Genomic DNA, 144179 nt, shown 5'->3' with positions numbered 1-144179 from the left:
CTCTTCTAGATCTCATCAACTTCAACAGAATTCCTAAGTTTGATATTGTCCATTACAGTTAATAAAAAAAATATAATGCATAATTTTATTTCAGTCTTAGGTTCTGAGAATGACTGTAATTTCAACTGGACTTTAAATTGGTTTGTTTACATGAGAAAAAGTATGCATATACTGTACAAAATGTTGCATAGTTGCATGTCTTTGGATGTATTGCTGATAGTCAGATTAAATGATTTTGATTCTATTACTTCTTTTGACCATTCTCTAAATACTTTTTAACATGCCATTGATGTAGGAATTTTATATCTCATGTTTTGTGTCTATGAAACACAATCAGTAAAACCATAGGGGAAAAGCTTTGTTGCCCAGAAAACACAATTAATAATAGTCTGTACTGTTCTTTTTTATGTATGTATGCCTCTTTCTAATTATAGACCAAACCTGAAAACCTGGTCTTTGCTTCCCAGACTCCTGACAGTTCTGCTTAGACTTGGAAATGTAAAGTCTAATTTTGGTGCACATTGACACATTGTCTCCTGTAATTTGAAGCTATGAAGTTTCATGGTTTCAGGCTTTTAAAATATGTATTTAAAATATAAATTTTAAATTTTAAAAATAAATTTTAAAATATGTATTTATGGCAGTGCATTGTCCTGGTTCAAATATATATTTATAAGGTAATATAAATTTTCATCACTCAAGTTGTGAAGAGCTTATGCTTAAGTCTTTTCACACTGCTGATCACAAATACAAAATTATGACAAGCAATAGTGTTAATTGAAATCCTAGTAAAAGGCAGCCTGCTTAATGTTAGCATTAATTGCTGATGATCCTCAGAGAAAGCCAACAAGATACTATTTTCTACACCACAGGACTGTTAGCTGAATAAAATAAAGATTTGTAACATTTGCCTGAATATGGGATTGGCTTCCTTCTCAGACTTAAGGGGTTTCCCCCTGCCAGAAATGTCACAATGGGAATTTAAATTTATTTTTGGGAGGAAAACTAAGAATCTATGCCTTTTAATGCTTGAAGATAATTAGTCATCCTGTTATTTAATTTTCAGGATTTTCCAAAACACTTTAGCCATTCTCGTTGAAAGACAATTTAATCTCTATTCAAGTCATTTTGGAGAGCTCTGATTTTAAATCTTATTTGTTTCTGATCACTCAATACGACTATCCTGAATCAGACATAAGAGGTGTTAGATCTTCTGCAACTATAACTTCAAATAATGCTTCCTTGGAAAAATGTATTCCACTCAATAGTGTGTTTTATGAAATATAAAACAAGAAATGTCTGATTAAATAAAGTCTGTGGTAGGCCTTGAGTTCTGTGTGATTGTTATAATGAGCTGGAACATAGTATTTAGTGTTTTACAAGATTTTTTGTTGTTGATGTTCAAGAGCCAATTCTGTTGATTTAGAGAACAGGGCATTTTCTTTATTTCAATATTCTTGCTGAAGCAGAAATAACTTCTGAAGAAAGTTTCATAAAAGTATGAGGAAGTAGCAATTCAGCAAGACATGGAGGAGGAATGGAGTTTCTTGAATTGTTTTACTTTTTCATTTCACAGATGCTACTTTTGCATGTGAACTCCTTATTTTGGCTAAAAAACAAAAATGAATAGAAGTATCATTTTGCTCATAGTAGATGCTCTACATTCAGTGAAACCTCCCAGCGCTTTTACTGGGAATGTGACAGTTTCTTACTGGAAACCATTCATCCAAAAACATATTAATCCCAAAGTGAAGAAAAATGTGATTCATTCTGGTTATGAATATTAAACTTTTATTATTTGCTTATTCTAGATGAGCAACAGAGAAGAATTGCAGACAGAATCAAATATCAGGTGTTGTCAGTCTTGGCTTTGGGTGGCCGGATTATCTCTGAGCTTACCTTTTGATGTAATATTGTGTCAGATAGCAAAATTACACACAACACAGATTCTTTCTTCTTCTTCTTCTCCCCCCCCCCATCCCTCTTTCGCAAAAGAGTAACAGACTTTGAAAGCTAAAATCAGAAGCAGATCAGAGGGAAGGTTCCTTAACCTAAAACAATCCTTTGTTTGCTCCACTGAAATTGTGAAACTCACATTCCCAGTTTCTTTTCTCTCTGGCCTGGTATGTTAAAAGAGGGGATCCATGCCTATTTCCCCAGGAAGAACTGGACAGAGGTTGTGGGATAGGGTGGGAAAGGATTTAAACAGTCCCATTCTCATCACTATTCTACCTACAAATACCCTATACCAATGTAATGAATCACCAATATTGGGTGCTTGTCAAGGCCCACGCATTGATCTGTTGTTAATCCTGGAAACCTTCTGTTTTTGGGTGTGCATCCTTCAGCTTATTGTCATTCCACTTGATTTCCTGTTCCTTCCCAACCTGCATAGACAGATATTGACCTAACTGTGAGACTTTCCCCAAATCTGGATTCAGGCTTCTAAAACAAAGGGCTGAAAAAGGAGACAGAGACAGAAACAGACAGAATTCTATAGTACAGTTCTTATTTTCAGCTTTGTTAGAGGACATTTTGGTGTCTGCTTCTCTATAAAAAGTCACCAAGTTAAAAGCCATTTGGGGCACAATTAGAAAATTATAATCTGATATTACAACAAGAACACTTTTTTTAGAAAAGTTTCCACTATATTTTTTAAGGCACGTTTGGAAGATGTTGGGAAAAAGTATAATTCTCTTAGTCACATAATAAACTTACAATTTTTATCTCAGTTGGAAAATTGCAGATAATTTCTTTGGGGGGGGGAGAGAATGGAATGTTGTGGGCTAAAGAGTATTCAGACTTCAGAACAATTAATTGCCAATCACATCTTTAAATTATTTGACTTATGGCAAAAAGGAATTTAGATTGTCAAAACCTATGAAATACTGAATATAGGTATATATGTATATATATATTTGTATACAGAGAGAGAGAGAGAGAGAGAGACGGAGACACACAGAGACACTGATATATATATATATATATATATATATATATATATATATATATATATATATATATGTAGATCTAGAGTCTCGGGTTTCTTCCCGCGTTCCCGAGACTCTAGATCTACACATACAGACACCCGCGAGAATCTACGAAAACATATATATATATATATATATATATATATATATATATATATATATATATAATGTCTGATTTCTTAATTTGTTCCAGAAGCATAATGAGTATCTGGAATTCTCTAGTTATTAGGAAACTGTTTCAGATTACTCTAAATCTACATCTTTTTATTGACAATTAAAGTGTATAGTTAATTTTGTTTAATTATTTGCAAGAACTTTGGAATGATGAGTTGGAATAGCCTACATACGAATCAAAACCTATCAATGGCTAATAGTCTTTAAAATGTTCAATATGTTTCTGATGATATTAAAATAAGGTTACTTCATAAAAAGATTTGTTTCATGTCTTTTGGCAACCTCAGAAAATATTTTTAAAGGGCTGGCTTCATCTTTGTTATGCCAGAAATATAAAATAATTGTGAGAATACTACCATATGATATGGGTTTGCCCCACTATTATCCCATTTAGGTTTAATTTTCATTTAGATAGTCAATGTGATTTGGGGAAATGAAATATGATTTCAAGATATGACATATGAATTATATACCAAAGATTTGGAATTTGTCAGTGTAGGAAGAGCTGTGGTTCCTGAACCAAAAAGTATATATTAATTTTTATGATGGACAAATACTGCTGCCCCAATATACAATCTGATTCACATTGTGCTCAGGGTCTGCCTATTAACATAATGAAAAGGCAGAAGGGTATTAAAACTCCATGTGGTTGAGGTTTAATACAGTACTTAAAAATAGAGCTGATTTCTACATATTTATAATATTTTCCCTTACTCTTTTTTCTGTTTGTTTTTAATCTTTTTCTATGCAATAATGCAAAAAAAAGGATTCATATATCAAAAGGAGCTCTGAATATATGCTTCAGATCTTGAAGACTAAAGGCTTTCTAGGACTGATTAGATTTTTTTTTAACTATTATTAAGCACATCCTAAAATATTTATTTCTGTTACAGAATGAAATAATTAATCAATATCTAGTTCATAGCCATTCTGGATATGGTAAATACATATTCCTTCCATCTTGTTTTCTAGTTTTTAAATCATACAAACATTTGCGTTTAAATTCTATAAACATTTTCTATTGCACATATTTTCCCCTAAAATGCTTTCTATATATTAGAAAAAATGCATTTTGATCTTGATATCTTGATCTTGAAAATATGATGGACTGTTTTGCATAAAAATTAGAACTTGAATGAATGAATCTTCCTACATAACCATTTTTTAAATTTATATAATTATATAATGAAACAAAAGATTTGTCTCATTTCAGACTATCAAAGTCACAATATAAATTAGGATACAATAATTCCTTTTGAAAGATAGCATCTACTTTGTATTTCGTATCACAGCTCCTTCTGAGCTCATAAAATTGCTCTATAGGTTTTCTATTTCCAGGAAACAAAGTTAAATCTTTCTGCAAGCTTATAATTTGCTTAAAGAAGTATCAAAATCAAAAGACAGAGGGAGAAGAATTGCAATTGAATTGAATATTGAATATTTCAGCTAGCATTTTTGACATCACAAAATATGTTGTACAATTTAAGAGGCTCTTATCAAGTGAACTTATATCTGAGGAGCAATAAATTCCTAAAATAGGATGGTCATCTCAGTAGAATTCTGATGAAATTAATGATAAGTATCTACAGAAAATAATAACTTGAAACAGCTTCTCTGCCTGAAAAATTGCAAATGTAATACCAAAGAGTAGAATCAATTAAATTGAAATGGAAAACAATGGAAAGAAACTGAATAGACTTGTTATTGGGCATTTTTATGCAGAATTTAGGCTATATATGTTTCTTGTCAGTAACTACATTAATGGGGTAAGCATGTTTTTTTCATCATACTTGCATTTTGCAATTATTTTATATTAGTAAGCATTACTAAGCATTAATTTTGTATCCAACAGTAATTTATTAAAAACAAGAATAAATTTGACAAATATTCAGTGATACACAAAAAAATATGCTCAATACATTCTAAAAATAGCAGTTGTTCTCTCTCTTTCCATATAAAAGAACAATAAAACCAATATAGTATATAGACCAGATTTAAGATAAATTATAAAATATATCTTCATAATTGGCGTTACCTTAATCTAAGTCAGTATGAACTATAAAACAGACTGAAAATGGATAGATTTATGATGGCAAAGTAACATATTTTTAGGTAGTTATAATAAAGGTATCGAGAATAAAATAGGATTTTGCATTTTTTATAGTTAGATAAAATATAGAAATAAAATAAAAATGTGTCAATAATAGAGATATAAAATATAACATTTTACGTAGTTATAAAAGAATATCAAGATAAATAATGTGGAATGATGTTAAATAGTACAAAGGCAAAAGTTTTCAAAAAGTTTTTATTTTATCTCCTTTTTAGCTAGTCATATGTTTTGATAATGTTGCTAACTTTTGTTAGATTAAAGGTAAAGGTTCCCCTGCACATGCGTGCTAGTCGTTTCCAACTCTAGAGGCCGGTGCTCATCTCTGTTTCAAAGCCTAAGAGCCAGCGCTTGTCCGAGGACGTCTAGTCATGGCCAGCATGACTAGACACCAAAGGTGCACGGAAAGCTGTTACCTTCCCACCGTAGTGGTCCCTATTTTTCTACTTGCATTTTTACGTGCTTTCGAACTGCTAGGTTGGCAGAAGCTGGGACAAGTAACAGGTGCTCACTCTGTTACGTGGCACTAGGGATTTGACCTGCCAAACACCAATCCATAATTAGAGTATATTGTAGTCACTTTGTATATTACACTCTGGCAATTTTGGGTTTAGCATATTTCTTTACTTACCGTCAAAATGTAAATTGATATGCAGTAATCACCTTTTACTGTTACATACCAACAACATTTGTGAGTTTAAGGATATTGTTGTCATGCATATAATCTAGCCCCAAATAAACTGTTTCTTTGCTTCTTTGATTTTACAGAATGAGCTAAACTCATGCTTGAATCTCAACTATTGAAATAAATGGAAGTTAAAAGCCATTAATTTTTGTTGGAACTTGTTGATAAGGAGCAATATCTCTCGTCCTTTTTTATGTGTAGTCTATGTATAAATTGTAATGCAATATTTATACATGCATTATAAAGTGTAAAACAGATCAAAATTAGATACAAATTGACATATAAAATCAGCATTTTTCTAGGGACTGTCTTAGCATGATTTTAGTGCTGGACGGATATATATTTTTTCTTCTTTATTATTTTCTTTCATTTTTCATTTGATTTCTATTGAAAGAATTTTGACATTCTTCAAAAGAAAAGAATTCTGGGAAAATTCTCAAGAATGGATTGTAGTACCTTTGCATGTATGTAAGTTACAAGATGGCTAAGGTGCATGTGAATGTTCTGCCTTTATTTGTTCAATCATCCCTCTAGCAATGTATGGCGTTCCTGACTTCCCACGCCTCAATTAAATCCTAGGGAGGAGATGATGAAGGAACTCCTCCCTTTGAGTGTTTTTAGTAGTAGTGCTTGGATATTTGGGAGGAGTCTTGTCCTTAAGAAATCATTGGAGCCTGCCCAAAATTTAATGGAATATTTAAAAATAATACTCATGACTACCTCTATTATAGATGCTAATTAATAATATTACTGGTAATATAAAAATATTAATGATATAATAATGTTGATGATACAGTAATATTGTTCTATAGCCCACCTAAGGCTATTATTTTGTTTTGACTAATAGTACCATCAGCAGCCTTCTTAAATAGCTATGGAAAGTAAACTATAATAGAGGATAGCAGACAAGAAGCATCGGTTTTTAAAACAAAGCCCAAATTCCTAGCTCAAGAAGAATAGGAAATGTTGCATCATTTTAAATTATTTAAACTATGAGATAAGATAGACTTTATGGTCATTTTAGTATGACAATTAAAAATGAAATTCTATTACCTGTTCTCAAAAGAAATTATATTACCCATCCATACACTTTGGCTGCCAAGATGCATCTCTGAATGCAATGTATAAGCTGAAATCCTTTGTGTACCTTGTGTACTTAACATCTGGTTAAGTAATATAAGGCCAGGAAAAGTTGAAGTTAAAATAAGTGAATAATAATAAAATAATAATAATAATAATAATAATAATAATAATAATAATAATAATAAATGAAGAAGAAGAAGAAGAAGAAGAAGAAGAAGAAGAAGAAGAAGAAGAAGAAGAAGAAGAAGAAGAAGAAGAAGAAGAAGAAGAAGAAGAAGAAGAAGAAGAAGAAGATGGAAGGGATCTTGGAGGTCATTTAGTCCAACCCCCTGCTCAGGCAGGAAACCCTATACCATTTCAGGCAAATGGCTGTCCAGTCTCTTCTTAAAAACTTCCAGTGTTGGAGCATTCACCACTTCTGGAGGCAGGTTGTTCCACTGATTAATTGTTCTGACTGTCAGGAAATTTCTCCTTAGTTCTAGTTTGCTTCTTTCTCTGGTTAATTTCCATCCATTGCTTCTTGTCTTGCCTTCAGGTGCTTTAGAGAATAGCTCGACTCCCTCTTCTTTGTGGCTGCCCCTGAGATATTGGAACACTGCTATCATGTCACCCTTTCTCTTCATCAAAACTAGACATACCCAATTCCAGAAACCATTCCTTATATATTTTAGCCTCCAGTTCCCTGATAGCCTTACCATGTATGAGGGTCCATTCTGGGTCAGTCAGCAGGACCAGACAAAACCTCTGGTCCCAGTGACTGACCCAGATTGGATTCTGCATCCTTATCCTGGGACACATATATTTGCCTTCATTCATAAATGTATGAGACTCAACATGTTTGAGTCTAGATGTACAAGGCTAGAATAAGATGAAAATTAGGTAGAATATTTATAACACACACTTTCAGCTAAAATTAGATATAAAAGAATTTATTTGATTTCTTTTATACATTAAAAATTATGATCAATGATCCAGTCCTAAGCTGTTTAGATGTTGAGTACTCCAAAAATCAGCCAATGTCATATGCTGATTTAGGGCTTTTAAAAGTAAATAAAAACTGATGACACTATCCTGATAGCCAAAAATGCAAAGGTTCTGCTTGCAAATGATCTGGTAGTAATAAAAGTCAAAGGATGCAATGAAAAAAATGGAACTAAAATTAAACATAAAGAATTCCAAATGAATGACATCAGTACAATAACCAGCCTTAGAAATGACAATGAATTTATCAAAGTGGATAGCTACTGCTTTTGAGGTTCAACCATCAACAGTAAAGGAACCAGCAATCAAGAATACACTGCAGACTAACACTTGTTAGAGCAACCATGAAGATCTGGGAAAAGATATTCAAATGGTGAGATTTATCTATATCTACAAATACTAGAGGGATGCAGTGACTCAGTGGGTTAGGACACTGAGCTTGTCGATCAGAAGGTCGGCAGTTTGGCGGGTCAAATCCCAAGTGCCATGTAACAGAGTGAGCGCCTGTTACTCATCCCAACTTCTGCCAACCTAGCAGTTCGAAAGCATGTAAAAATGCAAGTAGAAAAATAGGGACCACTACGGTGGGAAGGTAACAGTGTTCCGTGCGCCTTTGGCGTCTAGTCATGCCGGCCACATGACCACAGAGACTCCTCAGACAAGCGCTGGCTCTTCGGCTTTGAAACGGAGATGAGCACCGGCCCCTAGAGTTGGAAATGACTAGCACGCATGTGTGGTGGAACCTTTACCTTTACCTTTACAAATACTAGAATCATGCAAGCTATGGTGTTCCTTGCAACACTCTATGGAAGTTGGACCTGAAGTAACAAGAGAGGGGATCATTAATACTTTTGAACTTCTGATGTTGGAAAAAACTATTGAGAATCCTATACCACGGACTGCCAAATATATAATGAAAAAATCAACTCAGGGTTATCATTCAAGACACAATTGCACAGGTTTAAGTTATCGTATTTTGGATACATTATGCAAAGATTTAGTGCTCTGCTGATGAAGAGGAATGGAAGAGAAGACAACCAGCAGAAAATGGATAGACTCAGTTACAGTGATGATGAGACACTGTTGAAGACTTGAAAAATCAGATTAGGAACAGATCTTCTTGGATAAAATCTATGTGGTCATTAGAAGTTAATAATGATTTGACAATATGTAATCAATCAAAAGTAAATAGTATTTTGTTGTTTTCTGGAAAAAAGTCATTTCCCCCTTATTTGAGATAATTTCATTCTTGTGGCATTATAAGTACCTGGACTAGGCATTGAGCAAATAAAGAAAAGCTAAGCAATGAGTGAAAGGGGAGGACTCGGGGAAACAGCATGGAGAAACATAACTTTTCAGGAAAGAGGACTCTGTTTCTACAGATGCTAATCCATTTCTATATCATATTAGGTTTTCTGAATGAAGTAAGTAACTGTATACTGACTTTTTTTTAACCTACCCTCCAAATGTCCATACTCTGAGATGTCAGAATATGAGATAGTGAGGGCTCATAGGCAGCTTTTTTGTTTAGAGCTACTAAACAGTATTTATTGTGCATCTGGAACATACTACAATATATTAGTATTTACATGTCCAATTGAAGTTCAAGAGCAATTGATCCCTTCAAACATTTTGGAGACCTGTGCCAAAGTTTGCAAAACTGTACTGGCCCCTGTGTGTTTGGAGACATAACTTTCTTATTTGTAGTAAAGAGGTTTAATATAACTATGGTCTAGAAACATATTTCTTCAAGGGCAAGTCTGAAGGATAGTTAGCTGTGTACCTATAGATGTAGATTGTACAAATGCAGAAAAAAAAACAGGTACAATACTGCTTAGGGCACAGGTAAAGTTGTTAGCCAGTAATAACCTCTAGCTTAAGTCATTCAGTTCTTGTTTAGGAAACTGCTCTCACATAGGGAATGACTTACCTATTTGGTGGATGTTTTTATTGTTTTAATGTTTTTAAATTGTTTCAATTATTTCATAATTTTAGAATTGTAAGTCATCTAGAGTCACTTGGTTCAGTTGGAGAAAGGGAGAGAGGGAAAGGGAGAGAATTAGAATAAATCTTATAGTTGAAAAGTAACTACAGATTAAATTAATTCCCCCCCCTCCTCCTCCTTCTGTATATCAAGCAACATCAACCCCTGAAAGAGCAGATCCACAATATGGGACATGTCCTGGACTCAAGTTACTATCAGATACATAGATGGAGAGGTTATGTCTGTACCAGTTACCCAGATCAAGTCCCAGGTGCAGTGGCCTGCTTATTGATAAATCCAAGGTGCCATTAACCACATAAGACCTGTCTTGTGGTCATTGTTTTTGTTACCAACAGGTTTTCAAGTGCAATTTGAAATATTCATTTTAACCTGTAATACCCTGTATGGTTTGGCACAAAGGGATCTACTGTACTGGCTTTTCAGTACATATTTATCCAGTATGTACACACCATCAAAATTTCTTTAGTTATCCAAAACTTGATGGAGAGACGTAGCTAAGTTTTGCCATTTCAGGCCCCATATTTTGAAATGTTTCCCTCAGAAGGTTAAATTAGCACTTACACAGCTGGCCTTCTGAAAACTGTTGAAGACCAAATGTGAGCGCAGACTTTTGATGGATGAAAATTATTGCCATTGAGCCTGTTTTTACTTGTCACATTTGTATTTGCTTATTTTTATTCTGCTTTTACTGATTGATCCCTGGTGGTATAGTGATTAAAGTGCAGTGTTGAAGGAAAACAGTGCCCACAGCCTGAAGTTTTATCCTGACAGGGCTCAAGTTGACTCAGTGTAGGAGATGACCAGGCATAGCCTGAGGAAGGGATCAAACACATCATCAACCTCGAGTCTCTTCACACCCACAAGAGATCTAAATCCAGCCCAGCTTGAATTCCATTGACTTTTATCCACTGCCAATTTGCTTTGACCATTGCTTAAACTTATAATAAACCCTTATATATATTTGAACTGCCTGAGTTTCCTGATTTCCACACTTAACACTCAGCCTTCCATCCTTGTGAGATTGGTAAAATGAAAACCCAGATTGTTGGGGGCAATATGCAAATAATGCTTACATTATAAACTGCTCAGAGAATGTTGTATATAAGCCTAAATGCTATTGCTATTGCTATACAGTATGTAGGCACAGTTTTTCTGATAATGAATTTTCAAGAGTTGTTAATATTGTGGTGGTATAGGAACACAAGTACAGTATAAACATGATAAAACAGCCAGATATTGTAAATTACTTCAGTTGCAATTCTTATACCTTTGATGGAAGTTCACTGCTTAGGAAGGTCTTTAAACTTTAACCTTTCAACTTAAATGCTATTCATTTCCTTTAATCAGGTTTTCAGTGTCTCCCACTCAGGCATACTGTCACTTTAATTTTTGGAAGTCAAAAGACTTTTATAATTTTAGACATTGTCTTTGTAATTAGCTATTAAGGATTTATTCAGTTCTACTCTTTATTGCTGAAGTGATTAAGACTTTCATTCAATATTTCTATATTATAATATCCCATGGCAGCCAATGTGGTATAATCATTAAAGCGCTGGACTGAGACACTGAAGCTAGATAGGTGGTTTTAGGCCAATCTCTCTCACTCAGCCTAGGCTGGGAGAAAAGAAAAGAAAAAAAATCTATGTAGCTATCTGTACTATATTATTATCCTACCCATAGGATCAGAAAAATCTCTTGAGGACAAAGGTTGGCAATATATTATTTGTGAACACCATAACAGCATATCATAATGGTATTTGTGAAATATCTATGTGAAAAAAGCATGCTAACAATAAATTAAAATAGCTTGCTTATTGAATCTTGTGACATTTTAGCAATCTCACTATGACATTTGATGAGTAAGATTTAAAATCTGATATGATTTTGCTGCCTTTAAAATGCTGTTTTGAAATTGTTGAGACCTATGGCATTGCCCAACATCAATACTTATGGCTTTCTATTGATTTATGGCTATAAGATAATCAGTTTAATATAGTTAAATTGGCTATGTTGAATGGCAAGCTGAATTATTTGTCTAAAACAGAAATGATCATTTCATTACATAATTTGCTAAAATGTGGTAAAATTTCAGAATTCAGTTCATCTCTTTGAATTCTGCACATCTTTAAATTTATGCTTCATATAGCATGCATCCCATGAACTTTGCCAACAGTTTCTTATGTAGGTTTTTTTTATCATAGCCACATGTACAACATTTATTTATGTCATATGTTCACTTAGCACAAAGTGACAAATTGAATCAAATACTAAACCAAAATCAGAGATAAAAAAATATTTTTCCATTCATAATATTCTTGCTGTATTTGCAGGTTCCATATATGATGGTCTGTCCGATGGCTATAACTATGGAACAGCCCGTGGTAGCTACTATGCCAAAGCCCACACAGGAACAAATAACTGGGGCCATACGGTAATTTTTTATTTTTGTTTGTTTGTTTGTTTGTTTGTTTGCTTATTTATTTATTTATATTTTGGTCATATGGTCAGGAGTAGGAAACTCAAATTATTCTCAGGTTTATTGAAACCCATGTTGAGAAGGGCTGGAAGATGGTATGGTCAATTGGTTGAAAGACATAACCAACAGTTTTCTGATGATTTAAAAATATTAATCTGATTTTGTATAATGTATGATATTCCAGCAACCAGAGAATACTGGTCTCATTTGCTAAAATTCTCTATGTTTTATATGTTGCATTTTCTGGCTGTAAAGCTCTAATATAGAGTAAACTAAGGTATTATTTTATAGAAAAGAGAAGGTTCATATTTTCAAATACGTTTCTCCTGAAAACATTGCAGTTACATATATCTATTTCTTTAAATGTGTATAGATGTAAGCAAATGTAAGCAAGGTATTAACTATTGAAATCTATAATTAACTTGCTGACTGAGAATCTTGGTGATTATAGTCCAAATGCATTTGTAAGGTGGTAAATTGGGGAAATGTGAAGACCAAGAGTAGTCCCATTGTGTTTCGTGATACTCCATTTCTAACTGGTTTGTGGAAAAAGGTGCTATGGGGATTTCTAGACAAAACAGACATTGATTTCTATGTTTCTCTAAGCAGGAAAACATGAGTAGATTTAAAGGTCTTTTAGGAAAAGAGATAGAAATTGAATTAGTGCAGGTATATTGTTTCAGAGAAATTAGAAAGCATAAAATTTTATTTTCTGGTTAACCATAGTTAGTTAAAATATTAAATGACTAGAGGGTATGTTGAAATTGGTCAGCCTTTTAATATAAGCTACTATAGCTGACATTATTAAAAAAAAACATTGAGCTGGGCATAGCAGCTGTCTTAGATAGCAGATGCTCAGATGAGGCCTATGTAGCATCTGACGATGCTACCCACCCTGCCAACCAAGCCCTTTGCTACTATACTGCCCTTGGCACATTGGAAAATTATATTCCATCAGTAGGTTGAAGTAAGCAGCTTTATTTGGTGAAGTCCTCCTCCTCCTCCTCCTCCTCCTCCTCCTCCTCCTCCTCCTCCTCCACTACTTCTACTTCTTCTTCTTCTTCTTCTTCTTCTTCTTCTTCTTCTTCTTCTTCTTCTTCTTCTTCTTCTTCTTCTTCTTCTTCTTCTTCTTCTTCTTCTTCTTCTTCTTCCTTACTGTTTCTCCAATGGATATTCTAGTCAGGAATACAGGTAGGCTGCTTTGAAAAGTCAACAAGCCATCTGAAGCTTGTAAGACTTTGATGTACTGTCTTGGATTTTACACTAAAATAAAAAGACTATGAAAATCCTATGTACAGTTGATTAAAATATCACGCTAATCAGCTCAAGTAAATTTAGATTCAGAAAGAGTTTTCATGCTTATACCCATGGACACTACCCATCACCCCCCAAGGGGCTGGAAAACCTTGAGTCAAAGGCAACTGAACAGCTTCCAGGTATGAAAAAGGAAACCATTCTGTCTGTCTAAAATTAACCTGTCAGACAAAATTAACCTGTCAGGATAAGAGCCCATGAAAACTATGTGGTAGACTAAAGACAATAGAAGATGCCTTTAGTATGAAACATCATTTGTTAGTTTCCCAGTGAAATGTATATGGAACTTGATGTCCAGCATATACTTTGATTGCAAATCTGGAATAGTTGAACAAAAATAGTTTTGTTGGGTTTTGTGGGAAGTTGTGTAACTAGGAAGTATGGCAATCAAAGTTAGAAATATAGTGTGCTTAAATAAGTGTGGTATAAGTGCATGCATATGTGAAAGAGAGAGAAAGAGAGAAGAGGAGACAATACTCATTTAAAGTCCCTTCAAGTCTCCATCCTTTTAATCAGTTCAGGAAGACACATCTAACAATTAAATGAATATATGCTAGATTGTTCCTATGCATTCCAGAATGGAAATAAAATAACAATAGCAGTAGCACTTAGACTTATATATCACTTCACAGTACTTTACAGTCCTCTCTAAGTGGTTTACAGAGTCAGTCTATTGCCCCCAACAATCTGAATCCTCATTTTACCAACCTCGGAAGGATTGAAGGCTGAGTCAAACTTGAGCCAGTGAGGATCAAATTGCCAAACTGCTGGCAGCTGGCAGTCAGCAGAAGTAGCCTGCAGTACTACATTCTAACCACTGTGCCACCATGGCTCTTAATTAATTACCAGTTTAATTATCAATTCAGTGAAAAATGTAGAACATAGATATATGTAACAGAACCATGGTATTTAGTCTTATTTTTGTTGGCTTTTCAAATTTATGTGTTCCACTTGTGTGTAATAGACTGGGGTGAATTCTTTTGGCAAGCAGAATCAAGGGTGTGTGTTGTACTCTGGTGGTAAGCCATCATATTTTATTACCTCGGTTTTTCCCTCAGGCTTGATAGACACTCCTTCTCAACGTGTTTGCGCAAATGTTTTAACCTTCATACCATCTGCTGCTGGAGAAACAAACCAGTCAGTTTTTTTAAAAATCAAATGTTTCTGAGAAAAAGCTGCTGGCCTACCTAAGGGAATTAGAAACAATCAGCACAGCTTTCAGGTATTGAGTGGTGTGCCACTTCACTTTCTCAGTTATACAGGGTAGAGAACGAGAGCAATCTGCTTCAAAAAATACATAGTGACCACATTAAACAACATTAAAATGTTGCGTACAGCATATTATTATGTTTCATAATTGCTTTGGGAATCATATTAGGCTTGTGAAAAATCACTGTAGTCATTATTTACTTAGGTGTCAAGGGAAGCTTACTTTATGTTGTAAAAAAGTGCTGGACTATATTTGGTTGGGAAAGTGGCAAATTATAGACCTGGATTATTTAGATGATCTACATAAAGTACTTTCAGCCCTAGGTACTACGTCATCATTACTAATATCATCACTCAACTCAATGTTCCAGTGAAATCAGAGGATTGTCAAGAATGTACACTAATTTTAGACTAACTAAATCTCCTTGCCATTTGGAATATCCCACCTCAAGAAATGAGGTGGGCCTGAACTTGGCTAGACCTTTGGAAGTGTTTGAAGACCCAACTCACTTGAGGCTTGCAGAGAAGCACCCAACCTTGGGGGTCAGTTAGAGCCTTTAAGGTCCTCCCCATTCCTTTTTAACTATTTTGTTTCTGTTTTAATTGCCTCTTCTATACAATATTTATAGAGGGTTTTTTTGGTTTTACTTTTTAATTATACACTGCCCGGAGTCACTCTGGGAGTGAGAGAGGTGTTCTCCAAATATGATATATAAATAAATAAATAAAAAAATCTAAACTAATAATATCTCAACACTGCTGGATTTCCCTACTTATGACAAATGCTCCTTGTGATAAAAAGTAGAATTTATGTTTCAGAAATTATATTTTAGGTTTTAATTAAAAAATGGGCAGTAAAGAGTTCCTTCCTCTGATCTTTTTATAACAATGAAATTAATGGCATCCATTCAGCAATGCTAAAAAAATGCCTATTTTTCAGAATTATGTTTCCAGCATACCATTCAATTGACAAGCACAATCCAGTTAGCCTAGAAGTGATTATTCATTTCTATTATAAGAGGATACTTATATTCTAGGTTAAAAATAAAGTTGGTAGATTTATCATAGCATCCATATTAATTGATCATTTTACAAACTGGTACTGTAATTGAATTCAACTTCAGAAAAGGAAAGAGATTCTGATCCTTCTCTGGGCCTTTCCCCCACCTCCTCAAAATGTCCTTGAAGACTAAGTCATGCAGATTTCCTACAGTTGTTTCATGCAAGACACAAGGATTCGCCACTCCAGTTTGCTTCTGGATATAGTTTCTTGAGTATCAGAAAGGTTGGTTCAGTGCCTTTGAGAGATGTGTTCCTTCCATTAATTTCATTCTTGAGCCTTTTCTTCATAAACTGTGCTGCAACTGGGGAACTACTGGGAGTAGCCTTCTCTCTCTCTTTCTCTCCCCTCCCTCTCCCTCTTTCTCCTCTCTCCTCTATCTTCTATCATCTATCTAATTTTAAAATTGCCCATCTTCCACACAGAAGGGCTCATTGTTTGGTGAAATGGAACACTGCAATCTTCTTCTTGAACTTCCTATTACCTTGAAAAATGTGCACATGCTGTTCCAATTGTTTCTGGCCATATTTAATCAAGGGCCCACTTTCATGGCTCTGCAACCACTTCGTTGTTCCAGTTTATAATGCACATTTTTTCTATTTTCCCCCAATGTAAGTCTTGTCATGGACATGAATGGCAGCACTTCCTTCATGCTGATGTTTGGTATTGATGAGGACTGGATCTTGCCAAGGTCCTATAAGCCAGTTCGGGTTGCTGCAGGCACACCCTCTCCCTTCTGTTCATTGTGCACTGCACTCCGTGGTCATTTTGGTTTCAACTGGAGAGATGCTGTGTGCCAAGGTATTTGCTTATGGAATGCTTCTCTGATGCTGGTTAGACATCATGCAGGTGTAGAACTCTTCCAAATAATACTAAAAATATATTTTAAAAATAGATTTGCATATGATTAAAAAAAAGAGGACTAGTGCTGTGCTGTACAGGAGATTGGTTTAGACTACAAGAAAATTAGATTGTAACACTCTATATTGTGGATGTTGTTCTAAATACTTTCATTATCAATTTTCCTTTTATCACCACAGTTTTATGGAGGGCCATACTTATTGCTATCTTTATTATTTGGTGGATAATAATATTTTATCTTCTGCTAACATTTTCATATTCCACGGGTGACTTCTGAGTGATGCTGTCCACAGTCACTAACTGCCAGCATTGCCATTTCTATGATTGATTGCTTTCAATCAATCCTTTCTAATTCATCCTTTGTCCTTCTGTGGTTCAACTGTAAGTTTGGATGATAGCATGGAGGGGAAATGAGAGAGGGACTCTGACAATGTACCTAGAGAACTCTCTCTTACTTCAGTCCCTACACTTCCCCATACATGTGACTGTTTGGCTGGTCTTTTTTTAAACACGGGATTTATATTTATCCAGTGCTGATGTCAGAAACATCCAGGGTGATAGATTGGAATACTGTTATCCAGGAGACTTGAAAGGTGGCTAAACCTTCTCTCTTGAGGGCACTTGCCATCCTCATCCCATTCCTCTCTAGAACATATTAAGGCAACCATTATTAAGGTAATACTTAGTGGGAAGGGAAATAAATCCAGGGAATCCACCAATGACTTTCTTTAATTTAGTCTTCATGAAACCTGCGTCATTGTTACGGAGCTAGATTAGAGTTTGGTTGTCAGCACAGTCCAATTAACCTTGGCATCCTTTTCTGCTGACTCAAGAAAAAGAAGAACACAGATGAGAACAGCCATGAAGAAAAGCCCTACATTTTGGTTGAGAGAGATTAAAAAGCAGTGGCAGCTAGGTTTATTTTATAAGTTAACATGTGTTTTTATTTCAGTAACAAGGGATGTCAGAAACAGAAATTTGGCAGAGATGTCTAGTCCCTGGGGCATTAACTGCAAACAAAAGCTAGCTATTATGCTCACATTAAAGACTAAACATATTATTTGTGTGCGACTTCTGTTTTCTTTTGCAAGTATCCACATCATGCATCTGGAAGGAGAACAAACAAAAAAGGTGTGCACAAATATGTATGCATCTACATAGCTTATTTTGAGTTTGTGGGAAAAGATTGCATTTTGGAATTAGAAACTATTTTTCATTACAAATGAGATATTAACATATTCTTTTTCCCAGTAAGTCTTGGGAGTTGTGAATGCCATGTTTTGAGTTTTGGAAAGGTATTTTTTTTTTGTTCAACACAAAAAAGGCAAGTCAGTGCAAGTACAGACTGGGTGGGGCGCAAGACCGAAAATATAGTCTGTAGAGAGATGGAAAAACAGCTTGGTTTGTGTGAAAAGAAGCTCATTATCAAAACCCTTTTAGAGTTCTGGGTCTCATTCTTTTTCAGGAATCAGAAAGTGGCTTTTTTGGTATTCTGTATTGCAATATGTGATTATATTTACCTGCAAAGAAGATTGAGGTTTTTTTTCCCAAATATTTGATCTTTAAAATGGATTACTTTAGATTTATAAGCATATTAAGGCAGATTAGGTTTCCTTCTAAGATCTTCCAAAGTATAAGGAGTGTGGTATTTTTGTGTGCCTCAGATTCAGGGTCATTTTCCTTTTATGTACAAACATAAAGTGTTCCTGAAACCTCTGCTCTGAAAGTTAAGCATAAACTCTCAAGTTCACATAACTCTTCTTTCAATGGGTGTGTTAGGTTAGATTACAACAGAACATCTCATTGAAATAGCTTTTGCCCAGGTTCGCCTGGTGCGCCAGTTGCGTCCCTATCTGGACCGAGACGCCCAGTTACTCATGCGCTTGTGACCTCCCGTTTGGACTACTGTAACGCTCTCTACATGGGGCTGCCCTTGAAGACCACTCGGAGGCTTCAACTGGTGCAGAATGCGGCCGCGCGAGTTGTAATGGGGGTTTCCCGATACTCCCATGTAACACCTCTACTCCGTGAGCTGCATTGGCTTCCGGTTGCCCTCCGGGTGAAATTCAAGGTGCTGGTTATCACCTATAAAGCCCTACATGGCCTGGGTCCGGGATATCTGAGGGAACACCTGCTGCCGGCATCAAATGCCCTTCGCCCAGTGCGCTCCCACAGGGAGGGTCTGCTCAGGGTCCCGCCGGTAAGAGACTGCCGGCGGGTGACACCCAGGGATAGGGCCTTCTCGGTGGGAGCGCCTGCCCTCTGGAACCAGCTGCCGGTGGAGCTGAGAACTGCCCCCGACCTTCGATCATTCCGCCGGGGCCTGAAGACCTGGCTCTTCGAGCTCTCGGGCCCAGACTGAGGAGGAATTTTTAATTTGGGGTTCTTTTTAACTGACTACAGGGTTAATTTAATATTTTTTAATTTGGTTCTTAATTTTTGTATTTTGGATTTTTAATTCCCTGTAAACCGCCCTGAGTCCTCAGGGAATAGGGCGGTATATAAATATAACTAAATAAATAAATAAATAAATAGGGAGGGGAGATATTTTTTCAAAACTGACAGGTGTCAAAAAGTTCAGCAAGGTTATATTTTGCCTACAAAATGCCTCCTAGAATTTGGATGACCAGATTATGTATTCATTAACAAAAACATTCTCCAAGGGGTCAGTTTAAGTTAGACCTTCCCTACCTTGCATCTTCCAAATGTACTAGAAAACATGTGTCGGAACTGCTAGCCAGACAGCATGAAATGTGTAATCAGATACGGCTAAGATATAAGGAATCCCACAAAATCCCCACAGATGCTATTACATACTGGTAGAATATATGCATATGTATGTCAACAGGTATTGTAATAGCATTCACACTTCATTGTCAGAATATAAAATTAGTTGCAACTGTTTAGGCTAAAGTGGCAGTGTAAACTATATACAATGTGAATATATACCATTGAACAGAATGGAAATGCCTTCTTTGTAAATCAAGTATTTAGATTGGATTGTATAGAAGCATGATTTGTTTAAAGTCCAATATGTGAAAATGGGCATCACACTATAGCAAAGTAAATTAATACATTTGAGACTAGAATGGATTCATAAAAGATGATTTACAATTTCCTGCCCTCAGAACAGAGTTATTGATTATTATCATATGCAGAAGGCCATGTGCTGAACTATATCCCGCAACAATTGCTCCATTAGTTAGGGCTGATGAATCATTAATGGCGACAGAACATATGAAAAGCCACATATTAAATATTTCTTTGAGGATTTATAAAACCTATGATAAATATCTACATAAGTAAATGTAGAATTTTATTTGTAGTTTTTCTGAAGGTTGCATTAGATTTCAGTGATAGGGAAATAAGGTGAAAACTGCTTTGACAAGTGAATCTTGGAATCCTCATTCCTATTACATTGACATAAAAATAGTTGAGTGGGGTAGATCTAAGGAAAATATTATGCAATATCAACAATAATATTAGTAATCCTTAGAGGTGATAAGAAATAATATATGTTCTTATGCAGGGCAGTCTCTGCCAACATAGAAAGCCATGTTTTTTTGGGGGGTGAAGACAGCAAGAAGACTAGATTATGATAGTAATTGGTGTTTGAAAGATGTAACAAAACTTTGCCAGTTTATACTCTATTAAGTGCAATGACTATCCATGCATGGAATTGCATTTTGAAAATATTAACTCTCAGTTAGTTGCCATTTCTTGGACCAGCATGTGTTTGACTGGTGCCCCTTATTCAGCATGATTCATTCACTCTTCCTATCAAAGTAAATGTTACTTTCATTGCGTCCAGCACCCAATCTCTTCTGGGGTTTTTTCCTTTGTCTTTGTCAATCAGATGAAGAATAAAATTAATCAAAGACATTTGTTGTTTTTCATTCCCCTCTGCCTTCTTTCTGTGTCCATCAGATGTACAATGGAACTCTCAAAAGAAATGCAGCTGAGAACAAACGCTACAGTTCCTACAGCCAAATGGACAGTTGGGGTAACAGGCATTATAACAAGATCTGCAGTCCTACACATGCTGGCAGTGACTACTGCTTTGTGCAGAACATGAAGAGTAGTCGGAGTGAGCCAGACCTCTACAATGACCCTCCACGAGGCACACTAAGGAGGAATCAGAGTGGAAGCCGAGTGAGTCACAAGGCCGGTCTACATCGTAACAGTCTCTACAGCAATACATGGAACAACCAGGAAGGAATTACAACCCTCACAAGGCCAAATAAGAGAATTCCAATGCGTACCCCCTCTTGCGCTTCTGCTAACAAGCAAGATGCAGTCTATGCCCAGCCTGTTGCCAGCAAGCCTGATGCAGTCTACAGACAAGATCACTCCAAGTAAGTCTCTGTACATGTTTTCTCTGTGCAGCCCACAATGTGGGAAATTACATGCAAGTAAAGACAGATACGGTAATAGTTAAACAGCATAATGAAAACCCATTTGGAGCATTTTGGTTTCCATCACCTTGAAAATACTAATTAATAATAATAATAATCACTTATTCTGGCACACTTCATATTACTTAGATTTGTCTGAGGTAGGAAGCCATTTAGGCTACAAACCTAAGCATGCCGATTAGTAAGTAACCCTATTAGAATTGCATGGTGTGGCTGTCAGTTATGTATAAAGAACCTTTGAGTAAGAAAACAAGTGGTATCCATATTTAATAGGAGATAAATACTGTTGTTATTTATTAATATATTTCCCTGTTACACCACTGTTAGCTGAATGTTTAGCACCACAATTCAATATCTATTCAATGATTGAGTTCTTCCAAAGAAAAACTACATATAAAGATCTGAAAATTTCAATAGAAATTTTTTTATTTTACTTAACCTATATTCAGCCATTGGAATAAAAAGAAACCCAATAATAATCTGTATATTCTTAAGATGTTTAATCAATTAGAAATATTAACTACTCATGAACATTGGATAGTTTGCTATGTGGCTCAGCTTCTTTTGTGGAATGCTCACTTAAATAGAACATAGAATTTACTATAATTTTATGTACAAATGGAATCATTAAAGTAGCTATGTCTTTTTCTAGGTTTACAGTACATAACAGCTTCTAGGGGTCTGTATGATTGTTTTTGAACATATGTATAGAGACAACTGGAAAGAGTTTCTGAAGAAACAGTGCATACTTGAAAATGTATATGGTTGTTTTAACTATTTGGAAAGAGATGAGTTTCATGCACCCCTATATGTTCTGCAGCAGTTTTTTTTAAGTAACTGCATGCTAGATTCATTTAACTATTTAAAATTAGAAGATGCAGAGACATGTATATATGAGCCAACATTGGAAACCTTCCTGAAAATGAGGTGGATGATTGTACAAAAAATGTTCTGTTGTAATAAAATGTATTAGGACTATTCTACATGCAGCAGTGCAAGTGGCATGCTAGAGTTTAAAATCAAGCAGTCTTCCCAAACCTCTCCATAAGAAATGATGATTACAGATCCAGGTTCTTATTAGAACAGAGTTGCTTTCATCTCTACTACTGTGTGGGAAACACTTTCCTCTGCCAAACATCTTTCAGGAGTGGCCCTTTTGGAGCACCCTTTCCAATTGGGTGTGTTTCACCTTGTGAAACTGGTCCAGATTGGGGAGTTGTTTGCCTTGAAGCACAGGCCTGGCTGGTGACTCTTCTAGTTGAACCGGTTCCTCTTTGGGAGCTGTTTCATTTCTAGAACTAAGACTACTTGGTCCTGTACCACAGTGGGAATGGGACAGGGATTAATGTGATTGTTTTAAAAATGGCACCAGTGAGTGAGTCACTTATGAGATCAGCCAGAATGGAAAGTTCATTTCATATAGTTCTGTTGAAATAAATAAATGCTTAGTAATGTGCACCCACCTAAGGAGCTGACAGTTTAATTCTTGAGAGCTAAGAGAAGCTGGAGAGTTTTTTCCCCCCACGTACATTATTCTCCTGGTCAGTTGAAATGTGGAGCTTCTATTACAGAGATTGCTTAATATATGAAAAGGGGAAAACAAGCTTAAGTCTAGAGTAATGAAAAACTCGTCAAAATTGAAATTTATTCAACAGTCTTGCCCAACTCTGAGTACAGAACCCAGATAATGAGTTCATGCAGTTTCTGATAAAAAGTGATTCTACTACTGAACTGTGAACTCTTGCACCTTAGCCTTGCCTTTTTACTCTGTGGAGTCATCCCATTCAACATTCATGCCTTTGAATGTGCTAAGCATTCCAATTATGGTTATGAGTTGTGGTCAAATAGTGCTCAATAAGTCTTTCCTAACAAGCTGAAGCCCTTTGAATCTATTTAATCTAACTCCAAATTCAATTCCATAGTTTTAGAAATTTTCCTTACATGTCTCTTAAAAACACCAAAATCAGAATATTTATACCTAAAGACTAAGGATAAATGCAGTGGTGGGATTCAACTGGTTCACACCACTTTGGCAGAATCAGTAGCTAATTTTTTGTTGCCCAGGCCCAGAATGGACTTCCAGAAGTGGCATCCACACAGAGAACTGTTTGTTCACATATTTGAATCCCACCAGAATCTATTATTCCTGTCATTTTTAAAAAGGGCTTGCAAAAAAGCAGAAGTTGTGATCCAAATCTCCATCCTTACACAGTTGGGTCAGGACATGTTAATGTTGTTACTACCTCTATTCTTCAGTCCCTCATCTTCAACTGTCATAAACACTGAAAGATTTTATGAGATTTAGAGGAAAACATAGGACATGCTATGAATATGTATGAATTCTCAGAGATGAGTTCACAAAAATCTTACAAATGATGTTATCTCATTGGAAACCAAAGTTGCTAATACCTGCCTTAGTTATGTTGCCTACACTGAAACAGAATAGGTTTGCAATAGTGGTAGGTTTGCAATACAGTATTGTATTCAGAATAGGTATTACAGAATAGGTTCATATTCCACAATTTTTTAATAATCATTGGTTTTGGACTACATGTCTAATCATAAAAATGGTAGGGTTCACAAACACACTGTACTGAAACCAAATTACCCATCTGGGTTTGTCCAGTGTGTGATTCTAGCATTTGAGAATAATCACTACCGCCACCACTAGCAGTGCTAGTATTGCTAACCAATGCTTGTCAGGTTTATTTCCTGGGAAAACATACTTGCTCATTTGGCAAACCTTTCTCCAATGAATGATTACAGAACTCAGTCTCTTTGCTACTTATCATATCTTTACCACTCTATAGTTTTCACAGTTAAGAATTCAACTAAAACAGTCATGGAAATTGAGATTATGTTTTAGGAAAAATCCTGAGAGATCAGGATTGGAAAAGTCAAAAAGAAGGCAAGGGGAAAAAGACAATATCAGGAATTAAAGAAGAGAAAAAGGAAAAGGAGAAAATGTGAGCGGAGAATCTAAAATAATAAAAAAGAGAAGTTCAGAGCCACTTTCATACCAGTGCAGAACCTTCAGGCATTGTTTCAGTCATTCCCTATTGGCAATTGTTAATATGAAGAAACATTATTGGACTACCCCGAATATTGGAAATCCTATGAAACTCTACAATTGATATATATATTCCCAAATCTCTTTCCACAAACATAAAGAATCATAGAAACCAATACCAAAATCTGGGATTTTTAGGATTCCTCAACTATGTGCATTTTAGTTTAATATGACTGAATGCCACATTTATAGCAGCAGTACTTTTTTGTCTATAAAGAATTGAAGAAACAATCTTCATAGGAAGACTGAACAAATATTCATTCTGACTAGATTGCCAAAATAATACCAATATTTAACTGATAAATATGAGGAATTCAAATTATTCAATTCTTTAACTTTACAGTTCTCCATTGTACAAATGCAACAGTTAGCACAGCAATCTTCCTTTGTTGTTATTATAGAAAGATAATTAGAATGTTGCAGATGGTGCATTCTATGTAATTTTTCTAACCATTTTATAATGCTTTGGTAAGAACCGTACTTGAAATATTGCATCCAGTTTGGGTCACCATGATATATAAAAAAATGTTGAGACTCTAGAAAGAGTGCAGGGAAGAGTAACAAAAATGATTAGGGGACTGGAGGCTAAAACATATGAAGAACACTTGCAGTGATTGGGTATATCTAGTTTAATGAAAAAAATGACTAGGGCTGATATGATAGGTAAAGGTAAAGGTTCCCCCGCACATGCATGCAAGTCGTTTCCGACTCTAGGGGCCGGTGCTCATCTCCGTTTCAAAGCCGAAGAGCCAGCGCTTGTCTGAGGACGTCTCCGTGGTCATGTGGCCAGCATGACTAGACGCCAAAGGCACACGGAACGCTGTTACCTTCCCACTGTAGTGGTCCCTATTTTTCTACTTGCATTTTTACATGCTTTCGAACTGCTAGGTTGGCAGAAGCTGGGACGAGTAACAGGCGCTCACTCTGTTACGCAGCACTCGGGATTCGACCTGCCAAACTGCCGACCTTCTGATCGACAAGCTCAGCGTCCTAACCCACTGAGCCACCGCGTCCCTTTTAGGGCTGATATGATAGCAATGTTTTAATATCCAAGGGGCTACCTCAGAGAAGTGGTGTGTGTCAACCTACTGTCCAAAGCACTTAAAGGCAAAACAAGAAGTAATGGATGGAAACTAATTAAGGAGAGAAGCAACTTAGAAGCAAGGAAAAATTTCCTGACAGTTAGAACAATTAATTAGTGGAACGACTTGCCTCCAGAAGTTGTAGAAGCCTCAGCACTGGAGGTTTTTAAGAAGAGATTGGACAACCATTTTCTGAAATGATATAGGGTTTCCTGCTTGAGCAGGGGATTATACTAGAAGACCTCCAAGGTTCTTTCCAACTCTGTTATTCTGTTAATGTATTTTATATTTAGGATGATTTATATAATCTTGATACAATTATGAGTCACTCCTAGATAGCAAAACAGAAGTTAGAGCATAGATCAATAAAGAGCAGAAATCAAAAGAGGATCATGATCAGCATATACAAAGGCTGGCATATCAAACAAGATATCTGAGAAGTAAACCTTTAATTTAAGAATAACTCTGTTAAAAGAAATAAATTTTAATGTAATGATGATTTGGATACTTAATATAACATTACCAAGAAGGGGTGGGTCTATAACAGCAGTATGCCCAATTCAACAAGCATCTCTAAAAGTATCTTTTATTTATTACTTAAATCCTGACCATTTTCATAATTTCATGAAAACTATGCTCATAGTTGCCAAGAAGTCAAAAGAATCACACAACTCATATTTCTTTTTAAGATAGGCCTTCCTGCATAATGACCAAGCCAGTTTTGAATATTTCTTCTTTTTATATTCAGAATATGTCATGATGAAGTGGATTATGGAGCAATGACTATCCAGAAAGCCATTCAACTCCTGTGTTCTTCAGATGAGAAGAACCAGGCCATGGGTGCTTACTACCTCCAGCACACCTGTTTTCAAGATGAATCTGCCAAGCAAGAGGTAAATGCGTTATTTGAGCTTTATGGTGGAAGCTTAAAAATGCAGAATTAAGTCAGAACACTTTTTTCTATAGTTCCCATAGGAAGATCAGATTAGGAAATAAAAACATATCCATTCAACACTAAATAAGTTACAAAAACATATTGCATGGATAAATAAACTTGGTTTTACACCCATATTTACTTAATATTCATAACATGATATTTGTCCACAAATAATTTATATTTGAATACTTAAATTTACAGCTATTAGAAGTATTCCTGATTGGGATATTCTTAAATACTCTTATTTGAATGAGGACAAAAGATTTATATAAGATTTACTATATTCAGTTAACTATTCTAAAGTTAGATTATTTTTAATATATTCATTATGAATTCAAGAACTATATCCAAGGAAACAAACTTGAGTTTGGAATATTTAGCCATTGCTTCCTAAGTAGCAAACAAGGCACCACTAAAACTCCAACTGTACTCATTTTCCTTTAGAATAATTAGGTTAATAGCCTCCTGTATTAAAACATTGTCTAATAGTCAATAGGAATATAATTAAGCTCTCAGAAACAAAAATAAACACTGCTGGTTGAAATATGAGTCAGAAAATTCATCAAACTGTTTAGTAATCATATATACTATGTTATAAATATAAACATTATTTATAAATTAGTCTAAACCTGCTGATTTAGACTAACAGAGCTAGTAAATCCAGCATTATTTAGAAAATGGATTTTTTTGGAAAATATTAATATTTAGTAAAATCTATCTGTTATGGCACCTATCTCCTAGACAATAAAATGGGGTTGTTTATGGGTAAGCACAGTGAATGTTCTGAATTATGGAGCCACATTGAAAAAGAAAATGCTATTGTTACACTATTCTAATCCCATCTCACTCACACATTAAATAGTTCAGTGAAGTCTGATGTACTTTAACATTCTGGGCCTATTCCATGACACTGATTGTGTTTGACAGTGAACATAATACTTTTCAGGCTAGCTGTGATATATTTGAAATTCCAGTAAAACCAAAGATGCTGCTTATTTGTGAGCCCATTTTCAAGTTTGCAAAAACTCCTTTCTCACCATGATTCCTTAGCTTTAGGCTTTTGAAGAGAAGTTTTTTCTACTTCTTTTCAGATATTTAAATAAATTTATTCTGTATATGACCAGACAAATACAATGGGAAGTAAAAACAATATGGAGTTAAAATAATTTATTTGAGTTCCCTTTTGCATGGAGTGAGAATTAAGGAATATTGTTGCTCTAAGACCAGCAATTAGACAGAAAAAAAAAGTTACACTGTTTTGTCACTGAACCTCAGAAAGAGCTTGCCTTAAGTATGAATCAAACTAGACTTCCTTTTAGTTTTAAACACTTGATAACTTTTTAGTTGGTAGAAAAGAGATGGGTATTACAGTTTGGTCTGCAAAGCCCAGCACCATCATGTCTAATTTCTTTCCTGGGCAGAATCTTTTAAAGGACCTGGCTGCTTTGAGCTAAAAGAATAGGAAGCATGAAAAGACACAGATTAAAGCTCAATAATCAGAGCCCTTAGCAATAAACTATTCTGAGAAGATGAATTAATGCTGTCTCCCCTATCCCACCAAAGAAAGGCATAAAATCAGTGGTGGGATTCAGTTCGCACCAGTATGGCAGAACCGGTAGCTAATTTTTGTTGCCTAGGCCCAGAATGGACTTTCTGAAGTAGTACCCACACAGAGAACCAGTTGTTCACATATTTGAATCCCACCACTGCATAAAATGTATTTTTTATACTCTCCATGCATTACTCAGGATAACTGATAGCACACTGATGATTGCTTGGTGCTTGGAGGCCAGAGTTTAGGCCAGGAGATGGAAATTTTCTATATTCCCTCCCTACCTCAATACCATTTATTGATCAGCAAAAACATAGGCACTCAAAATATTTTACTTAAATGCAGGTAGTGGCTATTATTCATATATGAATACATTCCTTTCCTGAATACATTAATTCCACACGTGAGTCACTTCAAGATAAGCGCTGCTCAACATCAATCCTTATAATTGACAGAATGAAGACCATTTTTTTTCAAGTCAGCATCACAGGTCTGGGTCACATAATTCATAACACCACTCTCCTACTGAGAATGGACTGATATTACAGCCATTGCTTAAAATGTATAAATCCTGTATTTATTAATCTACTGAAATGATTTATATTTATCTTCAGTTTGAGAACTGAATCATGGGAGGACCAAGCCATGACTCATTTTTTTGGAGATATCATTTTTAATTCCTGGTTGTTTATCAGTCAGAAATATTCTTTTTCATTTAGTTCAGCATAACAAAAACATTGGGTCTCAAGAAACTCTCATGGAGTTCTGAAGACCTGAAAAGGAGATAGCAGCTATTACCTCCGCTTCCCTCATATATGTGCCAAGGGGGGATTACATATGTGTACCTTCTGCAGTAGAGCCTCCTTAGACAGCGCATAAATTTCATCTTACTCTCAACTTTTAATACTAATATTTTGTGTTGATTGAAAGAACAGCAGAGCTTTATGAGCAGTTTTGACCCATGTGCATTTCAATTATTCCTTTTTTAGGTTTACCGACTTGGAGGCGTTGCCAAGTTGATTGACCTTCTGCGCAGTTCAGATGAGAACGTGCAGCAGGCTTCAGCTGGGGCCCTTCGAAACTTAGTCTTCAGAAATCCAACTAACAAATTAGAAACCCGCAGGCAGAATGGAATTCGAGAGTGTGTGAGTCTCCTGAGGAGGACTGGGAACACCGAAATACAGAAGCAGTTGACAGGTACTCTTTTGTTTTACAGCAGTGTGAAAAAACAATGGCAATGAGTCACACTATGCAACTAAAAAGATACTTTGGACACCTAAAAATGCACCTCTTCAAGAAATGGAAGCTAGTGATTAGGATGGTTGACAGATTAAGTGATTTGGAAATGCCTGAACATAGCCCTTTTATTCAGTCAAGAAATTCACTGTGCTTCCATTGATTTGTATTTGAAAAAAATAACATGGCCTCTTTTTTTTCACGAATTGGGGAATTTTGCAAATCAATCTTACCACTTAATAGGAACAGAATTGTCTCATATTTTCTTTTTTGTTCCATATTTCAATGACATTCCTGCATTAAGATAAGTCAAAATGTGATCAGGAAATAGGCTTCTGGTATTATCCTTCTGTGATGATTTAATTGGAGACCTGCTTGCCTTTAGTGGATATTTAGAAATAGACTTTCACATCATTCTGTCTTGCCTGTCTATATGGAAATGAGTTACACTGCAAACTCCAGCAACAAACCTCTTTCACTTAATTTCCAGGATTGCTCTGGAACCTGTCCTCCACTGATGAACTGAAAGAAGATTTGATACACGATGCTCTTCCAGTTCTGACTGATTGTGTTATTGTACCTTTTTCTGGGTGGTGTAATGGTATTAGCAATAGTAGATCAAGAGAAATTGTTGACCCAGAAGTTTTCTTCAATGCCACTGGCTGTTTAAGGTACATCATTGGACATAATATTGATATTTTAATCATATCATTAAAAATCACACTGAGAATGATTTTAAAGTTATCCTGGAACTATCCTCCAAAAGAGCTATATGTTGTTTTGTTTTGTTTTTTTTTCGAATATTTACAAAGACAGTGATATCAATAATATAAAGATAAATAATCAAGCTTAAAGAAAATGGAAGAACTCTGCATCCTTTTGTATATAGCTGGGATTCTGTTGTTTAAATAGGTCCCTGCTGTTCAAGCCTTACCTTCAGTAGAGTTGGTGATATGAAGAATGGTTTCTGGGACCTTACAGAATTGGATCTTGTATGCCAGCAGACTGGTGTGAAGGAGGCATTTCTTTCAGTGTGGGTTTCCAAGCCATTTAGGTCTTTGAAGAAAAGCAGCAATACCTTGAAATGGCTGGAAAGGAAATAGTTAGTCAATAAGCTTTTTTAAAGAAAAACTGGTCAAGGAAAGAATGCCGATCTAAACTCTTCAATTGCTGTCGTCAAAGCGTCTGAATTAGATAATGCAATCATCCATGTAAATGCATATATTGTGATGTTGCTGTTGTTTAATTAAATGACAAGCAGGTGCCAGATCTATGTTGTGTCACAGACAAATGTCCAACTTTATTTTTAAAATACAATCCTTCCTGCTTACTTTTCTGATAATTTAAACAATAGCCGCTAGCTAATGAATTTTCAGAAAAAGTCCATTTGTATTGACTTTCCTATCTGAAATACCTTAAACCCTGGCAGTCACTCCAATTTACATTATACAAGGCAATTTGTGGGCAGGGAAGTCCACAAATTTCACAAGTCCACGCTTGCGAAAATCAGACAGACCTTGGCATGCAGATGTTAGTTCTGACTTGTAGCTTTTACTACCAGTCTCCGAGCTGCCAGCAACTAGGAACTATTGGATGGGCAGATTAAGCATATTTGCAATTAGAACATTTAATCAACTGAAGCACTGCCTTAGGACAGGGATAGGCAGTAGATAGATCAGAAGCTACTGGTACAATTTTGGGTGATCTGCAGAAGATTAAGAAGGATGTTTGACTCTTAATTGAATAACAATAGCAAGTATTGAATATCTTTCCTCCTTAAACTAAACTGCTGAAAAACAATGTTTGGGAAAAACCAGGGGACTTACAGAAAACCAGCTTTCTTCCATATTTTGTAGTTTGGTTTCAATGTAACATTCATACAATTTGTTTATATCAAGTAATTTATTATAAAGAACTCCAACATATCACATCCATACCCACTGAAGATACGGTGTGACATACTCTGTCTTCAGTTATTTTATTGTATCTTCTTTTTTGCTCCTCCCTGGACATTCCCTCTACAATAGTTAGGACCAGATGTGCAGCTGATTTCTACACCTGTGTGCTGCTGCTACTCCTTTCTAAAACTCAACCATCAGCAGATTTATTTAGATGTACCGTAATTCTGTCTAAAGAGTTGTTTATTTTATCCAAATGTCTAATCAAATAATTTATTACCATTTGCTCGCAGAGATTTTCATTGAGGGTATTTATTCTGTTATGAAACATAGATTTATGTTATAAAATATTAGGAATGATTAAAACTGCAAGAACGAAATGAAGCTTACCGATTCAAAGTGCATCTAGAATGAGAAAAAAGACCCACTCAAACAGGAAACTCAATTTTTATGGTGGTTCTATGGGAAAGATCTTCAGGCAATGCTGGACTGCTTTTCAGGCTAACTGCCCGTGTTCTCAGAGGCTAGCTGATATGAGATGGGATTGTTTTGCAATTATTCTCTGTGAATCTGTAGAATACAATTGACTTTTAATCAGCTTACATTCTCAAAGTACCTCTAAAATTCACTATCTAAATCTTCTTCCTCTTAAGAAAGGATTTTCTAAGATGTTTAATGGTTTTCTCTATGCTGTATATAAACTTAACTGAACAAATTTTTCTTTCTTTTTCTTTATAAAATGAATCTTGTAGGAACTTGAGTTCTGCAGATGCTGGACGTCAAACCATGAGAAACTATCCAGGATTGATTGACTCTGTGATGACTTATACCCAGAATTGTGTGGCAGCTAACCAACCAGATGATAAGGCAAAAAGATCTTTCTATATACTTTATGAACTGATACAATGCTTGGTTACATGAAAAATTAGCCTTGGACTGAATCCCAATGAATATATAAATATGGACTAGCTTTTTTTCCCACACTTCCTCACATATCTTTTAGTGTCCTTTACTGTAAAAACTACATGAGAATATTGTGAGCTGTAATGCTCATGATCACAGTATAAAGAGAAAATTACTTTGGATCTAGTCAAGATGTCTTGCAGCTTTGGCGTTACTCTCTAGCAAGATCCTTGCTCAATTTCAAATGCCGTTTGTTTCCAAATTTCTTGTAAGAGGTAGCTGCATCCTTGAAAGCATAAAATCATGTTATGTGACAATGCAGGTAGGAAGAAAGAAATGTTCATTATTAAAAGGTAAAGGTAAAGGTTCCCCCGCACATGAGTGCTAGTCGTTTCCAACTCTAGGGGCCGGTGCTCATCTCCGTTTCAAAGCCGAAGAGCCAGCATTTGTCCGAGGATGTTTCCATGGTCATGTGGCTGGCATGACTAGATGCCAAAGGCGCACAGAACGCTGTTACCTTCCCACCATAGTGGTCCCTATTTTTCTACTTGCATTTTTACGTGCTTTTGAACTGCTAGGTTGGCAGAAGCTGGGACGAGTAACAGGCGCTCACTCTGTTACACGGCACTCGGGATTCAACCCGCCAAACTGCCAACCTTCTGATCGACAAGCTCAGCATCCTAACCCACTGAGCCATTATTAGCAAATTCCAAATTCTATATATTGTACATTTAGAATACAAGCTGTTCTCATCCTATGATTAATCACTTATTGACTGTTCAAAGTTGGGATGGATCCTCCAAATGGTATTTATGAGCCATTCCATAGTTTTGATAGCTGCCCCCATGGTCACATGACTGCATTTTGGGTACTCAGCAACCATTTGCAGAGTTCTGTGGTCATGTGATAGCAATTTAAAATGTTTTCTCCAGAAATTGGCATTTACTTCCAGTTTCTGGGGAAAAACTGCCCATAGCAAACAATGGGTTGGTTTAATTATCACAGTGTTGCTTAATGATTGTGGTGCTTGCTTTGTGATCACGGTGTTCTGTTAACTACCACTCGGGAAAAAAAGGTTATAAATTTGGGTTGGTCATGAGATGACCTATTTTACCACATAATTGCCAGGCCTAATTACGGTTATAAGTCAAGGACTACCTGTACCATTAGGTTTTGCTCTAAAAACACATTCAGTACTATAGTCTTATCAATTTTTAAGCTCAATTGTTTTGTTTTGTTTTACTTATTTGTTGATTTATTATTTCCCAAATCTAATTTCTTCAAAATCTTAGAATCACTTTGCTTCCATTATCTCCCCATTTCTATCCTTATAATAATAATAATAAAGTTGGAAGTGACCTTGGAGGTAATCTAGTCCAACCCCCTGCTGAGGCAGGAAACCCTACCACCTATACTATGCATCTTTTTACATCGTGGTGACCAAAACTGGATGCAGTATTCCAAGTGTGGCCTTACCAAGGCATTGTAAAGTGGTATTAATACTTCATGTGATCTTGATTCTGTCCCTCTGTTAATGCAGCCTAGCACTGTGTTGGCTTTTTTGGCAGCTGCAACACACTGCTGGCTTATATTTAAGTGATTGTCTACTAGGACTCCAAGATCCCTCTCACAGTCACTACTATTGAGCAAGGTACCACCTATACTATACCTGTGCATTATGTGAACAATTCAGACAACTGTTACAAATTCCTTTTGTTTTAAGCATTTTGAGAAGCACGTGGTTTCTATAACATTTTTCTCATCTTCTTTCTGGAGGAATCTTTATGACAAGCAATTCATTGGGAGATCAGTTGTAAGAACAATTTAAATTTAAATTTAAAACTGAGGAAAATGTTCAATCTTTAAACCAAGATAACTCATTAATATGCCCCTCTGTTTATATTCAAAATAACAATGGCAAATGTATTGGCATAATAAATAATTAATTATTTTGATTCTTGTAGTCTGTGGAGAACTGCATCTGTATCCTTCATAATTTGTCCTACCGCCTGGATGCTGAAGTGCCAAATAAATACACCCATCTTAACCACTTGGCCAGAAACACTCACAAGGACAAAAGCTTGACAGGCTGCTTCAACAACAGAGGAAAGCTAGAGGTAAGATGTGAGGCATGGAACTGCTTCATTTACAGATTGCAGAAGATGTCATTCAAATGAAGGCACCTTCCTTTGAAATAAAGATAGGTATCCTACATCGCTTCTCTAGTATGGGAAAACTACCTTTCATTGCAGTTGCAGGTGTCAGAGCAATTATTCAAGTCTCAAATCTTTGTTTTTCCTTCAAAATATATATTTTTTAAAAAAAAATTGTTGGAGCTTAATTTCATGTAATTTTGGCATTCCTTTGTGAAATCTCACCACAAATGTCCTCAATTTCATGAAAATTCAAATAAAAATGTCAAAACATTAAACAGGTAATTGGAACTAATGAAATGTTGATTATCTCAACAAAATCCTATCAATTCATGGGGCAAGATTGTCATGAATTTTGGCAATCATCAGAATTATTGAATGTTTATTTTTAAATTTGAACCTGAACCCCTGAACAAATTCATTTCTGATGATTGTAAAAGAGTATAAATGCATCTTACAAAAATAGATATCTCAGTCAATATCTCTATATGTCTTTAGTATTTTAACCAAGTGTGCCAATTGTATAAACTTTTGTAATCTTGTGCCATAAGGACACAAATATATTGAGACACTCTTTGTACCCTATTTAACTAGCAAGGTAAAATGATAAGTTAGGGTGATAAAATGTGGGCCTTTTGCACAATCTGGATGTTTTCAATTTTCCTTTTGATTTATCCTTAGTATGATGAATATAATCTACCACTTCCTGAAGAGGAGTATAAACCTAAAGGTTCCAGCTGGCTGTATCATTCGGATGCCATCCGCACCTACCTGTCTTTAATGGAAAAAAGCAGAAAAGATGCTACCCTGGAGGCATGTGCTGGAGCTCTCCAAAATCTAACTGCAAGCAGAGGAATGGTAACTATTTTGCTTTTTGCTGACATGTTTGGCTGGATTTTAGGGGAAATCAAAGAAGAAAATAAAACTGTGGGGAAAATGAAATTGTGAGTCCTTAGTGCTCTCTGAGCTTGGGTGTTTGTTTGCAGACGTTTGGTTAACCTTTATTAATATTTATTAGCTCCTGCACTGATGATGTTACCTAGTCAGGTAATGAAATATCTGCAAGCAAACATCCAACCTAAGAGAGCATCAGGGACTCTTAGTTCTACCCTGAGTTACGAATATCCTCTTCTATTGAAAAATACAGTTATTTAGAGGATGATCAAAATCCATTGAAATCTGAAGGTTGTACCCATTTTTTTTCTGTTTAGTCAATCTGCCGATAAAAATTAACATTGCTAATACTGATCAAACTTCTTCCATCAGAGAAAACATTTTGTATTAGCAAAATATTAATTAGGAAGATAATTGTTTTAAAAATTTTCAGTGTAATAAAATATACCAAACAAACAAGAGCAAAGATAGAAAATAAAAAATACAAATGCCTTCTGGTTTTCTTTCCAATGAGTAATTATCATCTTACATTTTTCACCAACTTCTTAATCTTATTTTTAATCCCCAAATCCCAAAATTATGAAATCAGTGTTTTCTTCCTTCAACAAAAATTCCATTTAAGGGTTCCAGTCTTTTAAAAAAGATCAGATTTTTTTTCAGACCAAAGTGGTCAACTTCGCCTTTTCTTCAAGTTCAATTAATTTTGTGATATAGTCTTCCAACTTGTAATACGTTACTTGGACTTAATGGGTTTTTACTTGCTTCAATGTATGGGATGCATTACTGGCAAAAACTTAGAAAGAATAAGTACTCCAAGAAAGTAAAATAAGGAAATAATGACCAATATAGAAATTAGAAGCTTTAATGCTATATAGTAATTTCTAAATTCTAATCCTTAAATTTTAAATTAATTCTACACCAAAATATGCATGCAAGTAGTCCTCAGTTGGGACCAGAATTTCTGTCACTAAGCAATGCAATTGTACACTTAGCAATGACAATCTCTATAATCCTTGGTGCCATTGTTAAGTGAGGATCTTGAGTCATTAAGCAAGCACCTTGGGTGGCTGCTGTTGCTCTGTGGGGGAGGGTGCAAGAGCATTTATAAGTGGCTGATGAGGCATGGTTTGAGTATAGAGGGGATGGGGGGGTGGCGGATTGGGAAGAGTCTTACCTCAGTAACTTGTGACTTTCCCTGATAGTTTCCTCATTTGCTTGCGAGAAGCATCATAACTTTAAAGGTCATTGAGCAAGTGATCATTAACTGTGCAATACCTGTAGTCTTACCCACTTTAAACCCAACTGCGGGTTGAGGGAAGGAACTGAGAAAGATGTGACATCTTCTCTGTGTGGGCCTCTTCTATTCTCCCTGTTTGGTGGCATCATGTGTGAATTTGTGGCTCATATGTGTTTACTTGAAAAATCATTCCTCGTAAGATCTGTTTGTAGAGAAAACTGTGGGGAAGTATTTGAGGGCATTTGCCACACCACAAAAAAGAGGACCTGCCCAGGGTGTGTGTTTCAGGCTTTCACCCTTGGAACTCCAGGACTGAGCAAAGCCAATTTCTTAAGGACTTATGCCTTAACTGTTTCTTAAGGAGGATTCCCTTTTGTATGTCATATCTAAGTTTGGGCTTTGCCATTTACAGTTTGTTATCAAAGAATAACTATATTTGTTCTTTGATTACAAACTATAAATGGCAAAGCCCAAATTTAGATGGTTGTGAGTGATACGCAGAAACAGACCTTGGCCAGCTTTGCTTTTCCTGGAAAGTTAGCATGATGAAAAAGCAAAAATAAAAAGGTGAATGAGTTTGTGTTTTTAAATAGGATCTTCTAGCAATAAGGAATCCTGAATGCTCCATTGTTTTTGTTATAATTCGGCAGTTCAGAAATTGTTTCAGATGTGATTTTGTTTTGTCCTCTAGATGTCAAATGCAATGAGCCAACTAATCGCCTTAAAGGAGAAAGGGCTGCCCCACATAGCACGGCTCCTGCAATCCAGTAATGCTGAAGTTGTCCGATCTGGAACATCTTTACTGAGCAACATGTCCCGACATTCTATTCTCCACAAAACCATGGGTAGGTGTTATTTTGTACTCCACGGGGCTCTCTGATATATCATTCCCACCATCTCTTCCTTCCACACTGCAAAATGCAAAAATCCTGATGTCATAGGTAATTAAGACATTAAAATTTTATAAATATATCTTTTTCTGGGGCCTTTTATTTAAAAAATCATCAACTCCAATTAAATTGGTATCACATTTCCTGTTTTACAATAATGCTTTAATAGTTGAAATTTTCCTCAACCTGATAACTTTCCTCAATCTGTAGTCCTGTTCTTGGGCTACAACTCCCGGATTTCCTCAAGCACATTGGCTAGGAATTTTGGATGCTGCAACTTTAACACAAATGGAGTAACATGAAAGGACAGACTTTTCTTTCCTAGTTGTCCATATTAGCAGCACTCAGTTGCTCTATCATACATTCATTAGTATTATGGGGTTCAAGATTAAATGAGTTGTGAAACAAAAACACAAAGAAGGGAAGACTGACTGACTGGTACTTCTGGGCTTTTCACACGAAGTGATGTTGCTTCATTTTTATGGGCCAAATATATTTTATCAGGAGGTCTACACAACCTTCATCACCATCTCATGATGATCTGCTGCAGTCCTTTTTCATTATAACTTTACATTCAGAAAAACTAGATTACAACAACAACAACAATAACAACAACAACAATAATAATAATAAAGTTGGAAGGGAACTTGGAGGTAATCTAGTCCAACCCCTGCTCAGGCAGGAAACCTTATACCATTTCAGACAAAAGGCTGTCCAGTCTCTTCTTAAAAACTTCCAGTGTTGGAGCATTCACAGCTTCTGGAGGCAGGTTGTTCCACTGATTAATTGTTCTAACTGTCAGGAAATTTCTCCTTAGTTCTAGGTTGCTTTTCTCTTTGGTTAGTTTCCATCCATTGCTTCTTGTCCTGCCTTCAGGCACTTTGGAGAATAGCTTGACTCCCTCTTCTTTGTGGCAGCCCCTGAGATATTGGAACACTGCTATCATGTCCCCCCTCGCCCTTCTCTTCATTAAACTAGACATGCCCAATTTCAGCAACTGTTCCTTATATGTTTTAGCCTCCAGTCCCCTGATCATCTTTGTTGCTCTTCTCTGTACTCTTTCTAGAGTTTCAACATCTTTTTTACATCTTAGTGACCAAAACTGGATGCAGTATTCCAAGTGTGGACTTACCAAGGCATTGTAAAGTGGTATTAACACTTCACCTGATCTTGATTCTATCCCTCTGTTAAAGCAGCTTAGCACTGTGTAGGCTTTTTTGGCAGCTGCAGCATACTGCTGGCTCATATTTAAGTGATTGTCCACTAGGAGTCCAAGATCCCTCTCACCTTTATCTTTCTGCCTCTTTAGCTCACCAGGTGCTTCCAGATGTGACTCGCCTTCTAGCCCTCCAGGCTCCAGGATCTAGCAACTATGGAGACATCATGACATCTGCTTGCTATGCCCTGAGGAACTTAATCATGTACAACCCACAGATGGCCAAGCCCTACTTGTCTGGCAGTTTGATAAATAATGTAGTAGGCCTGTGCCGAAATGGGTGAGTAATAATATGCAACTGGGGGCATTTGACAGTGATCCTATGCAATGTTGACATGTACGTAGAGGTATTTTACACTTATTGTATGATTTTTTTCTACATAACATATCCATTTTAAGGCCATACCATATCAATAAATACTGGATATTCTACGTATTACAGGACTGCTTGAATAGCCTTATCTGTACTATCTTCCCACAATACCCCTTTAGGATTGAAAAATGAGGTTGACTATAGCTAGTGAGGCATCACATAACTGAACCCGTGACCTATTTTGCTGTGGTTGTCACAGTAAATCATCAGGATCATTAAATAAAATAACAAAATTTTACAATCTTCCCTGCCAGCTTTCCTTTGACTTTGCTTGTCAGAAGCCAGATAGGAAGGTTGCAAATGGCAACTCCGGGATGCTGCAACTCCGGGATGCTGCAACAGTTGCAAATGAATGAGAGTTGCCAAGCACCTGAATCACAATTACATGACGGCAAGGACACTGCAATAGTCATAAGTTTGAGATCTGGTCAAAAATCACTTTTTGCAATGCCATTGTAATTTCAAACAGTTGTTAAATGAATGTAAGTGGAGGACTACCTATATAATCAAGAGAATTGATATTCTCAAAAACTGCATGAATTGAAGTACCTGCCTCCCATAATCCAAGCTTCATTGACAGAACACAAATCTACCAACATTGTAGAAATATCCCCTTCTCACACCTACTCCATTCAGGGCTTTGTGCAGGGGCATTCATATCTGCCAGCTAATTACACATACCTCAATGCTCTTGAAAACATTAAATCCTTAAAATGCATCATATCTTGAGAGAGAGAGAGAGAGAGAGAGAAATGTAGGTATTTGTGGCTGTTTATTATAGCTCTGCTTTTTTTTATTACAGATCTTATCCCAAAGCAGCTGAAGCAGCTCGAATGCTGCTATCTGATATTTGGTCAAACAGGGAACTTCAATCTGTACTAAAACAGGTAAAATATCAAGGGTGGCATCTTTTTCCACTTCTTATAAAACAATCCGGCATATCACACACTTCAATTTGAGATTACATTTTTTATGTACAATATGTTGGATGGTAGTAAATGCAGCACATTTTCTAGAGAGCTCAGAGTTTTGTCTGGAGATGTAATAGGAGGGAGGGAGCAGAGAAAGAAAGAAAGATAAGTATGTAATAGGTTTCATGTACATTTCCATGAATAAACAACTGCCTCAGAAACATATGTAGCCTTTTTTTCATGAGAAAAGATAAAATAAGCAATTTTTTATAAAAAAAACTACAGTTATAAAAGTATAATAAAGTAAATTAAAGAAATTAAAGAAATAATTGCAGAAGTACAGTTCTTTGGTTTTGAAATTTCACAAACTGCTTGAATACTGTATATGATCGGTAAAATATACTGACTGTAAAGTTTTTGGTTCAATCTTATGGTTTCTTTGAATGTAACAAATGACTTGAAAAAGTATGTAACTTATTTAAATTATGTTAAAGAAAAATATTCTTCTTCTCTTGATCTTCTCTGTTCTTTGCCTTCCTTCCATGGCTCATTCTGCAGCAAGGATATGACAAGAACATGATGGGATCCTTAACAGGAAGCACTTTAAGGACTCTGTCTTCCAGATTCTAGAAAACTTTGCCTGTTCGGATTGCAGGTAAATGCAAAGTTAGAAAAAAAAGTCACATTTCCTACAGTTCAAACCATAATTAGAGCTATAAAAGAACAATTTCAAGTGCTGAATGTGGGGCTTCACTTTCTTTCAAAAGGAGCTGATTTTAAATTTGGTCACTACAATACTGGTGCAGAGTGCATGGACTATGTACCCCAGAGTTCTGGAAACCACACCCTTAACAAACCATTGGTTTGCTTAACAACTATGGTGTTTACTTAACAACACCAAGGTCACTTTATGACTGTCACAAAAAAGAAATAAAACCGGGTCGATCTTGTCTATGACTTGATGTACAACGGTCACAAGTAACAATCAAATATTCTGAGCAGTAGCCAGAATACAGTAATTTAATGAGCAGCTTGGTTCTTGTGGTAGCTGCCAGATAAAGCCTCCAACTGGATAAATTCCAGTCCCCCTTTTAACCAGTAGTACCCTCAAAATTATACAGAGTGAAATTTCTTGCAATGGAAAATGAAGCAGAATATGTGATTTAAGCCTCCAGTAATCATCCTCTCTATTAAAATGCTTAAATAATTTCTCATCCACCCCAACATCAAAAGAAGGAAAAAATAGTCCCAAATCCTACCCCATCAACCTGCCATCTATTGTCCACTATAGCCCATGATGGGCAAAAGAATGAGAAAAATAGCATTCTTAGTTGCAAAAATAAGCACTGTTTATTTACAGCCTCTAAGCTAACAGCTAAAGGATAGAATGGAAATTGTTCCATTGATCTTTACCTGTTGCTCACCACCCAGGTGTTCTAGGATGCATTAAAAGATAGGAGATAATAGATCTCAACCAATCAAGTGTGGGAGTGAGAGGAGCTATGAAATGATTACATTTGAAAAGGGTTTCCTTCTTTTTTTTCAGAGCATGTGACTGGTTTCTGCCTGGAGTCTTCAATCCTCGAGGAATTAGTTAGGATGTTAAAAGACTTACAGTATTTTGAAAGTTCAACTAAGTTGTAAAGTTAGGGATGAAAATGTATTGTCGGATATAAGTATCTTAAAATGTTTTAATGAATATTTTAAATATATTTTTCTCTTTTGTTAAACTGGGAGGCTGCTTGTTAATGTTATGTAAAAGCCAACTTACCAAAAATTGGGATTTATAGTTTTGAATGATATACATAACAGCTTAGGCATCTACTTCCCTAACCAATATCAAGTCAATATATTAGGAAATGCTAAGGAAATAATGCCTAACTGCAGCTTAATTCATTAAAAAAACATGATTTTTTTCTGTAAGCATGTACATTTTTAGCTATCATTTTGGTAGACAGGGTATTCCTAATTTTGGATCTCTAGATATTGTTGGATAACTATTCTCAACATCCAAGATCAATAAAGATGCTTTGAATGATGGGGGGCCCTTGGGGAAAAAATTGGCAAAGAGAAAAAACATAATTCTGATTATTGTCAAATAAAACATGCATGTTCTCTCCCTCTCCTTCCCTCCCCTCCCACCCTTCCACCTCCCTCCCACCCTCTCTCTTCTTCCCTCCTTCCTCTTTCCAAAATATGCTATTTGGGAATATTTTCCATAGAGTTCAGTGGGATTTACTGCAATAGAAATGCCTATGGAATGGCACCCTAAGGCCATTTTTCTACAGCCATAGGCCTTACTGGTGAATAGCAGATATCATTTTTTATTCACGCCCATATCAATTAATTTTGGTAAAATTAGTAATATCTAACATGTTTATTTCATTTTCAGTAGCCATTATACATATATTTGGTGACACATTATTCCTTTTTATTGATGAATTTCCATTCCCTCAATGCTCAGCAAGGGAACCCTCCACTAGTATTGTCATTGCAACGCCCAGAATTCTGAAAATACCAAATAGAGGGAGCCTGTCCAATTTTTTTTCATGGGTTCCCTTCTGCATTCATTCATTTCTCTGCTTTGCTTTCATATTTCTGATTATTGCTAGCCTTTTTCCCCTGTAGATCATTTAGATGTCAAGAAGCAAATTCACATAAGAGAGGTTTCTCCTGAAGAGGTTCTTAATCTTTGTTTTTCTACTATATATAAACAGAGTTCCTTCCTGGTGATTTTGAAAAAAAACAACAACCCTGGAACTCTCAAGATAATACCTTACTAAATTTATCCATAACTACAGACTTCTGTATGACTCTCAGATAGTATGTCTCACAAAAATGTATCTTTGCTTTTTTAAAAAATAAACTTATCAGCTGAATGTGCCTGCCAAGACTATAAACTCAGAAAGAAGATAAGAAAGGTAATTTTATCCTTTCAGTGTCTTAAATGGAAGCCTAATAAAATTATGTTATTAACAAATTATTAAAAAATAGACAGGATTTTATTACATTGCAATGTTTCCATTAGTTCATCTTGACTAATGGACATGGATATGGAAGGGAAATGGTAGCATTTTTTATTTTTTTAATAATCCAACCATTAGGAATGTTCTATGTTTTCCAAATAATATTTCAGTCTTTTGTCCTCATGAAGACATTCCATAAGAGATAAAGAGATAATGCATAATCCAGTGATATGATGTTATTGTCCTTTGCCTTGTTGTTGAAAATCTTTATTCAGAAATGAATGTCAGAACGTTAATAGAGCCATGCCTAGCTTAGTTTGCTATTTTTGCACTGGCTTATCAGATATTGATAGGAACCCCACAATTGGAACATGAACCCAAGATTACTATTTCATCAATGTTCTTCAGCAGTTAGTATATAAAAATACTGTGATACTTAAAATAACACATAACCTTTATGACTAGCTGTTGTTCATAGTGTTTTATATGTTATATCCATGAACTGATTTAATTTCTTTACAAAAGTATTGAACTCACAGACATAAATACTGGGTCTTAAGATAGCGGTTTTTGTAATTTGTCTGTATGCTGCTTCCTTTTATTACTTGGGGTTTTCCACAATTCAGCATAAAATAATTTTCTTTATCAAAGCAGCTTAAAAAAATTGAAAAAAAGATTTTGGAATTCAGTAAACTTGAACTCAGGAAAATAAGTTAAATATATTCAGAGCGTCTTTTGCTGTCACTTCTAGAAAAGTCTCTTTGGAGGAAAAGGGAGTTCTCCTGAACAATACAGGATGGAACTGAGGAGTTATTAGAAAACTGAACATTGTCTAAATTTAAATAATGTAAGGAAATGTGTTCTGAATAGAGAAGCTGGAGCAAGCATGGAATCAGGGATTGGAGAAAGCACACAGCGATGAGGTTTGGGAAAGGAAGATCAGGTGAGAAGAAGGCTGCTAAATTGAGAGGAAGGAGACTGAGATAGGTATAAAAATGGAGAAATAATGGTGCCTTGGACCTGAAAACATGAAGAATGGGAAAATTTACATATCAGTTTGAAATAACCAATTAAATCTTTTGACAGCAGATATCTGTGTTGACTGTATTCAGTTTTAATGAGCTCAATCAACAGTAATTAGTTACATCAATACAAACAACCAGTACCAAATGTAGAGACTCAGGATAAAATTGTTCTTTAGAAGTCATGGAATGAATATGATTACAACAGCTCTTGAAATAAGAACTACCCAACTGTCATATATAATGTTGTTTTAGCACATCCTGGGAAATTTAAATTGTGGTGCTGAAGGTTGTCTCAAAACACAGTGAGGAAGGCCTGGAACAGGTTTGTGGCAATGCTGGTTTTGGTAAGAAATGACAACAGTTCATGCCAATAAACTAATAATAGGCCTGGTGACACTTTCTTACATAGGAACATATAATTAGGTATTCACACACATCAGATTGGTCAGTAAGATTCTAAAAATATTATTTCAAAACCCTAACAACAATAAGAATAATATTGGGATCCAAAACTGATTTGCAACTCTGAATTTAAAGCAGAATTTGATTCTTTTAGTCAATGATGAAATTAGCAGGAACTACCATTGCTATACAAGTATCCATTGCTATTTCTAGAACAAATTTTATAATTGTTTAATTCATATGATAAGACTGTTATATCACCAACTGCAGCATTTAGGACAACCGTCCATGATGGCTTAATTAATCCTGTAACTTATAGTGAAAAGAATCTGAAGAGTATGGGGAGGGGGCTTAATACACTGGAACAATTATATCAAAATCTTTGTTTTGCTCATACCACTGAGTCTTTTTCCCACTTCTGCATGCAATTAAAAACATAAATCTGTTGTACATGTAATTTGTGATTGGGCAAAATTGTTTATAGAGACAGATCAAACATAATCTTTGGCCTGGCTACATAAAAGCCAAATGTAAGAGGCAGTAATGGCATAGGATTTGACTAATTGTAAATAAATGCTAGTTGCTATAATTTCAACATAGAAAAAGCACCTATTTTTTTCAACAGGGCTTGCTTTGTTTTAAGCCTTGCAAAAAGCCAAAAAATGATGTATTGAATGTCCAGTGCATCATTTCAGAAGACTTGTGTACACAATCAAAACCTTTGCTAACATTTTTTTTGTAATATTTACAGCCCTTTTTCTAACATCTTTGCAAAGCTGCATGAACTATTCTGTAAAATACATGTGAAAGAATCCCATATTATCATTGCTTTTCTGGTACAATATGTGTATTTGCTTCATTGGAACATCTAAAGTCAATAAAGTACTGAAAGGTCTCTTAATTTTTCACTTTGACTGTTTCTTACCTCTGCCATGAAATATATAAATAAATAAAACACTTTGGATATGTAATATTTCATTAAAATTTTCATTTTGATATGAACAACATCCAATCTTTATTAAAATCCAATGTAATCTCTGAAAATATATGTCAATGCAAAAAAGGATGTCTTTTCATGGAAACAAATATTGTGACTTTCATCAGGAAAACATTTTACAAGAAATCTCCATATAGTTTTCTTCTATCATTACTCATTACCCTAACATCTTAGATTAAATCAGTCTAGTTCTGGTTTATTGGAACCAATTTGCTCAGCAGGTTTGCCTTAACTAATATTCTGACAAATTTTTAACTAAATCTCTACAACAGGATAGTTCCATATTTTAAATATGGAGATAAATCCTAAGCTTTTTCATGAAATTCTGTGGTATTGTGGGAAGGTTTCTATAGTTACCAAATGGCTACATGGCCTTGGTGGATCAGTGGGCTAATGCCTCCTTAAGTAACACCAGCTGCCTGCAATTAGTGCAGGTTCGCATCCCACCAGGCTCAAGGTTGACTCAGCCTTCCATCCTTCCGAGGTAGGTAAAATGAGGACCCAGATTGTTGGGGGCAATTAAGCTGACTTTGTAATAATGCCGCTTGGGGTGTGTGTGTGAAAGCCCTAATAAGCAGGCATATACATAGAATGAAGGCTACTGCTAAGCTTGTAAGCCGCCCTGAGTCTTTGGAGAAGGGCGGGATATAAATGGAATTAAAATAAAATAAAAATAAATAAAATAAAGCACTAATTACTTTAACAGCAAAAGCTTTCTACCCCACCTTTTCTTCTGCCCCTGCCAGAAGACTATCTAATGCTCCTGAGTATCTAATCTTACATTACTTTTTAATTGGGAAAGTAAACACTCTCCCAAGCAAAATGCTAGGCTGCTGACATCTCCCAGTATTTTTTATGACTGTTTGTGACACTTAAATCTGTTTGTACCCAGATTATAGAGGCTGCCACTTTGCTACTTGTTAGAGTTTTATTTTTTATAGAACTTTAATAGAACTTTTTAAATAGAACTCTTAGCCGTGTCAACGTATTTGGAAAAATATGTAATCTATTTTCTAAAGATTTTCTTTAGAAAATCTATTTTTTAAAGGTCATGGACATCAGTGATGTTCATACTGTTGATTTTGTTAAGAAAAATTTAAATGATGGATGAAGAAGACAGATTATACATTGCATCCTGACTCATTATTTTAGTTTATGAAGGAATTTTATTGACAGTTGTCAAGTTCCTGCCCAGAAAATGAAAGTTCACCTTGAAATATATCTAGCTTCATCCAATTGCCTGATTTCATGCTTTAAAATATATTGTTTGTTTTTGACTTAGCATGTTAGGTGCACCCAGCCATATGGCTTGCAAACTATGGTTTATGGATGAGCATGTTCTGCAAACTGAGTCAGTTGTTGTTTATCCAGTAATGCTGGTTCACAGCACTTTTCAAGCCAGGGTTCACTTTTGGCTTTAGAATAGCATTCAAGAGTCTGCACTCTAGAAAAATTGATGGGACTATCATAAAGAAGAGGGTGAGTCTAGGAATAAGCTTTATTTGAATTAATGTTATTCAATAAAATTAAATAACATTATTATCTGTCATGTAATGTTTTCTTCTTTGATGAATTTCAATATTGTACAGTAACTTTTGCAGATACTTTGGCATCTGAATCCTAGGATTTGGCAATCAGTATGGATTTCTGGGCCTCAGATTGCCCATCTCTGTTTTAAAGTATGGCCAAACCAACCAGGCCACAATGTATTAGCCCAGCTATCCCAGCTAGGAAGAGGGAACTACTGGCCTACCAATTTCTGTAATTTTGTCTGCCTGTCTTCTATCATAGAATCATCGTATCATCATAAAATCATAGGACTGGAAGGAGGATGGTCTTCTAGTTCAACCCCCATCCCAAGTCAGGAATCATTATACCATCCCAACAAATGATTGTCTAATCTTTTCTTGAAACCGCCAGTGATGGAGCACCCACAACTCTGGAAGGCAAGCTGTTCCATTGATTAATTGTTCTCCGTGTCAGGAAATTTCTCCTTTCAAGGTTGAATCTCCCACCCACCCATCCAACAAGCTTCCACCTATTGTTTCTTATCTTACCATCAGGTGCTATGGAGAATAAATTAATCCCCTCTTCCCTGTGACAGTCCTCAAGTATTGGAAGATTGCTATCATGTCCCCCCTGAGCCTTCTTTTCATTAGGCTAAAGATACCTAGTTGCTTTAGCTGTTCATCGTATGATTTAGCCTTCAAATCTCTGATTAACTTTGTTGTTCTTCTCTGCATTCTTTCTAGGGCCTCAGCATCTTTTTTTTTAATATCATGCTAATCAGAAATGGATGCACTATTCCAAATGTGGATGTACTAGTGCAGTACAAGCATGGTACTAACACTTCACATGATCTTAATGTTATTCCTCTGTTAATGCAGCCTAGAACTGTCATTAATGTCCATTAGGACATTAAGATCCCTCTCACAGATAGTACTGTTAGCCAGGTACCTTCTACTCTATACCTATGCATTTGATTTTTCCTTCATAAGTGTAGGATCTTACTTTTCTCAACACTGAAGTGCATCTTATTTGTTCAAGACTGTCAAGATCCTTCTGAATCTTGAGTCTATCTTCTAAAATGTTGGGCATTCCCCCCATATGGTGTCATCTGCAAATTTAATGAGTTCTTATGTAAGCTCCTTACCACTGCTTCTTTTTTCAAGAATTCAATTCTCGTTATATGCTGGATCTTCTTCTCACCATGTCCCTGAAAACTAGGAAAAACTTTTGTCTCTAATGCCTCCTTAAGTAACACCAGCTGCCTGCAATTAGTGCAGGTTCGCATCCCACCAGGCTCAAGGTTGACTCAGCCTTCCATCCTTCCGAGGTAGGTAAAATGAGGACCCAGATTGTTGGGGGCAATAAGCTGACTTTGTAATAATGCCGCTTGGGGGGGTGTATGAAAGCCCTAATAAGCAGGCATATACATAGAATGAAGGCTACTGCTAAGCTTGTAAGCCGCCCTGAGTCTTCGGAGAAGGGCGGGATATAAATGGAATTAAAATAAATAAATAAATAAATAAATAAATAAATAAATAAATAAATAAATAAATAAATAAATAAATAAATAAATAAATAAAATATTCATTTGCCATAGACTAAAGGCTTAAATCCAGCATCGTCAGTTCTTTTGGATATAGTCAAACATTATCTGAACTTCTTCCTTGTATGACACAATACTGCTCAGAAAATGGGAATGCCCTCGATTGAGAAAATTGTAAATATTAATTGTGCGCACGCATTTGGATAGGGAGTGCTGTCAGGACTTTGGATATACAGTGATAAGAAAGTGCTGTGTTAGCATCTTTTGGAAATATTTCTTATTTTTCTTACCAAACAGGCTTATAGGCACCAGTTGCTTGTGGAGACATGACAAGGAACATAGCTGCATATGTAAACATAAATTAATGCACAACATGAAAAGTTTACCATCCCTATCAGCTGCCCTGCATTTGCTCTAGATTGCATCTGGTTTCACTCCAAGGACAGGAGGGGATAATTGGATTGATGCTACACCAAAGCTTGAAACCTGTAGCTGCATGCATTTTGTGACAATGCAAATCCCAGGAGATAGTCATAATTTCAGTGTGCTTGAATGTAAGAAAGGGTGTCAGCAATTTTTTTGTGTTAAGAATCCTGTTCCCTGGCTCTATAAACATTGATGGTTACAGTTGTATTTGGTTCCATATATATTTATTTCATATTGTTTTGTTTTTAATTTGTTTTTATGCTCTATGATGTACACTGCCCAGAGTCACTTGTTGAGATGGGCATCTATAGAAATAAAATAAATATATATATACATTTTTTCATATGAGAATTCTGTATTGAAAGAATACAACAGAAGTCTTACCACATTAGTTCATTGCCCTGCAGGAAATAAAATAAAAACAGGACTGATTTGCATCATCTTTGTTGTTATTTGCTATAACAGATTATATCATCCACCCACCCACCCCCACACACTTCATATACAACTACAGGTATTGTTTTTAAGAAGGCATTATAAGGTAAATTAGCCCTATAATTTAGCAGTGAGATTTGCTCAGTTCATTGTGTGGATGGGGTGGGGGAGGCGAAATGGAACAACTTGTCATGTCCAACTTGCCGTGGCTAATTCATTGTGGCTGTCAACGCTGCTAACATCAGACGTTCTTGCTTTGACAACAGATGGAAATGCAGCCATTTTTCATTATTGCTTTTAGAGTTAGTTGATGCTGGGAGGGGGAATGAAGATGAGAGTCCAGCTAGTCATAACAATAATAACTCAGCTGTGGGAACCCAAGGTCATTGGGCCCAGAGTTGATAGAGTTTTGGCAGGCTGGAGAGCTGGGGAGAAAGCCCAAGGTAATTGGGAAATGTGATTTATGACTGTTTATTGGAGGAGGGAATTGTGCTTTGTTACTTTGTATCCAGGAATTTAGTTTTCAGTTTCAACTATGTAGTGCTGATACTTTGTTTCTCGAATAAAAGATTCTTTAAGGTAAAGTTCTTTTGAAGAGTTTCATCTGTCAGAACCATGACATTAAACCAAAAACTATAATTTTTACTTAATTATCTTGGGGTCCTGAGCCCCAGTGGCTGTCCCTAGAATTGAGGAATAGACTGACAAAGATTCAGGGAAGATCTGAACATGGACAAGGAAGAAGCGCCTGAAACCAGCACTCTGGCAGTAGCTGCTACCTCAGAGGAGGGAGCACAGGCCAGTGCACTGGTGGAGAAGGGGGCAAGACCCAAGCCACGAGGACAGCTGATCTGGTCATCAGAATGGATCTTACTCAGTGGAGACTCTAGACACTTTGAGATGGCCTTGCCACAATCAAGTGCTTCGAAGGTGGATGAAGTTGAGCTGCAAAGAGGGGCTTCCCACAAGTTGCATTCCATGGACCAGTAGAGAACCATGAAATTGAATACAGCTGAGCACTCAGGTGAGTGAAAGTACTTGTCTGCAGTCCATAGTCAATCAGTGGAGAAGTTGGTGGAAAGATTTGAGGAGCTAGAGATGAAAAGTGGAGAACAACCCTCCCGTTCTCCATACACAGGCGATCATGATGGAGACCCAGAGAAGCTGATCTTTTTTCCTCAACCTGGTGCATTCTCATTTGAACCACTGTGCCTATTTCTATCCGAACCCAGCTGCTATGGTTGACGTGGTTGCATCCAGCTTGGAAGGGAAAGTTCACCCTGTTTTCCATTGCGGTCTATTGAAACCTTTTCAGGATTCCACCTTAAGACCTCCCTCTAAGAAGGCACCTGGACCTCTTGTAGTGGCAGGACAGACTCACTATGAAGTAAAGTATATTCTTGATTCAAGAATTTTTAAAGGGAAATTGCAGTACTTAGTGCAATGGAAGGGATACCTGGGTGAAATCTAGTGATGTAAAATCTGACAGACTCATTAATAGGTTCTATAAGAAACACCCTAACAAACCAATAGGCAACCCCTAACCTGTGATTTTGTTTGCATTACAGGATTTGTCCTTTTTGTAAGCGGGGCTGGATGTCAGCCTGCTAATGTCGGATGTTCTTGCTTTGACAACAGATGGAAATGCAGCCATTTTTCACTATTGCTTTTAGAGTTAGTTGATGCTGGGAGGGGGAATGAGAATCCAGCTAGTCATAACAATAATAACTCAGCTGTGGGAACCCAAGCTGTGGGGTCCAGAGTTGTTAGAGTTTTTACTGGCTGGAGAGCTGGGGAGAAAGCCCACACTTCAAGCTAATTGGGGAATGTGATTTATGACTGTTTTATTGGAGGAGAGAATTGTGCTTTGTTACTTTGTATCCAGGGGAGAGGAATTTAGTTTTTGGTTTCAACTATGTAGTGCCGATACTTTGTTTCTCAAATAAAAGATTCTTTAAGGTAAACAATGCCTCAAATTTCTTTTGAAGAGTTTCATCTGTTGGAACCATGACAGTGGCCATCTCACTGTGGCCATCTCCCTCCGGCCAATTTGCCACAGCCATCTCACCATGGCCAACTTGTCACAGGACAACTTGTCATGGCATAACCCAATATGATAAATGTTATCCCCATTATTTCTTTGACATTAATGGAACAAAAATGGAAATAATGTAGAAGAAACAGTAGTGATTAACATTTATACCATTGAGGTATCCCATCTGGATTGTCCCACAGTGAGTTGTCCCATGGCAAATTGGCCACAGTGAGTTTTCCTATTGCAAGTTGGCTGTGGCAAGTTGGCCATGGTGAGTTGGCCATGGCAAGATGGTTGCATTGAGTTGGTTGTGGCAAATTGCCTAGATCCATGGGGGAGGGAGTTGCTGCATCTGTAGCCCTTGGATTCTGTCTGAATGCTGTATTCACTGTACCATCCATGGAAGAAAGCCCACTTGCTAGTGTTGTTATAGTGTTCACTCATTGAGCCAAGGATCCTTGTCTCAAGTAACAAAATGCCTTACATTCACCCAGGATGAGAATATTTTTGCATCATATATAGGAAGACACAAAGTCAGAAAGTAGAATTTACCAAATTAGTCAATCTTAGAATCATGGTATCATTGAATTAGAAGCCCCTCCCATACATAGACATTTTGTTTTCTATTTACTTTTTATATTACCAAGCTAAATAAAAATGCCTGCTTTAAAAGAGGAATGGTCCCTTCTATGATAATTTAGCATTAATTTTCCTCTTGATAATGAGATATTGTTAACTGGTTTAAGCACTACACATGGAAGTTTTAATCCCTTCCCAGTGCACTAAGCATGGACAACATGTGAAATTCCAGATGTTATTGAATGGTGACTTCCATTATTGTTGCTGCACAGACTGATGAAAATCAGAATTTCTGACCTTGGGGGCTTGTGCTGACTTGCTCCCCACACACACATGCTTGTACAGCAAGAATTCCACAGGTATTTATTCAAACTCCCAAACAGGTTCCTAGGAAAGTACCCCCATTGTGCAGGTCCAGATTCCAAACTCAGCACAGCAAGAGTCACTGGATAACAGAGTCCAATGGGCACACATCCATTGGCATCCTTCAGTCTTGAGAGACTATGGTATCGTGCTCTGAAAAGAGGTCCTAAAGCAGCATCTGGTGTGGCTAAAAAGGCCAATTTGAGAGTGGCAGTCCCTTCCACACTGAGGGCAGATACAATCTGTCCCCTGTCCAGCCCCCAGATTTCGCTGGTTCCTGGACTGCCTCTTTGCCTCAGCCTGCTGCACAAGTGTCTCTTTGAATTGGAGAAAGCCATGCTGTGTCTTTAGCCTCCAAGCTGAGCGATCAGAGGTCAAGGTTTCCCAGCTGTTAATGTTCATTCCCAAGGCCTTTAGATCCCTCTTGCAGATATCCTACATAAAGTTCAGGAAAGCAGTCCATGATTTCAACGGGTCAGGATATATGGCCCTAACACACCAGGCATAGAACTGGGCATGTTGGTCCAGCAACATGCAAGTCCTCAGGGTGGGATTAAGTAGGCAATGCTAGTGCAGCCCTTCATGAGAGGAGAAGTTGCTTCCTCATGTGTAGTCTAGCTGACCAGCATTGTGCCTCTCTCCTCTCTGCTGTATGTATCCTAGGATCAGGAGGTGGTTTGAACTCCTCCACCTCCTCTTCCTTGCTCCCTTTCCTCATCTAGAGAATGGGTGTGAAACTCGATCACGTCACATGACATATCATGAGATATTGTGACTTTTTTGCCTTTGCAGAGCCAGGGTGGGTGTGGCCTGCCAGTTTGACACCCATGACCTAGAGCCTCTTGTCCAACTTGCCGCAGCTGAGGCTTGCCCTGCTCAGCCTGCCACTAGTCCAACTGACCCAGCTAAGGATGCTCCATGAGCCCTGATCCTGACCAATACTTGGCTCCATGCTTTCCTCTGCAGACTTGAACTCACCCTTCTCCTCTGAACCTGCATCTGGAGAGGGTTCGGGGTCAGATCCATGACAGGACCACATGTTATCCATTCCTGGGCTAAAAGAATATATTGATAATAATATAATAATAATCTCTGAAAGCTTGTTAAACTATAGTATAAACCAGATGTTATGTAAGTGATTATCCATAATTATGGATAATATGTTTGTTTTAAAATGTTAAAGATGTTTCTCAGCCATGATTTTTTTATCTAATGGAATTAAATTCATTTTAATTTCAGCTTCCCTCAACATCTATTCCACTGTATAGAGATATTGCTACATACAGTCTATAATGAGCCCTCTAAAGTTTGATCTGTTCATTCAGATAACCAGTTCTAGGAATTCAGTAAGATTTAAATAGTACGCTGATAAGATAGTACTAGGAATAAAGTCATACAGTTTAGTTGATGTATTGCAATATCTAACTGGACAACTACATCAGGAGTCCCCAACCCCTTGTTTGTGGCTCGGTACAGCATCACAGTGCATTGGAAACCGAGCTGGGCAAGCAGTGGGCAAGCACCCAAGACTCCACTTGTGCAAGCAGTGGGCACGCGCACAAAACCATCCCGTCTTTTCCCCCTGCTGCTGCTGGTCTGTGGAGCTGGAAAGGTTGGTGACCACTGAACTAGGTGGCATACTTTATTATATAAAGGGTCAGCTATAAAAGGAAAGATGTGGTGATTTGTGGGTGTGGCATACAAGCTACAACTGTCAATCACAAGTCAGGAAATATATAAAAATTATTGCCAGCTGTCCTGTCAAATGTTAAAGGCTCCTAATATATAATGTGTTGTATTCCACTGTGCTAGCTTTAGTGGCTATCTAACCATGATAGTTGTTAAATTTCAAATATATTGGGAATAAATTCCAATATATTCATAATACCATGTTTACACTGAAGTAATTATTTATTCAGGAAGAAAACACATATAAAATGCAACATTTTGGGTTGCATATACAAGCCTTAATAATAAAAAACAAATAAAGAGTTCTGGGTTAGATGTTGGTGGTTGTCTAAGACCTTGAGAGAATTAGTTGTAAAAATATAGGAATGGTGAAGTTTGCAATCAAAAAGTGACAAAACTGCACATCAGTGACATCATTTGGCTCAGTATTTTCAAAGCAGGGTTGACAATGCAATACAAAAATACATGCTTATCGCATGGGTTTTAACCTTAGTATATTTCTGGCAATATAAGAAAAGATAAGTCTTGAGTATTCTTTAGAGATGCTGACCAAAAAGCAATACAACTATAGTTATACAAGGGGCAAGAATCAGAAATTACTCTTGGGACTTTCCATTTTGGTCTGAATTATTAACAAGCTGTAACAAGATTTCACTACATATGTATAGTCAGCTTGACTAAGATAAGACATGCTCTAACAATGGATGAGAATTTTCTGGGGATCATAAACAGACATCAAAAGAGCTGTATAGAAATGTTTTATTTCTATATATTATGCCAACAACAGTACCTCTTCTGCATAATTTCTACAAAATGCCAAACTTTAGAAAAACTTTTGTGATTGCTGGCATATCTCATGTTGAGCCCCCCCCCCTTCAGTGAAATATAGGTCATTGTGACTTTCTTATGGGCAAAAATATATATTTTTTAACCACAAGTCCCAATGCACTACTTTGCTTTTATTCTGTATTAATGCTGCATTGTTTGCACAATTATGAATAGGTCTGGGTTTTCAATGCAGAAAATATGACCTAAATCTGTATGACAGAAACATGTTTCAAATAATTTCTAGCGCAGTGGGAATCAAAAGCAAAAAAGGGTTAAAGAATTATATGGGTGGGACAGATAATTGCTATTATACTCTCCAAAGTGATGACATCATGGGGCGGATTATTGTCAAACCAAAGGCACACCTGTGTGGTTTTTTTTTTAATGTCCCTGAAACCAGTCCTGTAGAACCCTATAGAAGGTTTAATGATATTATTGTGGTTAGCTGGCATGGGGAAAGGAGAGAGAGAAAAACGAGGGCTCTGCTTAGGTCTTAGCACAGATATAGATCAGGAGTGACTCACAAACTAGGCTTCAATCACACAGAATGTGGGAAAGCAAGGCAAGTTATAGACTGAGGGCTTTAACATTGGTTAAGTCACCATTTATTCATTTCAGTGGAACTGTGCTTGTTTATACAGGATTAAACGTTAAGTCTCATGATGAAAGGGTATCATAGGAAATACATCAGAAAGTGTGATCAAACTATGTTATTCAACTCTCCCAAACATACTGAGAGCTCTCCCAAATATTCTGAGAGACTTCAATATTCATCAGTATAAGAACTAATATAACTTTTATTTTTTCCTCCTCATTATGTAAAAATTTGCATGCATACAGTATTGCTCATCTGCACCAATATACCGCGAGTGTTTAAAATGCCAGATTGATCTTGTGGGGATGGGGAAACTTGAATTAATGTTCATTTTAATTAAGAGATAAGCAGTCCAGCTATTCCTGAGGACTCTTACATTGAAATATTAGGTTTGTGGCTTAAATACAGAAGGCAACAATTATGAGGAGTCCTTATCTGCTTTGGCTACTGCACCTTCCTGGGAAAAGTCATGACTTAGTAACCTCTTGTCCAAAGTACTAAAGCATATTTTATATGAGGTTGTCCAGGGGATTGGACTAGAAGACCACCATGGTCTGTTTCAGCTCTATTCTATTCTAACAACAACAACAACAATGGAATGAGCATCACAGAAAAAGAACAATTTACCCACCTTTTTCCTTTCAGCAAATGATAGTTTGGCTGGTTCTTTATCTTCTTTGTGGCAGCCCTTCAAATACTGGAATACTGCTATCATGTCTCCCCTGTTTCTTCTTTTCTTTAGACTAGCCAAACCCAAGTCCTGCAGCTGTTCTTTGTATGTTTTAGTCTCCGGGCCTTTGGTCATCTTAGTTGCTCTTCTCTGAACTTTTTCCAAAGTCTCAACATCTTTTTTGTAGTATGGTGACCAAAATTGGTTGCAGTATTCCAGATGTGGTCTTACTAGGGTTTTATGAAGCAATACTAATACTTCATGTGATCTTGATTCTATGCCTCTGTTTATACAACCCAGGATTGCATTAGCTTTTTTGGCTCTGCTGCACACTGCTGGCTCATAGTCATGTGATCATCCACTAGGACTCCAAGGTTCCTCTCACAGTTACTTTTTTTGAGCCAGGTCTCGCCTAATCTGTACTTATATCTTTGATTTTTCCTGCCTAAATGTAAAACTTTGCTTTTCTCCACATTAAAGTTCATTTTGTTGGATAGGGCTCATTGTTCAAGTTTGTCAAGATCTTTTTGGATCCTGAGCTTGTCTTCTGGGATGTTGTCTATTCTTGTCAGTTTAGTGTCATCTGCAAATTTGATGGGTTCCCCTTCTATTCCCTCATCTAAATCATTTATGAAGATATTGAAGAGTACTGGGCCTAAGTCTGAGCCCACTGCTTACTTCTCTCCATGTGGATGTAGTACCATTGAGGACTACTCGTTGAGTATGGTTTGTCAGCCAGCTACAAATCCATCTGCTGATGATGTTGTCTATTCCACCTATTTCTAGATTACCAAGAAGTAAGTTGTGGTCTACTTTGTCAAATGCCTTACTGAAATCTAAGTATACTATGTCATCAGCATTTTGCTGGTCTACTAATTTAGTCACTTTATCAAAGTATGAAATAAGATTGGTTTGGCATGATCTGTTTTTAACAAACCCATGCTGGCTACTCATTATAACTTTGCTTCTAGTTGTTCACAGATCTGTTTTTGATTATCTTTTCCAGGATCTTCCTACCTAGGTATTGATGTTCCCAGGTGTTGTTTTTGATTATCTTTTCCAGGATCTTCCTACCTAGGTATTGATGTTCCCAGGTGTTGTTGTTGTTGTTGTTGTTATTCAGAATGCCTCTTTTTAAAATATATATTGTCATTCCCTGAGCCTGCATATGTATAAAATGAAATAATACTGGAGGTATTTATCTGCTCCTGATTTGTGGGAACTTGCTTTGATGCCTATATTCACACACCGCAAATTTATGTTCCAACAATATAACAGCATTTGACTGTATGGTTTTTGCTGATTTGAGGTTAGATTTGGGGTCTTATTTGTGTTAAAAAGAATTATAATAAAGAATTACAGTAAAAACCTAGTGAGTTTTAGGAAAAGGGTGGCAGTAATTTGGCACAGCCACTTACTCTGAGGTTTCTTCTTAAATCTGTGTGTGAATTCACACCACACCTTCTCCTAGAAAATCTCTGGCCATTTTTGTCATCAGCAACTGCTTATTTTGGGAAGGCAGAGATGATTCAGAGGCAATCTAGAAGAAAAAAATCATCATATGAGAAAATTTTGTTTCATGCAGCTCAGGAAAAGGCAAAACTTGCCTTACATTCATCATAAAGAAACCACCAATTTTACTGATTTCACACAAGTTCTTACTTGTCTCTTATACTGTCTTGTTGGAGGTGTTTATATAACTGGTCCCCTGCAGAAGTCCCATTGTGTCAAGCAACCATATAGATCTATCACTCTATAGTATTTCCTTTAAGGATCAGTGATATTATGCAAAGCATGAGAGTAACAGAGATTAAGCCAAATAAAGCATGAGATGGAAAAGAAAATGAAATGAAGTTAAAACTGCTTTGCACAAACCTCATTCTCTGTACCTGGTGTAGTTTAAGGTCCTGGTTATAACCTTTAAAGTCCTATGCAGTTTGGGGGTTCTGGTTATTTTTTTAAGACCATATATTCATAGAACATAGAATTATAGAGTTGGAAAGGACCTCAGAGGTCTCCTATTCCAACCCCTTGCTTAAGCAGGAGACCCTATATTATTTCAGACAAATGGTTGTCCAGTCTCTTTTTGAAAGCCTCCAGTGATGGAGCACCCACAATGTCTGAAGGCAAGCTATTCCATTGGTTGGTTGTTCTCATCGTTAAGAATGTTCTCCTTAGTTCTAGGTTTCTTCTATCCTTGGTCTCCATCCACTGTTTTTTTGTTTCAAATTCCAAATATTTTTATTTTTATTTTAATTCCATTTATATCCCGCCCTTCTCCGAAGACTCAGGGCGGCTTACAAGTTTAGCAGTAGCCTTCATTCTATGTATATGCCTGCTTATTAGGGCTTTCATACACCCCCCCAAGCTTGTTGTCCAAGTCAATGCCTACCAGTATGTGTACCAAAAGTTCTTATTTCCCAGTAACCTGGATCCAACCTCAGTTTGTTTATCACATATCGTAGTCCCCCATTTTCATTACAGTGCATTTGTACTGTACATACATTCTAATTTCCATAGAAGCACACCATTATTTATGACTGCAGAACCACATAATACTACCAATACTTGCCCATGTTAAAAATCCTCTATTGCTTTTCCCATCTTTTATAAATGTTCTACCAAGTTATTCATTTAATTGTTCACCTTATTTGCTGTATTCAGTACAATTGCCTTTTAATCTGAAAATTACAGATTCATATTCCTCATACAGTTTATTTAACTTTCACTGCAATTCATTCAGATTCTCTGCCAATGACTCAGGCATGACTCTGTTTGTATACATTCAGATCCCCCAATATCACCTTGAGCATTCCTTATCTATTTATGCCCAGGATGTCACACATTCTTGACTTACTCCCTGCTCAGTGTTGAAGAATTTGCTAAGGATTCTATTCTCACAAATGCTTTACTTCCTTTTTATGGCACATTTATTTCATACAGAAACCAATCTTCATATTTGTGACAAATATATCAGAAGTTAGGTCTATTTACTTTATTATGTTTGCTCTAAAACAACTAAACATGCAGTATAATAAACTTTACTTCTCACAATCAGAGCAAAGTTCTTATCTGTGTATCTCCTGTCTGGTATAAAACTACATTGCACTTTCCACATTTTGCTTCTTGATAGTCTCATAGACTTACAGTCAAAATTCTGCCAAACACTGTAATAAACACACTTAATAAATTAATTCCACTGCAGCTTTACAGTCACTCTTGAAAGGAAGAACCATAATTTGTACTCTTCCATTCTGTCTGACATATTCTGTCTTTACACAGATGATAAACAAGTCACCCATCCATCCGTAAGATTATCCATCACTGAGGCCTTCAAATGGCAGCTTTTACTAAAATAAAAAGGGTATAGTAGGTTAGCAGCCTTAATCATACCTATGCACATATATAGCATTCCTTGTTAACAGTAAAGAGCGTACTGGTCTGTTTGAGCACAGTTTGGCTAAAGTGGCAAAGGCAGAACCAAAATCCAATTTTATCCCACCATTTTCCTGTTATTCTATTGAGCTAGTGTACAAGAAGAAAAGGCAGAGTCTGGGGGCAGAGTCAATCCAAGTGCAGAGTCAATCCAACCCCACCCTTGCATTCCATGAATTCTCATCAAGGTCCATTTTATAACTGACCGTTAGTTGACAGGATTCTTGTGTATAGGCATGAGCAATAAATCAGTTTAACTGGAACTTAATGTGTGGTCCTGATTCTTCACACCTGACAACTAGGATCTCTAATCTAGAGAATATTTTGCACTATTGCTTGCATCCCTGTAACTGAGAGATACATGCTCAGGATACAACAACCAGTTCTAAGCATAACCCTCAAACCATTTATATTAGCATTGATGGAGAATAGTCTTTCTCTTTTATATGTATTGTAATAGTAAATTGGATCTATTTATTTATTTATTTATTTATTTATTTATTTTATTTTATTTATTTATTTATTTATTTATTTATTTATTTATTTATTTATTTATTTATTTATTTATTTATTTATTTGATTAGTTTTCTATACTGCCCTATTCCCGAAGGACTCAGGGCGGTTTACAGGGCAATATTTAAAAGACAATATAAAATTAAGATAAAAAATAGAATTAAAAAGAATTAAATTAATTAATAGCCCAACAATAAGACAATGTTAAAAACTTGAAACTAAAAACCCCCTCAGTCCAGGCCAGATAGATCGAAAAGCCAGGTTTTCAGGTCCCAGCGAAACGAGCGCAGGTTGGGGGCAGTCCGGAGTTCCACAGGTAAATCATTCCAAAGGGCAGGCGCACCCACAGAGAATAGCAATAGCATATATTGTAAATAGTATTTTTATGTATGCTCATTTTTTTTCTTTTTGGAATATTTTTATTATTTGAGTATATTGTTTGGATTTTGGTTGGGTTAAACTTTTTACAAGTTGTTTAAGAGCAATGGGAAAGTTATCGGTTTCCAATGTGTGAATATACCATTAACAAATTATGCCATCCACTGGCATTAATTCTAGATCTGATAATAACTATTTGTCAGAGATGGATTCCACAACCAGTAATTCTATAATGTTTACTCTTCTGCTTGTAAAATTTCTACTTCTAACAGTAAATTTATCTTGATTATGCCAATGAAAGATTATTTTTCTCTGTGAGTGAATACATACACATACACATAGCAGTAAACATGCACATAGCAGTGGTGTTCACAACAAACCACAATAATGCCAAAAGAATGCCAAATGCAGGCATAGACCTTATGTAAAAGCCATAATTATGCACTTGTTTATTGACATCTAATGTCAATAAACAAGTACATAGGTCACAACACCAACATGATGATGTCATTTCTTGTACTTCATCTTTTGGCACCCCCATCCTTGGACATCTATGATCCTTGACTCTGATTTGGAGGAGTGAATCTTTTATGGTTTTGTCTTAGGCCTTTTTAATGTGTAAAAATCTTCGCTAGGTATTGAGATACTTGTGAGTTTTACTTATCTTTCTCTCTGATCATGAAAAAAGCCTTTTGATTTGTCATAGATCTTATGACATTTTGCCAGCTATAATTTCAACCCTGCTATTGTGTAGAAGTGGAATCAAGATATCATCTCCCTTTCATAGGAATCTTTCAAATCTTCATCTCTTTCCAGATTGTGCCAATCAAAACTCACACACCCAGCACTTCATGTTCAGGCCTGATCCTAAAGCAGGCAATGATCTAATAGCTTTCATGAATTCTAGGAGAAAGTGTGAGTTACAACCTGGATAAAGAATATGTTGATGCTTTAGATTTTGCTGAACTCCTCACTTGCAATTTTAGCTAGAACTTCAGGAAATTGTCGTTCAATACACAGATTTCCTCTTCTTAATTAGTTTTATCATTTTTCCTAAAAGCAGTTTTGTTCCTCCTTCTATAGCTGTAAGAAGAAGGAAAGGAATTTTAAATAGGTTTTAGATTTTTAAATCACATCTGAGTTTTATCAATAGCCCCAATTATTGTTGTTAAGCAAGGACTACCTACAGTCCAAATACATACCATCTGAAAATATGGAAGACTTTAACATCAGAAAGTACATGTAGCTTTCTAACCATAAATACATATTGCAGGATTTATATCAGTATATCAAATATATTCAGTAATCTCACCTTGTAAGGCCTGGGAAAATAGTATTTCACTCTCACTGTCTCACACGCAACCTTTTTTATACTGTTATGCAGAGAAATAAAATAATGAAAAATTACTGATACTACTGTTGCTGCATCTGAATAAATGTGGAGTTTTCATATAGGCAATAATCTTGAGCTGCCTTTTTCAGAGATGGCTGAGCTAGGCACAAAAATTGCACTTCTTGCATTTCATAAAGTTTCATGAAACAGAGGCAAGAGGCAACATGAAACTACATGACTCAAAAATGAATCTTTTGACTTTAAATGGCTTTCAATGCAGCCTTTCCTTTACATGGCATTTGGCATTAGTTAAGTAAGCCATTTTTTCTGATTTGTGATGGGGCAAGAGGTTCAGAGATGTTATTTAAATAAGGCAATAACTGATTCTGAGAATCATTCATTATATTAGTCCTTCAAAAGAAGAAATTTCAAAATAGTTAATAATCAGGATGAGCCAATGCTTCTTAACACAACAAAGCCATTAAGATAGATCTTCTTGATACATAGAATCATAGGGCTGGATGGATCAAGGAGGTCTTCTAGTCCAACCCCATGCCCAAGGCAAGAAAACTTAAACCATCCTGGACAAATGCATGTCCAGTCTTTTCTTGAAAACCTCCAGTGATGGAGCACCCACAACTCCAGGAGGCAAGCTGTTCCATTGATTAATTATTAATTACGCTCATTGTCAGGATTTTTTTTTCCTAGTTCCAAGTTGGATCTCTCCTTAATGAGCTTCCATCTATTGCTTCTTATCCTGCCCTCAGATGCTTTGGAGAATAGGTCTACCCAGTCTTCTATGTGATGCCCCACAAGTACTGGAAGTCAGCTATCATGTCACCCCTAACCTTTTTCTTTGTTAGACTAGACATGCCTAGTTTCTTAACAGTTCATCATATAATTTAACCTCCAGACCCCTAATCATCTTTCTTGCTCTTCCCTGCATTTTTTATAGAGTCTCAACAACTTTTTTGTATCATGGTGACCAGAACTGGATGGAGTATTCCAAGTGTGGCCTCACTAGTGCGGTGTAGAGCTGTAGAATTTTTTTTTATCTTGATGGTATCCCTCTGTTGATGCTTCCTAGGATTGCACTGACTTTTTTGGCAGCTGGCTCATACTTAAGCAGTGATCCACCAGGACACCTCAAGCTTTGTGTGCCCTGATCCCTTAATTTTAAAGTAGCATCCACTTTCTTAGTAGCATGATCCCACAAATTCAGAAATGTTCTCTAAATAATGCCATATAAATAAAATTATTATCCTAGGCAACCAGGAAATGGATCATAGAACAAATTAAGCTGGAATTCTCACTCAAGCTTCTAATGATCAAACTAATGATCAGTCATATCTTGGGCATTATGTGAAGACCCAGTTCCCTTGAGAAGTCTGCAGTGTTTGGAAAAAGAAAAAGATAACAGGCAGAAACAAGATGTAAGGAATGGATTACAACAATTGTAAACCCACCATTGGGAGACCTAGGCCAAAATGAAGAGAGAGCATTCTGGACATAATGTATGCCTGTGGTTACTGTGATGACCTAATTGAACAATAATAGCTCTTCAGAAATCTATATAAGACTGAAAGAAAAATATTTTCAATATAAAGAAATTGACTTTAAACTGCGTGATATTTCTTTTTTAATAAAAATTTAGAAAATTTGGTCCTGGTTGCTTTAATCAGAGAATTGAAGACATATGGAAAAATTACTTGATATTCCTTATGAGTGTGGTTCTAAAAATGTGAATATCTAGACTTGTGACTAACTCCCCCCACCCAACATTCATATTATTCATATGACAGCAAATAATTAAAGCAAGTCAAAAGGCTTCACTTTATAATAAATTCACTTTGATAGAATGATACTGACATAATACAATTTTGTGCCCTGTTGAATATTTTCTTTAAAAATGAAGAAATTTTCATCCATTTTCATCCATAAACCAGAATTACTCACATTAAACTCTATTTAAAAATAATTGAAATAAGTTAAATTCTTTATTACTACCTAAGTTCCAGTATTTATAATACATTTAATGATAAGGAATACATTTTCCTCCCTCTACCTGGCAGACTGTCTATCTGGAAACATGAAAAATAGTTCTATTAGGGCTCTGGTTTGCCTAGGCATGCAAAGCTTACTTTATGTGAGACACACATTCTGGGCTTTTCTTCCAACTCTGCCTGGATAAGCCAGCTTGTCAGGCATAGCAGGAAAAATGTGAGATTTTAACTTAGCTGTAATGTGTGCAATAATTTAACAACCAGTTCTTAGAAACCAAATGGAACTGGCTATGTAACACAAATGGAAAGATCACCATAACAAATGTCTGAAACTCATTTAAAATTAGTTTTAATGAAGAAACCTCACTCAGGTTCATGGTTGGTTTACTGTACTAAATGAATTCACTTTGATTTTTGTATCAAAGGCGAACATTGCCTCATTAATCAAGGACATAATAAGAGCATGCTGCAAGGACTAATATTGCCAACATTTCTGCAAAAGATTCAGAGTCTGAAGGACCAGCAACAAGTTCAAAAGGAAAATATAGTCACCATGACCAGTTTTGAGAATTGTTACTTCTCTTATAGTCTCCAAATCACTAAAAGCCATTTTCAATGTTTAGTTATCATAGGCTACCTCATTCCAGACAACACTGGAATTAAAAACAAAATTACTATAACAATAAATACAAAAAGATATGCAATAAAAGCAATAATTGTGCAAGGAGCATGTGGCCAGGAGAACAATGTCAAAGATTCTGCTCACTTTCTGGGAGATTACAGGATCAAACTCATCTCAGGTAACCAAGTATGATTGTGAGTCAGGCACCTTAACCAGTCAGACCAGTTAGTGTGCAACTATGAATGAATCTTAGTACTTTCTCCTCTAGATGCTAAAATATTCTTAACTATCATCAGTTAGTATGTAACACAAGAAGAGCAATTTTGCAGCAATCAGGGCTGCATTTCTTTTAATTAGTCCCAAGTAATATGATGATCAAAACAATTGTTGCACATAAGTTGCAGGGCTTGGTCACTTGTGTTTTGGGGGGGAATTGAAACATTTGATTCATTTTGTTACCCTTTTGTTAACTGAGAACAAGCACAATTTGGGAAGCTTTTATTTTGAAAAGCAGTAAGAGATGCCTTCTTATTTAGCAGTTTAATCTCTGTTTCTCTGGGGAGCACAACAAATCTACAATATCACACATAGCAGATTAACTGTTGGCTCCGTATTAGAAATTTATTTTGAAAGTGATTGTACTCAATAATTTATGGAATCACTGGTCTTCAGGAGGGTAGAGATGAAACAATCCCTGGAAAGCAGGAATAAGTTCCTTTAGGACAATATATCCTTCTATCTCTATTTTCTGACTCAGCTGTCTGGCTAAATTTCAGCCATAGGCCAGGAGTTAATGTAGACTGGTACTGCTGGCTGAAACAGTCCAAGAAATTGGCATCAAGAGGCACAATAGAGAGCAAGATGTGATTATGGTAGGGAGAGGTAGAAGCAGATGTCAAAGCGCCACTTTGTGGTAAATAGAGGGATGAGAAGCGAAACAGCTTCAAAGAAAAACAAGAAAATCCAGTTGCCTCATGAAAAAGCATCATTGGGACATGGATGAATCTCCATAGACATTTAGCAATGCACCCAGAGCTGAAGAAACCTCTTGGATGAGAAGCAAAACATCTTCAAAGTAAAATAAGAAAGTCCAGTTGCCAAAAAGCATCTTTGGATTTGATAGTAGCTTTATGCTGGGTTTTGGGTTTTTTAACATCCAAGTTTTAGTTTGGCTACCAAGGACTAGTTTGGCTGATCTCAAAGCTAAATAAGGTCAGATTTTGTTAGTACTTGGATATATATATTAGTCTGATAAAACAAAACAAAAATTATCCTACAATAAAATAGTGGCAACCTGCTCCATATTTTTTGTGAAGAGGAATGCATGGACATTAAAGAATCGTAGAACCTTACTTGAGGGACCTTGGTGGTCTTCTAGTCCAATCCCTTGCCCAAGGCAGAAGTCCTTATACAAACGTGGACTGATTGGTTGTCCAATCTTTTCTTGAAAACCCCCAGCAATAATTATCCATGACTCCAGAAGGCAAGCTGTCCCAACGATCATTCTCACCATCAAGAACATTCCTCATTATTTCCACAATTTCATTTTATTTCCAATTTTTTAAAATCCATTTAGTCGCTAAGAGTTGAATATAGGTTCTAAACTGAAGTGTGTGTGTGTGTGTATGTGTGTGTGTGTGTGTGTGTGTGTGTGTGTTTTGTGTGTGTGTATCTGGGAAGTGTGTACAGGAGTTCAAGATCCAGTGGGTGGCAGGCTCCAGAACTTCTCTGAAGTGTAGCTTGTAGATGCCACATGTAACTTGGGGAAGAACATGTCATATATGTTATAAAGTGCCATGTGTATTGAGAGTGATGCATAAGAACAATCAGTCCATACTACTGCTTTCAAATCTGGGTGACCACTCAAGTAAGGTTCTTAACAGGATAAATTGACTTCTTCCAATAACAAAATCATTAATAGCAATAAATTTCCAAGCTGGAATGACTTTTTTAAAAAAGACGTTCTCTTAGCAATATATGAAGAAGGCCAGTAATGAAAGAAGTCTGTTCCTTTCTATTTGAGATTGTAAAAATTACACGATAAAAAGCAAATGATAAAATTAGGCAAAGAAAATAATTATTGTTTTTTGATTTGCTTTATTTACAGACACAAATTTATTAATTTGAGTGACAAGTAATCTGTCCATTTCCATCATGCAGTGCTGGGGCTGTGCAGTTATAAAGTGAGGCCTTTAGAAAGAAGCTTGTTCTGGAAAATCTAAACAAGTTGGTGCATTCATTTGGACCACATAGACTGGGAGAGTGGATCAAATGTACTGATGGGCTGTCTTCAGAGTCTAGACAGGACACACATTTCACTTCCATCGGCCACCAACCACAGGCTTTCCACGAGCAGCCTTGGAGCTATTGTGAAAGGAAAAAACAAATGAGGAATTTCTGGTTTTTTGCAAATGTCTCAACAAAGCTAAGGGGAGTTGGGGAAAAAAGGTCTGGATCTACTGTTGCTTTGGACAAAGGGGCATGAAGAGAGGAAATTTGCACATGGTTTTTCTTGAGCTCTCAGTAGAATCCTTTAAGAGACACAGCCCAGCCCAGGCTAACCAATCTGGTTCTCAAAGGGCAGACAAATGCCCCTGAAGGAAGAACAAGCCAAGTGCACAGTAAAAGCACATCATATTTAATGCACAATAAGAGTTGTGTGCTGAAGAAGTGTAACCCTGGGCGGGGAAATCACCTTAAAAGCCATAACTATACCTAAGACTTCAAGATGATTCTCATCCTCTAATGAGCCCCAGGAACTATAATTTTATGAGAAAAGTGGGGCTAATTAATTCTCAGCATTTTCACCAAATACAATTCACATTACACTCATTACTATTTTTTACAAAAAGATGTTAAATACTTCAACATGGATTAACCTGTTCTTTTTGCTAAAAACTGTGAGGAATGTGTGCTAAAAAGTATTTTCTTTTAAAATGAGTACGAGATTAAAATAGCTTTGTGCCAATAGACATTGTACGTAATGTGGCCTTGCAATGAATGTTTATATTTATTTGCAAATCAATATTGCCCTGTAAATTTTTGCTTTTCAGTGTATTTTTCCACTCGTTTCTGAATGAGCTAGAAAATAGGTTGTTCCTTCCAAATAAAGCAATACTTTATTTGCATACTCCAAATAAAAAACAGAACTCCAAATAAAACAGTTGGCTGAAAGGCTAAATAGGGCTAAAATTATCAATGTTGAACTCTTTTCAGGTTTAAGGCAAAAGGAGACTAGAGGGAGGTAAAATAAAATGGTTAATTGTTCATGAAGTGATCAGCAGTGATCACTTAATTATTAATTTATTTTAATTATGGTTTTCATAAGGCATGCAACTTTACAATTTTTTATTTGTACATTTATTAAAATATTTATTTCTTACCATAAATAACATACAAACTCCTAAATAACAGATTGTCACGGAGATTATCTATGTGGTCACTACCAACCTTACAATATAATTTCATTTCGATAAAAGATACCAGATGAAACACTGTATCTTTTATTAGCTCTCCTCTTTAAAATATTTATCTTTTCTCAAATTAAATTGGGAAGAAATGGGATATTAGCAAAATTAGAGAATAACTGGAATTAATCTCCCATTATTCTAGTTTATTAAGAAGAATAAGTAAAGGTATAAAAGAGGTAGAGATATAAAATATTTTTCTCCCTAATTCTGTCTAGATTGATGCTGCAGCAAACAATTTCTAACTTTCTACACAGCCATGGGAAGTCTTACTAGGTGTTGTTGTGGAGAAACAGAGGAGGATGTTTAGTGCCTTGAGTTACTTATAAAGTAATAAAGTAATAAAAAGGAGATTAAAAAACCTAATAAATAAACTTTTATCACCAGTCAACTGATCACCAGTATCGCTATGGCCATATTGAAAAAAGATGGCTAACATTATTAGTTGGAAAATAGCAAACAGGTTTACTTTAGCCAACTAAAGAATATATTTAGCTGACTTGTAGGGATGGAATCATTTCCTTCCCTCTGCTTCCTGAAATAAAAAGACTACATTGCTTCTTCCTGTAACCAGGATTGCTGGTCATTAGAAAAAGAAGCCAGAAGGTTTTCCTTTCTCAAGTGATCCACTTAGATTTGGTTTCCCACCTGAAGTGTGTTATGAGTTGAAAATTATTTGTTCTCCACACTCGCAAATAGGATTTCTACAAGAAACTTTTGCTGAGAAAGGAAGCTTCATGATTTTTCACTCATCTTTCAATAACCAGAATATAAATCAGCATTTCTCAAACTTCGCTGGCTGGGGAATTCAGGAAGTTGAGGTCCACACATCTTAGAGTTGCCAAATTTGATGAGCACTGATATGATGTATGTAAATAATTGTTTGCCTATGTGTGTACTCCTCAGTGAACTTTGTAACCCTGAGATCTGAAAATGAGGCCCACCTATACCTTAGTCCTTGCTACTGGGGATTGTGGTAATTGGTCCTGAATATCTAGAGAATGCCAGGTTGAGAAAGAATACTAAATGGGATTTTGCCTGTCCAGTTTTAATACTGAGCATTCCCTTAAGTGGATTGTTCTGTAAACAAAATTGCATAGTGTTTTGGACATAGGCCATGCATGAGCCATTCGGAAAACATTTTAAAGAGCAAGAATACAATGTCACTGAAGCAAGCTAGAGATATCATCCAGCTTTAGACTGGCTTTGACAAACCAATTAGGAAATTTATAAACATTTGGCCTAATTCTTTACCCTCTGTGACTAGCCAATACATTTGTCTTATTTCTCTAAAAGGGCAACAGCTGTTTCTAAATTTGAGGGCAGATTAAGAATGATATTTATTACTCTCAAGAGATTTGCAGAGATTTCCCAGATTAGCATTAGCCTCTAGTATTTGATTTTGACTATCCCTATAACCTCATCTTCTATTGACCTGACAAAATTATCCTTTCCTCCACTTTCTATAGTAGCCCAGACTCCTTATTATCAGCCTCCAGAGCATCCTCAGATCATGCTACCAAATTTGGAAGGTGGAGAGGAAATATCAGTGTATACTTGTACAAAATCCCTGACTCTTCCCTGATTATCCAGGAATAAAAAGGAAATCAGAGCATAAAAGCATTGCACGCATCCTAAATTGGCCATCAATAGACATAGACAAGAAATCAGGATTTAATGTGAAACCAAAGATAACATAGGGTGATATTTAAAGCCATTCTTTTAAGTACTTGCACAATGCAAACTAGCTCAGCACACCAAAGGGCACAACATGCTACTTACCCTTTCCTGAAACAAATGAGGAGACAAAAGAAGAAATATAATTTAGTAATGCACAGTAGATTAGTCAAACTAATAAGTTTTATTTGATGAACCAAAAAAGGCCACCAGAAATCAAGACATTCCTAATCAAAATGCCATTTGTTTCTGGACTCCTGGGTTGAAATAGGAACCTGGAACTATTCCAGTCTACAAACAGCTATATTTGTTGCTCACATCAATAAGAGAAGCAGGCTCCATATAAAGATAAAAAATATCAAGAGTTTCCAATTGGTGTGGATTGACTCCTATAATCAATGCATAAAATTCCAAGGAGTTTTTAGCCTCTTTGTGTCTTTATTCCCCATCTCTGAAGTGATAGTCATAGCCAAGGAAAATGGAAAGATACCAATGTTAGCTGATAGTTCATAATTGAATAGAATGGTTCTGACACATCAAGTAAGACACAGAATGTTCTGGGTCTTAGAAAATGAATTATATAATTCATAGGTGAGGAACGGTTTCCACTTCAAAACTGAATTTTGAGACCATGTACTGTGGTAAAACTGAACTGAAACAAGCCATGCCATAGATAAGTAACTTTAATTAATGCACTTTTCTTGCACTAGTAAGGAGGTGCACTGAAAGAATGAGAAGATTGAGGTTCTATGAGAAAGTAATGATGTTCAGGGGTGAAAAGAAAAATAGGTTCAGGAGGTGCAAAGAAACAGTGTAAAACTACAGCTGGGGAGGGAAAATTAGGAATGAACATGAAGTAATAGAGAAAAATGTGGGGGTAGGCATAAGATCTACAAATTGGATTGGGGTGGAAAAGAATAAAACAACTTTAAGCAACTTGACTCTTCTCAGATATATTTGACTATAATGTCTGTGATGGAGAATACCAAATTGTTTGGGGGTGGATCTAGTCAGATAATTCGGAAAGATCCACTAATGGCAAAGGAAGGATATTGTTGCTGACCCACCAAAAATTGTCTCACACTTCATTCTAGTGGGAGCCTTCTTCTTGATCTCACTCTGTTTTATAAAAATTTTAATGACCCTCCTACACCCAATATGTAGAATAAAATTGTAATGGGAAAACAAAATATATAAAAATGATACACAGAACAGAGAGGGAGAAAGCTGAATTGAAATAAGTGACAAAGAAATTAAATCAGAAAAGCAATGGTACTTAAAAAAAGTAAAAGTGAATGATATAACTTCCCAATGGTAGAAGTGCTTCATTCAAGACAATTGAACATCAAGTTATAGTAGGTGTTGTCTTCATTTATTAGCCTTGGGCTGCTGCAGCAGGAAAGGCAAGAAGTGAAGAGCAAAGGATTAGTAGAAATGAATGAAGCAGAACAGGAAAAAAATAAAAGGAAGACAGAAAGGCAGAACACACATCAAAGCTAGAAAGATCTGTGAAGTGAAGTGCAAAGAAAAAAAAGGGATAAACGTGGGAAATCTACTGGGAGTGCTTGATGCCATGAAACATGGTGGACCTACATGTTCTGAGTACTTACACCTTTTGATGATCACTAATGCGGTTCCGTAGAACATTAATCTGGAAGAAAAATAAATAAGTGATGATGTTTCAAGAAGGAACCAAGAGAGCTACTGTGTCAGCACAGCACGAAGCCACAAAAGAACATAGACTAAAGACATTATCCCAAGAGTCAGGAAGGCTGCAGGCTGCACTAGCAGATGTGGTCAATGGTTGTGGTTAACATTTTTATTGGTAGAAGTGAGAACCAGAAACATATTTGGTTGGTTTATGTTTATGGTTTATCCCTATTTCCTTTTTTCTTATATCAGTGTAACCTTTTCTTGCAATATGTCTTCTTTCCATGAAGAGGAGACTTAAATTCAATTGTCTGCTCTGCCATATCTCTGAAGGCTTCGTTTTTCAGACTGCTTCTCCAATGTGTTCCCATTGCGATCCTTTCTAGCAACCAAATGGTATGTGAATACTCTCCTTTCAGATGCTCAAAAGCAAAGCTCTGCTATTTGTGGCAGGATCTGCATTTCTTGAAACTGTATTTCCCTTAGCACAGCCACAATATTCTTCATTTGAAACATTATGCATTTTCTCTGTACAAACTTGTCCTGTTCGTGGAGTTCACTCAAAGCTTTCATAAATGTGGGAGGAATGTTAATAATGCCATAAAACTAAGTTGCATTACTATGTGGATAATTGAAGTGTCAGTCAGTCATAACTGATGTCAATTAATTTTCAGAATTCCGAAAAGGAGAAATTTCAAAGCAACTAAAGTTACTTATCCAATATGACCTATGAACAAACAATTTTGCTGTTAGTTAACCTACAACATTTCTAATAATTTGTGATACATAATGACATTAACAGGAAAGGATTTTGAGACTTTCATTGCCAAAAGGAAAAGAATCATGATCCTTCAATTTAGGGGAAGGATCAATTGTTGGAGTAAAAGAAAGGGAGAACTGGAAAAACAATATTTGTTCAGTTAACTTAGGTTGCTTAGTTGTTGTTGCTTCTGGTAATTAGAAAAGAAATCTTCAAATACATTTTTCATGTCCATAGCCCTGTCAATGGCTGAACAGACAAAAGGCTGGTTGACCTCACGGAATGTGAACTTGATTATAGGAATCATTGCAAACCAAGCAGGCAAACATGCCAAAGAACAACAAACCGATCTGAAAAGATATTGACGGCATCCAGACTTCACAGGATCAATGAAGGACACTATTGAGAGCAGGGAGTTGCATACATAGCTCCACACCATATATGATGTTTTCAGGAAACAGGCTATACTTACTACTTGCTTAACTCATCACAGCGTGCAGTAAGTATGGAAATCTGGTTAGGGTTAGAGAAAGGAGAATATTATAGCCTTTCATGGATGAATCCACATTTTTTTTTAACTTTCACCTTCTGAACCTTTGGAGAATTCAGCCATTTCTAACCATTAATTAGTTCCTATCTTGGTTTCAGGATGTGGTGGCTCAGTGGGTTAGATCAGAAGGTTGGCAGTTTGGTGGGTCGAATCCTACTCGTCCCAGCTTCTGCCAACCTAGCAGTTCGAAAGCATGTAAAAATGCAAGTAGAAAAATAGGGACCACTACGGTGGGAAGGTAACAGCGTTCTGTGCGCCTTTGGTGTCTAGTCATGCCGGCCACATGACCACGGAGACGTCCTCGGACAAGCGCTGGCTCTTCAGCTTTGAAATGAAGATGAGCACTGGTCCCTAGAGTTGGAAACGACTAGCACACATGTGCGGGGGAATTTACCTTTACCTTTTATCTTGGTTTCTCTCCTGAACTACTGCTGTAATTTGCTCCCTAGTTTCCTAATCCTGCTTTCTGTATTCTTGGTTAAGTCCAGAATAGCATGGTCTCTATAGGCTTGGATCTGTCACAATTCACCCCTTTTTGCCAATTCTTAAAGTGGCTAAATACATGGGTGTGTTACTAGTTTAAACTGCTGTGCTGACTTTCCATGTCCACAAGACTGCCACTCAATCGTAATTCATATTCCTGCAGGCTTGGATCACTTATGCAATAAGGATGACTTAATTTTCTCTTATTAGAATAGGTACAACATCCTCCCCCGCCCCCTGCATTTATAAGCTTTCTTGCATCTAGCTCTTACTCTTTAGAATTTACTCCATCTTGAACAATACAGTTTTTAGAGGCCTTTAAATAGTTAATATATTTAAATATTTTTAAGGCTTTTATAAAGCTAGAAGAACTTTTCAGGACAGTACTTGTCAGTGATTTATATTGATTATATGAACACTGGTTTATGCCATGCTGTATTTTTATTGCTTTTTTGTTTCGATCACAGATAGTGTAGGTGAATATCAAATGAAAATACTATTAATAAAAAAATATGAAACTTGTATGCACCCAATTCTCAATGGCTCAAACAAGGAAATTACAATAAAACATTTTTAAAAATTGGCAAGCAATTTTTATTGGCAATGAAGTGAAGGGCTTCACTCTCCTTCACCAAAGGCTGAGTGAAGAGCTGATTACTTCTATAAACATTAAAACACTTGCAAAGGAAATATTAAAAGAAACACAGAGATGGTGATCCTGAGAAATAAATCTTAAATATTCAGTTAATGATACCTGAAGAACACCAATATCTATGAGGAGAAGGAGAAAGATAGTGTTATGACCCGAGGGGGCCATGACAGACAGCTGATCATAAATGTTAACAGCAAATATATTTTTGAATATAAATTCTTATATAGACAAAGTGGATCTATTTATGCAGGAGATAGAAGTATTATGAGGTTTGTTGGAAATCTCACGTTTGCAAAATAGGCCTTCAGACTTACAAGATTCTGTTAATGGAACTTTACAATAAAGTTGTTTCCTGTCGGGTCTGCCTGGGAAAGCTGGCATCCGTTTCGCAAGTCTGAAGGTAGAAATCTCCTACTGTCACCTTTACACCCTGCGAAGCTAGGGATGGTTTCTTCTCAGCCTCTTTCCCTGCCCATTACCCAGGGCAGGCTATGCCCAATCGTATCAGACCATCATCTAGGCAGCATTTCTTGATCCCATTTCTCAAGATCTTTCTCATATTCCTATGCTCAAAATATTCTTTGCCTAACCCAGTGTGCCCACATACATTGGGAATACAAATCTTAGAATTCCCCTTGCAAATGAGAAATTCTGGCAATTGTACTCCAAGCACAAATAAAACTCTTCAGGCTGGGGGAAGCAAGTTTAAACTATTTTTTTCACCTATTAAACTGCATCCACTTGAAGCACAGAAGTAACTTCACTCATGTAAAGAGTTCTTCACTGCTGATTTATGATGTTGTTTCCAAATGGAGCTAAATCTAGATTGTCGTTCAGATGAATCACATCAGATTACTCATACCTGTCTGTTCTTGTTTGGGGAAAAATAGGTCATTTTACAGTGAAAATAAAGGGGGGAAATGGAAATACCAAGGTTGTGTTGAAAGCTCATCCATTTTCATTTTCAGAGTGAAAGTAGTGAGTTCAGTGCAAAGAAAATATTATTAGAACACCCAAATAAAGAAAATATTCAACTTTTTCTAAGATCAATCATCAACATGATTCCTTCAGTCCATTCTGCTTCAGTACACCCACTTCCTGGTTGATATTTCTTGATCACACAAATGTGAGTAATACCAGCCAATGAAGGATTTTGTCCTTAACAGTATTTCATGAAGGTATGACACAATGATATTCCTCAAAGCAAAGGAAGCTAATTGAGCATAAAAGCAATTCTTATTCTTCCTGCATCAGTTGCACAGGTGATCCCAGCCAATGAGGGATCATGTATTTAAAAGAATAACTATTTTCCCATTTAGCTCCATTGTGATAATTACAGAAAGGAATGGAAACATTGCTCTACTTCTGGGTGGATTGCTTTGTGGTTTCAAAAACAGTTATCAAAACTTTTGCCCCTGTACAAATGACAGTACTGATTCACAGGCCTGGGCTCAGCAGTACGGCAAGTTTTATTGAGACATCCACAATCATTTACTAACAGCCCATTTCCAGCTCAAATGGAAGAATTCTGTTTGTAGCTTCTTTGGGCAGATAAATATCCCACGATAACTTTTGTGGATGCATAGCTTGTATTTGTGTCCTGTAGAATTTGTACATTGTTAACAGCATTGTAGGCTATGCATGACTACAGACCTTTTAATAATGCATGCTATGTTAACATAATTGACTTGTATTATGAAAATGTTCTCAAAAAATAAAACAAAATTCTACCAATCTTCTAACAGATTCAATATCTGTCCTTTAATTTCACTCAGTCTTAGTAAGAAGTAACATTTGATTACCCTATACAGAATCCAGAGCTGAGAAGAAATTTATGATGGTGTTTAGACTTACCTCATATTTCTGCCTTTTGAACTTTTCCTGTAAATCAAATTTCTCAGCCTCAAGATCATGAATGCTCTGCCACAGTTCCTTCGCCTTTTCCCTGATTTGTAAAAATATGATATTAATAAAAGTACTTGTCAGGTGTGTGCATATAGTTAAATATGTAATAGAAGCATGTTGGTCTAGAGCAGCCTTTCCCAATATGATGCCTGAACTATAGCCAACATGGCCATTCATCATAACAGAAGGGAAGATGGAGACTGAGTTGCATTCTAATTTAATGAGGTTCATATGCTGACTGATTTTCCAGAATTCAGCCTTCTGACAAGTAAGGATCAGCCTGAGCAAACCAGTATAGTTGTATTTAAGGTACCCAATTCTGTGGTCCTTTGGGATAACCTTATAAGAAGCATGTGACTCTTCACATTTCCTGGTGCAATACCAGATATAAAAGGCCAACTCTGTAGAGAAAAACCTGACATTAGGTCTCTCTTGCTTCTTTTTCATCAAATTACACATCTGGCTCCTTCAAAGCTCTGGAAATCACAACTCCAGAAAAGCTCATGTAAACCATAAAAAATGGTAGAAGCAGTTCATACAAAGTCCTCTTAAATCTTGAGCTCTGACACACTTTCCAAACAGTAGACTAATTTGTACTACCTCTTTGGGATGGTTATAATTATTCTCTCCCTTTAGTTATTATAGAAAGGAAACTAAAACAAACAAACAAAAACAGGGAAAAGAACAAAGAGAGAGAGAAAAAATAAGAATTTCTCCATCATCATTTCTGTACAGGACACAATGTTTTCTAAAACTCTCAACCAGTCTCTTGGAGTTGTGTATTTTTTCTCTGTAATCTTTGCACCCTCTAGTGGTCCTTTTTTTTTTAGCTCAGATGCCAGCAATATCGTACATTCTTCGGACCGATGCCCAAGCAATCATCATTACAATTATGTAGCACCTATTTAAGATATAATCCTGCTAGTATCATTTAAGGCATATGATAGGCAGTCAAACTGGCAGTTCTGTCTAAAGAACTGTAAACATGTCAAAACACTGATAAATTACACAATATGAAAACTTTAGTAAATGCTAACACTGACTTAGGAAAAATTAAAGAGTCTCTTGACTCGAGCTTGACTTCTGGTGGACTTTATGAACACATCCATATTGTTTTCCTGGCAACTGCACAGAATTAGTTTGCTACTGCCTTCTTCCAGATTTTTTTTAACTTCCCAGTCTAGAACTCTGCACTGGACTTCCAAGATGATCTCCATCTAAATACTAACAAGGTTTGATCTTATTCAGCAGTAGCCAAACAACTTTGGTTTTAATAAAGTTGTCTGGCTGCTGCCATTTGCTTAGGGAACTCTAATATATATCAACATTTCAACACCAGCTTGGCTTTGTACTTTGCCCACATTGGAGTTACATGTCATGGTATTGCCATTTTCCACACTGCAGTTAACCAGGTTCTGGAAGACCATGAGTTACTCACCCCCTTTCAGGGACTGAGTGTATGTTTACTTTATTGTGCCGTTAGAATATTTCTTATACCATTTGTTCCCCAATATTCTCCAGCCATGCAAAACTGCTTGGGCTGCGTGAATATAACCAATAGAATTTACAGTTACTATTATTTTGGGGCTAGAAAATGGTTCAGTAATCAACTCCTTTTGGGTTGTAACAGGATCATGCCATCCCCTGAGACAGTGACATTAGTGACAGAAATTAGGCTACATTTGCTTTGTCCCTGGCCATACATAATATAGAGGAGATAGCAAGTAAAATCCAGTTTTTGTCTGATTTCTTGCTTTCCATTCCTGAAGAAAAGAAAGCCCTCCCAGCAATGTCTTCTGACCAAGGAATGATCTCCCATCTCACCTCAATTTGTCTTCATTCAAATGATCAATATTAAGGGGTTTACGGCGTTCAGTAAGGATCTTTTTCTTCTTTTCCCGCTCTGTTTGTTTTTTCCCACCTTTCTTCTCGGTCTAAAGAAATCAATTCATTAGTGACATCAGTGGGTCTCAAGATCAATCAAATTGCTTTTCTCCAGTGGTGAATCTGAGAATTCACATGTGCATTAAATGGCCATTTCACAGGCAAAATGTATGTGGAACTAAAGAGTTTCAAAGGGCACTGCAAGCACGAAATTATTTTTATACCTTAGTGCAAATCTTTCCAAGAGCAGAGGGAAGATGCTGAATTCAAAATTTGTGAATTCAGCCTTCACTTGTTTGACAGTGAAGCAGTTCCTCCAAGCACTTCCTTTGTTTGAAGGACCAGGCAAATCAAATCCAGTTCAAAAGTTTAAAAAGAAGGAAATAATTGGGGAGCAGACGCTATGAATTTGTAGTTAGAAACTGGATAGTTTGGTCTGGTGGCCCCCAGGGGGAGGGCGTTCTCTGTGGGCATGCCAGACCTGTGGAACCGCTTGCCGGTTGAGCTCCGGATGGCCCCCGACCTTCGCTCCTTCCGGCGGGATCTAAAAACTTACTTATTTGAGCAATCCGGCCTGGTTTGATGGGGTTGGGGTTGGGGTTTTAACATGGTTTTTAATTATTGTATATATCGGGCATAATATTTAATTGTTTTTTAACTTTTGTACTTTGTCTTTTAATATTTATTGCCCTGTACACCGCCCTGAGTCCTTCGGGAGAAGGGCAGTATAAAAATTTAATAAATATAAATATAAATATAGTTAGAATGCAAAGAGCAAATGGAACAGGCTCAGACTTTATTGCATCACCTTATACTGAGATATAATGCATTTCTATTTAAATGATAGGTATTTGTGAAATGTGTAATCCATCCATTTAATATATACACAGTTTATACAACTTTTTTTTGCAATGCAGTCACCTGTTACAACAGTCACAGACCTACCTTCTGAAGGTAGCCTCCAAAATGAAGCATGTTGGAGAAAGCTTTTTTCTTCCTCTCATCCTCTTCAGCCCGCTTTCTGGCTTCCTCTTCCTCTTTTCGAGCTCTTTCTTCCTACCAAGAGAGGAGACATAAATTTCAGAAGGATAGAAAATTTACAGTAAAGTTAAATGTTTAGCCAGTAGATGCCACTAAGAAAATGATAGCAGATAAATGCAATCTAATTCTTGCCGGAAAGTTATTCTGAATTAGTTCTTGTTTAATTTGTTCAACTGCACCAAAAGGCAATTAGAAAAAGATTTAATAGTTGCAATGGCTTTTCTCTATGAATTGAATAGCATTGGGCCTAAGATTCCAGTTCCAAGACAAAAATTAAAGGATCAGACTGAATGTACAGAACTCTTACAGAACCAAATATAAATGTGTAAATGGGACAAGAATTGTCATGTATTTTCAATGATGCAAAAGCTATCAGATATAATATTTGCAACTATAGACAATAATTGGTCAATTATCAATTGATGAAATTTAGCACTTTATATTAATAAATATAGCAATTTATATTGTCAGACATCTAGCACAATCTTGTCCAACTGAAAAAAAAACAAATAGTGTATCATTTGGTATTTAATCATATCCTTATACAATAACTGAGACAATAATTTAATCAAAGCCAATGGTCACCTCCTATAACAGTTCAGCTTGATATTGGGTTAAACTTTAATGTGGAAAAAATTGAGTTATGTTTTTGACATGTCAATGTGAACGGAATATTAGGCATTAACCCAGAATGTTTGTTTTGACTGTTATTATTGATGACTATTGACCGATGACTATTATTAAAGAGTGAGAAAAGGAACTGAGGCATCTTCCACTAGTAACACTCAGGAAAGTACACCACAAATGTTGGATAGACTCACAGCCAGACGGGCCTGGCGTTCCTTCTCTCGCTCACTACGGATTCGTTGTTGTTCAGCTCGTTCGGCTCGCCGCTGCTCCTATATAAAGAAAGCTTAATTCTTAATATATATTCCTGAACAAAGACTAGTTGCCCAAATCATTTAGGATATATGTTAAAATTTGATGCTGCCAATGGAGAAGGGACAAGAATTGTTGACGCTTGAACTACAATTACATTAGTTCAACTGAAGTGGCATAGAAGTTATTGTTGTCCATAAATCAAGAAATTAATTGCAAATCATTTCTCCTAACAATAAAGATGGGATATCATAACTATTATCCTGAATGCACTTAAATCATACTACGAATATTATTTCTTACTAGAAATGCATAGAATTGCTTTAGCAATAAAGATCTGCAATTTTCTTTCCTCTTTAATACAGCAGTCCCCAACTTTCCTGGCTCTGTAGCGGCGGGGGGGGAGGGGGAGAGGGGATGATTTAACGTGCATGCCCACGCTTGCACAAATGAAGCTTTGCGTACTTGCATGTTTGCTTGCCACTTGTGTGGTCCAGCTTCCAAACCTTCCCCATTAAGAAGAATTGAGTAGCATTGCCTAGAATTACATATTGTTAGAATCATAGATTCACAAGCTGTCAATAAACCCAGTGTTGATGCTAAGCATTAACAATTGTAAAATCATTTACTTTGATAAAACAGTTAAATCATTTGTAAGAGGGTTAGGAGAATTGGATCTGACCATAAAGAGGGTCTAGATAAAAAGTATGAAATTCTGACATACGATTCTGTCCTTGAGGAATATCAGCTCTTCTTCTTCCTTCTTTCGGTTCTCAAAATGAGCCTCAATTAGAGCTTGCAGTTCATTCAGATCTTTTTCCATTCGCTTACGGTGAATATCCTGCAGGACAACAAAAGCATGAGCTAGATTCAGGACTATTCTCTCAAATGCAGGAAGACCTATAGTGGTAAGAGAGAACTATCCTGGACTAAGCCAATGGGATAAGAATACTCACATCAAAGTCTACTCTCTCTCCATCAGGGATCTTTGGAGGGACCAGATTAGGAGTGAACAACCTGAAATCAGAGAAAAACACAGCGTAGAATACAGATAATACAATACCTGATTTTGAATTCACTCCATCTCCTTCTACATACCCGAGAGTTCATTGATTTGGTTGTATTTCTCACATCACTGGGCCATATTTCATCCCTTTGGTTATGAGGAGTTTTTTCTCCAAATTGAGATACATTTCTCCAAGACAATATAGGTAAAACTCACACATTGTAATATTGTTTTTATATTGTGCAAACTGCACATAAAATGCATTAATTGTCACTTTTGCAGGTAAGAAAATATTTCATCTAGAAAATAGCACATTAGGTGAATACCTGTATAACCTACACATTGCTGTTATAGCTCATTTTTATTTTTATTTTGGGGAAGCCTTCAGTTCAGTGGTGGGATTCAAATATGTGAACAACTGGTTCTGTGTGTGGATGCCGCTTCTAAAAGTCCGTTCTGGGCCTGGGCAACAGATATTAGCTACCATTTCTGCCAAAGTGGTGCGAACTGGCTGAATCCCACCACTGCTTCAATTATATAATTCTCTTTACTATAAACTAAATGAAAAGTTCAGGTCATGATGTTTATCAACCGGATGACACTGACAGCTCTTTTTGTAAACAAAAATGATTAAAAGTTACCAAATTGATAGTAACTGCATTGCTTCTTAAAATCCCTGTTGTATTTATTGGTGATTTTTTTTAAAAAAAATTTTTAACATCCTTCTTTAGCTGTGAAAAAATAATTGCACAGTGCCATTTAAAGGACATTATCTTATGTTTTAACAAAATGTGTCTGTGAATAAAATATTTCTTAAAAACAGAAAAGTCCCAGTACCGCATTCAGAATGTTAAAGGAATAAAACTCATCTTTTCTATACTGCAAATCTAGAAGAAGACTAAAAGTATAGTGGCTGGTCTCAGAACTCCCCAAGGATATTTTATTTTTATTATTGTATTTAAATAATGTTTATGGTTACCATTTCATTACTGTGACTGTTTATTTAAACTGATTGCCAATGTCACTGTAATTCTAATTTAAGTTTTTCTGGGGAGAAGGGAGGAAGCATCAAGTGGAACGTCACAATGGCTCCACCTGTCATTGCAGTTCTATTTCTCTTTACCCAATTTAGATGAACTACTGAGCAGCTGTAATAACTTCATGTCTGGCATCAGAATGCTATCCTTGTGAGGGTATCATCTAAGGCTGCAAGCCACAACTGCTTTCCATCTGTCTTATCCCTTCTGTAGCTGACATTTTAAAAAAATTCTAGATAATTTCCAGATAACATTGAATTACCTAAAGTGATTGTGTATTTTCTATTATAAAATCTGTTTATTTAAAAAGTTTATTACCAATGTAATCCTATGTAATTTTATTGAAAATAAAATGTTGGCATTTCCCAAATTGTATAAAATAATCCAAACAAGAAAATACAACAGCAAAGGAATGCACCCAATTCTGTTTTTTAGTTGTCGGCCTTAGGGTAATAAAACATTGGTATACAAAAATATTTTCCTTTTTTTTAAGATCAGTGGTATTGAAAAGTACAGGAAACAACATTATCTGAAACGTTGATACAGAAGTGAGTCGTGAAGAATCATTTAATTGAAGGTAAATGTAATTCAAATTTAGTCTCAGTTTTTATTTTTATCAGAACAATTCCTAATAATTGCTCCTAATAGAATACCTCCGTCTATATATTTTTAAAGACAGAAACTTGCTGGCCTGAGCATTTATCAAACTTGCGAAATCCAACTGAAATCAGAACCCTGGATTTAGGAATAAGAGACTAATATGATGACTAGAGAGAATAAAAAACAAGCATGGAGGGATAGTTTATATCTTACCTTAGGGCAGGGGTAGACAACCTTGGTTCTTTTATGACTTGTGGACTTCAACTCCCAGAATTCCTGAGCCTGCTATGCTGGCACAGGAATTCTTGGAGTTGAAGTCCGCAACTCATAAAAGAGCCAAGGCTGCCTAACCCTGCCTTAGGGGATGGAACTCACATCATTCCATTAATTTGATCTAAAGTCTATCGACTCACAGATATATTGAGAATGCAAATGAAGGGCCTGCCGTTTGTAGCAAAAATTAGATGAGATGATAAAAGTATTGCAAGACTGCAAGCAAGTGTACAGAATATGAAGTGAAAAAGACTTTGTAGCTTAGCTGGTGCAGACAGCTGTTGATCCTGCAATGACATCTCGATAATAGAGGATCCCAAGATAGTTGCTGCGTGCAGAGCACTCTGGGATCTCCTTGTATCAGGTTGCTCCAAAGCTTAGTTAATCACCAGAGGATTTCAGGTCTAAAGGACTGTGAAATGGATTGGTTGCAGCTATACTGTAAATGGGGCAATCTATGCTAAATAGGACAAATTAAAGCATCAGAGTGACACGCAGCTAACAGAAAACAGGCTAAGAGACAGCAGGGACAGAACAGCTGATATTTATGGCTCCCTATTTCAGTTATTGTGTCTCTATCTCCATTCTGCTTTTGCCTGGGTCTTGTTCTTTACCTATGGTACAGTGTTAAGAGGAGAACTAATTAAACAATCAATCCTTAGAAACCATCTCTCCAACTGTTTTCCTTATGCAAGTTCAGCAATACCGTGAGGAGCAATGAGTCGCTGCTATGTTAGTTGTCCTACATGCATTGATCTGGGTGTGTCCTTGTCTGGATGTCCCACGTGCTTTGATCTTAGGGGTTCCCAGAGTGCTGTGATTTGCTGTGACATGTGGCTGCATAAATAGCCACATAAGTAGTCACTGCAACCTCTTTGTGAATCATTATTTCCTCAAAATGTTATCTATAGAGAATGGAAAACCTGCTGCCAGTAGACAAAAAGTGCGCAGAAGACAACAGCTCCAGTGTCAAAAGATCTTTCCACCTTTTGCTTTTTAAACATTTTTATGAAAGGGGAAAAATGATAAAAGAACCAATGGGAAAACATGGGCAAGTTATACATGAGAGGTAATGGCATCTCATCTAAGTCTATAAAAGTCATTGAATGTGGTTGGGCAATTGTATGACAAAAATGTCTAGAAGCATGCTACATTTTAATGTATTTATGGTAACTTAAGGTATATTTACTTACTTAGGTTTTGGCTTTGTTTCCCCTGCAATAAAAACAAACAAGTACAAAACTATAAAACATCATAAATACTATGCTATTTCTTTTGTGCATAAGCAGTATCATACAAAAATGCAGGGAAAGGCTAAGAAATGCTAAGCAAAATGAATTAAAGTCTGTTAGTAAAGTGATAAAACAAAACCCTAACTTTTTCCTTCCCCCCCCCCCACAACATTCATTCATTAATTCAAATTCTATTGTTTACTCCTCTTAATATTCCAGGTCAAAATTTTCTATATGCCTGGTCATTACTGGATACGTTCATGGATATTGACCTCCACTCCCATCATGACTTTGATGAATTGAGGTTTTCACCAACTGTTAAGGCTGGTCTCTATGTTAGTAAAGAGAAGGAGCAGACTAGTTACCAGATTTAACTAGCAGCATTCCCCACTAACACAAAAATGTATATTGGTCTGTTTTTCTACATTTTGACTAGTATGCCACAATCCAATTTTACCCCAAGCATGCTGATGCTATTGTATGCAAACTAGGATCTCTGATCTAGAGGCCAACTTAATGTTGCTTGAATCCCAACTAGAATCCCATTAAAAAAAATAAACAACAAAAATCATGTTTGCAACTTCCACTGATTTATAGTATTCATTGTACTACTGTATATCAATGGTTCTAACTACTGCCTTATTATCTGCCAATGTTCAGATCTCCCTTTTCTCATTTCTGAAGTTAATCATATAGTTTAGTTGTTTTACATTTATATTCCTCTCCTTTTCACACCAGATGCTTCTTTAAGCAATCTTTGGATATTTTTGTACACCAAACTAATTCTTGGTTCACAGAATAAAAGTTTGATTCCTGATTTCAATAAATGTAGATATTTGGTGAATGTATGAGGGTTAGGTGCAGAACAGAGGACCTTAGGAAGAGAAATACATTACTTTTCATCTGGATGTGAATGCATTTAATTTCACATTGTCAAATTTACAGACATTTTTTTAAGCAGAAAAGGGTAAACATTTAGTTTTTGCCTTATTCTCTCAGGTTGAGAATTTATGATTAAATTTATTTTATTTTTATTATTTTATTTATTAAATTTTTAAACCGCCCTTCTCCCGAAGGACTCAGGGCAGTGTACAGGGCAATAAATATCAAAATGTAAATACAAAAGTTAAAAAAGAGTTAAAAAGAATTAAATAATTATGCTCATGTTTTCCGAACATTAATGCCCACAACTGTGCATCTTTTAGTACCTTTAAAATCACGGAACCACAGACTTTATATCTTTTTAATAATAAATATGCAATAATTGTATTCTGGAGTGTACCGGAATGTCTTTTAAAAATGTCAAGCACAGCAATGCCACCTTTTCTTCATGACTAAAAACAAACAAACAAAAAGACCCACCATAACCTATGCTACCTCACCACTCATTCTATTCTACTCCCCAACGTATTTTAAGCTAAACTCACTCTCTTGGTTCTCTTGGTCCATGGATGCTAAACAAGCCTAATCTGAAATATGAACTAATATTTACTCAGCCTTAGCTAATATAAAAGCTCTGAGAATTTCAGCCACTCACTCAGAGTGTTATGACATACAGGTATTTCCTATTTACTTACCTTCTTCATGTTCTTTAGCTTGCTCTTCTGGTTCTATTTTAAGAGAGGAGTAGAGAACGTGATTAGCATCTTACACATTGCTACACCACCACTCCCTCTGGATGCATGTTATTGCTCCTAAGCTATGCCTGAAACCATTCCTAGGATGCTTCACAGTTCACCCATTCATTCCTGGGAAAGCTCACATTACTGGCATTCTGGTGTTTGATAATTAGAGTCAGTAGCATCTCCTTTCCTAATTTATTGTAACGTCGACACTGGACTAGACTATAATATGAGCACCCACAAATATAGATACACCATCAAAGTGACTTTCAGTTAATAAAATGCTACTTTTCAAAAACATTTCAAAGTACTTGTTACATCCGGTGAATGTGTAAGTCTACCCCTTTTCAAACCTACTTATAAATAAATGGAAAATAACACATAGTCAGCAAAGAACATCAGATATATAGTTTATCTTTTCATGTGGTGTGTATCCATATATCTGTTTTAGATATAATAAGTGCTAATTTTAACAAAACCTTGACTTTTCCAAAATAGCATTATGCTTCTATGCATAAATGAAGAGACCTGGGGTGGGAAAAGGGTATTTGTTTTCCCTTTCACTAAGCAGAAATTACCTTCGTCTGTTTCTGAGCTTCTTGTAATACCCATGAAACATAAACCAGTAGAAGTAGGGACATTAATGATTTAAATGTAACTGTGAAGCTTTATAAAAATGTAGCTATAGATCTCATACATCTCTGCATTGTAAAAGAGCATACTATCATAGCCACCCCCCCAAAAAAAAAAGTATCACCCAAAACTGATTTAGCAGAATATCACTGCATGCCTTCTGCTATGGCTTCTTCCGCATCTTCCTTGATTTCCTCCACTTGTTCTTCTTCTTCTACAGAATAAAACACTAGAATAACCACCAAATCTAAGAATACAGAGATGAACTAATAATAATAAAAAAATATTTGAATATATTAGTGTCAGACTATGGTGAAAGAAGAGGAAGAGCTGAAAAAGAGCGAAGTTCCAAAAAAAGAAAGAAAAGAAAATGAAAAAGAGTGGGCCAACAGCAGTCCTGTGGTTATGTGTGACTTTTAGTTCAGTCTGATGAGGTCCTTGGCCTAATTTCAAAGACCGTTTTTTAAGCAAGCAAGAAAGAGAGAGCTTTGTTCAATTTGTCTCTTGTTCTAGCCATCACTGATTTGTGATTCCAATAACTGCTAAAGAAACCTGGCCCTCTCCAAAATGCCCATTAGTTACATTTTGATTCAATGACAAATATCTTTCATGAGGATTAAGGAAGGGAGGCAGAATTCTGGGATGAACTGACATCTCAGTAAGGCACACTTTAAACATCTAGGTAGACTCCTCTGAGTGGACACTTCCCACGCTTCTAATGCATTCCAAAACAGAGTAACTGTTCAGTTAAAGAAACAGTTGAAGCATGGAGCAAAACAATGTTCAGAGTGCTAGAACATCTACAACAAAGGAAAAGTATAGACAATTGTTCCTTTTTAGTTAATGAAAAAAACTTTATTTAAAAAAGTTAGATACTGCATAATCAGAACTCCATAATTATTATGAGTGTTGCAAAAAAATGGGCAAAAACATTTTTTTCTTCTTTTGATAATTATGCAGTCTTTCATTTCTGCAATATAGATAGGATGAATTAATGTATGGGAAACCTAGTGAAGCAAAGACAGTTTTAGATTTTATTATAGTATAAATGAATTAAAGAAATCACAAATCATCTCATTCAGTCCCTTACTAAGTACAGAATCCACTACAGCATCCACAACAGGTGTCTATCCAGCCTGTCTGAAAATCTCCAGAGAAGGAGAACTTCATGTACCAGCTTGTTCCATTATCTGACAGTTCATATGGCTAGCAGGCTAAACTTCCTTCCTTAGCCAGTGCCTCTAATCCTCATTTCTGGAGCAATAGAGAATAAATCCACTCCCTCTTCTGTGTGATAACTCTGTAGATGATGCCAAATTATCATGTAAGGTAGATACAGTTCTCCAGCTTTCAATCCAGAAATGTAATATTAGGATTTTCCAGCTCTATCAAAAGCCAATTGAAAATGGCTTTTGTTATACCGTTTTCCTTGCTCAGTAGTATAGTTCCATTCTTAGACCTTGTTATGTGTGTGGTTTAAAATAGTCTTATTGAGAATATATATTTCAGTTACGGATGCTCCTTCCATGCATGCATGAATAATAAATGTTCCTATTGCACTTATAAAGTAAAATGAAAATAAAGGTTTTACTACCGTCTTCCATCTCTATCCATTCTTCCTCTTCTTAATCAAGGCAACCAGGGTGGTGAAAGGGAATAAGTACAGAAGGTTAGCAAGGATTATGAGAAGCAGTGGTATCAAAATAAAGTATCCATAAATGGCTAGGTTTTATGCTGGTTTGTTTGTTGCTGTTGTTGTTGTGTACATGACTAGAGTTCAGGTGCCAAGCATTTATGAAGCCAGACATTAACAAGAAAATGGGATATTAGGAGCCAAGCAATCTAGGACATTCGCATATCTATATACAAACAGATATCAGTATTTTGCCATCACTCAGATAGATAGAAGAGAATATATATATGTAAAATTGCAAGTATCGGAAAACTCTTTTCAGACTGAATTTCAATGTAGTTGTTTCAGCTCATTTTATATGAAAGTAACAGGACTGGGCATGCTTCAAAAACTATTTAGAAGTGGTTCAAATCTTGTGTGAAGACAGTCCTCTCTGCTAAAGCAGTGGGATTTCTGTTCAGTCTTCTGAGAACCTGAAAAGGTGTCTGTGTGTGTGTGTGGGGGGGTCATATGACTTTTAAGGGGCAACTTCCCTTTAAAGCATCATCAACTTCTTTAAGCCTGAAAAAAAAATCAGGCTGTTTTAATGAATATCAGAGAGGAATTGTGCTCATGGATCAATTTTGAAGCACCTAGAGACAAAGAAACAGAAAATCCTAAAAACAAAATTGCTTAAATTCTCAAAAAGCAGGCATCTTGTATATGTAAGCTTTAAGTTAATTTCATTTTTGTTACACCAAAATAGTCTATTATGACAATGACATTCCTTGAGGCTGCCACCACTTTGTTGTTGCAAAAGCATCAGTTTTGGAATTTATTTTTCAAACAGACAATAAATCGTTCCTGTCACTCTATTATCTTTACTAGAGGAGCCGTGATGGCGCAGTGGTTAGATTGCAGTATTGAAGACTAACTCTGCCCACAGCCAGGTGTTTGATCCTGACCGGCTCAAAGTTGACCCAGCCCTCCATTCTTCTGAGTTCTGTAAAATGAGGACCCAGAATATGCTGATTCTGTAAACAAGTCACACAATGCTGCAAAGCACTGTGGAGAGGTATATAAATCTAAGTGCTATCACTACTAAGCTAAAGGAGTCTCTTTTCAGTCATAGCCTGTTACTTCTTTTTGAAGAAGATCTGTGCCATATTTGGTACATCATTATTGTTGAATGAGGAGGAGGAGAGTTGCCAAAGGTGAGCTAAAATAAGGAAAAGTGGAGTATTTTCTTGTTTCAAATTTTGATGGAAAAACATAAGTAGTTAAAAAGCTATGGTTTCATTTGGTCATTTCCATGAGTTTACTATCTTTGGGAATTACAGTTTGCAATTCTGGGTTGTTTCTTGTGGAAGCTGAATTCTGATTTTAATGAATTCTGACTGGCTAATAGATACTAGCTGATCTACAAAATATTTTTTTAAATTATTATTTGACCACAAGAGGGAGCTAAAGAACATCAAATACATCTAAAACAGAAAGATTGCAAAAATTAGTTTTAAGGAGTAGCACTTAACAATAGCTCTTAGACTTATATACCACTTCATAATGCTTTACAACCCTCTCTAAGTGGTATACAGAGCCAGCATATTTCCCCCAACAATCTGGGTTCTCATTTTATCAACCTCGGAAGGATGGAAAGCTGAGTTAAACTTGAGCTGGTAAGAATCCAATTGCTGGCAGTCACCAGAATTGGGCCTTCAATACTGCCTTCTAACCATTGCACCACCACGGCTCCTATTTAAATAAAACAATTTATTTTATAGACCAAGTAGGTTTCAAAGATGTCATGAAAGATGAACAAGGGAAAGAAATTATTCAAATAATTGGAAGAAATATGAGTAAACCAGAGATGCAATCAAGCACAGAAAGTTATCAAACCATTGAAGCTACTGCACAAATATTTGATAATACATAGGACTTAACCCTAATTTTGGAATATAAATGCCTATTATCTAGTGCCTAATGTGAAGATTGTTTAATTACAAGTCCCCCAGCCCAATTGAAATAAGAAGAGTTGCAAGTAATTCTACAATCCTCAGGAGAACAAGTTTGGGGTCTCCGCTTCAAAATCAAAATGGAAATTGGCAGTGTTGATATATTTGTTTTAAAAGTCATACTGGAGAATCCCTTAAGAAAAACAGAAGTGTATATTTTATAGACATTCTGAAGAGGAAAACAATTTTATTTTATGAGGATAAACTGGAGAGAGTAACAGAAACTTAATAAATTAATTGGAATTAGGATGATTTTCTATTGGTTTGACATATGTAATTAAAAGAAAGTTTCAATGTAGAGTACAGAATGTAGAGTGCTTAGAAGAGCAACAAAGATGATCTGGGGACTGGAGGCTAAAATATATAAAGAATGGTTGCTGGAACTGGGTATGTCTAGGGTGACATGATAGCAGTGTTCCAATATCTATGGGGCTGCCACAAAGAAGAGGGAGTCAAGCTATTCTCCAAAGCACCTGAGGGGAGGACAAGAAGCAACGGGTGGAAAGTAATCAAGGAGAGAAGCAACCTAGGTTGCTTCTAAGAAATTTCCTGACAGAACAATTAATCAGTGGAACAACCTTCTTCCATAAGTTGTTAATGCTCCAACACTAGAGGTTTTTAAAAAGAGATTGAACAACCATTTATCTGAAATAATATAGGGTTTCCTGCCTAAACAGGAGGTTGGACTGGAAGACCTCCAAGGTTCCTTCCAACTCTGTTATTCTATGACATTCTGTGACATTGTTTTGTGCTTATAAAATGAGTTCTAAAATAAAATGAATAGATTATTGTTAATGCTTGTAAAAATTAATGCTTGTAAATATGAATGCTTGGAATTAAATTTGGAAAGTATGTTGAAGAGGAAGAGAGAAAGAAAAAGAATTTTTGATCTTTCATTTTTTCTTTCTTTATATACAGTAGTTATGTTTACATGTGTCAGTCTCTCTCTTATATGTATGTATAATGCTTGTGTAATTCTTAAAGATTGAAAAATATTGAAAGTGAATTTGAAAGTATATACATTAAAAGGGGGTTTAAAAAGTGTATTAGAATTTATTTTAGTTATAGAGATGAGATATCTTAACAAATGTTTAGAGTCTTAAAAAGGTTAAAGAATTTGAAAGAATATAATGATTGTTGTTAATATTATGATAGTTTAAAAAGATGAATAAGTATAAATAGAAATACTGTATATATCATTTCCCACATCAGGGAAAAATGGATTTGGTTAAGGTGGCAATATAAACTATTTTTTAACAAAGGGATTTTATCAGGTCTTCTTTCTGTTGGGATATGGCTTCGGGTTTTTAATGCTTGAAATAGAAGAAAATGAAATTTAGAATATAGTTTGAAGATTTAATAATTGTGTAGTTATAGAACTGGCTTGTAATAATTATAGGTAATGTAAAAACTTGAGATCATAAATGTATTGGTATTTTACTATGTTGGAAAGAGTTAGAAGTCAATACCTTTTGTTTCTCTCTCCTCTTTTTTTATCCTGCTCTTTCCCTGTGTAGCAGAAGGAGGGGCAGAACTTGGGGGTGGAATTAAAAGAGGGATTAGCCTAGAATCCCTACATAGCCACAAAAAAGTTAAGTCCAACCTCCCTTGAATTCCATTAACCCTCATCTAACTCCAAGCAGGTGTTAATTGTTAGTTGAGTAAATTTCTGTTCATAGGCATGACTAGCAATAAATCAGTTTAATTGGATCTTCATGTATGGACCTGATCTTTCATCTCTCTCTCTCTCTCTCTCTCTCTCTCTCTCTCTCTCACACACACACACACACACACACACAAACACACACCTTTTTAATCTTTATTTTCATTGTAATTTATGCAACAATAAACATTAATAATATTTTTATTCAAAAAACATGGGAAGTGTCACAGCACAGGAGACAAAACAAGTGACAGGAAAGAAAATACATTCAGAATGCAAAAAACAAGTACAAGTATCAGAAAGATATGCAATACTAAATATATTAACAATTTAAATCCAGCTTATTGTATTAAAAAGAATTTTGTCTTATCTGTGATAAGGTGCCTGGATTTACATTGATAAAACCTCTCCCTGTATGAAATATTTCCTCCAAATCTGCTTGTTTATATTGTCAGGAAGGATTTTATAAACATAATAATAATGACATCTACTAACTTTTGAATACATAAAGCCAAATGTTATAAAACTGACAGTACTTAAACCAGCTTGTATTTCTCTCTGCCTATGCCTACTAATCCTAATAAGGCATTCTTGTAATTGCAAATATCTATTTTCTTCCTCCCAGTAAAGAAAAAAACGGAATAGTTGAACCCTTCCTTTTTAGTAGGAATAATATTTGTTAAGAGTACATAAATTTTTGCTCTTGCTGTATAGAGGAACCTGTGCCAAATAATTCTTGCCTTTCCTGTATCACATCACTTCATGTTTTGTATCTTGTTTTATTGTTCACTGTGCTTCTTTATTCCTTTAAAAGACATAATACTATGACTTTTCTAATAACAACAGAAACTTACCTTCTTCAATACAATCTTCTGTGGCAAGATAAACCAAGAAGAAAGAAGAACAACATTAGAGCTTGTTAAGAATATCTGAAAAACCTACCAAAGAAGATTGCGTTCATTGCCTTACCTTCCTGTTCTCTGTAAAGAAAAAAAGAAAAAAAAAGCTAGATTAGAATAATGTCTGAGCTTTTCTTTTCTTAAAGCAGGACAGAAAACAGTTCTCCAAAAGAAGTCCTAGTTACAATCAGCTTCAAGTTAAGGAGTCATGTTGACCTCTTTCTTGTCAGGACAAATAGTCTTATGACATAAAAACTTATCAGCTTATATTAATAGACCAAGAAATCTTCGAGCACTTCCATAGCCATTCTTGACATCACTTTATTATTATTATTTTATTTGATAAGTAAATCTATAAGTAAATTTATATTTCTTAAGTAAATGTATTTGTTAAATAAATTTGCACTACCCCAATGTAGGGTACATCAAAAAATGAACAATAAACAAACCAAAGCAAAACCAAAATCACATAACATTAAAACATACTATATGCGAAATCCAAAATATAAAATCACAACCAAATACTTTGGGATTGACTCCAGATTGATTTCATTATCACAATGTTTATTTTTGGGGAGCTGGCTCAATTTATCCCAAAGCTGCTTTTTCATGAGGCAACTGGACTATCTTGTTTTTGTTTGAAGATGTTTCGCTTCTCATCCAAGAAGCTTTTTGGATGAGAAGTGAAATGTCTTCAAAGAAAAACAAGAAAGTCCAGTTGCCTCATGAAAAAGCACCTTTGGGATAACTATGACCAGGATGACTGACAATCTACATAGACAACTTAATTTATTTGCCCAGAACTCTACCTGGCAGTAGCTTCTATAAACATACTTCTGCTAAGGTAGATATCCTGTCTTGGAAATTATCCTCAAACCTCAAATGAACACCTTATTTCAGTTGGCTCTGAAGCCAAACCAAAACCAACATCCATTTGCAGGTTGTAGATTCATTGAGAGTACAATATGGAGTCTTTTTTTTCTGAAAGGCACAAGCTGTTCTTCCTCCCTGTATTCTTGAGTAATCTTATGAGGTGTTTCTTTATGTGAATTTTGTAATTGTATTATACAGATATAGTCATTGTGATCATGTATGTGTGTATTTTAAATAGTGCTTGGTGCTTACTAGTGGGTAGCCTATGCACAGTTTCTTGACCTGCGTTAAACCATCACCAAACTTCAGCAACATTTCAGAGAATCAAATAGTGTGACTGGTATAAATTGGGTTTCAGGGACATTAGACGTTTCTTCTGAAGTTGTATGTCTTAAAGTAACTGTCTGCACTAACCCAATAGAGAATGGGAAATTACAGAAAATTCTGGCAGCACCTGCTCCCACCTTTGCAGTGGTAATTTAAAAATAAAAAGAAGCAAATCTTGCCAGTGAAAGGTTAACTCCCAAATAATGAACTGATCTGCTTATAAGTACTTTGGAGATCAAGAGCTCAGTCTTTTTGTAACACAGCCAAATTACAGCTGGTTCTTCCTTTAAGAGTTATGAGACAGGAAGAGGCTGACGTAGCAAGATAGTCCTGATCTCATCTCTAAAATTGTGTCTCTGAAGCTTTACCACTTTAAGATAAGGTTATAGTGATTTTAAGCTTCACTATTTTATTCCTTTTTCTAAACAGTGAAACTCTTTGCTAGAAAGCTGACTATTTTACATGAAATCATGTTTAATGTTTGTATTTTGGACTTCAGGGGGATAATCTTTAGGCTGGAAGTAGCATGAAGTCTACTGGATATTTTAATGCATGAGTTCATGTTATGCATCAACTGGAGATGCAGCTCAAGTAACAGGAACAGGTTTTGATTAAATGAAGCAAGAAGGAGTGAGACAGTTCTGAAAGATTTTTTTCCCCCAGTAGTCTGGTGAGATTTTACAGCTAAAGTCAAGACCATATGAGAAACTGCTCAGTTAACTGAATTGAGGGTGTACAAGAAACTGAGAAAGTGTGAAAGAATGGGAGGAACTGGGCATCCAAATGGTATGAAGAACTTCTAGAATTGCAAACGTAACCAAGTGAAAAGCAGCCTAATGACTGCCAAGATCTGTAGAATGCTGTGACCTTTCAGTGGTTCCTAATTATTGTAGTTATAGTTTTTTCTGTAGACATAATTTTCAAACTACAATAATCTTCCCCATCTGTGAAGACTTGTAATTGCTACAAAAGATTGGTATCAATTAAATAATTTTTAGAATAACCTGGAACATATAAAGGTCTTGTCATGGTTCTGATAGATGAGACCATTTAAAAGAACTTCAAAGGAAGGAATTCTTCTTTAAAGAACATTTTTATTTGGCTACAAAATAATGACACATACAAAGGTGAACCCAAGACTAAATTCCCTTTCCCCTGGTTACAAAGTTGCAAGTTGCAATTCCCACCCCAATTTGCTGTCATAATTCACCAATTGTTAGAAAACAGAGGCACTCCTCGCAGCTCTCCAACCTGCCAAAATGTTATCAGTAATGACCTTGGTTCCCATACATGTGAAATGTTTTGGCTAACTGAGAATTACACCACCACCCCATCAGTTCGGTTTGTCACAGCGTTGACAGGTATATTAGATTCTGAAATGTTATTCCTATTGGCAATTTAATATTAATATAGTCAAGGCTAGGCTTTTGGATCAGGCTGCATGCCTCGTTACCCTCAAAAATGCATTACCCAGTATTGTTGTGATTAGCTCTATCAGTGCTGAAGGCTGATGCTGGGAATAAGCCTCACAGTCATCATGACTTAAATATGAGTTTCCCCATATTCACCTGGCTAGCCAGAATTGGAGAGAATAAACTGAATGGACCATTACTTTGATTACAGTACCAGGCAATTTTTATGTATTTGTCCTTAACATGCTTTCCTGAAAGATGTTTTTTAGAAAGAAATAAAAAGAGGGGAAAATTTGAATAAAGGTATACATATTGATATTTATGGGTACATATTTAGAAATAATATCTCATCTAAATGACATTGGAATGTATTTTATTTTGGCAATTATGGCTGTGAACAGGTAATCTGCATGCTTGCTCAGTCCACTATCAAGAACTAACTACTGGTGAAGAACATCAAGATCCCTTTTCTCCCCTCACAAGATGCTTTATGTTATATCACATTTATTAAAAAAAAAGAAGTGACTTGCAAATGTTTTCCACTGACCCTGGTAGTTGAATAGATTTATCATGTTTAACAAGTAAAAGGTCACCAAAAATATTGCACCAAGGGCTTGGTGGCACAGTGGTTAGAATGCAGTATTGCAGGCTAATTCTGCTGACTGCCAGCAGTTCGATTATGACCAGCTCAAAGTTGACTCAACCTTTCATCCTTCTGGGGTTGGTAAAATGAAGACCAAGATTATTGGGGGCAATATGCTGACTCTATAAACCACTTAGAGAGGGCTGTAAAGCACTATGAAGTCTAAGTGCTATTGCTATTGCTATTGCCAACCCTAGAAATAGCAATGCTTACCATGCAAATAGCTTTCAAGAAGGGTTGTGGTGTACTTTCACTTCCGCTGAGTCCATAGATATACAATAGTTAATGTCTTCCCCAGTCATCAAACTTTTTCTCAAGGCATTTGTTATTATTCAAACTGTCTCATAGTTGTAATTTCTAACCATTGTTTATAAAGGAACAAACCAGAACTACACACAAAATTGTGAGTAATAGCAAAATAATAGCATTTATAGCATCTCCACCAAAGAGGGATTTGCACAACAAAAACCACTTACTCTTCATATTCCTCAATGATTTCTTCAGTGTCTGACATTTTCAGTTACCTGCCATTAAAAAAAGCAAAATAAAGTTTCAGGAGATATCAAAATGCTGGAATATGCTCTGAGTACCATCTACAGGGTGCTTTTAACCAGGACCAAAAGTCACTAAATGCCTGATTGACCCAAAAATGTTATTGAACTGACTCTAAAAAATAGGCAGATTTAACACAGTTCCAAGGAAGCCAAAGTGAAACACAGCAATGTACCTCAATGTGAACTGAAACTGCAGTTTTTAATGCACAGTAATATGCCAGATGTACATGGAGCTGAGTGTATTAATGCTGTATCTGTCATATAAGTACTTGGAACTGAGGCCTTCATCAACCTGATGTTCTCCAGATAAGATGGATTTCAACTCACATAATTTCTTCCTGCTTTCTGGGAATTTTGATCTGTTTGGAGAGCACAATTTGGGAAAAACTGAAATAGAGGATGCAGGATTTGACTGACTGTTCAATGATATAATAGTGACTGGATGAGTCTCAACAATAGATTAGCATGACTGCCATCCATGTAAAACTTTCCTGAGAAATTATTGGTCAAAACGTTAGGCATAAGCTAGCCTTCCAAAACTAAAAGTTCAGCATTTTGAATATGCTAGGAGTTTTTTGAGGTCCTGGTGAAGAAATAAGACCCTGTAAATAGATCAGAACCAAGCCATAAAGGGCTTTATAGGTTGAAACCTGAACTTTAAATTGCAGCCAGAAGTAATAGGAAGCTAGATCATGGCTCACAGGACAGATGTACCATGTGTACACCATTAAATACCTACTCACTAGATTTTGCAACAACTGAAATTTCCAACTGATCTGTTAAGGCAGCCCCATGTAGGATGCATTGTAGTAGTCTAACTGAGTGATAATAAGGGCATAAGCCATAGTAATCAGATCTCCCAGCCCTAAACAAGGCTGCAACTGAGCAAAGACCTCCTGGGGCCACAGCCTCCAACTGTTAATCCAAAAGGAACTCTAAGTTGCAGACCTGCTAATTCAGAGGCAATACAATCAGGACCAGAAACAAAACAATGGGTGTAGAAGAACCCCAGTGTAGAAACATCAGCTCAATTGTGCAAAGGTTCAACTGAAACTTGTTCTATCTCATCCAGATCTTTGAAATCTCCAAGTAATGGAACAAGACTTCAACACCATCTCCAGCCTGCCCAGGATCATAATGTACAATTGATATCATCATCATCATCAGTATATTGATGGTATTGGTCCCCAAAGCACTAGATGACCTCCCTAGTGGCTCCATATGGATGAAAATATTGAGAGAGAGAGAGAGAGAGAGAGAGAGAGAGAGAGAAAGAGAGAGAGAGAGAGAGAGAGAGAGAGAGAGAGAATGATCCTGCACCACCCATAAAGGAGGTAATCACTAAGGAAAGTGCCAAACCACTGAAAAACAATGCTTCAAATCTTTTGTAGAATGTGCTGTAGTTGGTCCTGAACCACCATCTCAAAAATCTTTACTAAGAAGGCAAAGTTAGAAACCAGATGATAGTTATATCTAATACATTCAGATCTCTTAAAGAAGGGGACACACCTCTTAAGGATTTCTAGCATAAATCTCTCTTACAATGAGACATTCACACCTTCACAGATAAAAAAAAATAGAAATAGGGTATTTGTAACAATTTGGAATCAGTTCTGTCCATTCTCATGATGATGGCAAAGTACAACAGCTAATTAAATCTATGACTAGTTCCACAGCAGTATATGTGAAAGCTAGACAAAGGTAGTCTTAGAGAGAAATAAAGTGTATTTGGGGATAAGAGTTAAAAGTGAGGAAAGGAGGATGTTCTCCCTAAAACCCCTGCCCAGCCAAAGGTCTATTATTTGTGTGTGTGTGTGTGTGTGTGTGTGTGTGTGTGTGTGTGTGTGTGTGTGTGTCTGTGTGTCTGTGTGTCTGTGTGTCTGTGTCTCTGTGTGTATATCTCAGGAATCAAGTGCATGGGCTTTAATTCTCTAATATGTAAAAAATGAGTATTGAGAGGAGAGTTGTAGATCTGCTATGTGTAATAGCACTTGGGAGTCCTCCTAGATTCACGACTTACTCTGGAAGATCATATAGTGGCCGTGACTAGGGGGGCTTTCGCCCAGGTTCGCCTGGTGCGCCAGTTGCGGCCCTATCTGGACCGGGATGCCCTGTGTACGGTCACTCATGTGCTCGTGACCTCTCGCCTAGACTACTGTAATGCTCTCTACATGGGCTTCCCTTGAAGACCACTCGGAGGCTCCAACTGGTACAGAATGCGGCCGCGAGAGTTGTCCTGGGAGTTTCCCGGTACTTCCATGTTACACCTTTGCTCCGCGAGCTGCATTGGCTACCAGTTGTCTTCCGGGTGAGGTTCAAGGTCTTGGTTATGATCTTTAAGTCCTTACATGGCATGGGTCCGGGTTACCTCGAGGACCACCTGCTGCCGGCGTCAACTCCCCTCCGCCCTGTGCGTGCCCACAGAGAGGGCCTCCTCAGGGTGCCTCCGGTCAGGGAATGTCGACTGGTGGCCCCCAGGGGGAGGGCCTTCTCTGTGGATGCTCCGGCATTATGGAACCAACTGCCGGTTGAGCTTCGGATGGCATCAGACCTCCGATCCTTCCGCCGCGGGCTGAAGACCCACTTATTTGAATTAGCTGGTCTGGCCTGATGGGGGAATATGGGTTTTTAATTGGTTTTTTAGTATTTTATTATTGTTGTATTTTAATTGGGCACTGGTTTAATTTCCTTTTAACTTTTGTACCGCTATTTATATATGCCCTGTGAACCGCCCTGAGTCCCTCGGGAGAAGGGCGGTATAGAAATCAAATAAAACATAAACAAACAAAAACAAAACATTATTACCCATAAAACAGATAAACAAGAAAAATATAAGAATATAATTAATCTGTAAAATTCAAAACCACAAGATGTATGATGGACACTAATTTGGATGGCTTTAAAAAGCAATCAAATAAAGTCATGGAGGACAGATCTATTAAAATGCCTTTCTTTAAATACCATTGGGAAGAAAAAAATGGAATCTCATATTTATAAGATTTTCCAGCAGTATCTGATTGGCTTTTATAAGAAATAGAATGCCAAACTAAGATGGGCATTGGCCTGATTCAACAACAACTTATTGTATTCACAAGCACAAGGCTTCAAGCTGAAATATTTCTCTAGAATCTCAAGTTTTGAGTTGTTATAACAGTTAACATATAACCTTTCTGAAATACTGTACTGTAGTCTCTATAGTTAGTAAACTGTGTATATTGTCTTTGGGGAAGGAAACAGCTAAAGATAGTGACAAGGAAAGCTAAGCTTTTAGTGCAATGAAGTCAGAAGAAAAGGCAAACACCACCCATATCTAATAACTGATATAAATGTAACTCTTGAATTTGGCCTGAGGTCAAAAAGCACTTCTTTGCTGATAATAGTGACAGCAAAGCTTGGGGTTTTTTTATTTCCATTTCACAACTCAGCAGCATAGTTCTTCTAAAATAAGTACATGAGATTAGCAGCAGAACTGATAAGAAAGAACAAGCAGAGACATCACAAGTAGTCATGTCTGATATTACAAACTAAGGACACAAGTGATGTGAAAGACAACTGTTTTAAATGAGGTCAAGAAATATACGAGAAAAAAAAATTACATTATGGTTCAAAATAATAATCTTGATATAGTGTTTCTTTCATCCTACCTCTACATTACTCTCCTTATAAAAAGAAAAATCAACACTTTTTCTCACTTCCATATTTAACAAGTTGAGCAATACTTGTAACCTCACAGGTACACCCTGTAGTCTGGAGACAAAAGGAGGAATTTTCTGCAGTACTGCCTGAGGCTAGAGTCTGGGGAGCTCAAACATCTTAAATTTCTAGCAACTAGTGCCAGAAACAACATTGCTAAATAAGTCCATAATCACATCTAAGCTATTATCCCAAATCAAAAAGTATTTTGCATACCTAGTGTAATGCCAAATCTATACATCTTTCATACAATAGCCTTAGTTATTAGTTTTTTCTCTTTACCAAGAACAATACAATAAGTTTGGAACTCTAACTTTGCTCACAGCTTTCTGAAATTGAAAAAAGGACTAGCTAGTCTAAGACTAGTTTCTCTCTTTCCTCTGAGCTTCATGCTTAAAGCCGGCTACCCCAAGCTCACTTGCCTATGTTTCCACCTGCAACAATATAAGCATGTGAAACTTGTTCTTCCTTTTCCTTGCTTAAAGCATCCCCAAGTCTTGGCAGCTGCTTTCAGCACATCCAATCCTGCTAGATCAGCTGTGAAACAAATCACTAAAGTAAGTGGCATTTTAAGCAGGTTCTGGGGAGTTCAACAAATAATTCTCATGTGTCAGACCACCTGTCCTGTCTCTTAAGTCCCTGTTTCTCTTCTACTTTGGAATAGAGCGTCACAAAGTATGTATCATTTGAATCGTGCCTAACAGCTGTAAAAGAATAGAATCAAGGATGTTGCTGCACAAATTTACAATGGTATTATGAGAGCAATAAAGGAAATGTCATTAGGAGCAGCATCCTAATCAAAGGTACATAGCACACGTCCAGTTATCTGAAAACTGAATAATAATTTGACTTAATCACTTCTAAATTTTGTCTGACTTGGTATAAAACTTTCCTTACCTATTCAGTTTTTTAATAATCTGTTCTGTCACTCTTAATGTAAACATGTAGATAGTATATTTAGTACATCATTTTTCCTGGTATGTACTGACATACTGCAGTCCTATGATTGTTTTTTTTAAAAAAAAAATGAGTCCACATTGTAATCTTTTATAATATTTTTAGGATCACAACCATCCTGATAAGAATTTTTTGTTACCTCAGGAGGACACTAGCTATAGTCCTCTGCAGTATTTTCATATAATTTTTGAATCCATCTGTCTTAACTAATGAAGAATTAGAACTCTATATGTGTATTTGCGGACACCTCAGGTTATTCTTCATAAGTAATTAAGCATAAACATTTTCAGGCTATGAAACAAATGAAATGGATTGGTGATTTTATACACATGCACATAGAGAGAAACTAAGACTGGCAGAAACATTTAATTCACCAGGAAAAATATTGAGCTTAGACTAAGAATGTCTGTCTTTGTGATAATGGCCATGTTACAAAAGGCAGTTATTGTGCATACAAAAGCCTACTTCAAACAAGCCATGTACTCCTGCTACTGACTTCCCTTGTTCATCTTTGAATGGTTTCCAACATACAGTGAAAATTCACTTTTTTGCTACCTGGATTACAAAGGAAAAGAAACACTAATACCAGTCTAATACTATCTTCCCGCAACTTATATGAATACCATGTTTTCTAAATGTGCACTTAGCAAACCATTTTACACAGGTTAGTGCTACAAACTGAATTCGTTGTTTTGTTTTCAAGTCTAAACAGTTTTATGATATTATAGCTTCTGCCTTCTTCCCCAAACACACACACATATACAGAGCCACATACTGAAATGAATAAGGACAAACTCATATTTTTGCATTTCAAAAGATGGGTATACACAGAGAAATTGAGAGGGGGTAGATTTGGGGTACTGCCACACAATATATACCCCCTCCCAATCCTAACTTCAAATATGTTGTTTTCAGATGTGGTATGTGGCCCGGTTAGTTTAAGATGGAGGAATGCAAGATATGGTTTGACTCCCTACCTTTTGCCCAGAGAGCAGGTGAAAAGTCCTTTCGGTGGAAACAAATGTAGTGTCTGAGAAATGCAATTTAAAAAGAGGGAGGCTTTAACAAGAGCACTCCACCCTTATCAGCCACCCTGGATGCTGGATGCCTGAGTAGAGGAATGCCAGCAGGGAACAGCTTGGAATGTAAAGCTTTGTTGCTATTTTGGCAGGGTCAGCTACAGCTTCTTGTGCAATTCATCTCTTCCCCCCCACCACTGCCCTCAGCCCATATAAGCACTGGCTATTGTATAACCTCCGAGAATGGCTATTTTAAACCTGAGATACCCAAGTGCCCAAGAGTCTGACACAAGCCAGCCAGCTGTCATTCTCGAGTGGCCTGGAACTCTGATATAGAAGGTTTGGCTCTACGAGAGCTCTGGGTATAAATCTGAAAAGCCAGGCTATGAGTCCCAAGGCATCCTTTTGTTCTCCGTTAAATGGAACAGCTACTGATGCATTACTGTTTGAAAAGCCTCTTTGGCAAGTAGGCTATTGTCTCTTTTTAAAAAAAAACAAAAACAAAAGTGGTGGGTGGGAGGAAACTACAATAAATCAGTTGATCTTGAACCAGTCACTTGGATTGGAAATCAAAAATTCCTTGAATTTTCACAATAAACTCATGGCACTTGCAGCAATCTCTTATCTACTTTTAACCTGTGTCTAAATTTCATTAGAAAGAAAATTCAGAAGGAAAGCATTGGCATTCTGAATGAGCTTCACTTTAATACAGAGGACAGAGCAAACCACTTATTACTGAAGACCATTGGAGGAGTTCCCAGCTGTTACCTCTAAAGACCTACATTACATAGGACTTGTTTGAAGGATTACTTGTTTCCCATATTATACAGGGGTGTCAAACTGCCGGCCCACGGGCCAGAGCATCACAGAGAAACCGCGCCCATCCCATTTTCGGCAATTTGAAAAAGTTCTGATACGTCACGCGACGTCATGTGACATCGCAAGTTTGACATGCCTGAGAGGCAGGCCTTCTCTATCACTGCATCTACCTTTAGTACAGCAGACTTCCCCACCCCCCATCACCACCAAATTTGTATGTCTCATAACTTGCCCACCTTCAAGCAATCTTTAAAAACTGTCCCCCAGACCTCTAATTAGGAAGTTTGGACATGCCCCTTTAAATTGAGGTGTGCTGTGGAAAGATGTTAATTTATTCCATTTGGCAATCAAGATAATACTTTAAAAAAAAACTTTTGTGAAGTTGCTGAAAGTCATTTTGGAGCTAGTCGGCCAGAAGTACAATCAATCAATCAGTCAATCTTCCACTACTTAGGAGTTCTAACTTAAGTTTTGTTTCTGTCTCAAACTTGCTGAACTGTTTAGCTTCAGTTAGTGTTCTTCAAATGTTCATACATAGGGAATATTTTCCCACTGACTGCTGAAAAACATCTAAATATTAACCAAATTTGTTAAATGACATAATTAGCCCAGAGGTCAGGTTCTTAGAGCAAAAGTTTGTTATGAACCATTAGATAAAAATATTTTCATTTGGGCGGCTAAGCTCAATGAAAGCGGGTCCAGCAAGATCTTGAAATTGAATGCAAGGCTAGACATTGGGTCTAACAGGGGAAAAAAATCAGATGACAGATGAATACAATTGGAAGCAAAGTCTGTACACTGAAACAAATGTTATTTATTATATTTATTATGAAAAGTGAAAGTCAAATTCAATCCCCACTACTGAATTTAAGTAGTTTGTGTGTATGGATGTGGTTTGACTTCTAAGTTGTTTAATTATGACATGCTAATAGGTAGGACAGGTGTCAACCCATAGCCCTGATTCAGTTAAAATTAGCCATGACATTAGTTGCAATCCACTGTACATTTACCTGGGGATAAAACCTTTTGAATGCAGTAAACCTAAATAGATATATAGAGATTGGCAAATCTTGTTGAAAACATGAACATTCTTCCATTAGTCTTACTGAGTCTTAGTAATAGCTAGGACTCAGCTGAAACAGAAATATATATTATAAAAATATTCTTTAAATATAGAATGCATTTTAGAATACAAAATAAGTCCTTGGCAATTTTTCAGGGAGGAAAGAACATTACTTTTTCATGGTTTTTGCAAAACAATTTCATCCATATATTCAAGGACTCTGCGCCCTTCTTTGTCCCATAGCACGCAGATGGCTTATACTCTACTTACAGTATTCAGGTAAGTCTCTGCTTTAAACCTCCTCATGGCTCTGATCAGTTTAGGGTTGAGCACAGTTTTTTCCCATTAAAACTTCCCTCTTTTATTCAAATAACATAATTAGATAATAAGATCAGCGAGAATAGGCAAAGCTACATTTATGCAACAATTGCTATTGCTTGGTGCAAACCTAAAGTATTCATCATGGTGGAAACATAGCTGAAACATGATCCAGATAAGAAGCCATACTGTATGTATTTCATATTTGCTGATAAAACTTAAGACTCAGCTTAATTTTGGATGATGAGGATGGGTGATATAGCAATAAAAAGAAATAAAAATGGATTATAGAAATATAGTTTTTCTGTCATAGGTCAATTTTCCCATCCATCAAATCATTTAAGTCATCAAGAACCCCATTCAATAAAAGGCATTGTAGGCATGTTGGTTGATAGATATCTTTGCCAGATGGCCAGTTCTATAGAAGAGTAGAGCAATCAACTGAGGGATATAGTCGAATTCCAAGAGATCCATGCCTTTTGTTTCAATGGAGGTAAGTTTTCCTGAGAGTAGCTTGTCTAGTTGCATCTAGAAGATAAAAGGAAACATTTGATGAATACACACAAGTTTGCCACAAGGGAGAAGGAAGGGTGCTCACTGAATCTGAATATACAAAACAAACTCAGATCTTTTAGCTGAAAGTCATTTAGTGGAATTCACAATGAATAGTGATTTTGAGTTTTCCAGTTCCTAACTCAAGTTGTAAAATCAACACCATATTGGATTTTTAGATACATATTCATAATGGAAATATTAGTGAACTTGAGAACACTGTTCTCCCTTTTTAGTAATGGTAAGTTCACTTATTAATTATAACAAGTGTGCACTAGTCTGGTTTCTCAACTACTTGAGGGGAGAGATAGTGACACTGATGCAGAGATTTGAGGAATTAATGGCAACTTTTTCAGCCTCCAGATCTCCACTATTAAATACTGTGCTGGAATGACCATAAGGATTTTCATAGTGCTATACTGAGAACAATGAGAAAGCAGATCCCGATACAGTTTTGTTATAAGGCAGAATCAGAATAATAGGAGATTTATATCCATTGGTTCAATCACAAAGAGATGAAAAATTCGTTCTGAATCATTCTATTAATTTATTTATGAATTTATATAACACAATTCTATGGGACTTGATATGGTTTACAGAATAAGGAGATATTTATAATACTTATTTTATACAGGCTAATAATATGCCCCTAAAGTGAGCCCACATACTTTTAGGCTTCAAATACCAACTTCATTAAAAGTTATCAGATATGGTCCCAGATACAGTGTTGAACAACATATTCCAATTTCATCAATCAGTTCATCCCACTGTACTCCAGTTTCAGCATTTGGTGATTGAATCTTAAGTGTTAGCTTTCCAGGGAAGAAACTAATTCTAAATTATATGTCTAGTTATAGAATATCCAATTAACATCTTGTTTCCCTGTTGTTTAATTCAGAGGTCCCCAACCTTTTTGATTCCGCAGACTGGTGGTGCCAGCTTTGGCAGTTTCGGACATGGGAAGGGAATGATTTTGCACACACAACCTAAATCCCACACCTGCACAAATGAAGCTTTGCATGCTTGCCTGCCACTTTGGCAGCTCAGATTTCAATGGGCCACAGCTGCAAGCGGGCTGTGGCCCAGTACTTGGGGACTCTTGGTTTAATCCATTATTAGCAGTGTGATAATAATGTATTGATAAAAAGCCACAATGTTCATGAAGCATATTCAATATTGTTTGTGCACATTTTGAGATATATTCAGGTCAAATCACTTTCAAAGTAATCACAGGCCCAGCAAGTCACTTTATGTCTGCTCCTAACTTTTTTTATCCTTACCTTGGATTTCCTTCACAAATCATCAGATCAGTTTCCCCACTAACTCCCCTGTACGGTGTTCCCAGTTCTTTGAATGTCCTGCAGAAAGATAAAATGTGGGCACTTAAAAGATTCCCTGTGCAGATAACTGGAGCTAATATACTGTAGGTAGCCTCTAATTTATTCAGTGATGGTTCAAAATTATGATGGTGCAGAACAAATGGTGATTACGACCTATTCTTAGAATTCCAGCCACCCCAGCACCCTTGTGGACTGGGTGCTTGGTAACCAGTTCATATTTTATAATCAGTTGCAGCACCCTGCGATCATGTGTTTACCATTTGCACCGTTCTCTACCAGCTTTCCCAAAAAGTTAATGGGGAAACTGATGGGAAAGGTCATAGGGTGCGGGGATAAGTCTCATACACCCATGGACACACCCTCCCCTCCCTCATTCATTCTGCATTTAACATGTGCACTGTTGTCAGCCACTCGTGCACTCCTATATCCTCCTCGGCCCTCACTGCACGCTCCCTGGCATCCCTCACTCCCTCAAATACCCTCATTGATCCTCTCCATGCCTCCCTCACATATTTGCATCTTCTCCACTCCTTTCCATGTCTTCCTCATACCTTTGCACTCTCCTGCATGCCCTCCCCACCTGGCTGCAAATACTTACCTGCCTTACCTCTCTGCTTGCAAACTGCCTGGGATTTACAACTTCCTGCTAGTTTCCCCACTGATTTGGTTGTGGGAACCCAGCAGGAGGTTGCCTTACCTATGGGATTTGGTTAGCAATGGCAACCAAGGATTGCCGCTGCTAAACAGTGCAGTAACTCTTCACAATGGCATTGTTTAGTAACAGAAATTCGTAAGCTGAAGACTACCTGTATTGGATTTCCTGTTTAAAAGCTGGAAATGAGCTGGAGTAAATTGGGAGTTTAAGTCCTTTAGCTAATATAATGGGCTAGTATACAAGCTCTTTAACTAATTTAATGGGCTTACCAAAGCTTTTCTCATACCTTGACTCCTTCATTCTTTCTGGATTCCTGAGTTCGATTTATCCAGAGATTTATTCGGGATGAGACTCCTCCTGGGATCCTCAAACTTTCCTAATCATAAGGGAATAGAAAGAATACTCAAGCATACATACAGTGAGAAGACTATATAACATATTACTCTTTCTAATATTAAGAAATATAAGGTTTCATGTGACAGATAATTAACAAATGAGAAAATGTAGATTACAAATTACCCATGCACCTGCTATCAGTACAGGGAAGCAGATTTTTCTCTTGTTCTTTCAAACAAGAAAGAACTTGTTTGAGTTTTAAGACCTAACTAAGAACTAACGATCTTAAGAATATGATTTTAGAAATTTGTGAATAGATTCAACCTTTTGCTTTTCCATCAAAGAAAGGCTCTATGTTCACTCCAGAACAGGTAAACCACAGAGATAAATTGTACAAACACATATTATTCAGTATTCTAGTAAGAAAATAATAACCCTCCCTTTTCTGAATTTCCTGGTGTTTATGTTGATGTTATTTGCATGACAATAATATGAAATAATGTTTTCTATTGTCTTTCCCACATATAGCCCTGGACTGTGCTGTAGTCTCTCATCATAAATTAGCCAGGCTTGGCCTTGCTTATCATTTTAGACAGTTGGCAACTAGATACTGCATTTTTCTCCGATCTGTTCAGATTGTGTATCCAGAGCCCTAAACATTTAGATAGATAGATAGATAGATAGATAGATAGATAGATAGATAGATAGATAGATAGATAGATAGATAGATAGATAGACAGACAGACAGACAGACAGATAGATAGATAGATAGATTATATATATATATATATATATATATATACAAACATACATCATACATACACACACACACATACATACACACACACACACACACACACACACACACACACACACACACACACACACATATATATATATATATATATATATATATATATATATATATATATATGTTTTCGTAGATTCTCGCGGGTGTCTGTATGTGTAGATCTAGAGTCTCGGGTTTCTTCCCGCGTTCCTTTCATCTTCAGAAAGTTGTGGCGACGTTTCGACGAAATCCCATCCGTCATCATCAGGCCGGAGTGTTCCTCCTGCTGCTTCCAGGAGCAATGCGTGGTCCACGCATTGACCACGCATTGCTCCTGGAAGCAGCAGGAGGAACACTCCGGCCTGATGATGACGGATGGGATTTCGTCGAAACGTCGCCACAACTTTCTGAAGATGAAAGGAACGCGGGAAGAAACCCGAGACTCTAGATCTACATATATATATATATATATATATATATATATGGATCTTTGGTCATTCGGGTTTTTTCCCGCGTAGAGTTGAAGGTGTAGGAGCAACGTTTCGACGGAATCCCATCCGTCATCCTCAGGCTGGTGGCTTCAGCTTCCTTCTTCTGGGAGAAGCAGGAAGCTGAAGCCACCAGCCTGAGGATGACGGATGGGATTCCGTCGAAACGTTGCTCCTACACCTTCAACTCTACGCGGGGAAAAACCCGAATGACCAAAGATCCACATACAAACACCCGCGAAAACCTCAGAAAACACACACACACACACACACACACACACACACACACACACACACACACACATATATATATATATATATATATATATATATATATATATATATATATATATATATATATATATAGTAAAGGTAAAGGTTCCCCCGCACATGCGTGCTAGTCCGAGGACATCTCCGTGGTCATGTGGCTGGCATGACTAGATGCCAAAGGCGCACGGAACGCTGTTACCTTCCCACCGTAGTGGTCCCTATTTTTCTACTTGCATTTTTACGTGCTTTCGAACTGCTAGGTTGGCAGAAGCTGGGACGAGTAACAGGCGCTCACTCTGTTACGCGGCACTCGGGATTCGACCCGCCAAACTGCCGACCTTCCGATCGACAAGCTCAGCGTCCTAACCCACTGAGCCACCGCATCCCTGATAAATAATATGAGAGAGAGAGAGAGAGAGAGAAATCAAAGGAGTCTATAAGCAGACAGGGCCTCAGCTCAAGTGCATTTATGTAGCTTCCAAAACAAGTGGGGGGCAAATGACACATAAGGATGTAACTTGTATAAATATTTGAACATTTACTAATGTTTATGGAGATATGAGCATTTAAAAAGCACTGAACAAGGAGAGGACCCTCGCTGATCGCGGGAGGGTGGCGGCCCTTCCGTTTGATCTGAGGAAGCCCTCCAAACTGGTGGGGGAAAGACTGCCTACATTTGTGTAGTAGCTAGTCAGAAGCTGCTGACAACAGAAGACAATAAGCACTAACAAGCAACCCTGCAGCAACTTGGATGAAATTGGGTGAGACCCTATCTTTTCTTTATGACTCTAAGACTTATTCCTGGAAAAACTGCCCAAAGCACCCTCCCCGATGAGAGAGGGAAAGGAAATTTCCACCCCATTCCTTCAGGAAAAGAAAAGCAGCAAATTAACTACTTGGGGGAAACAGAGAAAATTACAAGATTAATTTAGAATTAATATACATTTATGGCTTAGAAATTTGGGGACTAAAAGTACTTTTGAGACTTTTTTTAAAAAAAATTGAAAAGCTTATAGATTTTAAAAGCTGGAAACAGCACTAATGACATCTAGTGGCAAATTATGGCACTACAATTTGTTATGCCTAAAGGAAACTTGGCTTGAAGCCCAGATTTAGATAAGACTCTTGCTGACTTTGGAAGCTTTCACTTTTTTATTTTATTTATTTTTATTTTAATTCCATTTATATCCCGCCCTTCTCCGAAGACTCAGGGCGGCTTACAAGCTTAGCAGTAGCCTTCATTCTATGTATATGCCTGCTTATTAGGGCTTTCACACACACCCCAAGCGGCATTATTACAAAGTCAGCTTAATTGCCCCCAACAATCTGGGTCCTCATTTTACCTACCTTGGAAGGATGGAAGGCTGAGTCAACCTTGAGCCTGGTGGGATGCGAACCTGCACTAATTGCAGGCAGCTGGTGTTACTTAAGGAGGCATTAGCCCACTGCTCCACCAAGGAAAAATACAAAAACTTTTGGGCTGCTTATCGATGTGGCAGAGACAATGAACTATTTTGAAACTGGCTTGCCTGAACTATGAATATAAATATTACCTGACTTTCAGAGCTGTGTTGTGGAACTATTTCCCCGCAGGAGAAATACACTTCATTGCTTGAGATAATGGAATATTTTGGGTTACAAATCCTTGATTGGTGAACAATTTTTATTATAAAAACCACCTACAAAAAATGAAATGGATCTCCCATACTCAACTTTAAATGGTAAAAAACCATCTCTAACACCTATTCCCAAAGTCTTCAGTTTGACATACTACCAGAAAGAAACTCTCTCCATGTTAAAATCAATACAAGAGACTATTGCTTTAGCTCTTGATGAGACTAGAAATAACACAAAGGAGATAAAAGGACAATTTTCTAATCTAAATTTACAAACCCAGAACATGACTACAAAGAAGGAACTAGCAACCCAGAAAATAGAAGGAAAACTAGAGGAAGCAAATCCAAAGAATGAGGACCTAAAGGAAGGAACCATCCAACAGATCCAGACAACTGAAGAACTAGAAGATGGAGTGATAATATCGGAAATGGAAAAGACATCTTACCAATCAAGAATTCGGGACATATTTGAGGAAAAGGAAGAAAAACTGATTGAATGGAAGATATAGCTATTAGGAGAACTGTGGGGAATTGGAGAAGGAGAGAGGCTGTTTAATGAATATCAATGGGTTCATTCTTCCAAAAATACTTTAATCAAATGGTCTTTCTTATTCCAAATAATATACACAAAAACAGAGGAAAAAATTACTTGATAATTCAAATGCATTGACTTGGAAAGTTAGTTGGCAAAGGAAGAAAGCTAGAGTAAGACCAAAGAAAATAAAGGTTTTGAACAATTAGATGGGATATTATATTATTAACTACGTAGATGTTTGAATATGGTGGACAATAAATAATTGCTAGAAATAGAAGTATTATCATAACTAGAAATATAAGATTTGTAACTAGAATATTAGATATTGGTATAAGAAGGGAAACAGGAAAACACTAAGAGGTTTTAATAAGAGAAGCTTTTGGTTACTTAGTTTGAAATTATAACTAATAGAAACATTTTAAACACTGATGGGAAATTAAAATTTAAAAAAAGCGAAAACAGGATACCGATTGAACATATGGATGTTAAGTGCAAATGCAATTAAGATATATTTTGGTTAGAAGAGTTATCTAAAACTGGCATTATTGATATTATGAGAAAAATGTAACAAAGATGTTGATATTCAATTGTATATTTATTAATAACAATAAGAATTGTATTTGTCTAGTGTGGGAAAACAGGTACTACTGGAAGAAGAGAGGAAACATTTGATGGTATAACATTGGATCTAGACTGAAGAAGTTAATATATACCACTGAATTACTAATGGACCCAGACAACATGTTGTCTATTAAGTATTTGATTGTAAAACTAGAAAATTAATAAAATATTTATATATATAAAAAAGTGACTCAAAATAGTCCCCCTCCCCTGCCCAACCTTTTTTACACTAAAAAATGTACAATGAGTTAAGCTTTTGAATTGACTTTCAAGATTTTTGTAAAAACATTCTACAAGTAGGGTTCTAGAACCTCGTAGTATCTATTTATTGATCTTGTTAGTGGGCAACTTTAAAATTGCCTCTTTTCTTGTGGTTCTTAATCTTTACATTGAGTGGCTAATTTTGGCTAATTCACCTGACCATATCTCTCCTGTATATCTGATTCCTTCTAGGTAAGATCAGTTTTACCTTACGGACAAGAGTGGGAGGCTCACTCTGGACAGGAACAGTGGCTTCAAAGATGCTACGTTTGCTGGCCACACCCTCTGAAGCTGGTTGGAAGTTTCTCCGAATAGATGAAGACACTTTAATGGATCCTGCCCTCTAAGGATAAGACAAGAGGCAGACAATATCAGAAGTTCAGGAGAGAACCAATTTCTTTCCCACTTAATAAGAGTAGTATGAATACATATTCCTCTTTCTTTGACCTTTTAATCCACCAGTATACCAAGAAGGTATGGGTAGGAACTCTTTTCATGGTAAAGGCTTATTTGCTCCTTTTATTCACTTCATTTTGGAGATGTGTAAATGTCTGAACAACCACATTTTCTATTACCATATTTACCTGGACAGCAGATGTATATCTCTCTAGCTTCTCCTCAAGTTTGACTGTGCTTGCTGGAAGCCTCATACTGGCACTAGTGGAGGAGATGCAAATAAATCAAAATCAATTTTCTAAGGTTCAGAAAGTATCAGTGGTTCTTACAATATTCACAGAGAACAATGTTCACCAAGAAAAACATTTATTGCTCTGATTAAAATGGCAAAGCAATTGAATCAGAGGTATCTGTAGGGTATGGTCGATAAATTTACAATGGTGGCCACAGCAGCTGTGATCAAATTTTGTCCTGTTTTTTAAATGCAAATGCATCTCACACACACACACACACACACACACACACACACACACACTACTAGGCAGAGCTTCAACTGAATGGTTATCATTACCATCTGGACTTTGTTGACTACATTCTGCAGATACCCCTAAATCTATTGTGATCTGTCCGTATTTCAACTGTTTAATGTATTCATATCTCCATTTTCAAACAACTAGCCCTTCTAAGCCTACTGTTCATTACCTGAGGTCAGGGAATGTTCACCTTTACAAGGCTGACTGTGACCCTCTAGAGCAGGGGTGTCAAACTCCTGTCATCTGGAAGCCATGTCCACCCCATTGCTGGCAATGGCGAAAAAGCTCTGTATGTTACGCGACATCACGTGACATCACAAGTTTGACATGTCTGCTCTAGAGCCTGACAAAAAGGGTTCTGACTAATTGCTACTCAAATGTGAAATTCCAGATGTGATGGACTATGTCAAGCAAGCTTAACATTCATAGAGGCTGGAAACTATGGAACATTTAATTTATCACATCTAGACAATACCAGGTTGGAACCGTATGGAATCCCCAGCAACTTAATATTTTGAAGTTCCCATGGAGAAATAGCAACCTAGTATTGTACCATGTCATATAATAACATACTCTGTTATCAATTGTTTAATATTTAGCTTGCTTATTATCACAGGAATCTTGTAACATAAGATGAACATTTAGCTGCTTCCAGAGTGGATCAAGACAGAGAAAGAGAATAAATACATGAAAGTCTGATCACAGCTGAGTTCTTGTCACTGTCACCAGTTATAAAATGTAGGAGTTAAGCAAGGACTTAAGCTTTCCATTAAAATCAAAAATATAGAACTTACATAATTTCTGCTCTGAATGAGATTCCAAATCATCCTATTATTTTTATATCAAAATTCTGTACATACTGACATAAGGGAATGTGTGTGGGGGGAAGAAGGTTCTAAGTACTACCTTACTACAGAAAGAATCAGCCTTCTGATTATATCAAGTAAGAATATAAATAAATAAATATAAAGTAAGAATAACAGATTCTGTATATATTCTGATTTTCAAAACCTAGCAATTGAGATCAAAAATTTGTTTGCTTTATGTTTTGTGTTCCATAACAATATAAACATACAAAGACAATGTTTACTAGAGATGTGTGTGAATATGGCAAGATCCATTGTAATTTTAATTTTGAATGTAATCATCTAATCCAATTTTAACTGCCAGTCTGACTTGAAGCACTGAAATTATAAAATGCCCAAATGCAGACGGATTAAAGTCCATCCAACCACTGAAGTGATTTGAAGATTTGATTTGATTGAATTTCCTTTGATCAGAAGTTTTAAATAAAAGCTGCATAGAGCCTACAGTAATATTTACAGGCCAGTTTGCAGGAGATTCTGCTTCCAGTGGCCTATACAATAAGTGCAGCTCTTAAAACTTGTAAAAGAAGCATAATGTGTGCTAAAAATATTTGGGCATGTTACAAATCCAGAAGCCTCTTCCTTTAAACAAAACAAAATTAAAATTGAACCAAATCGAGTAAGAAAACATTTTCTATCGAAGCACATAGATCTCTGTTGCCATTCTGTTGTTGTCTTTCTATCACAAATATGGAGCAAGAATGCAAGCTCTACAAAGGCATTGCAGTGCTGTACTAATATCTATTTACCTTCTGCTTAATGTATCTTCTTGTCTTTCTTTCCTGGGAACAACCTAGAAGCAGAAGAAATAGAGTACAAGAATCAGGGTTTTGCAGTTAAATAATTATGGGGAATACAGGGAAATTTTAGCAAGTATTGTTTCTCCCACCCAAACCCCAACTGAAAATACTCTGTTGCAGGGAGTGGGGGAAACCTTAACTGAAAAGAGTAAATGGGTATAGGGAAGTCACATCACAACAGGATCACAACATCATGTGCAAAAGGATAGATATGGATTAGATGTTGAAATGACTTTCTTTGGTAAATATTTTGAAAGATGAAAAGCTCTCAAAGGTTAAGAATGGACTGAAAGGTCTTCAATTTCTCTGATTTGGAAAATATTACTTGGCTCTCACTTTTCGCATTCTACCCCTAGGAAGATAGCTTCCTAACCTCAGATTCTATGAAGGAAAATGAGAGTTATACCACTAATCCAGCATTATATAACTACTCAGTACCAACCTCCCTGATATCCAAAACCAGGGAATAGAGGAACTGGGAAGTTTCCAATTGCATGAGAGTATACATGTAGGAAAGATTGAGGGCAATAGAAGAAGGGGACGACAGAGAATGAGGTGGCTTGATGGAGTTACTGAAGCAGTAGGTGTGAGCTTAAATGGACTCCAGAAGATGGTAGAGGACAGGAAAGCCTGGAGGAACGTTGTCCATAGGGTCACGATGGGTCGGACACGACTTCGCAACTAACAACAACAATACATGTAGGCTTTCCCTACAATAGCAGTGCATAAGTTGACACCCATAATTTTGAGTAATGATCCTAAATAGTCCTAAAACTTGTTACGAAAGTATGCTTATTTAAAGTTGGCTTGGGAAATAATCCTGTTGGTTGTATTTAGTTTTCATTAAGTTTAAATGTAGATAAAATAACATTGAAATCAATTTTGGCTTGGTTATACAAACTATATTTGGAAGGTGACCCACATTTCAATAAAGATTAGCTCTAAGACATACATAGGTTGGATAAACTGACCCTCTGCGGTTATCTCCACTTGATATGTAAAAATTGATTGTAGTGGTAGTTGTGCAGCAGCCTCATTGCCTTTGTGCAAGTAGAATATTGCTTGTGTCATTGCCATAGGGCCTATATTTCATTTTTAAATAAGAGACCTTTTCATAATTTGTAATAAATCCTTACCCGGAATGAGATTGTCCTTGGACTTATCCGGTTGAATGAACTACTATAGGTAATCCGGGGTTCAGAAATTAGTATAGGAGCATCAAAACCTTCTTGACCAGAGGGAGACCTGGCAGTTTTAGCATTTGATTTGGGAATAGCTTTTTCTGTGACCTGGAAGAGAAATATGAAACAAGGAAGCACAAGGCCAAAGACTGAGAAATATTCTGTGGCTGCTCCACCAAAGATATTTTTTTTAGTAAAAATTGGAAATAAATCCTTTTGAACTCTGTAAGACTTAGTACACTACTGAGCATGTCTACTTAGATCCTACAACATATTTAACAGATGGTCTGATTATCTTTTCTAGGTTTTCTGAGAAAAAGTTATATCCACTAATGTTTCATTACAATTTTCAAAGTATAGAATATCTAGATTCAGTATGGTATAGAAGATAAGGGCTAGGAAAAGGTAGGCTATATATGTAAAAAGAATAAATGAAAATAATTGTAAATTATGACAGCAAGAAAAAAGCAAACCAACTTCAATGTTGCAACATGAAAAGGCTGTGAAATGGTTTTCCGAAAAGGAGTTTGAGCCTTTTTTTAGGGTATTTTAGCACTTCTGTAAAATACTTCCTTAACATTTAAAGCTTTTTTAGGCTTTTACAAACCCAAAATTGTTATTATATGCATTGCTAAATTGTGTATTATAATTTTATGCTGCAAGCAGCATATGTTACCTGGGTCTTGCTAAATATAGTTAAGATATTAATTATATTACATAAGCATCCACTAATAACAGACTGGATAATTTGACTTTTGATATCTCTTAAGCCAATAGTAGATTGTTTTTTCTGACCCTGAGCATCCTTGAGCAATCCTGATTTATGGCAATCTACTATGGCAAAATCAATAATGTTGTCATTATCACCACAGCCACATAAGATTTGATAGTATCTGACATCATTTCAGCATCCTCAGGTGATAACCTTTTAATGAGAAACCTTACAAGATTTTGAGATTGGATTTTTCTAATGTAGGGGTAAGAGGAAAGCTTCTTGTGAATTTAAGATGCTCTATGTTACTTAATCCTGCCTTAGGCAATGTCTGCTCAGCTATTTCTTGATCCTTTAACCCTACTGCTGAACGAAGCTGCCAACTTTGATATGAGTAATAACTCCGTGTATTCAATTTACTCCATATCTAATTTGCATCTCTGCCCAATTAACTTTTCATCAAACTTTCTCTGTCCTTGTAAAATACCAAGACTAAAGTACCTGTGGTGCCTCAGAAGCAGGTGTGGTTGCAGCAGAAGGATCAGTGAACTTTCTAGCTCTTGGCTGAATTTTCACCTCAAGCCGGCTGATGCTTTTACGTTCGCAAGAAGCTCCTTGAGGCTGCTGGGAAGCCACCTCATTCTGGATCCCAGCCAGTCTCTGAGATTCACATACACTTGGAACCTTCTGCTCCTCACTGAAGACCTGATCCTCATCTATTTTGAGGTCCTTCTCTTGCTTCAAGGCTTCATGTTTCTCCAGGGCTATCTCCTCTTTTTTCTGACTCTGGATTTGATGGCTTTCTTCTATAACGTGCTTTTGCGAAATTAGGGTTTCACATTTTTCTGCTTTTCCCTCTTCTTTAGATGATTCTGGAGGAGATGTAGGATTCTCTTCAGCAGCTTCCTTATCGAATTTCTTAGTACTCACTTGTGTTTTCTTCTCTTGTTTTATATTATTTAAAAACTCTGCTCTCCTCCTCACTCTTCTGCCTTCCAATTTATTTATTGTAACTGGTTCGGTCTTCTTATTTTTAAGTGCTGAGTTTTCCAAGTCAAGCAGCTTTGCCTCTAAGGAATTATCAACCCTATGAAAGAGAAGGAAACCTATGAAGAGCACTAGAGGGCACTAGAAGTTAAATTTTAGAAGAATTCATGGTTTACACAGGAATGAGATTTACAAACCAGGTTATAAATAATTTCCTAAGTCCTTCAGGGCTGTAGTAGAGATAGGACTGTATTCATAGGACTTGAATTGTTTTGGAAATTTTGATCAGCTACTTTTATATAACAAAGATAATGACAATTCATTATCTTGGCACAGAAATGGTAAGTAAAAAAATGCTGTCTATGTCTTCTGTGTGTATACATGCATGTGTACATCACGCAAGGGGAAACAAAAGGAAGGTCCACAATCGGCATGTAAAAGGAATTTTGCAGCTGATACTATTGAAAGTGGTCAGTGGTCAAATTTCTCTCTTACCAGAGTCATGATGGAATGCATTCTAATTGGAACAAAGCCTAAATAATACTGTTCCATAAAAACAATAATAACTAGAATGAGGCAAATGAGGTTCACATTTCATTTTTAAAATGCACATGATGCCAAGACATTTCTTATCATTTTCTTCAACTTTTAAAAACCAATGCACACAGGCACTCTAGAAGCTTCTTCAGTGCATCTCCTGAAACATACATTATTTAATTTATTTATTATTTATTTATTTTTGGGACTTATATGCCGCCCTATCTCCCGAAGGACTCAGGGCGGCTTACAACAATAAAAAACAACAATACAAAAATTAAAAAAGAATTAAATAACAGCCCCAAAATAAATTAACTACAGTTAAAAATTAAAACATTTAAAAACCCATCATCAATCCAGGTCAGCCTGATGGAAGAGAAAAGTTTTGAGGTCGCGGCAAAAGGACCAGAGGTCCGGGGCCATCCGAAGCTCAAGGGGGAGTTGGTTCCAAAGGGCTGGCGCTCCCACAGAGAAGGCCCTCCCCCTGGGGGTCGCCAGCCGACATTGTCTGGCCGATGGCAACCTGAGGAGGCCCTCTCTGTGTGAGCGCACTGGGCAATGGGAAGTCGTCCCCGGTAGCAGACGGTCCTGCAAGTATCCCGGGCCTAAGCCATGTAGGGCTTTAAAGGTAAGTACCAGCACCTTAAATCTCACCCGACCATCATTCTAAAAAATGCCAATGAAGGAAAGATATTTTGCTGCAAAATGCCCAGTGTTGAGTATTTTAAAAGATTGTGAAAAGCTGAGAGAAATCTGTAACTACTTTGTGCATTGTTTAAAAAGCAACTACGGTCTCTTTGATGTGGCAAATATTACTGTGAAGTTTCTGAGTTTTCCTCATATACTATGAATTTGGCAGTTAGATGATTGGAAAATTTTGTATTGAAAATCCTGCATAGTCACCAACAACCAGCAGCACTTATTCTGAGCTAGACATGCTATAGTCCAACTTCTGTAAGATACAAATACCTGTTTGATGTCTGACTGGTCACATTCTGTACTGTGCTGGAGGATCCCTCCTCCTTTGCCTCAGAGGTGGAACTCAGTTGCCTATGCCTTCGTCTGCGCTCTCTCTCCTGCTCCTCTCCATCCTCAAGAGACCATTGTTGAGCCAGGCTGGAGTGGGGGGGGGAATGGGAAAAAGCAAGGAAAGTGTTAGTAATCAGTACAGGAAGGAAACAGGCTATCAGAACAGAATGATTCTATCACACTTAGTTAACTATTGGAACAATACAACATTGTCACTAACTCCTTTGGAGCTCACGTGTATCTGAAATAAGATGGGCTCCTAGTTTTTCAGGGCTTTCTCCCAATTACAGGAGACTGGAGGTTGACAGTCTTGACGTAAAAGTTTGTAGAGGTGTATGGTGTTTTTTCTTCTTCATCTAAAATATTGGAGAAGATACCAAGGCCAATAATCATATATTGCCATCTTTAAACTTTCTCAAGTAGGTATCAGATCAGACCCTTATAAAAAGTACCTGTTTATCTTCCATATGCATTTGAAATTTTAAATCTGGGCCAAGACATCAGTCTAAAGAACCATAACTACACAGAAGGAAATCAGGGTACACAAATTTATTTATTTATTTATTTATTTATTTATTTATTTATTTATTTATTTATTTATTTATTTATTTATTTGATTTGTATACCGCCCTTCTCCCTAAGGACTCAGGGCGGTGAACAGTGACATAAATAACAGAATGCACAAATACAGATATTGAAAACAAATTAAACCCTAATTTTGCCCAAATGCAGAAGATAGTTACCTTAAAACAATAATTACAACAGAACCCGTCAGACCAGACCGGATTGCTCAAACAGATATGTTTTTAGGTCGCGTCGGAAGGAGCGAAGGTCGGGAGCCATCCGGAGCTCAACCGATAAACGGTTCCATAGGTCAGGCGCACCCACAGAGAATGCCCTCCCTCTGGGAGCCACCAGAAGGCATTCTCCGAACGGTGGAACCCTTAGGAGCTCGATCTCTGCCCTCTTGTTAATACCGACTGCGAACATCCCATGAGATAGGAGGAGAACCACTGGAGAACCGTGCCTCCCACTCCCAATCCCCTGAGACGCTGCAGCAAGATACCATGGTCGATGGTATCAAAAGCTGCTGAGAGATCTAGAAGAACTAGGACAGAGGAACAGCCTTTGTCCCGAGCTCTCCAGAGATCATTTATTAGTGCGACCAATGCCGTCTCTGTGCTGTGTCCGGGCCTGAAACCCGATTGGTACGGGTCCAGATATGGTTTAGAATAGCTGAGCCCCACCATATACTGTTGTGGTACCAGTTTCTGAATACTCTGAGTGCAAAGATAACTGAAAATGAAGGATCCTATATTCATCGAGGTGGAGGATACTCTGTTGTTTTCGTCCTACAAGCTCAAGGATGAGCCTCTACCAAAACCTCATTTTTTCCCCAGCCTCACAGATGTTTTAGACTGAGAAATCAGATAGGTAACTTTTAATACTTCAATCAGATTCTTCAGAAAGTCTGGAGTTGACCAAATTAAGATTATGATTTTTAGCATAAAACTTCAGTTGGATTTAGCTGATGGCTCCTATTATTCTTACAAGAAAAAACCTTTGGTAAGAACCTTACTTGAAATGATCCATAATTCTGGTTTTCTCTGTCCTTTACATATGAGAACAATTTTCTTGATTTAGTCTGCTGCAGTTGCAATGCTTTGATTAGATTCCATCTCTCTGAACTAACTTCATCTGCCTAGACTTGACTTTCTGCAGCAAATCAGGCCTTATCAGATGCCACTGGCTACAGAGGAAGATATACACCTACTCTTTATCTCATATTTCACCAACCTACCCCAAATTCCCATCTTTTGTGAGGCATCTGACTCATAATTACCCTAAAGAGAATAATACCAAATATCTCAAACATGTCTCAGAACATACTCCCATATGATGGTTTTCTTAATGGGAAGGTATTGCAATACCTCCATGTATGGATGGGACTTTAGAAGCATTTCCTGCTCTTCTTGTTTATGTGTTAGCACACTATCAGTGGTCTGACATGCTAGTCCCAGGTAAACCATGATATTGACATTATGTAGGGCAGAAGCTTATTCTTCAGTCACCTATAGAAAGGGAGGGAAGGCAAGAGAAGGGAAGGCAAACCTGAGCATGGGCATCACTTGACTTCATACACCCATCTGATACCACAGCAGCTCTATTCTATCCTAATCCATGGCATTGGAGCTGCCCAGTTTCTTGGCATTCATGAAAGTTGCCATTCAGGGATTGCTATCACAAGGTTGCTGGTTAATAATTATCACAGCAGATATTCCTCTGCATTTTTACTTTCAGTAAAAAGTTTAGCCATTATGTTTTTCACTCAGAGAAATGGCTATATAAATGCAGAATCAAAGGGAAAAGACATAGGAGAAATATTTTGAAGGGAGGGGAAAAAGGCACGTTGAAACCTCTGGCACTGAACTTTAAATCATATTAGCACTGCTGGTGGCAATCCAAGACATGGCACCAACCTGCTCTCAATATACTTGAGATTCTCTGTCATTTATGACTCATAGATTTTCCTCTTTCATTATTTTTGAATCAACAAAAGACAGCCCCACCCTCTTCTACAACAATCCTATTTTTCAAGTACTGTATTGCCTTACAAGTGATGTCATGATCTAATCAAACTGATCACCATTGTTTCAAATAGCCCTATCCTTTGTTTGTTCTCCTTTTTTTCCACTGTCCACATTCTTTTGAAATTATTCTAGGTAATGCTTGGATATGTTGAAGTGAAAGACAGTGTTCTTGGCTAGACTTGAGTTACCCCTCACTGCATTTGGAGAGTCTGATCTCCAAATTGCACAGAATCCAGCTGTGGTTTTTGGTACTGTTTTCTGACATATTCTTTTGCACCCAGGCATCTTTTCTCTATCATTGCCTGGATTAAGAGAAACCTTGCCGCAGGCAGATCTGCAATAACTTTGTAAGAGTGCTGTACATGAGAAATCACTTAGGCTACTGACATCAGTGTGGAGTCTGAATGAGTAATCTAAGTCCAAAAAATAACATTCCTGTTACATCATTATGTATGCTTAAAATCAAGCAACATGTTGGTTAATTGGCATCTGTTTGCACTGTCAGCAATCAGGCCATTCCCTCTCCTGTCCTTCATGCAAGTTCTCATTCTCTTCTTCTTAATTGTTACTTGGTAATTGAGAAGACTTACCACTGTGCAGAGTACTAAGAAAAGACAGAGGCACTGAATGTCAGCTAACATCAGGTATTCAAAATTCCAAGCAATTCAACCAATAAAGGATAGATCTCAGGTCTAAAATATATGGTTTCTATGAAGATTTTGATTCCAGGAATTTCTGAGTAAGGAAGGGGGATGTTGCTGTTTGGAACGCAGTGGCTGCTGTCCATTAATGTTAAAAATGCAGAACTAAGTAGATAATAGGCTACTTACCCCAGTGCTGAACTGAAATGATAGAAACCTGTTCTGGAATAAAATAAAATTTACCATAGCCATTGCCAATCCTTAACTGTACCTCTATTTCAAATCACTGCAATCAAGCAATTCCCTCCAAGGCTAACAAAGGTAACAGAATCTGAGACTATCCTTGGATGGTCCTGGAAGCAGGAGGGAAATTCTACTTTTGCTTTGGTACAGCTAAGAATGAATTAATATTGTATCACTCATGGATTATGGATGAGATGAAGGCAAGATCTTGGGGACATGACATAAAATGAAGTGGCCTGGGCATGTATTCATTTGTACTGTGATTAGGTACAAGTAAGGAAAACCCCAATGAATTCTTATGATTTATCTTCATACATTTCATAGTTCTGAACTGTTTCTTGCATAGTAGTAATCAATTTACCTTTCAGTTGCTGATGATCAAATGTGGCTAATCCTGGGGAGATCCAGTTTTGAGTCCCTGCTTTGTCATGAAATTTGCAGAGTAACTGAGCTAGCTACTATCATCCAGCCTAAGCTGTCTCATAAAGTTGCTGTGATAATAAAACTTTCAGGAAAGTCTAAATACATCTCTTTGAAAAATATAATATAAATGCAACACATAAAATAATAGCTAGCACTAAATTAGATCAACCCAAACTGCATGTTGGCTTTCTCTGTTTTGTGAATTTATGTAGCAGTGCATTAGAGTCTGGTTTGCATTGTGATTTCTACCAGCAAAGAGTGAAAATCCTAATACTTTCCTAATACATTTAAAAGCATCTACCTCCCACTATGTGTAATTAAGTAAATCAAAGCAAAAACAAGCAGGACAAGACTGTTGGCCTTTCATTTGGCTTCCTTTTTTTTCTGGATACAAGAAAATGACAGAATCACAAGCAGAGTGTACCTCCGCTAATCCATAAAATCCATCCACACATAACTTAGTTTGTGCATATGCCCACACACCTGCTGCCTGTAAATTATGCCTCTACATGTTTTAGGTGCTTCCCAAGTTCCTATTTCAAACTCATCTGCTGATATGATTCCAGTGAAATGAGTTTGGTTTGGGAGGAGCTTTGGTTCAAAGTCCATCACCTTCATGGAATAATCTTGGATAAATCATCTCACAGCAAGTGGCAGTTTCCTTCTCAGGAGAAATGAAGCTTCAGATTCCTCTGTTATTAGCCTGCATATCTCCTATTCTATACCCTTTTAAAGAAAATATTACATAAAGCCAAATCTTTTTATATCATCATATTTATCACATTTATATTTACAGGGGCCACCTGTATGAAAATTAATATCTCACACTTATAGCTGTTGTAAAAATGAAGATGCACCATACATCCAGTCTCCCTCCCTTCCTCCCTCCCTTCCTTAAGCTAACATGATGAAATCATTCAGGCTGATTAAAGTGGAGGAGTATTGCATTTCCTACTACCATCCCACACAGCTCCTTCACTACAGTAGCCTTCCCAAATTAAAATGTATCTTCCCAAATCTCCAAGCAGCCATGGAAATAGCAGCTACTTAATCACAGAAATACGCCTGGATTGGAATAGGTTGGGGAAACAGGCAGGATATGGATTCATATTAAGCAAGTAGGAGGGTTTGGAAAGTCATCCAAAGCCATCTTTAGCAGAACAGGTAGCATGCAGAAGATCCTACTTCAATGTTCAGGATCACCCCGAAGGACTGAAATAACCATGCCTGAAACCTTGGAGAGCTTCCGTTGATTAGTTGCATTTGACTTGAGTTTTCTGCGTACAAGTTCTATTTCATTTTCTGCCTGCTCACCTGATTGCTAAGCCCTCAGCTCAAAAAATTCATGCATCCAGCTTGTTATTCTGGCAGCTGCATAAGTTGTCAAGTACCACTTACAAATATTTTACATACAATATCAAAATGAAGTCTGATGAAGGGAGAGGGCTGGCATCTGGACCTGGATGCCTTACGTACAGTCACCCATGCCCTTGTGACCTCTCGCCTAGACTACTGTAACGCTCTCTACATGGGGCTGCCCTTGAGATCCACTCGGAAGCTTCAACTGGTGCAAAGTGCGGCGGCACGGACACTTTTGGGAGCCTCCCGATACTCCCATATCACACCTCTCCTCCGTGCGCTGCACTGGCTTCCAGTTGCCTTCCGGGTGAAGTTCAAGGTGCTAACAATGACATACAAAGCCCTACATGGCATGGGTCCGGACTACCTACGGGAACACCTTCTGCCAATGTCAACACCCCACCGCCCTGTGCGCGCCCACAGAGAGGGCCTCCTCAGGGTGCCACCGCTCAAGGAATGTCGGCTGGTGGCCCCCAGGGGGAGGGCATTCTCAGTGGGTGCGCCAGCCCTCTGGAACTGCTTACCAACTGAAATCCGGATGGCCCCCGACCTGCGCACCTTCCGGCGCGACTTGAAGACTTACCTATTCCAGCAGTCCGGCCTGGCCTGATAGCTCTAATTGGGGTCCCAGTTTGTTTTGTTTATTGTTTTTTCAGTACTGTTTCATTATGTTTGCCTACCTTACTCTGTACACCGCCCCGAGTCCCTCGGGAGAAGGGCGGTTTATAAAAACAAATAAATAAAATAAATAAATAAATAAATAAATTTATTCCTCCAGGAACTGCAAAAGTAAGTGGTGGAATGGATACCCCCATCTATCTCATTTTATTTCTACTTCTTTCTCTTTCTCCTTCTCACATACACATGCACGTACCGTATATGTAGACTAATCTGCAGCTTAACCTTCTACAGTTCTATCATAGAAACAATGTGCACATTGGCTAGCCGACAAAATTCTACTGAAATGCAATTTATCATTACCTTCTATCAAGGTTAAAATAGCATTCAATTCTGTTTCATAAAACATCGAACTAATTAATTGGAAAGACAAAATACTCTAAAAGAGAAATCTCTTTTTATCCTGTATACATATTTCCCTGGTGATTAGGAAATGTTCATTAATTATTGCTAAAGAGTTGCAATGCTATTCCACAAATAGTTATAGCTCATTAATTCTCCAAAGGATATTAAGTTCCATAATAGGGAAACTTTTTTTTTAACACAAGGGACATAGACTAGTGGAAGCTGTGCCTGAAGCAAGTGGTTGATGCCATTGCCAGCAAAAGAGAGGTCACCGCCCCTTTCTCTTTGTTTTTCTACCACCCCTTCTTTCTCCCTATAAAGACTTTTTTCTTCTTCTTTCCTCTCTTCCTTTTCCTTCTCCCCTCTGTCCCCCGCCCATTTATGAACTGGGATTTTGAAATTATGCTGAAATTCCCATTATATATACCATGGGTTCAGTGATGCTCATGGTAATAATTCTTCATTTCACTGAATTTGTACAGCACAAGTTGCTCTCAGATTATTGTCTTGGTATTTTGTCTGCATTGCTTTTGCTCACTTACCAATAAATTGTCTCGCTTATTTAAGAAAAAAGAATTTGAATAATTTGTAATAAGTAAACAAATTTCCCAATTAAAATGCTATGGTGATCAATAATACCAGAAGTAATGAGTTACATAAATAACAATCCTGTGTGGTCCAAAGATCAAAGACTTATAAAACAAGGACCTGTTGGTAGTCTTAAGCAACTACCAGTTATTAAGTTATTATTAAGTTATTAAGAGAGAAGACAGGACAAATGAATACTCTGTAGCAAATAGTAACATTTTCCCGTTTCCATTTTTGAAAACGTGACCTGCTAGAGTTGATATATCCTATGGCTGGGAGGATTGGAGATAAAAAATAGTGGGCACCCGTGGCAATAATAACAAGAGCTTAGAAAAATACTTTTCATGAGGCCATGAAAATAAAAAATGTTTACCATATATTATATTGACAAGATGGGATATGAAATTTGGGAAACAACAGAAACTATTAGCATCGTGGAGCTACTTAACTCAGTGTAGTCTGTACTGTTTAACCTCTCAACTCTGCCTGTAGTTGCCACAGATTAAACCTGAGATTTTGTGCAGGAATAACCAATATTGTACCACTCACACATGGCTGCTCTTTCCATTCCAGTGTTCCATTCCAAAACATTGTTTGATGCTAAGTGTAGGCAACCTTGGCTCTTTTATAACTCGTGGACTTCAAGTCCCAGAATTCCTGAGCCACCATGGCTCAGCTGGGAAACTCTCCCTTTCCCCTCAGCATGGCTGGCTCAGGAATTCTGAGAGTTAAAGTCCACAAGTCATAAAAGAGCCAAGATTGCCTACCCCTGTGCTAGGACAAGCATCTGGCATTTTAGGAGAGGCCTCTTGATAGTCTTTCGGTTTTGTTGCTCATCTTCTTACATACCTTGCCTAAGGCATTTCCACAGATTGCAACCAGCAGAACAGTTCAAGAGACTGACTCCACAAAATGCGGATTTCCATCAAGGAGGAAGACTACTAATGGCAAAAGATGACAGCCATCTAAAATGTGCAATTATTTCTAAAGCACATCTAGCTCCAAGCCTTCACCAGTTTCTGGCAAAATTGAGGGGGATTCATTCAAATTTTTAAGGATCAGAACAGAGCTCAATCAACAGTCAGAGTGGGGAATGTGATAAAATATTTTGTTCATTCATTTGTTCATTTAATTTACATGCCATTTGAAATAACTCTGGGCAACTTTTAAATAAAAACCAATTCATTAAAAGAAAAATACAACAGTATAAATGATGGCTATTCCTATGTTATCAAAAAGAGGAAATGTATCTCCAGAAAAGATGGCTGAAGATACAATTTTGCATAAGCTAGTACATAAATACAGATAGAATCTTAAATATTGAGAGAATACATAGTAGGGAAGCCTGTGGCCCAATCATGTACAACTAGGCAGCCAGACACTGTGTAATGATGGAAATTTTTAGAACTCTTGCTGCTCCCTGGTCTGTTCATTCACTGGGTCTTCATTAAGTTCTACAATATTATTTCTATAATTCTGATAAGTTACTGAATCACAGACCATGATACCTGAAAATTTTCCTTCTTGCATTAAACAGCTTTTCCTCACAGGCTTTAACTTGTCTTTCTTTCTTTCTTTAACTTGTCTTTCACTCCTTTTCTAACATATACAATAGAAATATAAATGATAGTTGCATAGAAAAACTCTGAAAAGTATATTTCTCTGCCAACATCATCTTTTGCTAAAGATAAGGCTATGGACTAGCTCGCATATCAGTTTATTGCATACATCAGACTAAATCAATTTTAACCTGATACAACTCCCAGAATTTCTATCCAGCAGCAAGACAATCCGTTTAAAAAAGACTGCCCTACCCTGTATGCAGATAATACCAGTCCTACAGTTCCTGGAAAATAGGGGTAGTCTAAGCCATTTCTTAATTGAAATTCCACAGGGCTTTATATTATGTCATTCCTTTACATTTAATTATCAAGGAACAAGAAGTGTTGGAATTCCAAGGAAGGCAATGTTCTGGCAAGAAATAGCATGAGATAGTAACTTTAACATTGTAATATCAATTTCAATCCAATTTCAATTTTAAAACAGAAGTATGTATAAAAAGATGAATGACCATAAGAAACGAGTAATAGGAAGCAGGTAACAATGTCTAGAGGTTTTTGGCTGATCCCCCGATACTTTAACAGAATTAGATCTGGACCTATTTGGATGGGAGATCACCAGGAGATCCCAGGCATAAATAAGCTAGAGACAAGTTGAAGTCAATTTCAGAAGGCAGTAGCAAATCATGCTATTTTCCATGTTATTGTTAACAAAATCTACCTGTTTATGCCCATATAGTTACAGAAGTTAAGCTCAACTTTGGGGGAATACTTATTTTGACAAAAAGATGATTAATGCTTTCGTGGTTTCCAAAAGAGAATAAAGGAGAAATCACTAGAGCAACCTCCAGTTCAATAGTTCAACAATGATATCTAGATAGACGTGGATGGTAGAGATATATAAGCAGCTATAGGAAACCAGAACATGCAAACAGGCTAAGATACTTGAAGAAAATGTTTAATATTTTATGTATACTTTAGTCACAATTATTCATTTCAGATCTATTCCAAACTAGCAAAATATTCTGCCATTCAATAAATTATATTAATCCTTATTAACGTGACATCATCAAAACACAACTGAATTTTGCTTGCAAATCATTTCCTTTGCTTACAGTCTAGTTAATCATATGAAACTGATCTCTGTATTAAGGGATTTTGGAGGGTGGGGGTAATGGCAGAAGTAATTACAGTAAGTCTTTTCAGAAATTTAATGAATTCTTTTACTGTTTAATCAAAATGGGGGAAAAGTAAAAATACAGAGAAATGTACATTTAATATAATGCTTATTCTAAAATAGCACATTTTAAAATTTGAACGGGCAACCAACAAAGTGGAATCCTGGCTTGACTACAGTCATTAACAAAGATTTAGAGATTCCTTCTGACACAAGTGATCATCATGTATGCAGCTTAGAGAGAACATGGCATGGTACTAAAAACAATGTTAAACTTCATTATCTCCTACCCCAATCCCAAACAATCAACCTTAAGAAGCAAGACTAGAATAATTCTCACAAAGATCAGTGAATGTTGGCAAATATTCTTTATCTTGACCAAATCAGTATACTAGTTCCACATTCCAAACAAGCTAATAATTAGAAATATATACTCTATTCCAGTGGTTCCCAACCTTTTCTATATCCCGCACCCCTAGAACGCTTCTGATATATTCTTGCACCCCTTACAAAAGTTCGAAATAATGGCAAGGAATTATGCACATACACTATAATTTTGAAAACCCAAGTTTTTGCACCCCCTGGAATATCGTTTCACACCCCTGGTTGGGAACCCCTGCTCTATTCACTATCCATAGTTGCCTTTGAATTTTCCTCAAATTCAGTGGGTTTTCACTGTTCGGTTGGTTGGTTGTTTTTATTTTTTGCATCACAGAAATGGCTTTTATCCAACAACAAAGTATCTACTAATGTTGTATCTACCAACTTTTTCTGAACAAATCTGAAAGAATCTCATTTGCAATTTAAGGTTGTCTAGAATATCAAGCAAGACAGATCCTGCTGTATTTGTATTCTATCACACTCAATACCAAATATATCAAGTATTTCCTCATAAATATTATACTTTACAATGTCTTTGAAAGAAGGCAGTAGTCAAGGAAGAAGAAAAAATAACAAGCAAACAGAAGTTACACAATCCTTGTAGCTATGATAATAGCATATATTTTCCTGACGTGCCAATAAATGCAAACCAGTAATACTGCAAGCATTAATTACTATAGTATAATGACAGTAGAATAATGTATGAATTTCCTCAATAGCTGGTTTAAAAATGTAGATTTAAAATAGTTGTTAATCATGAGTTGTTGTTTCTTTAAAACAGAACATACAGTGGCATTGACACTGCTGGGAGCAAATCAACCACCAGAAATTAGCATTTGTAACCATGAGTAATTATTAGTATGTGGAAATCTATAGTCAGGTCATTTGGAAAACAAGAATGAAAGTGTGCAGTTGATTTGATCATGGAACCAACTGGTTAACTTCCATGGAAAACAAATATTAATCTGGAGTCCAATAAATGTGGTATGGTTCAGTGATGGTACCTCCAAGTTCATTCTTCAAAGAATTGTGAAATTAGACTACAAACAGCACTTGATTGGAATGTGATCTCTCAGAAGAGTCCCTGCAAGGTGCTTTTCTTGGGAATAAGATTTGTTTGTTCAAGGTCTTTGGATGTCATCTCAAAGAGACAGAAATGCTGGGACACTACAAAGTATTGTTGTATCCATAAACTGCTGGATGATGCCAGCAAAGGATTATCTTCTCATATTAACTTTTAAGGGAAAGACCTTCTCCCATGCTAACCTACTGAAGGCAGGAGGCAGAAAGAAAGAAAAAGCCTCCTCCTCTTTAGACATGCTTTAAGTGGCCCTGGGCAACTTGTATTACCAAGCCTGAGTTCTCCAGTTTCAAGCTAAGAAAGACAATCCCCAAACAACTGTCAAAGAGGAGCTAGGAAATGTGCTTCCATTGCCTCCTCTTTTTTCATGTTCAGCCTACACCTCTTTGATTGCTCATTGCATCCATCCATATTGTCATAAATTTAAATTGCTATTTCTAAAATAGAGCCAAGTGGAATTGCTGTATAACCCTAGATAAGATCTAGTCACTATACCATAAGTACCATTTCCTATCTCTAACATGATGTGCTATGAGATATGTGTGAATGAGCCATGACAGATGCATTAATTCTTGCAAAATTGCAACATCAGGAACCCAAACCCCCAGTATTTTTAGCCAACACATTGGTTCTCATGCTCAGGCTACCATAAGGATGAGTGAAAATTGCCTAATGAGCCATGATAGAAGAAAAGTACTGTATCTCCTCACATATTTCAAAATATAGCAAGAATCCGAACAACAACAACATGTCCATTCTAGAAGGCTGTGATCTAGGTTAGCCTTCTCAACTTGGTAGCCTCCAGATGTAATGAAACAGCTATCAAAATCTGGGCACTTGCAGTTTCCACCAAATCTGGAAGGGAGAAAATTGTTGCATGAAAGTTCAACGAAATCAAATGCACAAGTTGCACTATTAGCTGTGTCAGTAAATAATCAGTCATTTAATAGTGGATATATTCGAGGAGAGGCTCTAAAAGTCTAAAACGAGGTTGGTGGGAACGTATTCATCACCCTAAAGAAGATGCTCCCTCCATGAGTGAGATAGCACTGGGCGTCCACATTTTGCAAGAAATGGCTAGCTAGATATTGTAAAGAAATCTAGCTGCTCCTCTATTACATAGTATCGGCTTCTTAATTGATCAATATACGTTAAATCAGCTAACGCATGCCGTTTTGCAACCCTGCCCTGTTCGTAGTAGTCTGTTCCCACAGGGAGTTGCCGCTCCAGGGAGGGGAGAACAATCCCCAGATGGGTTCACGCAAACCAGCCTCAAGGAACCCCCCTCTCCCCCTCCCTCCCTCCCCCCGAGACAACCGCAGCCTTTGGGCACCTTCAGGGAGTCGCACGGGAGCTCCGGAAAAAAGCTCAAGCACCCTCAAGTTTTACTTTTCCTCTCCCGAGAGTAGTAAAAAGCTTTCTGTCTCCTGGGTCTGGAAAAGACCAATGGTAGAAAGTACTACAACTCCCAACAGCCGTAGCGCGCTCGGGCAAGAATCAGTCCTAAGGGCGCTCACAGTCCGGAAAGTTGGCACGAAGGAACAAAGTTGTGGGAGGCTTCTGTGCCCGCCCCGACGCCCTCCGTCTCCCTCCAGAGCCGAGGAAGCGCTGGGGGGGGGAGGGTAGGAAGAGGCTGCTTCATACCCACCTGGACAGCGCGGACCAATTCTTTCGGTTAAAGGACATGCTGTTTACGGTCTCTCTCCGGGCTTGGACCGTGGCGGATGCTGATCTTGTCTATCGATTGAGTTTTGTTGTTTTTTTTCCAGGGAGAACTCTGCTAGGCTCCCAGTAGCAGCAAGAGGCCTTTGGAAGCCCCCCTCGCAAGAGATGCTGGCTGGTTAGTTCGCTCGCTTCCTGGCTTCCTGTTGCGCCTCGCAGCACACCTTTACCCTGCGATGCCACCCGTCTACTGCTGGGTTGCCTGCATCACATGGTCTCTTATCTACCTTGACAGACTGGAACTGTAATTTGTCTATTAGCAGCACCTTGCAAAAGGCACCCTGCGAGGGTGGGACGTGACCCAGCCTGCGCACAAAGGCAGCCATTCTTTTGTGCCCGGACTGGGGACGGATTTGAATTTAGCTCCGCTTTCGGGCCCAGGCGCCCTGGATTTTCTGGGGCAACTCCCTGCTTAGAACCTGTTTTTCCTGCCTCGAGTTTCTCCACTACTGTGCAGGCAGAAGTGGTGAGCTCAGGAGAGGAAAAAGAAGAAAGTCCTTCCTTTGGTAAGTTAACCCTGTCTCAAATCGCAGATACCCGACTGCAAGTGAGGCAGTTTCGTGTCATTTTCAGGGGGGCTCGTTTCTGAAGCCCCTGCCTCTGCTGCTGACAAGTGGATGATGGTGATAGGATTGAAAGCAGTGCTTCTTCTTTCAGACAGCGTCTTTCCCAGTCCTACTACTGGGGATGGAACAGGGACAAAGCATCTGTTCTCACATGGGAAAAGAGACTGCGCCTCAACACTGCTTCACCTGGACCCCCTCTTTTTCCAAAAATTGCAACTAGAAGAACAGTCCAAAAAAAAATAAGCATTCCCAAAAATTCCTTCAGGAAGGGGAAGCCAGAGATGGGACTGATGTCAGCCAACACAAATTTCCAGTTATCTCTGAAGCACATCTACAGTATCTGAGCCTTCACTGGTGCCTAACAGAAGTACAGGAAGGATACATTCAGATTGTGGTTGCTTAACAGCTTTTAAGGGCCAGAGAGGCATCAATCAGCAACTAGAGAAGGGAATGTAATCAGATATTTATCACAAATTTAAATAACCACCTACAGTATATGTCACCAGAAAAAGAAAATGTACTATAGACAGGATGGCAGAAAGCAGAAGACATTGCATTTTAAATGTCCTCACTTTTTTCCCTTGACTATTGTGAATCTTATTGGCGAGAGGTACTGTATTGTCCCCATGATGTATCAGATCACTTTGTCGTTAGAGAAGGTGGAAACAACTCCTAAATCTTTTCCATAATGAGGAGGAGCTGCTGCACAGCCACAGCCGCACCTCTTTATTGCCCTGAAAGGAAATTGAGGCAAGCTGACACTCAATTAGAAGATGGCCCACTTACATCGGGAAGATCACAGTGAATGCGATTACAAAAATATTGCTGTTGAAACAACTAAATGGACTCAGCAGCCAAAAGCAGATAGTGTTGTAAGATGACAAAAGTGATACTGAGCTCTTATTTGCATTCGCTTCATGGCAGCTGCAGGGAGAAGAGGGGAAGGAGTGGTAAATGATGACACATGCATCATGATCTCCTTATATCATTATGTTAATGAAGTGAGTTAAGTATTTGTGTTAAGCATTACAAAAGTACTAGGTTGTTGTATCTTTGCAGGATTCCATGATGTACATGTTTTCAGCATATCAACCCAACCATGGCAACAATCTAATTATTTAAACGCTGCAAAACAATGAATAAATCCTAATCAGTGACTTCACACTATAATTTCCAAATATCCTGTAGCAATTCAAGTATAGTTGGAATTCAGACAACAACTGGAATAACATCTCCATTATTTATGTTTATTTCCTCATAGATTGTATTCCTAGGGAACACTCATTCTCATAGTTCTAAAAATATTGTTGTCTCTTCATCCACCCATCCTGGCTTATTCCATCCTCAGATGCACAGAGAAAAGTGACCATGCATAGATAATCTGCAGTTTGAAAAGGGAAACTATTGTCTACCAAATCCTAAGAAACTCATTTTTTTTTCTTTTCCATTCACCTAACCAAATATGCCCCTTCATTGATTACTGCCTTGTCGTGGCGAACGGGCTTGCGTAATTCAATGAAGCTATGAGCTATGCCGTGCAGGGCCACCCAAGACAGACAGGTTATAGCAGTGAGTTCTGACAAAATGTGATCCACTGGAGAAGGAAATGGCAACCCACTCCAGTATCTTTGCCATGAAAACCCCATGGACAGTATCAAAAGGCAAAAAAATATGATGTTGGAAGATGAGCCCCTCAGGTCGGAAGGTGTCCAATATGCTGCAGCCAAGAAATTAAAAGATGCTTGCTCCTGGGGAGGAAAGCCATGGCTAATCTAGACAGCACACTAAAAAGCAGAGATATCACCCTGCCAACAAAAGTGTGTATAGTCAAGGCTATGGTCTTCCCAGCTGCAATGCATGGCTCTGAAAGTTGGACCATAAGAAAGGCTGAGCGCCAAAGAATTGAATCCTTTGAACTATGGTGCTGGATAAGACTCTTTCGAGTCCCTTGGACTGCAAGGCGATCAAACCGGTCAGTCCTAGAGGAGATCAACCCTGACTGCTCTTTAGAAGGCCAGATCATGAAGTTGAAACTCAAATACTTTGGCCACCTAATGAGAAGGAAGGACTCACTAGAGAAGAGCCTAATGCTGGGAAAGGTTGAGGGCAAGAGAAGAAGGGGACGACAGAGAATGAGGTGGCTAGATCACTAAAGCAGTAGGGGTGAGCCTAAATGGATTCCAGAAGATGGTAGAGGACAGGTAGGCCTGGAGGAATGTTGTCCATGGGATCGCGATGGATCAGACACGACTTCACAACTAACAACAACAAACAAATATGATTTGAAGGAAGATCACCTGAGGCAAATCCAGACTTAGTACTTAAAATACAAGTGTCCAGTACAGTATCTTGCACATGTATATGTGCATGCATAAAATGATCCCATGTCTTTTTTCTGAAAGAATCCATGGATGTCAAAACATTTTTAGCAAAAATAGATGACAGGAAGTGAGCAAGACTAAGGAAAGTGACTTTTAGGGTTTGCTTCATAGTTTTTGTGACAGGAAACTATGCTACTATTTTTCAACTGTTGTGATTGGAGAGGACTCCAAGAACCACTAGGCTTTACAAATTGCTGTGGGCTTTGGCTTTCCAACCCCAGCTTCAATCAAAGTGCATTATAGATGATATTCAGGTAGAAAGGAGTTTAGGTCAGCGGTCTGACCTAAACAACTTTAAGACTTGGGGACTTCAGCTATGCTGGCTGAGGAATTCTGGGAGCTGAAGTCCACAAGTCTTAAAGTTGTCAAGGTTGCAGACCCCTGGTATAGGTAGCCCTACACTTCCAGCCATTTGTTTAGCACCATCAAAGTTACAATGGCACTGAAAAAAGATTTATGACAGGTCTCAACACTTCTGACTGTTGCATCATCTCCATGGTCATGATCAAAATTCAGGTGCTTGGCAACTGACATATTTATGATAGTTGCAGAGTCCTGGGACCCTGGGATCACCATTTGTGACATTCCAAATTGACTTCCAACAAGCAAAGTCAATGAGGGAAGCCAGTTGTTTAATGACCACATGATTCAACTGTAGTGATTCCCTTAAACAACCATGACAGAAAGGTCATAAAATCAGGTCTGAATTCATTAACCACCTTGCTTAGCAACAGAAATTCTGGTTCCAATTGTGGTTGTAAGTGGAGGATTATCTGTATCAGATATAGAGGAAGCCTGGTCTCCTTAACCTTTTCTGCTTATGCTCATAACACTTTTTCCCCAAGAACATTACTAGCAAGAGCAGCATTTGTTTAACATCCTAAGAAATCTGGATGTCCAGCTGGACTTAATCAAGACCTATTTTAATCTACCTTGATAGTTAAAGCAATAGGTGAATTCAGGCCCCAGATGTTGTTTTCAGCAATTCTATTGTATGAATTGATTGTCCAGTATGGGTACCCACCAAAATCTCCTGTCAGTGATGAAGCTTCAGGGGTCTGGCACAGCAACTCCTGTGAACCAGCCAGAATTCCCTTTCGCAATATATTCCTTGCTGTTACCTCCCTTATTTTTCTTTCCTGAATTTAATTTTCTTATCCAATAAACCTGAGTGACTGGTTGGTTTGGAGGCAATCTCCCATCCCTTGGGCAGAAAAGGAGGGGGATTTCTCTTGTTGTTGACAGTTGAATGCAGACGGTTAACATAGCATTACTTTAATGAAAGGTTCCTACCTGGGAAATAATAAATCAGTCAAAAGCGCTTCTCCTCCATTTTTAACCAGCTTTTCCTTGTAATTGGCTTTTAGCAATTTTTCATGAATGCAGAAAAGTCAGTGCTTTTGTAAGAATCCTTCAGAATTTTGCTTCTTGTGCCATCATGTGCCCACCATTAGCAGGACTGAAACAACAGATCCTGGACTTAAGGTCTTAATCCAGGAAGTTTGAAAGTCATTGCCATAGGATATAGTTGATGCCCTAGCTGAGATCTTAGCAGATCTTTCAAAGGAATTAGACCATTGTATGGACAAATAGGAACGGCTACAGACTGTATAGACAGTTTTAAGGACAAAAAGCTTCATTCTTCAGGGATTAGCTATAATAACACTAATTCAGAGAAACAACTATCCCCTTTCCTTGTTATTTTACCAGTATCCTCCCTCCTTATGAAGGCCATCAAACCAATTAAGACAGAACTGTTCTTAGGGTGGAGATATCATTCAGACCCACCTGAAAAGCCTATTTCCATCACAGTAAGAACCATAAAGTGCTAAGTACTATAATTATTTTTAAATAAATAATCCAAAATGTAAACAAATAAGAAAAGTCACCTAAGTGAGTTGGCAGCATTCCCTTTGTCCCATAGTGTCCATTAAGAATATATTGAAATATTCCATAAATTAGCCTAATTTTTATACAATATCTTTTTCTCGTAGATAATATAGCTCATTCATAGTTAGGGTTAATTAAGGTAAGGCTTCACTATTTGTGCTTGACTCTATTCTCAAGAAGTTCAGAATAAGAGTAAAACAGTAGTAAAGAACATGCAGAATATCCAGATTCCTTCCCTAGTATTTCTTGTTCAATCAAGGATGGATGAAATGTGACACACCTATGTTGTTGAATTGCAACTCCTATTAGTGGCCACTGGTGGAAATTCCATGATATACAGTTGGCCGTATGTTGCCCATTCTCTTGCTAAATGACCAGCTATCATAGAAACTGCAGAGAACAGTTAACAGTACAGTAGTGGATTACACCACCTATTTAATTTAAGATATGGTTACAAAAGATATCCATGCAGCAATTCATGTAGCAATCTCATTCCTACAATGGTGCAGCAATCCCTAATATTTTTACTGATTGGCATGTTTGCAATTTTGGTAACATGGTGTGTGAATTTTCACAAAAGTTTAACTATTTCTGAAATGATTATCATGGGAGACATAATTAGTTACCACTTACTGCAGAGTATAGATTATTTTTGGAAGGTTGGAAGGAAAATGAAAGTGACGCAACTGTCTGCTGCAGTACTGGTGATTTACTCCTTTGGCTCTGGGTTTCAGACCTGGTCCTCAGATTGATGTCTAGTTGCCAGTATGAACCAAAAATCTTTTCCCTGCTTTAATTTTCCTGGTAGATAGAAAATTCTTCCCTATCATTTTGCCTCAGCATTGCATTCTGACATTTGCCTTTCATCGTGATTTTATTACCATATATGGTAATGTGATAATGTTATATTGAAATATCACATTATAGTTATATTGTCAAGGCCATAAATGTCTTATGATTGAGGCAATAAGGAAGAATAGCTTCCAAGAAACCATCTGCATACAATAACAACCAGCAGTTATTTTAATGTTTGGTTAGCCTGATACTAGTGACCAAAAATCAGAAGTCTGGTAGTCCTTTTTCCAACAAACAGTAGCTTCCACGTGCACTTCAAGGTGTTGGCTATCACTATTAAAGCCCTTTATGGGTCCAGATTATCTGAGGAACTGTCTTGCCCCGATGGAACCAGCCTGCCCCACTCCTTCTGGCAAAAGGGGGCCTACTTCAAATCCCGTCGGCAGTGTCTATGAAAACAATCTTTTCTACCATGTTCCCCACTCTTTGGGACATCTTGCCACCAGAGATGAGATGCACTCCCACCCTTCTGACCTTTAGGAAGGGCCTTAAAATCTGCCTCTGCCAGCTGGCATGGGTGATGGAGAAGCCATAGGCTGGAGGTGGTTGGTATGCCAACAGAGAAGGCAACTCTTCCGCTCCACTCTGAGTCTTGCTTAGTTTACATTTAATCCTTTGCAATCTATTTGGTTTTATATTTTGAATTGTTTTTATATTTCTATTTGTACTACATTGTAAACTGCCCAGAGTCAGACCATATACATTTAATAAATAAATAACACATTTTTTAAAAAGGAATATATTTTCCTGAACTGTAGCTCACTGCATCAGATACGTGGTATGATTAAACCATGGATTTGAAAAGGAGATGGAGTGGGTAGAGAAGAAAAGTTATTCAGATGCAGTTACATATGTGAGGCAGATTACAAGTGCATCATTAAATAGCAGTTATATTAAAACTTGTCTTTTTAAGACCTTCTGAGACAGTCTAAAATCTTTTGAAATATGCACTTTAGGCTGTTTCTCCCTCTATGATTATGGTATAATTTTGTTATTGTAATGTGAATGAGTTTATGGCCTGGTTTGTGAGAGACGGTATATTATGCTCTATAGTGCCTTTGGGTTTTTTTTGAGTTTTTTGTTTTGTTTACAGTAGACATAACTGTAGTTATGGTGCTTCTAGTGCAACAGCATAGCAAACCTATGATACATATTATGATAATAGCTTTGAACTCACATTTCATGTCTATGTATAAAAACATAATGACTGTTTTCCGGTATTTGGAATCTTAGAAGTCAAAATTCTGAATCTAATTTAGTTAAGTTTAGTTTAATTTATCCCTATTTAAACATTTTGTTTCCTGGGTGAAAAGATGCAGTTACAAATTGGCTTATGAAAAACGATAATAAATCCTAAAGAAATTAGGACTGGCCATACATAACAAATCTTCCACTTTAGGGTTATTTCTTAGCACAGCCTTCTTTAGTTTATTGCTCACTAAACATACTGGATTTTAGTTCTCCAAATCCTCAGCCAAAGTGCCATTTGAAAACCAGCATATCTTGGAGGTTCCTAGCATAAGCTGAGGTTGAAGCAAACCTAATGTTTTAATAAAACTGAGCATGAGAAATGCTAATGGGAAAAGATATTTCTTGAAATGATGGATAGTTTTGATAATTGCCACCTATTTCTATCACATTTGTCCAGCATTAACTCAACAGAAATATTTCCATGTGACCAAGTGGAAATTGGCTAGGCATCTCTCTTTACTGCTGTCGTCTTCAGAATGCAGAAAGTAAGTAAAGTAGTATAAAGGCAAAATTTGTTTTTCCTGCCAGCTGACCAATAAGAGAGTGCAAAAAATACAATTCAATCAGAGTCTGCCTCATGCTCATTTCCCAAATACATTGTACACTGGTTTGGCTGTTGCCTTTATCCCAACCAGCTGAATAGTTGTTATAAAATGATAATTGTGAAGCTGCCATTGTTCTATTGCATTTTTTTTAAAAAAATGGGATTGTGGAAAGAAGGTGAAATACTTGTAGCCAGACATTTTTCCCAATAGCTGTAACTGGGAAAATAAAGTTACCTATTGCTGTAGTGGCTTCAATAGACAAATGGGGTATTTATTCTAAAAAGCAAACTTTGCCTTCAGACAGGCACCTGAAGATTTGTGGGGATAGCAAGGAAGAGTTTGGGAACAAATCGACCCCCATGCTGTTACTACCACACATCCCATCCTACCCATGCTGCATTTGTAGAAAATTATCCCTACCAATCTCTGGTCATTCAGGCCAGCTGCTTTACAGGTAAAGAGAAGAGAAAATGGAATTTTTGCCAGTTTCAGACCCAGTTCCCTTTGCTTCAGTTGTTCTGCTAGTCAAAATCTTTGCAAAGATATGCAACAACAAAACTGCCCTGAACAATCCCAGCAGCAGTTTAAAACAGAATCAGTGGAGTGATATGCTTACAGACAAAGAAGCAAACCAAACTCCCTGAAGGATGACTCTGGGGAGGAATCTGTAAAGTTGTTGAGAACTTTAGACTTTAAGCAATTATGACCACAATGTTTAATCAACGGAACAGTGGAAAGTGGAGTAATGCACTCTTGTCAATGGGGAAAATCACAATTTCTGTTGGCCTTCATCAGAGCAATGGTGGTGCAACGGCTAGAATGTAGTATTGCAGGCTGACTTTGCCCACAGCCAGGAGTTTGATCCTGACTGGCTCAAGGTCAACTCAGCCTTCCATCCTTTCAAGGTCAGTAAAATGAGGAGCCAGATTGTTAAGGGCATTATGCTGACATTGTAAACTGCTCAGAGAGTGCTATAAAACATGAGGCAGCAGTATATAAGTCTTAAGTGTTATTGCTATTGCTATCATGGGAGATGGAAAGATCAGATATACTACAGCTGTGTTGAAAATAAAACAACCCAACCATAGGCACCTGCAGGGATCAAAAGCCGTGGAAGATAATTTCAATATATGATTACTGTGGCAAGATTATTATATGCCCAGAGGTAGAAATAGTCGACACTTACCCACTATGGAGGAACAGTTGGTGAAATTGGCACATCTTGCTGAGATGGCTAAATTAACTTCTTCGATTACAGAAAAGACATTATATTTATTGGTGACTGGAAGCCTCTTATAGACTTGTGTAAAAAATGAAAAAAAAATGAACTTGTGATTTATGGTTTGTTGATTAGACAGGACAGATTATAGAAAGAAGAGTGATGTGAGGATTTAGAGAAAGATTAAAATATATTGTAATTATAACTGCTGTGAAGAATATCAGAAGCCACATATTTATATTTTTTCTTTTGTATTTTTCTTCACTGTTTTTCTTTTCTTGCATTTTTACTTCTTTGATTTCTCTTTTTTCTTCTTTATTTTATATTCTTTTGTATTCATTTTGATCTTCTTGTTTAAAAAATTCAATAACAATTACATAAGCATCTGCAGGGATAGTGAAAAATATCAAGGTGGTGGCTTAATCATTCAGTTTTGACCACTATCTTGACTTTTTGAAAATCTGCCATGCCCTGGAAATGCTTTTGATCCCACATACTAAATGTAGATGTTAGTGTGGGAATATAGAGCTCTGGTACAGATTCAGAAATAATTAAGGACTTTTAGGGTTCCTGTGCTTCTTAAAGAATGAAAATAAATGCATAAAACAGTACATAAGGTAGTAGATTAAGATACATTAAAAAACCTGGCTAAGACACAAACCTGTTGGCTCTACTATTTGCCAAGCCACAGTCATGGAGAACTGGTAATTAAATATGTAGCTGATCAATTAACCTTCCATACTTATTCTCATGTGATATGGTTATGAGATAGTGATGAGGCTGACTTGAGGTCAAATATCCAAGCCAAGGCAAAAGACTTTAGAAACAGAAATGAAACAAATGAAGGTATAGAGTCAAGCTGTGAAATAAGAAAGTAAATACAATAAACAGCAATGTTTTTTTATGTACAGCATACATAGAATAAAGTTTTAGATTGGCTTTTTCTGTTACATCTTATTTGGAGATTCATTTCCCCAGCTACATCATAAAATACATAAGACATGATCTGAAGTAGCTTGTCAAATCTATCAGAAGCATTTTGTTTATGTAATCTTAGACTATTTGCAAATTCTAAATTGTAATCTGGTTCCCAAGTTTCTGAGCTTCTTACTCATCTGACATGTATTATGGAACTACAATATCAAAAGATACAAGATGCAAGTGCAGCAAAAAGTGGTTAAAATGATTTTTTGTCCCTCTGCAATGCTTTTAATATACAGTATACAATTCTACTGAAGTTATTTTTTATTTGTTCATCACATTTCTGTACCCTCCACCCCAGAAGGTATGCCACTGAAGTGAAATTTTTTATTTCTTCATTTTGAATAAATAAGTGAAACCAAGTTCTGTCCTCAAACTTTTTAACCATGCAGTCTAAGTACTATGTTGTTTGTTTGCATGGAAAGGTTTAATTAGCAAGCCACTTACCTGCTTCAAGGAGGGCACTCACTAACTCCCTGGGGGGCAGAGCATAGGTAATATTTAACTTTATCTCTCTTCTGTTTCTGGTACTTTAGCCTGGCAATAAGCAATGTAAAACAACTCTGTGTGTGTGTGGTGTATTTACACAAGTTGTTCTTCTGACCTAAGCAAAACTGGAGGTCATATAATCTACCTACCTTTATGCTGCCTATTCATAAAGCAGTGCAGTCTGCTACTGAGTCCTCCAGAGCAAAAACACACAAAAAAGTACCACGTTTTGCAACCCTAAAGCACAATAGCGACATACAGGAACGATTGCTCCTTAATATACCTTTGTTTTGCTTTCCCCCAAATCGCCTCTACCTGTACAGATCTCAAGATAGCAACTGATAAAAGAGCATTCATAAAGAGACTTGATGTTACAAAATACGTCACAGAGCACAGCTATGCTTAAAGACATTTCCCAGCCTTTCCTGTACTGCCTAGAAATTCTTGGCGTTTCACTTCCAACACATCTCAAGGCTGCCAGCTTGTGGAAGGCTGTCTTAGCTGCAGTTCTGGAGACAGATACCATCCACCATGCTGGTTCTCAGAACAGCCTTCTATTCGATGACTCCCCTTCCTCAGTTCATTTGTCTCTGCTCTGTGTTCCACGTCCAAGGTCCGAGGATTTTCTCAGGCCTCCAGGACTGTTATGTATTCTGTTTTCAATATGACTAATGCAAAGAAAGGCAAACCTTTGGGTTCCTTGGTTTGGCCAAGCACAAATAAGCCATTATCAGAAGGTAATTGGGTCCCATCTAGTACTCCAACAATGTTTGTCCCGGGAAGGACATCCCCTGTGGAGTGGATTCCACCCATGGGGTTCCATTGATTTAAGGAGACGTCTCAGCCACCTTGTTTCAGATGGTCCTTGTTATATATTGAATATAAGTGTTTAGCATTGTTATACTGACAGCTCAGCTGAATATCAGCTGTGTAACACCCGGCAACAACAGGTGGCGTCATAACTCCCATCCTATTGGTCAGGCCATTCTGGCGGGACCTTTTAAGGATGTGGATTGGACACTGGCTTGCCGGCAACAGTATTTAAAGGAGCTGAGCTGTGGAGACTCCTCAGATGAATTTTTTAAACAAGAAGATCATTCTGCAGCAATAGTAGGGAGGAGAAAAATAGTGGAAGATGAAAACGCATGCTGGGATGAGGGAGAAGCTCCTGGATGAGGAAATGCTGGAGGCAAGAGGGGTATGTGTGGCAAAAATAATAGAGTGGATTCCAGCAAATGGAGAGGAGGATTCCCAAAGGGCATCTTGCCTACAGCTGCTTTAACTCTGGCAATACAGCTGGGCCTCACTCCCTCTACCACTTTTTTGACATCTGTCATGTGCTGGAAAGAATCCTAGCTGTTCTTTTCAGGAAGATATTTTTTTTTGCTCAGTTTAGAAGATAATCTTCCATGATATTATACCATGCTCTAGATCTGCATGACAAGCAGACATCCAACTCTGCTCTGAGACATGAAAAAGGACCGCCATGAAGTTATTGCTTGTGCATGCTTCCCCTTGGTCTTCCTTGTTGTTCTGTGTCTTGATGAGTCACTATAAAGCAGCGCTTTTCAAGCCTGGCAACTTTAAAGCTAGCTGGGAATTCTGGGGTATGAAATCCACACATCTTAAGTTTCTGAGTTTGTAAATGCTGCTATAAAGTCTCTGATAGCATCCCTTGATCTCCATGTCTTAAGTACCTGTATTTGAAATAAATGCACATTCTTTCCAAAATTACTTCTACTGCCGTTTTATTTCCTTGCATCTCACATCTTGGAATTACAACTTCCAGAATTCTCAGCTGGCTTGGCTAAAATAGAAGTATGAATAGTAGTAAATTTTCTAATACTATTAGTTGGAAATACAGTGCAAACAGAAGAGAATAATATGCCTTGTAAACCAGAGTAACTACTGGCACATGTTACACTGGCATTCCTGCTGAATGAGGTACAAGCAATTTTTTCCCACAAGGTACAAAGAACTCTATGAACTTAGTTACTGGTAAACTTCATCCCAATAGGCAAAAGCTGATCTACTGTGGTTTGTGGCAAAGTGCTCAGATGAAGTAAAAGCTGTGTAGGACCAATTAAGAGCAAACTTTCCTTAAACCTAGGCCTCAAAATGATCCACTCTGAGACTAGAAATCTTTGTTTGCTAAACAAGAAACGCAACATTAGAAGGCAGAAATTAGCACAGGACTTACAACAGCTTCTTCATGCAGATATAATAAATTGAAAACTACAAGTAGCCCAGCCTCGAAGACCCAGAATTCATCATGTTATACTGGTGCTATGTGAGCAGCGCTGTCTCCCAGTTTCTTTCCAGGTGCAATTCAAGGTGCTGGTTATCATCTATAAAAACATGGGACCAGGTTATTTGTGGAATCACCTCTCCCTGTGGAAATCTGCCTATTCGATAAATCAAATAACATGGGTGCACTCCAAGTCATTCCCTAAAATACTTCTAGCAGACTTTGGAAGCTCATCTCCATAGCTGCTTCAGCCCACTGGAATACCCTACCCTCAGTATCTGGCAAGCCCCCCCCCCTCCTTACCCTCCAAAAGCCCTTGAGAGGCTGGCTCTTCCAACCAGCTTTGGGCTAAGATCAATGTTCATGTATGGGAATTTTTCTTTGGGCACCATAAATTGTTTCAAATGTGGGTTTATTGCTATTTTATGTTTTATTATGTCCTTGTAAACCATCCTAAGATGTATATAAGATGAGTTGCCATGTACATTTTTAGACTAAAAATATGTCTAAATGTTGAAACACTGATAAATCACATTTAGTTATTCTATTGATTCATTTGAGAGCTATAAAAAAGTCATTTTTTTAAAAAAATGGTATCATTGGAAAAATGGAATGGTATGAGATTTTAGCAGGAGCATCTTTTAAAAAAATTCTTGTATTCACTGGGCTAGACAAAAAAAATAGTATGATTTGATTTTTTTTATATATTTCTCTCCCTTTCTCACTAATTGTAGTTGGAGGGGAACAAAATTATTGCATACTGTATTTTCCTGAAAATAAGACCCACTCTTATATATTTTTTGCATCCAAAAGAGGCACCAGGGGGATATTTTCTTACTATCTTATTTTTGGGGATCTCATACACGCTTACCTAAGGACTGACACAGCCAGACTTCCCACACCCCAACACCTGTCACACCACTGTCCAAATTCTGCAACCACTTATGGCTACGTGCTATGTGGCGCATCATGCTGCTGCCACTGCTCGCAGCAGGAGGCTGTGTGGCTCATTGTGCCGATCGCAACGCTGCTGCCACTCACAACAGGAGTTTAACTTGCTTCACAGAGTGGTTATTATAGTAATAAAATGAAGGGAGACTTCTATGTAAGTTTTCGTAAGCTAAAAGTCCCAGTGTGTAGTACAATAAAACTAGAAATGCTTGAGCAAAGAAACTTTTTTCTCCT

The 144179-nt window shown here is 37.1% G+C and overlaps 3 protein-coding genes across 3 annotated transcripts in view; 1 reads left to right on the top strand and 2 right to left on the bottom strand.

Moving 5' to 3' along the window:
* The window catches only part of PKP1 (plakophilin 1), a 45927-nt gene extending 869 nt beyond the window's left edge, over nt 1-45058 (top strand). The window contains exons 2-14 of the mRNA XM_081325404.1: nt 12359-12459; nt 20876-21303; nt 26264-26408; nt 28994-29201; nt 29731-29911; nt 31891-32005; nt 34006-34158; nt 34876-35052; nt 37017-37170; nt 38525-38711; nt 39607-39691; nt 40274-40370; nt 41262-45058. Coding sequence (XP_081181530.1) covers nt 12359-12459; nt 20876-21303; nt 26264-26408; nt 28994-29201; nt 29731-29911; nt 31891-32005; nt 34006-34158; nt 34876-35052; nt 37017-37170; nt 38525-38711; nt 39607-39691; nt 40274-40345 — 2006 coding nt within the window. The 3' untranslated portion in view covers nt 40346-40370; nt 41262-45058. The remainder of the gene's footprint in view (nt 1-12358; nt 12460-20875; nt 21304-26263; nt 26409-28993; nt 29202-29730; nt 29912-31890; nt 32006-34005; nt 34159-34875; nt 35053-37016; nt 37171-38524; nt 38712-39606; nt 39692-40273; nt 40371-41261) is intronic.
* A 21318-nt stretch (nt 45059-66376) lies between these two features.
* Nucleotides 66377-95367, bottom strand: TNNT2 (troponin T2, cardiac type; the record flags this gene model as incomplete). Its single annotated transcript, XM_081325440.1, has 14 exons — nt 66377-66425; nt 72088-72128; nt 75155-75245; nt 77030-77139; nt 78035-78145; nt 78952-79029; nt 79734-79850; nt 79966-80026; nt 83119-83140; nt 84735-84767; nt 85570-85659; nt 91554-91571; nt 91669-91679; nt 95330-95367. 14 exons carry the CDS (start codon nt 95365-95367, stop codon nt 66377-66379), a joined length of 870 nt encoding a protein of 289 aa, XP_081181566.1.
* Nucleotides 95368-102702: 7335 nt separating this feature from the next.
* On the bottom strand, nt 102703-142338 carry LAD1 (ladinin 1). The gene is made up of 11 exons (XM_081325693.1): nt 141062-142338; nt 130496-131086; nt 117722-117868; nt 115730-116315; nt 114472-114624; nt 113285-113328; nt 111325-111397; nt 110949-111083; nt 106110-106199; nt 105109-105186; nt 102703-103804 (listed from the first exon to the last, which is right to left on the bottom strand). The coding sequence occupies exons 2-10, from the start codon at nt 130531-130533 to the stop codon at nt 105148-105150; spliced, it is 1305 nt and encodes a 434-aa protein (XP_081181819.1). The 5' UTR covers nt 130534-131086; nt 141062-142338; the 3' UTR covers nt 102703-103804; nt 105109-105147.
* Nucleotides 142339-144179: the final 1841 nt, after the last annotated feature.

Source organism: Vipera berus (assembly GCF_964194415.1).
Source record: "Vipera berus genome assembly, chromosome: 3".
Taxonomy (NCBI): Eukaryota; Metazoa; Chordata; class Lepidosauria; order Squamata; family Viperidae; genus Vipera; species Vipera berus.
The sequence above is the reverse complement of the archived record's forward strand: the minus strand, read 5'-3'. Positions and strand labels throughout refer to the sequence as shown.

Excerpts from the sequence above, each read along its gene's own strand:
- LAD1 (XM_081325693.1), bottom strand. The coding sequence starts at position 130,533 with ATGTCCTTTAACCGAAAGAATTGGTCCGCGCTGTCCAG. Across the intron at positions 117,869-130,495 it reads AATTGGTCCGCGCTGTCCAG|CCTGGCTCAACAATGGTCTC; the intron begins GTGGGTATGAAG and ends CCCCCACTCCAG. Across the intron at positions 113,329-114,471 it reads CAAGGACAATCTCATTCCGG|GTTGTTCCCAGGAAAGAAAG; the intron begins GTAAGGATTTAT and ends TTCTGCTTCTAG.